The 137,479-nt window shown below is 40.1% G+C and overlaps 4 protein-coding genes across 6 annotated transcripts; 3 read left to right on the top strand and 1 right to left on the bottom strand.

Annotated features, from left to right (window-relative positions):
• Nucleotides 1-45,981: 45,981 nt before the first annotated feature.
• On the top strand, nucleotides 45,982-55,923 carry ACTL6A (actin like 6A). Of its 2 annotated transcripts, XM_050902430.1 has the most exons (14): nucleotides 45,982-46,078; nucleotides 47,020-47,096; nucleotides 47,286-47,460; nucleotides 47,834-47,934; nucleotides 49,247-49,344; nucleotides 50,052-50,146; nucleotides 50,376-50,482; nucleotides 50,568-50,657; nucleotides 50,843-50,904; nucleotides 51,233-51,347; nucleotides 51,701-51,781; nucleotides 52,745-52,840; nucleotides 53,949-54,035; nucleotides 54,640-55,923. In XM_050902430.1, exons 1-14 carry the CDS (start codon nucleotides 46,054-46,056, stop codon nucleotides 54,718-54,720), a joined length of 1,290 nt encoding a protein of 429 aa, XP_050758387.1. In that variant the 5' UTR covers nucleotides 45,982-46,053; the 3' UTR covers nucleotides 54,721-55,923. The 2 variants fall into 2 exon arrangements, with proteins under 2 accessions (XP_050758387.1, XP_050758388.1); XM_050902431.1 differs by lacking the exon at nucleotides 47,020-47,096 and having other exon boundaries at nucleotides 45,994-46,078.
• A 1,126-nt stretch (nucleotides 55,924-57,049) lies between these two features.
• Nucleotides 57,050-63,651, bottom strand: MRPL47 (mitochondrial ribosomal protein L47). The gene is made up of 7 exons (XM_050902433.1): nucleotides 63,551-63,651; nucleotides 62,766-62,911; nucleotides 62,116-62,176; nucleotides 61,214-61,310; nucleotides 59,374-59,504; nucleotides 57,811-57,906; nucleotides 57,050-57,362 (listed from the first exon to the last, which is right to left on the bottom strand). The coding sequence occupies exons 1-7, from the start codon at nucleotides 63,649-63,651 to the stop codon at nucleotides 57,245-57,247; spliced, it is 750 nt and encodes a 249-aa protein (XP_050758390.1). The 3' UTR covers nucleotides 57,050-57,244.
• Nucleotides 63,652-63,775: 124 nt separating this feature from the next.
• Nucleotides 63,776-70,370, top strand: NDUFB5 (NADH:ubiquinone oxidoreductase subunit B5). 2 transcript variants are annotated; one of them, XM_050902396.1, is made up of 6 exons: nucleotides 63,776-63,942; nucleotides 64,637-64,761; nucleotides 65,690-65,756; nucleotides 66,519-66,580; nucleotides 67,627-67,733; nucleotides 68,609-70,370. In XM_050902396.1, the coding sequence occupies exons 1-6, from the start codon at nucleotides 63,816-63,818 to the stop codon at nucleotides 68,727-68,729; spliced, it is 609 nt and encodes a 202-aa protein (XP_050758353.1). In that variant the 5' UTR covers nucleotides 63,776-63,815; the 3' UTR covers nucleotides 68,730-70,370. The 2 variants fall into 2 exon arrangements, with proteins under 2 accessions (XP_050758353.1, XP_050758354.1); XM_050902397.1 differs by having other exon boundaries at nucleotides 63,779-63,942; nucleotides 64,673-64,761.
• Nucleotides 70,371-73,170: 2,800 nt separating this feature from the next.
• USP13 (ubiquitin specific peptidase 13) lies at nucleotides 73,171-126,863 on the top strand. The gene is made up of 21 exons (XM_050902278.1): nucleotides 73,171-73,323; nucleotides 84,652-84,777; nucleotides 88,986-89,046; nucleotides 98,232-98,353; nucleotides 98,781-98,923; nucleotides 99,117-99,301; nucleotides 103,725-103,819; nucleotides 105,145-105,332; nucleotides 106,980-107,051; nucleotides 107,331-107,424; nucleotides 112,008-112,133; nucleotides 113,479-113,632; nucleotides 115,388-115,562; nucleotides 117,644-117,732; nucleotides 118,121-118,243; nucleotides 120,402-120,428; nucleotides 121,174-121,317; nucleotides 122,308-122,474; nucleotides 122,995-123,157; nucleotides 124,794-124,878; nucleotides 125,531-126,863. The coding sequence occupies exons 1-21, from the start codon at nucleotides 73,171-73,173 to the stop codon at nucleotides 125,622-125,624; spliced, it is 2,586 nt and encodes an 861-aa protein (XP_050758235.1). The 3' UTR covers nucleotides 125,625-126,863.
• Nucleotides 126,864-137,479: the final 10,616 nt, after the last annotated feature.

Here is a 137,479-nt window from a genome sequence, read left to right as displayed (position 1 = left end):
GCAAAGTCTACATTGTGCTTTCCTGCACTTCAATACATCTGTCCTCCGTTTATCCAAAGGACAGATGTGATTCAGCAATATGTTTACTTTGCATTTAATGAGCGATCACATAGCAAAAATCAACAAGGAATGGGTTGGACCATACTTGAAGAGGAAAAAAACTTTCTCAGAATCGCTATATCACTGTGTAAGTTAACTTTTTATAAAAGGGAGAAATTGGCACAAGGATAGTTCTCCCTTAAACTATGCTTGTTCCCTTACATTTTTCTTCATTCAATCTTCAGAAGTCTGAGTAGTGATTACTGACAAGATATGGTCCCAGAATGAACACATCATTTCTCATCTTCTGTTTTGAAACAGCTCTGGAAAATAACAGGCAGTAAGCAAAGCCCCGGAAAAGTTCAGATGGTATTTAGGTAGTTACATATTATGAAATTATCAGTCTTTGTCCTTCCAGTGGAGCAAATTAAAACATTTTATAAAAATTACAGAATTTATCCTCATGACTCATTAGGGAGACAGGGAAGTTTCTTCAGTTGCAGACTGGGCAAATGAAGCACACAGGACACGGTTCTCAGCAGGGGAACTCATCTTGCAGGAGTGGCATTGCTGGAGCTGTGGCGGTCCAAGGCTAACAGCAAAGCAAAGTTTGCAAGGAGGAATATCTTTTCTTAGACCAACCAACACAAATAAAAAAGAAGTTGCCTCTCGTTATAAAACTCATCTCACCCATTGTGTAGTCTGTTTAGTCATTTATTATATGAAGAAGTTATGACTTCCTAATGAAACAGAAATCCCCAGTCCTGCTACTGCCAATATTTTACAACAAGTTTTTATCCAGTTCTGCTTCTGATCACTGGTTTCATATGCCAAACCCTACTCTGCAAAATCAGAGCTACCCCTAATGGAGCTATTCTTATGCCAGTTCAGCAGTATGCTTTGAATTATTTTAGAATATATATAAGGAATCAATTTGTTCTGCAGTGAAAGAGAAATGTTGAGATACAGTGCCAGATCAGTTTTTAAAATCAGTATCTAGATCAGTTTCTCTAACATGTTCTCTTTGAATTATGAGTTACTACAGCCAACACAGCTACTTCGGTTTCTGATAGATTAAACGCTACTGGAGGTCCCCAGTGCTTGGATTCCTGCCCGGTGAGTCTGAAACATCTCCAAAGGGAAGGTAGAGGAAGCGAACCTGTTTGGAGATTGTGCTGATTCAACTGTAACTGAAAACCTCAGCCAAGAGAGCTCCAACAGCACCCTAAACACCCTTTTGATGGAAATCTTGTGAAACACTGCGTGTTAGAACAGTGAACGGGTACTAGGAAGCAATGAGACATTTTCTAAAAAACTCCCCAGTCTTGGCAGGGCCTGAGACCAAAAGGCATAAAGATGGACAGGCACACGTATAATCTAAATGGCTAAAAATACCACTAAAGTCTATGCATGTCTTCTCTTCGTTCCAGAGAAATGCAGAGTTCATTATCAGCCTGGTACTTTCCGTGTTCCAGAAAGCCCCCACATTTCATCAGCCCATTATATAATTCCTTCCCAAAACACTTCAGGATATACACGAAGTAATCATGTTTGTTCATGAGACAAGTTAAAGCAAAAAAAAAAAGAACAGATAACTAAGAGACAAAGATCCAGAGGGAATCCCCTCCACTGGTGTGACTGAATCACACCACCCCTTTGACTGACTTTAGGAAAACAAAAGAAAAAATAAATCGCTCATTCAGACTTCAGAATTAATTTATCGATGTAGCAATCCACTTTCTTCACACCTCTATAATGGCAACACTGGTTTCCTTTCATCATTGTTTTTTTCATTGGTTAAATCAGGCCGCTCCGGCAGTATGTACACTTTCCTTTTGCTTTGTCCTCATTCTTTGTTTATGTCTGACAGCACTTCTGCTACTGCAATCCACACAGCTATTCAGGTGAGATACGCTAATCTACATCTTTTTGCCCTTACATTTCCATCTTTATCTTCAGATCTAGGAATTAAAATGGTGATTAACCCTTTCCTAATAAGTGAGCAATCTCACATCATTCTTTATTCAAGCCTTATGAAGAGCCAGAGACTTAAAAGTTCACTTAATTTACTGATATATTTTAATTACTCTGTTAAGCAGGATTACACTTACTATCTTTATATTCTGTATACATGACGGGAAAACACGTCCACGTTCAGATATCCCTTCCTCAATTCACTCCTAAATATGAAAGCAAACGTTTTACTGCTTTACCTTCAATCTCCTGTTTTTATTCTTACTGAAGTCTAACATTCATTCATTTCAAGAACCCTCCACTTGCTCAGCTGCACAACTGAAGCATGACAGATCATCTTTTGTCATTCTGTCAGTGGCTCTGCTTACATATGGGTGACCTTTCACAGCACCAAGGAGCAGTGATCTCTCTGCACACCAGCTGATGCTCTACATGAAATGCATCTAAGGTGGCAGTTTAGTTCACATTGTGTACGTGTCTCTTTAGAAGTCTAAGAAAGAATGCATACGGCGAATGCGCTAGCTGCTCACCAGCGGCTCTGGTCTTTGGATCACTGTTTAATGGGGCAGGTGGAGAGGCGTATCCTTGCTGTGTTTTACTGGTTTCCTTGTGCTACCAAGAAACAGTGAACTTCAGTTTCTAGGGCTGCCAATCCAGCATAATTCCGTTCCTTTTATATCCACATGCTTATTCTCTAATATTTAATACAAATAAAAAATCAAGGAAAAAGAATGTAAGGAGAAACAGTAATAACATTTTTCTTGTTATTTCGGAGACTGAAGAAACAGTGGATGTCAGAGAGTGCATTTACTTTTTGAGGTCTGGTAAAATAACTGATCAAGCTACACAGTTGGATCGTTGTGCAGCTACAGTTTTGAGTCTAGATTCCTGACTCCAGAGTGAGCCAGGTGACTCATCCTTTAAAGAGAACTGAACAATCACTGAACGCTATTTAAATAGAAGAGAGTGGATATATATGCATAGATGCTTTACATATGGCCTGTATGTATGCATGTATTTATGAATAATATATATTAATATTTCTTTCAGACAAAATGATGAAGGATACTTGTGGAACCGCTGAAAGTACTCATCATAAAAGAACAGCAACAAAAATCAAGCGGGCTGAAAAAGCCATTTGATCTATACGGTTCCCTTCTAAGACTAGTTGCAACACTGAGAGATCAGTAGCAGGTTTCACGTGCTTACTGTAATTTGCAAGGTATTTCACCAATGTTTAAGATCACTAAGTGAGGCAAAAGGCAATGTTCATATTAATCACCGTGCTTCTGCACGTTCTCTGATGCCACAGTCCAACCCACTTGTAATAATGGTATGCGAGGGCTGAGAAAACTCTACAGCATGTTTTGGAAATTCTTTTGTTTTCTTCTGGAGGGGGAGAGGAGTAAGCAAGCAGAGGAAGGGGAATCTGCATTTAAAACCTACATAGAAAAATTTAGGAGTCTGCCTACAAATCCCAGACTCAGGGGATGAAGCCTCACATCAGCTGTAACTCTCTGGCAGCAACTTTGCTTGAAATGGCCAGGGAGAAGGCTCCTTTCTACCAAGGGTGTGGGTGTGGAATTGTAATAGACGCTTCCATAAATTGCTGTCTGCTCAAATGTCATGATGTTGGCTTTCTGCCCCATTTTCAGCTGCAGAGAACAGCAGATGGGAGGGGCAGAAACAATGAAGATCCCTTTTTAACTCTCAGTTTGAAAAATCTCCCAACCCTTTTCAGCCAAATAGCTCTTCTCCTAACTATTGTGAATGGTATTTTCTAGATCTTGCTTTGGAAATTACAATTACTTTACCGTATACTTAACCTAATCCTAAACCCCAAGAATTTTACAGTGTGTGCAATAGGGAGCAAACAAGGACTAGTTAGCTGCACATAGAACAGCAAGCGATCACTTTTTGTGAGTTTTGAGTTACTTCCTCAACAAATGAAGAGCATAATGTACATTAAAGTTGTGTTCCAGGTATAAAGTGGAATGAGTGGAGACAAAAGAGAAAATGTGAATAGTCATTAAAGGAGCTTAACAAAGTATTCAATAACTGACATGGGTAGTAAAAGAGTGTGGAATTACAAAGAAAGAAGTATTAAAGAAGTAATATTTTGTTCAGTCTGTTCAGAGATTGTTTGGCCCTTTTATGGAACAAGACAGCAAGCCAACTGGAGAAGCACGATCATGTCCATTAATTAGCTTTAGAAATTCTTACAAATCAAAGCTAGTTTCCATTCACAACAAAATCAAACTACTTTTCACATTTTTAATGAAAGATTCTTGCATTCCACTGCTACCCAATATCTTAGAAAATAATAGGTGTAATATTTTTTAGCATATGTATTCACATAGTGCCACCAACAAATGAACGCATTTACACAGCCAAACCCCACTGTACATAACCACAATACAGTCCCTTTGAATACAGTTCAGCGTTGCTAATTGCAGACTGCAGAATACCAAGCTATCAGGTGTCACACTGGCAAACGCTTTGGTGAAGATCAGTAAATGAACTAAGGATTTAACTTAGTGAGTTGCCGCTGCATTACGGTAAAGACAGCAAAGGCTATTTATCCTTCAGTTTTGGAATCTAAGCTAACCTCCAGGTGTAGTGCAGCGAGAAATTTTCACTACAGTCAAGTGTTGCATGTTAGACTAATTACAGATATATTTCACCTTCCCCTGAACCTTGAGTCTGAGCTTACGCTGAGTTGTCGGGAGTATTACTCAAGCTTGCAATTTTTAAGTTTTGCCATTTAACTTACAGAATTTTTGGTACCTGAAGAGTTTTATGGTCATGAATGAGGAAATCTGATACAAGAGGCTGGGTTTCCAGGTCTATGGAGAGACAGAGACCATTTTTAGTAAGCTTTTCAGCATACTGCTGCTGCTGGCTCTTAACCTGCATCTGCATCAACGCTGTTGCTATGACCCCAGCCATTCCTGAGGAAAAAGGGTTTCAGTTATAGTGAATTAACAATACTGGAAATGGCACCGTGGCCTAGGCAGAGAAATGACACTATTTCTATTGTTATCTGCAACAGTTTTATAAGACTGTAAGTAATATAAAATTATACAGCAACTGTGCCCTTAACAAACTGCTGTGCCCTGTTGGTGGACACTTTATCCAAATTAAATCGGGAGGGAGGGAATAGAGAGAACATTGAAGTTTAAGGACAGAACAGTACGTACTCTCCACAGTGCCAGGTCAGATCTTTACTATAACTGTGTTTCACTAGTTACTAGGATTTGCTACTTGCATATCACATCTGTTAAATCGGCTGAAGAATCTAGAACATTTTGGATTTTTTACAGTTTGAAGGCTAAGACGTCTATAGTGGTTTGGATGTGTACATCAATGATGACTCAACATTTAGACCTCATTCAGGAAAGGAAAATGAAGAACAGAGGCTTACTGGGCTTAATCAACTCATATACTCATATATATGGAATAAAATACTTGGTTTCATTTGTGTTTTCCTTCAGTAAATAGCAGTAGTAGATGCACAGTTCTTTTTCATCAAAGATTTTAAACTGTTCTTCAACTATGAGTCTGTTTCTGTGGGAAAGTAAGGCACAGAGTGGTGTAAACAGCTTGCCAAGCAACCAGTGGCAGAGCCAAAATCAGAATTCAGATTGCCTACCCACCTGCCTTCCTTCTACCCTTATTGCCAAGCAAGTTACCCAACATGAGAGCTTTTCAGATGGAAGAACAAACAAGCAAACAAAGGAGTGAAATTAAATATAAGCGAAGTGAAAATGACCAGTACGAGAGTCCAAATAAGCAAAATGCAAAAAAGAAACAGTAAAAACATTATAAAATAAAATTAGAGATGACAATAAAGAAGTAATTTCCATTTTAACGCATGACTGCTAATGGTGTGTTAATGATTTTCCTCATATACACAGGGCTTTGGTCCAAAACTCTGAATGAAACCATTCATGCTCTTCCGTGTATCTTTTACCAGAAGATATCAGTGCTCCTTAGGCAAGGTGCTTCTTATTTTTGTTCATTTTGCTTGCCTGTTTTCACTGCGTGTCATTTCAGTGCTGGGGAAAGAATCAGCTTGACAGCTTCGCAGGCTAACGTTCTCTCTTTGCAGAGAAGGGAAGGATGTGCGGCAGCGGAGGAAGCTTGCTACAACAGCGCTCAGCTGCATGCCTCAGCTCAGCTCTGCCCCGAATGAACCCGCTGGCGCAGCTCCGTCCCCCTTTGCTTGCAAGAGAGTCAGTTAGGGACAACGGCAGTACCGGTTTCTGTGATGCTTTTTGTGCTAGAAACTGGACTCAGGCACAGTTCACATCATCCATCAGACTGTGTTAACATGGTAACAGTTTCTAGTCACTAATGACCTGGGCTGGATTTGACAAGGCAACAGGCCATAAACAAGAAAGCCTCCATAAACCATTACCAGCTCCTCCGAACCATTCAAACCTCTGTAATGCTAGCAAAAAAAGAGGCACTTTTTAAAATAAAGCTTCTCACAACTGACAGAGAAGCAGTCGCCCCCGCACACACCTTATTCACTCACTGTACTGAACTGGCATTCCTTCAAGAGCTGGGAAGGGCCCAGAGCTGCTGATTCAAAGACATTTGGAATAAGAACTCAAAAATTGAAGGTTTTTGTTCCTTTCTGGCTTCTTGCTTCTTTCCTTGGCCTGCTCTGCCTGCCCATGCTGAATGTCAATCAGCAGAGCAGTAGCACCTTTGCAAAGAAGTCCCGAGTATCTTGGCAAATACATTAACACGCATGTGAAAAAACCCAAGGTTTCCACTACTCCAAAGAATAAAAGGCTGGTTTAGAGTGGTGAGGCTGAGCAACAGACAGGGACAAAGGGTCAGGAATCGATAAAGTTACACAATCTTGTCTAAACTATAGCAGACACAGAGGTGTCTTTTTCAGAAAAGACTTCTAAATGATGCACGTAATGCGTCCACAGATTATTTTCAGAGACATTTGCTTACATCCATACCCCTGGAAAAATTCGCATAAGGAAATTGCCAGAATCAGTTGCTATCTGCACTTGCAGAGAATTGCATCTTATGTCACAGTGGTTGTGACCAACTCAAAGCATTTATCAAAAAAGGCAGTTGCATTTTTATTCAAGTCTGCCACCTTATAATTGACAGCTATTTGATGTTCAGTGCCATCTTGGAATGAGTAACAGCTCAAGAGTTTATTATTAATTTCTTATGAACCTGTGGTTAGGACCAGCCTAAGTGAGCAAACAGAAAAAACTGACTTGAATTTGTTGAATTCAAGTCTCCCTCTTTGATGGTCTGATGAAACTGGATCATCTTGATCTTTTGTAACTACTGAATAGCTGGGAATCTGTTTCTTTTGCAACCTGTCAGTTTGACAGCTACATTTAAAAAAGGAGCTGTTTTCCTGATGATTACCATATGAAGCTCTAAGTGACTGAGCATTTCATCTTTCCATGTTAGCAAGCAAATGTTGTATTTACTGTTTAATAACATTTTCAAGGTCAATATAACAGGATATTCCCTACAATTGTTTAAATTATTAATGTAACATTTTGAATCTTAAAAATAAATACAATGGTTTTAAGATCGCTGGTCAAATTCTGCAGCTACATTGATTAAAATCCTAAACAATTCTGTTCATTTCATGAAATTCATTGCAGTTTCAAGCACCTGTAACAGGGAAGAGAATTTACCTATTTTTTTTGCATTGCTAAAACAGAAAGAGAAAACAAGAACACTCAGTAGTGATAATATGAACCCTAACATTGTCTCCACTGGGATGAGGCGTACTGTAATAAAAAGACATTTAATCTTTTAAGACTAAATCACGTTCAGCTATCCCTGTTACACAGGCAGGGTGGGCCTCTCAGAGCAAGAATGAGAAGAGGTTTGGCTGTTCTTTGGATTTCTTCAAGTTTCCTGCTAGATCCCACCACAACAGGAAACTGGGGAGTTGAGCAATAGACCTGGCACAATAACCTCATTGATCTCTCGATTATTTCTGCTAAAAGAAAGAAAAATAAAGATAGCAAAAGGAATTGGAGAAGTCAGGATATGCTGGCTTGTGTGTGCATTGTAGAAATGATTAGCTAAGGTAGAGGGAAAGAACATCAAATGGGATAATGTCCCTGCGTGATTATCATCAGACTACTCTGATTAGTGACAAATAGTGGAGAGCTGGAGATCTATACAAATGTCGTTAGACCAAGGGTTGTAATGTGATTTAGTGACGTGGCTACAGTGATAGCTAGTTCCCTTGACACAGCAAAACATATGGTGTTTTAGCATTGTTGGTTCACTACTGTGCTAAAAAGCAAGCATCCAACATAAATGTATGTCTGTACGAGTAGGCAAGCAAGGGGTTGATGCTTATTTGCATCACTGTGTATTAAACTGATGACTTAAATTGGCATAAGGAGAGTCAGGTCCTAAGACAAAATGTACTTCAAAACACTGCAACAGTGCAATGAGGTTTGATCTTTCCGGTACACAAAATAAAGATTAATTCCTTTTCCCACTGTTCCCCTTCCTGTTTTTCTTTCATTCCCATTCACCTTGCTTTGTCTTTGACTCTTGCAGGCCAGGCTATCACTGGCTTCTCTAGGTGGCACCTGCTGGGGGATGCTTTCTGCAGCAGCAGCAGGCAGCAGCTTCTGCTGTACAGTTTTGTTTCGGGGGATCACCAGTCACAGTCATACTGGCTGGGCTCCAGCTGGCCATGCTAGTTCTCAGATTGCTTTTTCTGGCTATCTATTGGGCAGTCCTCATCCCATAATAGGGCAATTTTTAACTCTTCTCTCAAGGGAAGTAGCGAGAAATAAGCTTTCTTTGGGATAATGAGAAAGCTGCTTGCAACCCCATACAACTTTTGGGGTTGTTTTTGTAATCTTAATTATATCCTGGTTAATTTAACCCAGTGGTCTCTGTGATATAGCAGCATCTCATCTACTTCAGGGCATCATACTGGGAGAGCCAGAAAAAAGTCTGTAGGAAATTGCCCCACTCCTTTTCTACTCTTCAGCCAATTAAGAATGACAGAGACCCTCTTCAATGACTCTCCTTCAATGACGGGAATCTGGGTATGTTCAGTGCAGCAATCTAAATGCATTCATAAGCAAATGGATTTTTGTTATTAAATGATACAGTTTTATGAATAATTGAATCTTAATATAATTATTTCCAACTAACTTCCATCCATCAACAAAATCAACACAAAAAGACATTCTTAGTGAGTATGTAGGACAGAATGAAGTTAACTATTTGAAATCTTGGTTGTATTGGTGATTAGGTTCTGTATAGACTAATTGCAGCTGGTCTCTTTTTTAGCATTTTACAGTATGTCTGTCATCATCAATCTACAAAGCATATGAATACAATTTTCTGTTTTACAACCCTGATTTCATTTCATTTGTAAACGCTAGGAAACAAATTTAGCAGTGTTGTGCAACTGATGAGCAAGGCCCTGCAACACAGTGCACAAAACCATATTGCCTCTAACTTCTACCCATCTTCTGGAGGACATAATGCAGTAACTGTTCGCCTTCTTTCATGGTCATATTGTTCATACCAGTGAGAGGACGCTCCCTCATGACATATGACTGGCAAAACATCAGCGTGCATTGAAAACAGATACTCTGCAACAGTCTTCAGACGCTCTTGCATCTAAGCAGAGATGAATGGGATGAAAATATTCTCAGCCTAAGATAGGAAGGGGGGGAGATGGTTCATAGGCTTCAGCACTTCCTTGAAGGCCTTCACGACATAAATAGTAAATTACGTACCTGATACACTTGAACTCATAGACAAAGCAAGGAACCAAGTCCTCAGCACTAGTTTTGAGTGATCGTTTAACAAAACACTATTTCTGTGATCATTTTGTTTTTCTACAATATCTGTAAATTCACAAGGGAAGGACAGAGCTTATGCACAGAAGACAGTACTGTGCTTTCTGTTTATTCTGGACACAAAATAATACCCAGAGCTTCCTCTAAAAGCCTGCTGAGAACATAGACTAAAAGAAAGCCTCCAAGAGGAAGTACTGAAAAGTAAATAGGCAGTGCAGGCAACGCTGCTGAGACTCACTACAGAAAGTCAGTGAGTGTGTCAGAGTTTTGGTTAGTACCTGAACATAAGCCTGGGAGTCAGAAATTGCCATATAATTCTTTCTGCAACATATAATTACACTCTTAACCTCTTTGTCTTTTTTTCCTTTTTGATAAAGAGGAAATAATTCATTTCCAGGAATATAAGTGGCTTTAATTCACTTGGATCAAGCCTCTTCCCCCCGCCCCCCCCCGATTCAGTGCCTGACTCAGAACCATCATTCTTACTGCTTCTGTCAGACTATTCCACATTTCCCAGTGGTTTTCACTACTGCAGTTTGGAAGCACTCTTTGTTCTTATAGTCCCAGTGCCTACTAAGGCTTTTCTTTTCATGTTCTTTGACTTTTATTCCCTAGGAGCCAGATCCTTGTGTCCTTACATGTGAGCCAAATCTCCCAATGAATTTGCAAACATGCAGGATCAGCAACTTAAACAGTTTATTTGTTCTTCAGGGTTCTCTATGTTCACAGGAAAAAGGACGCCTATAGGCAAACACTGCATCACTAGGTTTCATCTTCACAAAAAGGAAGCTTAGAGAGGAAGGAAGGCACAAGAGTGCGAAGTTAACGATTAAAAAACAAAAAACAGCCTTCTCAAGTTTTTTCCTGAGAGGCTGGTGGTTACGGATGCAGTTACAGGACACTGAACTCACATGTTTCTTGAAATATATCAAAAGGCTTCTTCGCTGGGTTGGCACAGTGTCAGCAATAATCGCTGATTCCAGCGTCCTGTCAGAATAATATATATCTTTGGATATATTTTTGAGACATCTTTCAACTTGGATATCTATACTACATTTACATTTAGGAACCTGAAATTTCTAATGGCCTGACACCTCAGGCTGGAAAACACTGCCTGCTCCCATTTACTTCAGCTTTGGTATCTGCGTCAGAGAATGCTGGCCTGGTGTGTTAGAAAATGTAATGTATTCAGTTTATGTCCTACATAAAAGTTGAGATCAGCATCAACGACTAGATCCAATCTGCAGCTTTAATTCAAACAAACAGCACTGCTGACAACACTGTCTCTGTGGATAAGGACTCTGTCTCACAAACTTACATATTAGACAATCTTCAAATTTCACTTTAATGCGGATGTCCCTCTTCGGATGTCAGAAATTTTATGGCAAGTAGTCTTGGTGGTGAGCCAAGATTTGACTCGATCTAACTATCTAATCATGTGAAAATTCGTGGTGAGACAGTGCCATTAATATCTTCCTATGCAGTAGAACGAAAACCTTTTCTTGTTCTCTGTCTGCTGTGCACATATAGGACAGAGCTATTGCTATAGACTCATGTATTTTCCAGCCAGAGAGATTATTCTCATCTTTTAGTCTGACATTTTACAGCAACAGTCAACCATATTCCCTAAGTAGTTCCTACATCAGATCCTTTAACTTGTCGATGTTAATTCAGATTACATGTATGTAGTCTTATGTAGACAAACGCTCAATTTACTGTGCATGTGAAATATCACATTTCTTGTCTAGATATCCTAATGTTTAATGACCCACGCTAAGACACATATGCCTCATTTCCAGTCTGAATGTATCTGGACTCAGCTTCCTGCTATTGGATCTAAATACATTCCAGGCATATATTTTGTTGAATTGTCCATCATTTCAGTGTGATCTAGCTTGGGATATGTAAAACTGATAAATACATACTTCCACAGGTGTTTTACAAAGACTTCTACCCTAATTTTATTGATTATTTAGGTCCACCATCCTTAGATTTTCTACAAAAATCAGGTAGATCCATTCACAGTCATTTACACAGTTCAGTTTTCTACATTGCTTCTATTTAAACTGAGATAATTTACATACACAGCAGGTCCATTTGCACACAAAAAGCATAGCACAAGGGTTTGAATGCTCAGCTAAAGTCAGACCTAAGGCTCAGGTAGTTCTACCTCTTGCTGAGACTATTTTGTACACTTCTTTGTTTAACCTTGAAAACAGAATATGCAAGATAGTGCCATCACCTATAGATGACGCAATAAGTGTATGCCACATCAGCACTACTTTGCCAGCATTCCAACAGGAAATTTATTTTGTAGAGGGTATTTTACTCTATTGGCATTATAATCAGTGTCAAGGCCATCACTGAAAGCGTTAAGCAGACAAAACGTCTGCCAGAAGATCTCAGTTGTTTATGCTAGTGCATGTGCCTTTATCCCTGATGGTATCCCCCAAACCAAGAGAGAATAATCTTTTTATGAATAAATTACTTTAAATTCAGATAAATGCATGCTAGAGCAGTGAGATGCTCTGGAATACTGAAACAGCTTGTGAATGGAAAAATCATTTGCTAGTACAAAATAAGGGCGTTGCTGCATTGTCTGCAGGAGATAGAAATGTTCAGCCTTCTGGGGGATACAGCAAGGAAAAATTAATGCAGCAGGAAATCTTTCTAAACAAGAAGTTTGCCACCTGCTAAAAAATGTATGCATTTTGTGTTGTAAAAACTTCCCTGTATTTCTATTTCTTATTATCATTCTCTTTCAGATGCTACTCCTTCAGGTAGTTTTAAGGAGTCACCTAAAAACAGTCCTCTTCCTAAAAAAAAATAAATCTCACAAATCCATGCAAAGAGGAAAAATTCTTCAGTAAGGTTTTTTTATTATATTTTGCCCCTCTGGCCACCACCACTGAATATAGAATTTCTTCCATCTTTTTTTTTTTTTTTGGTGCCTGTTTTGCAGACTGAAGAAAATGACTGTAAATCAGTTTGCATTCAAAACACCATACTTGCAACTAAAAGGCCAGGATATTATACCATTAAAAATAAGATTCAGTATAATGGTAAAAATTTTGTGACTGACAGAGGAGCACCTTTTGAGTCACAAATTCTCATTTTTAAAGGACAAACAGGACTATCGCAATCACTGTCTGAACTCCTACATAACAGAGACAATGTAATTTCACACAATAATTCCTACATCAGTCCCCTGCCTTCTGATCTGCAAGAAAAACTTCTACTTTACATGTCACACCCCGCGAGCAAAAGACCCAGGGATTCTTTGGCTTTATCCATGACAATTATCAAACAGATTTACAAAAAACATTATCAGCAACAAGGCAGAATCAAATCCTGGCTCTAAACAATCTTGAACATAGATGAATCAGCACAAGGAAATAATGATAGGATGGGAATATCTTTTAGAGACATCATTTTTTACAGGATGAACACAGGGTAAAATCAAACTATTTTATACTTCACAAAGTTCCTGTAATTGGATCTTGCAAAATGGATAAATACTGTAATGGATCTGTTGCTTCATTAGCACGCACTATGATAACCTGCAGTACAACATCCATCAAGCTCTTCATTCCCTCTGGGGAAGGCTGCTGCAAGTGGTTGACAGAGACGTGAGTCAGGCTCTGTAGGATCAGCAGACTTGTGTTTTTAGCTTGTGTACTGGCTGCAAACAGGAGACCAGGCAGTTTGGGGCCAGGGTGCAAAAATTGGAGGGAGAACAGGTTGTTCTCCCTGATAAGGGGACCAGTGCTAGTTACAAGTGATTTCTGATGTTTTTGAATCACCGTTAAGCTGTTGTAGGTGACTCCGAATGGGTGAGAAAGATTACACTTTGGCCAAGGGAGTTTCAGACCCATGGGTTAGCATTTGTAACTTGGAATGAGACTCTCTGGTGTTTGGAAGAGTCACAGCTTCATATTTCTACCCCTGCCTGCCCTTAGGCAGTAAGTTAAGAAGTGTAGAAAAGACTGTTACGAGTAGCTCAGGTCAGAAAATCTTCTAACAGCACTGATAAGCCTAGTTGAACATTTCTGTCCATGGCCTAATTAGTATAAAAAACCCAGGATGAGATTTTCAAAGGTTGTGAGACACCCAGTCCTATGTTAATCTTAACTTTCATGTTCTATTGCGTCTGTATTTATATGTGTTTTCTTTATTAGATCAGCTTTAATTTGGAGCAGCTTAATATCTGAAACACCTTGCTAGTACCACAGAAACATTAAACAGAAGTCTACATTACAAAACTGGAATTAAGTTAAAGCCTGAAAATGTGACCTCTGTCTTCAAGCTTGTCTTAGTTCATAGATCTATAATCAAGGCCTAAAGGTCGTACGTGGTGTCAAAAGAACTGGCACCAAATAGGCCCAGAACACATGCTGAGCAGGATACTTTCCTGAACTTGGAGACTGGAGGCACCATTTACGCCTGCATATAGTTTTTACTATTCATTATTTCTTAACCTTTGAACGCTTCATTTTACAATATGAATATTGCTTTGTGTTTTATTTTTTAATAGAACAGTGATTATACTGGCAGTAATACTGACATCATTCTCATGCTGTGAATCCCATAGTTACATTAAGAACTGCAAAACACAGATTACTCAGATCAGATAACCTAACCAGTGGGAAATAAACACAAAAAGCTCACTTACCATGACAGTTTTGGAATTGCACCAGGGATGAACTTGTCTCTGTGGGCTCTCCCAGCTCACGAGTCCTAAAGCATCATCTGCAACGTTTGCTAGGATTGCAGTCCAACGTTGTTGCCCTTGCATTTAAATAAAAAGCTCCTCAGCTGAGCTCTATCTCTTTACCTTCCCATTCACTAGTGGTTTAAACAGACATTTGATTTTTCTATTCTGTGTCTGCCTGTAACTATTTTTAGCAGCTAATAACCGACACCCTAGGGAGCATGATGTCATCATACTTCGCACTTATGGAGCTCTTGAAAGTCAAAACCAGACAGCAGCAGCTGTCATCATGGTGAGCTGGCTCATTAGGCAAGGGTAAGGGAGTGACACCACCAGCGCCGAGTTCAAAAGACCAAACAGGAGGAAGTTCAGTAAGATCTCAAATAAAGAACAGTTCTTTCTTTTGTAAGTAATCTGCAGCCAAGATCTGAAAAATGGCATGCATTTCTTAAGGCTGCTGAATACTTTTTACAGTACTAATAAAAATGCAGTCTTACTGGCAATCCTCTTGTCAGTGTCACATGCAAAAGTTTTGTGGACTTTTGGAATTAACACCAGTCAACTATCCACATCACAAAAGAAAACTACTGAACAGGCAGCAATTGGCAGCTTTGTTAGCGATCTCAGCAGAGAGGCTAAGGACTAAATGATCATGGACACTGAACCTATCCATTTACCAGTATTTGCTCCCAGTATATTTAATGATTCATCGCCCTGGAAACCTCCATTTGTTTGGGTGTATGAGGCATTTCTAACTTCCCTTCAAAAGATGGAGCTTCATTCCCTTGCTCATCCTGTAGCTCTTCTTTGCACCTCTCATAGTTTAAGTTCATTTGTCTGAAAATAGCTAAACACAATTGTAGAAATCCTCAGAAGGACTTAACACTCCTTATAAGATGGTACCAATATTTCCTTCTCTCTGTTAAAAAAGTCTCACCTTTCAGGATTGCATTATCTTTTCTACCATAATTATATTCCATTGTCTAATCATATTCATCCTTCCACTGACATGTACACTCAGATTTGTTTCCACCTGCGTTGCTTCCAGTTCATAAACCCCCAGGTTATAGATGAAGTTATTATTGAACCCAAAGTGTATGGCTCTGTACAGTATGCTACTTACTTATATGGCATTACCAGCAAGCTAGTAAAAAAGTTAGTCTAATTTTTTTTGAACAGCAACCCAGTCTTCCTCAGCATTGGCAGTACCTCCCAACTTTGTCTTATCTAGGAATTTCACCTCAACACACTGGTAAATATATTAAATACAACAGGTCCCAAGACTAACCCCAGAGAAACACTACTAGTAATGTTTCTCCAGCCTTGTCACTTTCTTCTGAATATTACTTTTAGTCAGCACTTTAGCCAGCTCACAATTCTTGTGTTCACCCACCACCATTTCCAAATTCAGGAACAATTTCCTGTGGGATATCAGTTACTGGAATCTAAGTGGATGAAGCTCACTTTTATTACTCCTAAAAAAATCAGTTATCATACTGAAATATATTGAGCATTATGATCTACCTTTGATAAAACAATGTTGTAATTTATTCCAAAATAGGTCCACACTTGCTATTTTCCAGTCACAGGAAAAAAAAACAACAAACAAACAAAAAAACCCAACTTCCCAAAGAACCGCAACAAAACAAAACAAAAAACCAGATTCACTACAAACCCACATTATTGCAGTTTCTTCAGCATTCTGGAAATTATCTGCATCACCTAAATTTGTCTTACCAGTAAGCTTTGCTTCCATGCCAGCAGCTGTAATTTCTAGTGCATCATCATAATTCACGTGATAGAATTATCACTGCTCTCATCAACTATATTGATAACTGAGGCTAAACATTCATTTAATATGTGGGTCACAGCTACCAAACTGTTAATCTGTACCCTAGCCTCTGTATAAGGCATCCCACTTCCTTCTTATTTTACATTGAATATAAATTTTATACGCAGTACAATACATTCTGTTTTGTATGTGCACACAAGTTGTAACAGTTGCTTATGTAAGTGACAAGCATCAATACAGTGACCTAACCAGGAATACCAATTACTGAAGAAATGGTATGTGATATTTTCATTCAGGAATATCCCCTTATTAAGTTTTCCTTTTTCTCCCTAAATGCACTTGACACCTTGAGCACCTGGAATCTCATGCACATGGCTGAAATTCACGTGAAATATTTTTTTCTCCATGAACAATTAAACACTTAGAATTTACCTTGGATTTTGTTCATTCTTAACTATCAGACAGTAATCTCCTGAGGCAAAAATCTAAACAAGGATGTTCTAAATCTCCTTAGCATGTTGGGCGCACAGTCTCTCAAAGCCCAAGATGAAAAGGTCCCTTTCAAGTATCAAAGATGATGTCCCCTAGAGAATCATGCTGTGCTTCTTTTGCCCATTCCTTTGAAAGGCTATATCAGGAAACCTCCTGTTATCAGTCACATGAAAAAAACCAACTAGTCCCCAAAGCTGAGCTGACGTCAAAGAGGGACATTTAAAGGGTCTGTCTAAACGCAGCTGAAAGGCTCGCTCTAAGCCACAGTGTAGGAGCACCCACATCAGACAAGTACAGAGGAATTGCTGGCACCAGAAGTAACGGGATGACACAGTAGTAGGCCTAGGGATGTGGAAGCATGCTGCTCACCAAGAGTTTTGCCTAAAGAAGAACATGTTTGTAACTGTGATTGCTTATTCTCTCCTCACAGTCAAAAAGTACATCAAAAAAAGACTGAATAGTGAAGATTAATGGTGCAATAAGTAGATTTATATGCGTGTGTATTTTCTTTGGCATTGGAAGAGTTTAGCACCAACACAGATATAGGTTGCATGCATTTTAAGGGCTTGGATTAATGCATTGTTTATGAATACGCATCAGGGAAACAGAAATTTTCTCTCCACAAAACACGCATCCATGAACAGTGTTAGTGTATTTTTCCACTGAGTTCATGACATTTCTCAGCCACAGGGTTGAGGATATTTTGTGCCTCTATGTATAACTTTCCAAAGTCATTTATTACAGTAGTTATATTTAGAAGTTAAAGTCTACTTGCTAGAATTTTAAAATGCATTTCCCTTTACCTGTCTTTGCTACCACTTTGCTCATTTTTTACAAACGTTTGAGTAGTTCACTGAACAAGTCTTGCTTTATACATTTAAACCATTTCTTTGTTTGTCCTTGTGTTATTTCCCTTGAGAGTTTCTTTCAGTCCAATTTTTTTACACATATTTACCCTTATTTACATATGCAAGAAAATAATACTCAGATTCCTAAATAAAAAATTGGCTTCATTCTTTTGTAATCTCCAAGACTGAATTACCATACTGCATAAACATCTGTTTCCTTGCTCAATTCCTAATTCTTCAGTTTTGGGGGAATATACCCACTATGACTTTGCTATGCCATGCTAAGTATGAGGGATTTCATTTCCTCATTTTCTGGCTGAGGGCATCTCTGGTCAGTGTTTCTTATTTTTATTTTAACTGAAATTATTTCTCCTGTATTATGCAGTACTGTAGGACCACAGATGGTCTGGTTAATCAACCGCCCTTACAACCAAAACTGACAATGAAAAAGGACCTGTTCACACAAGAACTAAACATCAAATCAAACAGATCAAACAAAATTACAGAAAAGAATTAACATATTCCTATTTCATCCCTCAGCCAATGTGAAATTGTTCCTTAACATATATTATGTAATATTTTCTGTCCAGGCATGTAAGTCCAGTAACTGGCCTTTCACTAAGCCATTTTAGAGAGTCAGTCTAGCAACAGGGTTTCAGAATGGTTTTGTGGCATGCAGCACACAAAATTCCTTTTCAGATTCCCTCCCGTAACTAATACTGATCATATAGTGGTAAAAACTCTAATCAATGAGTCTGTCCTTAATTCTGTCATAGGACCAACCTGAAATTCATAACATCATTTCCGAGGCAAACTGCCGTTTTTTTCTTCTGCAGCAGTATCATAGAATCATAGAATACCAGGTTGGAAGGGACCTCAAGGATCATCTGGTCCAACCTTTCTTGGCAAAAGCACGGTCTAGACAAGATGGCCCAGCACCCCAGCCCACTGAATCTTAAGTGTGTCCAATGTCGGGGAATCCACCACTTCCCTAGGGAGATTATTCCAATGGCTGATTGTTCTCATTGTGAAAAATTTTCCTCTTGTGACCAATCGGAATCTCCCCAGGAGTAACTTGTACCCATTACCCCTCCTCTTTTCCATGTGACTCCTTGTAAAAAGGGAGTCTCCATCTTCTTTGTAGCCACCCTTTAAATACTGGAACATGGTGATAAGGTCTCCCCTAAGCCTTCTTTTCTCAAGGCTGAACAAACCCAGTTCTCTCAGCCTTTCCTCATAAGGCAGGCTTCCCAGTCCTTTGATCATCTTTGTGGCCCTTCTCTGGACCCTCTCCAGCCTATCCACATCTTTTTTGCATAGCAGGGACAAAAACTGAACACAGTATTCCAGGTGTGGCCTGACAAGTGCTGAGTAGAGTGGGATAACAACTTCTTTATTTCTGCTGATGATGCCCTTGTTGATGCAACCCAGCATCCTGTTGGCTTTCTTTGCCGCAGCAGCATACTGTTCACTCATGTTGAGCTTGTTATGCACCATGACCCCCAGGTCCCTTTCCACAGAGCTGCTCCCCAGCCAGGTAGATCCCAGCCTGTGCTGCACTCCTGGATTATGTTTTCGCAGGTGCAAGACCTTACACTGGTCCTTGTTGAACTTCATAAGGTTCTTGTTAGCCCACTCTTCCAGCCTATCCAGGTCTTCCTGCAGGGTAGCTCTCCCTTCCGAAGTGTCCACTTCCCCACTCAGTTTGGTATCATCAGCAAACTTCATCAGGGTACACTTGATCCCATCATCCAGATCACTTATGAAGATATTAAACAGCGCTGGGCCCAATATTGATCCCTGGGGGACCCCACTTGTGACAGGTTGCCAGTTTGAAAAGGAGCTATTTACCACCACCCTCTGGGTGCGGCCTGTCAGCCAGTTCCCCACTCACCGCACAGACCACTTGTCTAGACTGTAACGCATCAGGAGGAGGCTGTGGAAAACCGTATCGAAAGCCTTGGAGAAATCCAGGTACATGATGTCCACTGCTCACCCCACATCAACCAAGCAGGTTACTTTGTCGTAGAAGGCGTTCAGGTTGGTCAAGTATGATTTGCCCTTGGTGAATCTGTGCTGGCTTTTCCCAGTCACGTGCTTCATTTGACCTGTGATAGCCCCCAGGAGGATTCGTTCCGTAATTTTCCCAGGGACTGAAGTAAGACTGATGGGCCTATAATTTCCTGGATCCTCCTTTAAGCCCTTCTTGTAGATGGGGGTGACATTAGCCTTCTTCCAGTCTTCTGGGACATCCCCCACTCTCCACGACTTCTCAAAGATTATGGACAGCGGCCTCGCAATGACACCAGCCAGCTCTCTTAACACCCTCGGGTGGATAACATCAGGGCCCATCGATTTGTAGGGGTCAAGCTCCTGTAATAGTTCACATACCAACTCCTCCCTCACTGACAGTGGGTCTGTGTTTGCATCAACCTGGATTTTTGTTCCCAAGGCCTGGGGCCCAACAGTGCTGGTAGAGACAGAGATGAAGAAAGTGTTGAGAACCTCTGCCTTTTCAGTGTTGTTGGCAACTAATTCACCTCTCCTGTTTAACAGCAGGCCAATATTTTCCTTCTGTTTCTGCTTGCTGTTTACATACCTGAAGAACCCTTTCTTGTAGTTTTTGACATCTCTGGCCAATTTCAATTTGAGCTGAGCTTTTTTTTTTCTAACTGTATCTCTGCACACCCTGGCAATGCCCTTGTAGTTCTCAACAGGTATTCGTCCACTTTTCCATCTCTGGTACGCTTCTCTTTTGGTTCTGAGAAGACTCAGAAGCTCACAGTTAAGCCAAGGGGATCTCTTGCTCCGCCTACTTCCCTTACTTTTAAAGGGGATGAACTGTTTTTGTGCTTCCAGGAGAGCGTTCTTGAAAAACTCTCAGCACTCACTAGCTCCTTTATCCTCCATGAAAGCTTCCTACAGAATCCTTCCCAACTGAGCTCTGAGCGAGCTGAAGTCTGCTCTTTTAAAATCTAAAACCTTTGTCTTAGTACTAACCTTCAGCATGCTCAGCAGGATCCCAAACTCCACAATATTGTGATCACTGCAGCCAAGGCTATCACTAACCGAGATATTACAAAGTAGGTTTTCTTGGTCTGTGAGTAGCAAGTCCAGCAGTGTCTCGTTCCTGGTTGGCACATGTAACATTTGTGTGAGGAGGCAGTCCTCTACGCATTCCATGAACTTCATGGATGACATGTGAGCTGCTGTATTGTTCTTCCAACAAATGTCTGGGTAGTTTAAGTCTCCCATAAGAACCAGGTTCTGTTGACCCAAAGCTTGCTTAAATGACCCAAATATTGCTTCATTGGCCTTATCGTCTTGGTTTGGAGGTCGGTAGCAGATGCCTACTGTAAGATCCCCCTTGGAGACGACCCCTCTGATCTTGACCCAGAGGCATTCAATACGGCTTCCACAATCGCCGTAGTTGACTTCTATACATTCAAGGTTCTCCTTAACATAGAGTGTGACTCCTCCTCCTCTTCTTCCCTGCCTGTCTTTATGAAACAGCCTATAGCCATCCATCACGATCCTCCAGTCATGTGAGTTGTCCCACCATGTTTCAGTTATTCCTATGATACCATAACTTTCTGACTGGGCACAGAGCTCCAGTTCCTCCTGTTTGTTCCCTAGGCTGTGTGCATTGGTATACATACACTTGAGGTGGTTGGCCTTCTGGTTCACATCTTGGGAGGCAGCTAAGGAACATTTGGCACTGCTCTGGTTGGCCTGGCTTATTCCCCAGGTGATTGCAATGGCATAAGCGTTGCCATTTTGGACCCCACCCCCCCGAGTCCTTCAGTTTAAAGCCTGCCTCACCAAGCTGGCCAAACTGCTGCCAAAGATTCTCTTGCCTCTTCTAGACAGGTGGATCCCATCCCTCCCTAACAGGCTATAGTCATAGAAGAATGTCCCATTGTCATAAAAGCCAAAACCCTCATGACAGCACCAGCCACAAAGCGAGAAGTTGATTTGCATTATACGTCTATTTCTGGCTGCACCCTTTCCTCTAACTGGTAAAATGGAAGAAAAGATAACTTAGGCACCAATACTTTTCACTTGCACTGCCAGGGCTTTGTAGTCTTCCTTGATTCTGCCCAGGTTCCAGCTTGCGGTGTCATTCGTGCCCACATGAAAGAGTAGCAATGGATAGTAGTCTGTACTCTTGACAAGTTGTGGCACCCTCTTGGCAACATCTCGGCCCTTAGCTCCTGGAAGGCAGCACACCTCTGATGCCTCCCTGTCAGGCCAGCAGATGGGTGCCTCAGTGCCCCTTAACAGAGAGTCACCCACTACGAGCACTTGTCGTTTCTTTTTGCGGTATCCACTGTGTGCTGCTGGCAGTTTCTCCTTGCAGACCTTGCTTGTGGGTATCTATCTACAGCTGTTAAAGCTTCATATCTGGTTTTGGTTGTAATGCGGGAAGGTGGGGACCGACTAAGAGTCCTGCTTTTGTGGGTCACCAGGGTCCAAGGTGCCTCATTCTCTGTGGTGTCTGCCACAGGAGCACAGTTCTGAAACCACTTATCGATCTCCGTCTTGGCCCCTCTAATACTGCACAGTCTTTTAACTGTTTCCTGCAAGTTGGCCACCTGATGCAACAGACCATCAACCTGTGCACATCTGTTGCAGGTACTTACCTCTTCTCCAGGAGAAGGGTCTGGGCACTCTTTGCAACCTACCATCTGTACTGAAGTCTCCTTCCTTACCAGTTCCATCTGGGTGGAAGCATCAGACATCTCAGAGGCTTTCTCTGTAGAAACACTGGTTTTAACTCTGAGGCGAGTGCCCACCATTATGGCAGAGACCCTGAGCACTTCCTTGGGCTGTGGGCCTACAAGCAGGGTGCACGGCCCTTCTCACGCACCCTGTGGCGCAAACTGCGGTGCCCCCTCCATCCCTGGGGGCAGCGCTCCCTACGGCCGTTCAAATCTCCCACGGTTGCTCCTGGCAATGCCCAAGCTGCATCAGCCCCTCTCACAAGAGCTGCCGGCTGCTGGCAGGGCTCTCTGCTCTTCCCCAGGTTTCCCTGGCCCCGGGAGCCCCTCTGTACGTCCCGGTCTGGCGCCCCACCACAGGACTGACCATTGCCGCAGCTGCGTGCCTCGCTGACTGAGTATTTACACTGTCAACCTGATTTTAAATATTGCACATACTTCCTGGTGACATTATCAGCTGAATTTGATCTTCTCTGTATCAAGGGCCACTTAACAGGAGGAGGAAGTTTCTTCTTACTACTTTACTTAGGTATGGCGAATGCTTATGCAAGAACTGGTGATGAATGTCAGCCCAAAGGAAGAAATCCTTTCTTGCACCATGAAACATATTAATGTCATTGTCCCCCCGCTTCATTTAGGTTAAAAATAGTTTCCTATTAATATTACGTTAGAACAGGCTTTTTTATGGAGATATATACAGGAAAAAAAGCTGGTGCTTATATTTTTAAGTCCCGGTTGCAGCAGTAAGTAAAACATACAGTGAGTATCAGGATCAAATCGTAGCATCTGTCTGTAAAGATTTGTTGTTATAGAGCTGTCACCAACCTGGCTTCTTGTCTTGTATTAAACAAGTGCAACAGAGAAACATGAAAAGTGTTAATAGTGCTGCAAGTCAGATGCAAAGGACAGAGAATTCAACAGATCTTCTGAAGTCAGGCCTTGGATGCAAAATTTTCAGTAACAACATTTGAAAAAAAGTATTCTCAACCATAAATAAAAAATTTTAATCCTTTCTGAGTTAAAAAATTTTCATCCATTTTAATGAAAAGCCAGATTTTACTTCTATTCCTTTTCAAGTAAATACTGCTTTCTTATTAAGTCAGATATGGCACAAAAACTATTGCTCTTGTTTTGATTATGAACGTATCTCTGTTTTTTAGAGATCTTACTGAACTAAACAGCACAATTTATGATTTTGCCAGGGATTTTTACGAAAGCCAATCCTGATTAGAGAAATAACCTCCCATCTCTAGGAAGGAACATAGAAGAGGAGTCCTTGAGTCCGTCTGACTTTAGATTCGGTTACAAATGCAACGCACAGATCTAAGGTACTCTCTTCCATTGACCTTCTTCGTCTTTCAGACAAACTATTCAGCCTCAGCACATGAGATCTGAATGTCATGTAAAGAACAGAAAGAGAAGTCTGAGGGGAAAACGGACGTTTCCCAAGGCGATGGCATACAAGGAAGGAACGTTATCAATATTAGGTTTGTAGTCCTAGGTACAAAGCTGCCTTTGCAGTGACCCTACATGGACTGGGTTTTTACCACTGCTTAAGTTTAATACCTAACTCAGAGGCTTAAGGTAGGCAGTAAGTTTACCTAAGTCTCCTACATAATCAGTGAAGAGTGTCAGGCTCCTCTAGAGGTGCTTCAGAGCAGAAGCCATTACTTGTGGATTCTGAATTACTTTCTGAAAGAACATCCTCTGCTTTTAATCTCTCAATAGCCCAGGAAAATTTGTCTTCCTCATTTAGGCACCTATGTTAGGCAGGTACGGTTAGGCAATAGGAACTGCCTTACACATCTCTTTCCCTGTGTTTCTGTACTCCATTTGTATTACTTTCACAAATTTTGCTGAAGCTAGAAGTAGCAGATTTTATCAGTGCACCAACTGGTTCAACCACACTCTTTCCTGCTCTGGTACTTCTGATTGGTTGCATGTCTAAACAGCACCTCAGTCTTTGATCCCCTCTAGGGAGCACGCGCTCTTAAATTTGACTATTTTTAGTACCTCATCTATGACCATCTTCTCCAAGATGAAAGATGTCGCTATCTATGTAACATGAGATGATGATGCCTACGTATGTTTGTGAACTGCTTACATAATCATGTGTGAAAATCCCTACACAGGTGTAGCATATTGTATTTTTATAATTAGATACACAGTATGACTGTTAAAGTCTCCTGTATTTCACCTGAATATCAGTTTATTTACTTCTTGTAATTTGTCACACTTCAATAAAATCAATTTCCCATTTCTGAGAAGACAGCATACTGATTAATAAAAACTCCAGTCTACTGCATGTCCCCCCTCCTGTGATTTGTGGGCATGGAAAACACTGATACATTTTCCTTGCTGAGTGAAAAAATTCTGTAACAACAAGTGACACAGAGGAGAAGGCTTAAACTTTTTGAAGCTAAAAATTATAATAAAATTCTTATGGAAGAGCCAGCACATTGAGCATGTGATTCCCTGCCAATGGAAACAGTCTACACAGACTATGTAGATAGAGAGCAAAGGGTATAATCACTGTTTTGGGATCAGAGAGAGATACAAGTCAGGAGGCTCCAGCAGCTTGGTTCCGTCTCTGTCAGAGACCCTGCTGGACACATCAGGTCTGGATCCAGCTTGCAGGTTATAGTATGGACCACCACCAAGTCTTTTAAAAGTGACCCAGTCACAATAGCTGGTAGCTACCCAGAGGAGGAAAGGCAGAGGGAAACCAGGCTTGCTTTGTTACAGAGCAGATGTCAGTATCTCTCAGGGAGGTCACAGAGATGTAAATGGCTGCAGAAAACATTCCCAGTTCCACAGCACTCACTTTACAATGGGAAACGTGGAACCTGTCATGCTAAGGATTTATAAAAGGCTGAAGACACACAATATACAGCAGAGTACCATATATTCAGGAATCCATATCTCAGTCCCTCTGGAGACCAAATGAAGAATTTGTATGGTACTGAGCAGGTCTTAGGGGGCTGCTCATGAAACCCTGGGGGTATTCTATCTGGCCATCCTCCTATGTAGGAATTTCTGTTATTCTTAGCAGGGTAGTATCTGAATGCCTGCTTGGATTACTCATGTTTCCGGGATGCAAATCTGGACGTTTAGGCAGGAATTTTGTAGGAAACCACAAGGTAGGAAAATCTGAGCCTGGGTATTGTTTGTTTTGGTTTTTTTGAATTTCCTTTCTGAATTATATCATCACCATCTGAAAGACTACTAGAAATTCACGTCCAAGCTATGATGAAGTTGGTTTCAGATGCACAGATGAAAATATAAATACTGCTTTGGTTTGATAGATGGGGAGAACATGAGACCCAGACCTGGGTTACAAGATCTGGGTCTGTTCCTAGGTCTGTTACCAAGCTGCTCATTGATCTTAGGTACTCGCTTCCTTTTTCTGTGCTTCCATTTCTGAAAAATAAGGCCATGATATTGACCTTCATTATAAAACACTTTGAGATCTGTGGATGAAAACTACTAAATAAGAACTAATTATTGTCATTAGGTTGGATCCAGAACCAAAAGTCGTCAGTTTTCTAGTTCAGCCTTACTTGTGACTATAATTATAATCTCATCAGAAGAGTTTGGCCTAAAATGGCAGAAATCTCCTAAGGATAATTCAGAGTATTTTAGTGCTGTTCTGTTAGAAACCCTAGCTTTACTTGAAACTCAAGTCTCAAAGTCTAGCCTTACCTAAGCCTCATCATCTGTGTGTCACCATAATTCTTCATAGCTGCATTTTGCTATTTAAGAGTTAAAATGTCTGAAAATAGAATTACTATTTGCTCTCAAAACAGTTGTTTTCCTCTTTACTACAAACTGAATGAAAACAAAGCAGATACAAATGGACAGTTATAATTTCAAGCCGATCAGTTTTTATAAAGCCATTCAGAAAATTATTTAAAGTATAACCTGTGTTTCTGTAAGACCAAAAATATTACCCTCGATTCCATAAGATTTCGGCTTTTTCTTGACAACCCCATTGCTCCTTTTGGATGGTTTTTAGTCTTTTTTTAAACCTCTTTAATAGGCAAACTGAATCCTGCCTCCTGACAGCATACCAACATACCTAAAACAAGAAAGTATATGTGCTGAATGTTCCTTTTGCTACAAGCTTCAGATCAAGCGTTTGATGAGAAAAACACATTCTCTTTCTAAAGTTGAAACACTTCAGCAAATATTGGTGCAATATATCTGCTTTAATATAAAGAAAATCCTCCTTAAGAAAGGGCTCCGAATTCACATTCCCAATCCAAACTGTGCGTCACAGTCTGAATTTCCTAGTCTGATAGCACTACAAAAATGCCTCCCAGAGACTAAATTCAGCCTTAATTCAGGTTTGTCTGGCCAGCAGAGAATTAAGGAAACCCCACAGCAGAGCCTAATGGCTCTAACAGCTTCTATGCTAACTCCCATATTCCCTCCACGTAGAAAGTAGTCAGGGAAAGGAGCATTCCTCAAAAACTATTGTTTAAGAGGAAGATGAAAGAATCCCCATCTAAAGTGGGCAGTTCAGGAGTAGTCCAGCTCTAGACAATATTTCTTTTTAACCTCCATTGAATATTAATGATTATAACTCTAAATTTCTAACTTGTTTTATGATGTTCTTACTACATTACATCATGCTACCCTGTGTATAAAAACAATGGAATGAAAGCCTCTAATTTTAGCTGTCATAAGTTAAAGAATAAATGGCAGCAGAAGCTTTCACTTATAATTGCAGGATTTCAGGTAGCTACAGAAAAAGTTATCTTTTCTGTATGTGAACAAATGCTCAACCATTTAAGCAAAATTTCAGAAACTGTAAGAAGCTGTGTGTGCTTAAGAGTTAATGGTGAAGGTGTCACTATGCTCAGAAATAGAGACGACTTTTCCATGTCACATTCAGCTTATTAATAACCCAATTATTTCTGTCACAATGGCACATGTCTCTCTCTGCTTTTTGTTATTGTTATGCAACTAGAATAGCTTTCAGAATCACTTTTGGCTGAGCTTGAACAGGTAAACTATAAAATTCAGCTAGAATCGAGTTTTATGCTGAAATGCTATTGCAATTCAATAGATGAATGTTGAGTGACATAGAGTATGCAATTATGCAAGAAGACTGTTTGCAAAAAGCCATCTTGGAAGTACTTCCATTTGTGAGAAGATTTTTTCATATTCTGAATCTGAATACATTAAAAAGCCTGTAATCAGTTAATAGAGTCAAATGTGCAATTCTTAATTCTGAATATCTTCTGTAACGAGATGAGCTTCTCAATTCTTGTGATTAACTTACAAACAAAGCCAAATACAAGAAGCTGGTTCAGAAAAATCAATGCAGGGAATCATTGCCAGTTTTCTCATAAATATTTCTCCCTTAGAAACCACTGAAATTTACACTCTCTTTATCATGTGTTGTATAGGGCTATACGCAATTACAGCACTTCATACATAAAATAATACAGATCTGGGTAAGATCTTGCATAAATGGATATTAAAAGTATATGCAACCTCCTGGCAAATTGCCAAAGTGGTCCTTATGCTTACAAAATAGTGCATCAATCTAATGTAATCTCTTGTGTTTACACATGTATGACAATATCATTGCAAAGCTGCTTTGTTTAGCTGTGTATTTTCATGACCTTGAAGCTCAGGATAATGTATTTTTTATTCTATTCAGTATCTTCACACAAAGATATCTACAATCATTATAAAAAATCTCCAGTCGGAGGAGTGGGAAAAAAAAAAGGGACTTCAACTGCTCAGTTTCTAAATTAAGCTACATCTGAAGTTAAAAATAGCCCTTCCGCCTGAAGATGCTATGCTGCCTGAATTTAAATAGCCTGTTTCTTTCCCTGACAGATAACATTTATTGTGCTCTCTGCTGCTGCAAAAAAATGCCTTCTATAAGGAGGCTACCTTTTTTTTAAGTCCAATTTCATTTCACCTAAGACGACAGAATTAAATAAAGGGAGTCAGCATTCTAGCCAGGATGTGTATCAATTTTCCCATAGATACATTTCTCAAATTTTACTAAATAGACCTAAGAATATGTATATGTATATGTGTGACTTTTTCTATCTCTTTCTGCAGATTTTTCTGGGAAGATCTATAGTAATATATTGCCTGAAATGCAATCAGATTGCTACAATACATGTCCTAAAAGTGCTTGTGCCCATCCCTACCAACCTCTTTTGTTTTCATTTACTTTCATATATATATATATATGTATTTCTAGATGTTTCATTGCTGATTTTAGATAAAAAGAAGTATTAAATGCAATTACATGCACTATATGTGAAATGGTTTACTCACTGTATTCCATTTCTCTCTGGGCCTGACACAGAGCCAGCATAAGGATATCTATCCTATCCATATTCCTACTGTGATCAGAGGCTGAGTGGTCAGAATTAAGTTACACAAGGTCTGCTTGTGCTACTCATGTAGAGTAACTCAGGCACTGGCTTTATATTGCATGCAGATTAGAAAGGTAAAAATTCTTTTAAGCCATCCAGCCCCTTCTCACCAAAGCAAGTTAGTTCTTTTTGTTAAAATTTCTAGTGCTCCAACCAGCATAGTTTCAAAGTTTCAAGCACCGTATCCATGCTCGCCCCTGGGAAACTGTTAATTTTCCTCAATATTCATTCTAAATTTACTGTGCCTTAATTTCATCATTTTATGAGAATTAAAATTAATCAGATTCACTTCTACATTTTAGGCAAGAAAATAAGAAAGGCATACTTCTAACATGCAAAAATGAAATTTGAATCTTGCTATATTGAGACAACCCTACTTTCCCCCTCTTTGTTAAATTGTGTATTTCATATGAGCACTCCCAAAGGAATAGCACAGAAAGACTCAGGAATAAGTAAATGAAAGATGAGATGGATATAAGTACTCCTCTTACCCCCGAGCAAGAATTTCACGTTGCAGTCAATTTGTGGACTAAAAGCCTGAAAGATCCCTGAAAGCTTTATAAGCATCAATAATATTTGCAATGATGTAAGCCAAAGGCAATGATCTGAATTCTGCAGTCCCTAATTGAATAAAACACCCATTGAAGTCAATAGGAATTGCACTCAATTAAGCTGTACAGTATTTCAAGTCTATAGCATTTTACATAATGTTACTACATAGCACCTACGAGTAGTTTTATTTGTATAGGGCAATGTTTGCAAGATGCAAGCCTCTCTGAAAGCAGACAGGATTGGAACACCCATATGTAGTTCAGTTGTGTAGTTTCCGTTGAACCAAACTGCAGTCATCAATCAACACCACGTTAAGGTAGGATGCCTACTCACCTATCTAGGTGAAGCTATAAGGCTACTTTGATTGCCAGGCCTGAAACAGCAAGGTCAGTCATGTTATAGGGGGACTGAATTTGACTCAAATTTTAGATAAAATGGGAAATAAAATTAAATCCTTGTGAAATTTGATGTGCATGTCCATAGCCCATAATACTCATCAGAGTAATACAATTTCTCTAAACAAGTTAACCCAAGCTATACTCTCAGCTGTTAACCACTTACCAATAAACAAGTACATGTGTGGCAGAGTCCTATCATGTTACAGGATAGTTTATACAAGGTAATCTGTATCAGGACTTACAAGGCTCTGGGACTTCAGCAATTGTTAGAGTCCTTAGCTGTTACACCCCTTACTCGGCTTTATTACCAAGCATGTGAAATGAGAGCCACATGCATTGCCACTGAGGAATCGGAGAGGAATGAGTCGGTCTGCAGCACTGGCACTGCAGATGGTTTGGTATCACTTCTGCTTCTGGGGAAGACGGGATCATGGCTGCCAGAAACCATTCGCATTGCGCTGTGTCAGAGAGCTTCACAAAAGCATGTAATAATGCATGTAATGAGTCTTCAGAATCACGTTTGTGAGGCCTGGAGAATGTTTCTCTTTCCAAATGTGAACTACTGAGTCATCCTGTTCATGTGAGACAGACTGTATTCTCTTCCCAGAGAGCTCCTTTGAATCACTATTACCACCAGATAACAGATGTTGCTCTCCAGGAAAGTTTTTCATACAAGCTCTTATAATCATACGGATTATTTCAACTTGACCTCGTAACTACAATAGAAAAACAGGATGAACTGGGGGATCTCAGAGGGCTGTGTGTTGTAGTACTTTGCATATCTAAGTAACTAGGCCCTGAACAATATGACTACTCAAAACACTACACAAAGAATAACAGATAATGTCCATAGTCTTACAAGGTAAATACTACTTATTCCCAGCTTACATATGGGAAGAAGCAAGCCCTGAAGTATTTAATGGACTTGTCCAACATCATACAGTAAATATGTAACAATTCAGCAATAAGTGATCCAATGTTCAAAAGCATCTATGTCTCTTTGAAACTTAGAGCCTACAGATGTGCAATGAAACTCAAGTTAAATCATTTGAAAATAGGACTAAAAGTATAAATTGGAAGCTTTTAGTAAAGTGCTTTAAAATGCCCATCTTCTGACAACCACTTTTAAACCACAAGACACTTTCCCTCTAATTACTTGTTCAAAGTGAACCTTAACATGCACTTTAAAAGAGACGTTGAAAAGTACTAAATTTCAGTCTTTCCTAACTATGCATACTTCTGGTCAAGTAACAGTAACTTTCCTTCTGCATGCCTTTATTGTGTTCCTGGATTGCAGCTTTGGATGATAAAGCACATTTTCACTGCTCTTTTTCAAAAATGCCAGTAACTGGCAATTTAAAATCAGACATTTATATTGTAACTATTCCTGTGCCTTCTGGTGCCACTTTAACTAAGTTCATGCAATTAAATTATTTCTCTAATGCCCTGAATACACACATTTCATGATTTCACATCAGAGTTTGAGTTGTATCACCAGATCCCAGAAGTAATAGAGCTATGCTTATTCATAGCTGTGGACAGTCAGACCCAGGTAATGCAGTAACAGCTTGGATTCCAAACAGCAGCAACAAAATACAGAACCATAGGACTTTGGTTAGATAAAAATGAATTAGTAAATTTTTCATCAGATGGTCTCATTAATCACTACAATCATGAATTAAAACTCACAGTATTCCTTTAAGAGAGATACTGTTCATTTAAAAAAAAAAAATACCCAACAAAAAAGGTAATGCCAGATCATGGATAGATGATGCCTATCAGATAAAATAATTTATTAGGTCTCGGGAGAATTAACCTCTAACAGCAAAGGCCACAGTTTAGGTCCAGAGCTGTCCAGTGCAGTGATAGTACTAATACTGTTATCAATAATGATTTGCTTTGTCATACACTACATTTAGAAACTATTGTTCACTCGATGATTATTCACCTTCATTTACTTTTTGCCTTCTGTCTGTCAAGGGATGAGGAGTTTGGGCTACTGAATGTTTTTATATATTCTTGCACTTATCTAGCACGTCTCAATCTTTCTAGGATAAGCACTGCTTCTCTTTTGTCATCCTAACTTGTCTTCCCATTCATGAGTAACTCCTCATTTTCCAGCCTGTGCCATACTTTTCCATCCTGGTCTGAAGCCTGACTTTTCGTCAGTGGATCAGCTTGTGCTGTTAATTCTTCCTCTTCTTTTCTATGTATTCAAAAGTAGAAGATAAAGAAACAACTGGAATTCACCACTCCGAAGTTTCCAGCAATAGACATGGCATTAAAAGGGTCAAATTGCTCAACAGCACTTACAATGTGTCATGGGTAAATACTGTATCTCAAACTTCAGTGTCTGTCTCTATCCAACCTATCCTCCCTGGCTTACCACCCCAAACCCTGCATACCAGCTTCATGGAGATGCTCAAGGAACCCTGTCTCTGCCTAGCCTGCTCCCTGGAGCTCTCTACTACTTGGTTAGTTTACTGCACTCCCAGTACGAGCGCCGCTAAAACCACTTAGTTCCGCCCAACCTTACAGCTTTCCTTCATTACTCCCAGTCTGTTTGCCTCCTGATTTCTCAGACTTGTTGCTGCAGAATTGCCTATCTCCTGCATCACTCCTTGCCACAAATACCTTGCCCCGATTGTTGACAGACATTATACTGTGAACAACTCACAATGCAGACTTCATTCCCTTCTCCTTCTTTCAGCTTCTATCTCTCTGTCCCACTGTCTGAAAGTAAATGCTATTCTCTGCATAATACAGTCACAGAGCATTTTCAAGTTGGAAAGACAGAGATAGAGAAGCAGATAGACAGGAAAAAGGTGAACAGAAAGATAAAGACTGAGGCTTGCTACCCACCATCTTCTCCAGAAAGGTTTACCTTTGAATCTCTCATTTGAAAACCTACTTTACTAATTAACATGCCTTATCTAGTTGTCATCATGTTATTTTTCTGTCATAAGACACCACCTAGAGTAATACAAAACGATCTTTTTGTGGTTTTGCTTCCCAGATTACTAAAAATGGTGGAATCATACGAAATGCTGATAAACTACGAACATTAGACAATGATAAATTTTCTTTGAGCTTCCTGATTTTTTTTCCTCCAGTGTAAGCATTTAACTATTATTCATATCTTAAACTGCTTAAAAGTGATATCCAGAACAGAGATGTCAAAAAAAGGGTAACAATTTTTAGAAAGAGGAAACAGGTCTACTTTCTGAACAAACATATTTTCTCAAGAGCCTGATGAAAAGATCATTTTCACCTCAGACTAAAATTGTCACTCTCAATTCTCTTCTCTCTCATATATACACATCCAGGCTCACTGCTGTGCTCCAGTTGTTTTGATAATGCAAAGCCATCATAAACACATCTGCATACACAGTAACATCTAAAATTTAGCAACTGGAATTTACCATGTCAAATTAAATGCCCCAAATGTGTATTTCCACTGAGGAAACGTGTGAGTCAAACTCACACTCTGTATGCATTTGCAATAAGCAGGAAATAGAGTGAAATAAATATATGTGCTTTATTCTGGTTAATATATGTCATGCCCATCACGACATGTAAGATTGCCAGGATGTGAAGCACACGCGTAGGTGCCAATATATTAAGCAGCAAATAGTAATTTCGATGAGCCAGTTACTATTTTGAACTTTGATACCGTAGCAATTCTACAGAAAAAAAATACAACCACCTCATCAATTGTCCCTTTCTCCCAGGAAGCCAGCACACAAACAGGGGACTGTACCAACAAACATGCTCTTGACTCAAAAAAATTCCAATGTAGTTCATTTAAAACAACAGAAAAAAACCACCCCAAACCAACCACTTCAGTCACATGTGTCATAACTCAGATTACACATAAATACTTCATAGAAACTTCTGAGGTCATTGGGAACTTCTGAATGGATTTTTTTTGCCTCCTTTCCTATGTATTATTTATGTGCCCTCACATGCAAAAGAACAAAATTTGGGCCCATTCTGTGAGGCACTTATCACCACCAGCTTCCACTGATAGGATCAGTTCCAGGAGAAAATTCTGCGGTCTGGAGGCTCTATTTTCTTATTGCCCACAGGTGAGCAAAGAGTTAGCCTGTAAGCCTGCAAGTGTCTATTTAATAGACAAAATTTAAAAATAACAGGAGTTCAACATCTTATAGGATAGGGCTCAACTCTGGATTTTGGCTTCCAGTTGATGTGGCCTATTATATACACACAGTACAACGAAGACTGTTCAGAACTTCCCATTTGCCTTAGAGGTAACCACAGTTAATGCTCTGTAATCTGCATTACAACACACTGTGGGTTTTTTTGTTTCTAATTAATTCTTCTGAAAATATTTTTGGGATGAGTGGATGTATATGGTGAATATAGTGGTGAGAAAGGCTGTGGGATTCATAATTACAAAGAGAAAAAAATCCTGACCTGCTGTATATACAGCACTACTAAGATTTCATTGTTCAAATTAGGCAAAACCTCTCTGCTATTCCTAATTTCAAGGTCAGCTACACGTATAGCAAAAAAAATTGGTAATGATGCTCAATGTTTTGAATTAATCCAGACAGAGCTGTTAATAAAATAGAAAAGAAAAATCCTCACTTACCTCAACAGTTGTAAGCTGTTATTTCATACTCTGTAAACTTTCACTCCCTACTAACTAAACAAAAGTTCTGCAATCTTGATGCTAGAATAGCTCTCAAATACATACTGCAGAATACCAAAAAAGAGAAAGCCTATGTTGTCCTTACTAGCAGGCATCTCTCCAGGGATGATTGGTCATTACCCTGGCAACCCTCACAAATGGCAAATGACGTAAAGAGAGTGGGAAAAAAGCCACTGAGAGCAGAAAGCACTATATGCATTATAGATAGTTCTGAGAATCCATGCTCATATGTGCATTAAATGGCTTCACAGGAGCACAAGGGACCTTCCATTTTGCAGAGATGCCTGCCGAGGTGAATAAGAAACTTTCTAATTTTTTTCTTAATCAAAGCATTGGGAGCATCTTTAAGGCTTTAATTGAAGCAAATTGGTTTCTGATGATTTTAATAATTCAGACACTGGTTTTACTCTCTTTTTTTCAATTCTGTTAAAATTTCCCATTAAAATAGCTCACAGTGGTATTCAGACAAGAGTGGATGTAGTTTTCGTTATTCCTTTTCACTTTATTTATTGTTACATAAAGTTACTTATTATTATATTTATTCACATTAGCTCTCATACCCTCATTTTTCCTTAACAATGCATTTGTACAAATTGTACAAGAGTTCTTGTGTTTATGTCATTACAAATAAACACATTAGCAGTTGTATTCAGTGTTACTGATAACTATACTCTGCCTAAAGAAGACATGATTCTAGCCAAACATCAGAGAACAAATTAAAAAGCATTTTGTTATTTTTGCACAGCATGATTACAGTGAATTTGACCACACTATGATGTGTACATCACAAAGCTAGAGGAATTTGGGTGTGGTTAATTCTTCCACAATTAGATGGAAAAAATCACAAGTCAGATAAAAAGGAAATCTGCTTTGAGATTCTTTAGCATCTGCACCACTCTTTACACCATTAACTAGAACTGAAGGAATTCTGGGTACAAAACCCAAGAAAAACATCTTCCACCCCTGCTTGCATATGTTACCAATTACAATTCGGGATCAGGCATCCTTTACTTGCTCTTCTTTGGACCTCAGGATTTCTGGATTCCTAAATGCACATAAGCCAACTTTCAAAAAGCATACTGGAAAGCATTAGCACTCAGATCATTTTATAACCTAAAGGAAAGGGCACAATTCTCAGAGATGAAATAAGAAGAACTGAGGAAGTAAGTGAACCGAGGTAGCTGCTCTAACCACTTAGCTATTATGTAAAAGTTGGATGGGAATGGCTCTACCATGACAACTGAGTTTTGTGCTGAACTCCTGATGAAAACGTTAGATGTATTTGAACTCTGCCCCACTTCAAACTTGAAATGAAACAGAAGTAACCAGCAGCTCTAACTAGGATATTTCTGTACCTAGCTGCCTAAATTCAATTAGTTAAAACTTTTTGGAGTAAAATTTAGCATTCATTGAAATTTAGATGCATTCAAATTTAGGTGTCCTTGAAGAAGAGGACAGACAGTCTTTAGAAGCCCAGCTTGTTTGTACAATAATAAAGGCAAGAAACTTTGCCAACACGTAAGTTAAAAAATTACATCCAGGTCCTTCAAGAGCAAACAAACTATAAAGGTAGGAAGAATCAGCGTGTTAAGCACCGTGTACACATTTCTACCAAAGAAATCCTGTCAAAAATATGATTGTCTAAGTGTAACAGAAGGAAGACTCTGAACTGATAATTGTACAGAGAAGTACATGCACTACTTCACCAAATAACGGAGTTGATGTAAAAGAAAAATCTTTATTAGAACAGTTGCTCTGGAATAGTGAGATTTCCTTACAACCGTTTCAGGGTGTGGCAAAGGCATGACATTGTTGCACTGTTGCCCTGCACCTGAAACAGCCTACTGACACTAAGCACGAATTAGCCTTACCCTCTGGTTGCTGTTGGTCAGACTGGAGACTTGACTGAACCTTGTCCAGCTCTGCAATTTGGAAGCAGAGTAACAAGGGGGAAAGCAAGTATCTTCACTCATTCTTTTTTTCACTTGTTTCCAGTCAGAGTGTTAGATCTATACGGAATCACCATCTACCCGAGAGAAACCGTAACCAGATCAGCAGCAGGGCCCCTGATTGTCCTCATGACTAGGGAAGTGAGCTGAGATTTAAGGAGACCCAAGTTATTTAACTCAGCTATACTACTAGGTTGTTGGATGAGTTCTCACAAAATGTTTCCTCAGCTGTACAATGTGAATAAAGATTCTAACTCCTTAAAAAGAGCTTTCAGTGCTATCACTGAAAAGGCTTATGTAAGAAAGGGCTTAATTTTTATTATTTTCAAAATCCGCTATCCTCCTGCAATCAGGAAGAAGGCAGTACACTTGTATCATGACAATTTTCCAAAAAGGCTGAACGAGCCATTGCAAGTGACTGAATTTTATGACAAAACAAGTAATGAACAGAAAAGATATTCAAAAGATAATGCTCCGTTAGGTGTACTTTATTTATTTGCTGCAGACAACTCATTTTTAATTATTTAAACTCTGGCAACATCATACTAGCAAATGTTCTGCTGGGTTATAATTGACAGAAATATCTTGATCTGAGTGAAGTGAAACCTCAGTATAACATTACCTATGATAGTACATTTTTCCTGACAGGAGGACAGCAAGCACTATTTTGTGTTTAGAAACCACAGAAGGCAAAGTTCACTAACAGGTAGATGGCCAATGCATGCTCTATGCTTCCCATAAATCTTCTCTTTGATGGTCCAAATCTCAGCTTCTCATTTCTTCACAATTACCCTTTGCAGAAATTTAGATCCAACTAAAAACTTTACACCTACCTTGCACTCATTACCACAACTGAACAAAAATCTTACCATCAGTGTTCCCAAACTTGCTTTTTTAAGAAAAAATGGGGTCTGTCATGGACATACTTTGTATGAAATGTTATTAGATATAAGACCAAAAGGTATTTTTAAATATACAAAAACTTTCTGTGTTTTTGCAAACAGATGGTCTTAACAAAACCTTCATCTTTTTTTATCATATCCAACCCTACCAACTTGCTTTTGTCTCAGCATGTGAGATTGACTCATGTGAATGTTCTGGGCAGCACAACGGGAACAAATCCAGTCAATGAATGGGGAGAAGGGGAAGACACTGGTGCAGAGCTGCAGTCAGGGAACAAGGCTTCTAATGGAGTCTTAGGAAGAGGCACAATGACGGAATCTCACAACCATTTCGTGACATTGTGTCAGCCATGCTGCTGAATCTACCATATGTAGTGCCTGATGGAAAATTAGGTTGCGAATCCTTAAGGAATCCTTTCCATACACTGATAAAATTTGCCAATACATTAGAAAATTAAATTAAAAATTGGTCAGCATATTAAAAAAAAGATTGCAGACAGGAATCATCCGATAAGTAAGTTATTACTGATTTTATTCTAATTGATTCATCCCAGGAAAGGATCAGCTCACTCAAGTCAGTGGGAGTTAAAAGTCTTCAGCATTTTTCTGGACCAACCATTTAAATGCTTGTGAAATGCGTCATGTTGCAGAATCCAGACACTTAAACATGCCTGTAGTCACCTGGCGTAAAAGGCAATCACACAAGGCCTTCTCCATACTTTCCAAGTTCCGTCCTTCCTCTTAGGTGTGTCTACTGCAGCCTGGTTTTTAGCTGGAGAAAATGAGCTCAGGTTTTAGCAGGCCCAATGCACTATATGCCAGAGAGTTACAGAAAATAAAAAAAAACTATCAGAACATATTATTTCTATAAAGGCCCTTACACTGTCATGTCATGTAAACATCAGAAAGGGGTGGATGATGATTTTTGTTTCCTAAGCTATGAATATGATTCTGAACAATAGACTGTTGAGTAAGCAAAATTTTTTTTTCTTTCTCTGTCCTTCTAGAGGACAGATGTGTGCCTTGTCAGATGATGCCAAACCCATTATTAGTGTCCTCGTGCTTCTCCATTAGCGATATTGCAGCTAGACTAGCTGATGTCAAGGATGTCCATGTTGAAAGATAACAACATTGCTTAGTAGCAGGAACTATAGGCTTTCAGCATTCTCTGGCTTTCCCATGATTTGGCTTTAACTGGGAACATTATTACAGTGAAATTCAGTGAGATAAACTAAGGAATAGAAAGTACTAACATTCAGAAAATGCAAACATCTGAATATGAACACACTGCTGTTAGTATCCTTTAGTACTCAATTTTAATCAAATTCATAGACACAGTCTGCCCTTTAACACAGATGCATCCAAAACCAGCAATTCATTACTCTCACTCCATCTTTTTTCCAGTTCCAGCATTTGTCATCTAGCACCTTTGTGACTCAGATCAGTCTCTCCTGACCCCATAAACTATGTGCCAAAATATTCCAATAGGTGACAACCACCTTAGCTGGGGAACCCTAGGGCAGGAAAACTGGAGTAGTTCTGACAAGACAGGACAGTGGCAAGTCCAACCATTCCAACACAAGACAGGGCAAGGTCATACAGGCCACCAATGATGGTGACACCTGCAGTCTCTGCTGACTTTCAGAGCTGGTAGTTCAGATTAACCACCAGCTACCAAGTCAACCGAACCACACTTCTGGCAGGTGACACAGCCTCAGGATCCATACAGCACTAGAACTTCTAGTAAGCAACACAGATCTTCAGTGCCTAGGACTGGCTATCCCTGTGCTAGCACTAGCGAGCATGAAAGCGCTAGTATACACTTAGAGAAACTGTGTTTACAACTTTGTTTAAGGCAGATCTAAACAAGCCATTGAAAATAAGCAGCTTTGAGAAATATAGCTTAAAAGGCCTGGTTTCCTCCAGTTGTGTTTCATGTTTGGATTCCTTTGTGTATCTCAAAAAGCAAACATTTCTGATCAAAGCTCTTACTAGGATAAAGATATTCATGCAGTCTGTGTTCTAGATGGATTATCTGTTGTCAACTAATATAATATAGCTTATGCTGCAACCTTATCATCTGTGGAAGCAATTAAAAAGGTAGCATAAGCCCAGTTTCCTAAAAGCACTAGTTTAAAATACCTGAGACCTGCTCACATTAGTTCTCCCCTACCACAAGCATCCCACAGTGCTAGACAGCTTTCTATCTCTATTTTTCTTGATCGTTCAAAGAAAACAAGTATCATGACTGATAATAAAACTCTCCCCCTAAAAGCCTTCTATAGTTAAAAGGTTCAAGAAATTAATAAATACAAAATACCAAGACTGTCATGGAGTGCTGCTCTTATATGCTCTTTATGTCCTGCAAGAAAGAACATCCTTGACAACGCTCCTAGCCAGTATTCCCTATGCCATAGCTAATTTTCACACAAAGGACTAAATAATGAAGACTACCCACACACATAAGCTGACATATCAGGACTCAAGGAAAGCTCATCATCTGCAGATCTTGTCAAGTTCTGCACTGTACCACATCTTTTCCTGACAAACTTGGAAACACTGATTCCTCTCAATTTCACTTGCAAGGAAGATGTCTTGGGCCTGATGCACCTCTTAGCTACAATTCTGCTGCACTGAAATAAAAGACACTGTGCCAGTGTAAAAATGGTGAGAGAGAAGAATCAGACTCCAAGATAACCACATAAGTGGAAGAAAAAGGGATTACAAATTTGCATGTGATATAAAAATCAGAATTCTTATAATAGTTGTTAAAAATGCCATTAACTCATGTTACAGCAATTTCAATGATCATCAAATAATGCAAAGATCTTATCTACCACCCCAACAACTTTTTAAAATGGAGCATATTAATACAGATGTGTGCTGATGCTGTAATTTAGCAGCTGATACTTTTGAACAGTAGTAGCATGACTGCCCTAGAATACAGATTTTCTGTGAATAAATATTCAGATAAAGCACTGCAATCCTAAACTTCCCCGTATAAATCAGTGTCTCCTGAATAAACGGACACCCTTTTCTGCATCAGACTTCTTGCTGCAGTGCAATTGCATTGGTCTACATACTCATTTTGGATGATAAAGTACATACTTGTCATAGTAATGACCTGAATGAATTCACAAAAAAAGTGACAATCCCTTTGCAAACATGCCCATCCAGCAAATACACTATTATTTTTTCTCACTACCATTTAATAATTAAGTTTATAACAATCTCTTTTTTTGTGATACAATAATACATAAATCTAGAAAATCAAGACAATACCTTCTTTTTTGAAACCTAGTAGAAATAATGTTACTCTAGTTTGTATTCCAAAACCTGCTACATTGATGTTGATTGCCAGTGTCTCTGCCCCCTGCTTTGCCTATGCCCTCTCCTGGTGGTAAAACAAACGTTGCACAGAATAGAAATGGTTACACCAAAACCTCCCCTTCACAACATTTCCAGATGTCAAGTGAAAACAGCTTTCTGTAGTAAAACAGGCCAAGATTCCAAGCCTAACAGGGTTCCAAAAAGTAACAAAAAGTGTCACAACTCCTGTAAGATCATTGATTAGCACAGCCTTACAGGTCTACTCCCAAGACTGCCTTATTTCACCCAATAAAGAATGCATATGCAGAAATAGGAACTCGGGGCTTTTGGCTCTCAGAGGAGTAGGTTAATCAGCAGGCTCTGCTTTTGGATTCCTTACCTCTGGCTGCACAGAGCCATGATTCTTAGCTGCATGGGATCACAGTTTGAAACTGCTAGTGAGGCAATACAGCATCCTCCTGGAAAGTTGAGAACAGGAATTTGAACCTTGCGAGGCCGAACACAGAGCATCTGACCAAGATACAGGAGATCTGTACTCCATGCTACCTGCTCAGCTACTATAGCCAAATTTCCATTCTAGCAGCGGGAAGCGCAGGAGGTCAAAATGCCTCATATAATGGTAAGGCTCAGCTGACACAAAGATCTTCTGTTTATCAGGCTAAGCTGGCTTCCCAACTGTAAGTAGCTTTGTTTCTGCAGATGAGAGGTACTGAGCCAGGTCAGATTTGGCCCAGCTGCCAAGCAAATAAGCCCTGCAAGAATCCAAAGTGACTACAGACCAAGCACTAAGCCTGAAACAGTAAGTTCTGCCAGATCTGAGCCAAATGAGACATATGTACACAAGAGACTCATTTGAGAAGGGCAATACAGGCACACTTAAGTTCTGGCCAGGGCTGGCTTAGCCCAGCAGACCTATTACCTCAGAACCAGTTCCGGGCAAATGTTGCTGTACCACCTTCACACCTAATCTGGCCCTGTGAATTCATACTATGCCTGAGCTAAACAAGGAAAGTGGTCCAGAGTCCTCCAAATTGGTTTCATGGGAACCACTTATGGTTCAGAACAATAAACCAGCACTAATATTACGTGTTTTTTTCCCCCTATTCTCCAGTGTATCCTAGCCACTATTATTCCAGCCAGTCAGCTGGAATCTCAGCACGCATTATCTTCCCCGCTCCCCCACTCTGAAAACTAGTCAGGCCATCTATTGGTGATGGAAAGCTGACTGTATATTAATGGCAAGCACCATCACCTCTTCCTTCAATCATGTTCTAAAATAAGAGTGAGTCATGGGTCTTTTACAAAAGGACAAGTTAAACACACCAGCTCCAAAAGAAGATTCTGGAACATATATCCCCACAACTGCCTTGCTGGAGTCACAGACAGATTTCAGACATACCTCCTCTCCTCAGCATTTTCAACTGCTAAGCCCAAACATCCTGTACTGTGGTTATGCTGCTGCAAATCCAGGTTTAAGGTGTCTGTCTAGTACATTTTATAGGAAACACAATTCAGCGCTTGGATTCTAGTCTGAGGTAAGAACCTAAAGGTCAGGTGTGGCAATGTTGAGGCCCCTTAGTGAGGTTTAGCATTTAGTTTGTGTTCTAGCTCCTTCTCTGCAGAAGGAGGATGATAGCGTAATTAAACTCACAGCATCCCTGTAAGGAAGGGAAGTATTAAAATTGACAAAGTACCCAAGTACTTTAGCAAAGAAAGTGGAAAGTTGAGAGGTCATACAAAGTTCTTGAGTGAATGAGCATTAATGATTATTTTGCTTTTTCATCTACAGTCACTTTTTTAGTTCACATAAACGTTTAAGACCTCTTCTGAAAATAAGAAAAATAAAACCTTTAACATGCATTTTGCAATCAAGAAACAAAGAGGAACACAGACATTATGAATAACCCATTGTCACAGCCAGTCTGCTGCCACATCTAAAAGCTGGCACTGCAGTCTGGGAGATTGACTGGCAGTTGCACGGCACTGTTCAAAAGCAACAGGCCATCAGCCACCCAATGGGGAAGTGCAGCTTGTTGAGAAACAAAAAATCATGCTGTTCAGTTTTGGCTTGACATACACATCACTTTCTACATTGCTTTATATTACCAAAAAGGTGAATGCACTTGCTTGAAACAATTACATCTTAATGAAGTTTTAAAAACCGCAAAGCAATAATCAGGAAGCTTCAGATTCTCCAGACTATCACTGATGAAATTAACTTTTGCGTACTAGTAAGCATCATTATTTGGTGTCTTAATTCATGCCTCACTTTTAAAATGATTCTTCTGTTTATTCCCGTGGACAATTTATGTTAGTGTCTGGCTCTAGTTATTATATACAATGTCACATACAGTAAATCAGTATGTGATATTCCCATGAAAAGCACATAGTCTGCATTATACCTACACCTGCAACTCCTGCCGAGATACTATGGCCATTTGTACCAATATAGGAACCTAGATAAAATACATTCATTGTTTCTATCTACTTTGATTCTAGCAAGAAGAATCCTTGCTTCTGAGGAAACTAAGCAAAAATACTTAAAAAAACCCCAAAAGTATTTGGGTACGTTATGGACAGTGGTGGCAAAACTCTAGATTTCACCTGCTATTATGCAAACATATGATGATGTGCAGGAATTCACTGAAATAATCCTAGATTTACATCTCTTTAAGCAAGGTTGGACTCTGCTGAAAAAAGATGCCTGGAGTCTATTTCTCTTGTGCATTGAACTTTGTAGGGTTATCCACACTGCTGTAAAGCAAAGTCACTGTAAAATGTTATCACACCACAGTGATGATGTTCTACACACTTTCCACTGATGTAAATGCCTATAGAAGTGCAAGGCAGAGAAAAGTAAGACCTAGACAGTTGTCAGTCCAAATTTCCTTCCCCATATCCTACAGGTTTCTTGATGATTACACAGATTTGGCTTTAATTCCTTATGCTTGTCAAATCCTGAGGTTTCTAGATATCAGCATGATTTCCAGTGCACATTACCTTGCAGTTCTTACTATGGGTCCTGATCAGCCACTGGAGCAGTAAAGATGAGTCAAGCACAGGCACACCCTCTGTCCATGCCTCACACAGCCACAAGCCTCTTTACCCTGGCACACATTTTCTGATGGCATCACCAGGAATTCTTCTGTGTTGAAGAAATACTGAAGAAAAATAAAGCAGCAGAATGCTATGTTTGTTTCTGGCTTGCAGATCAATCATAAGCAGCTCTTGTGCAGAGAGCAGGATCTGGCTTAAAGTGTCAATTATCATATGAATACAATGAACCATTACTACAAAATAAAGTACAAGCAGGAGCTAAATGAAGATCCTCTGGCATTGTAATTCCAGATTTTGTGAACTGCTTTTCCCATCTGCAATTAATTCCTCCTCCTCAAACAACTCTACCTTGAGTATTAGTGCCACATACTGGAAATCATGATAACACATTAAGTTTAAAAGATTTCATAATACAAAATAGAGGTGCACTGACTTTATGAGGTATAGTGAAACAGCAGTATTTATATTTATCTTCCTAACGCTACCATCTATATTTTGTAGTTGTATTGTATTATAACTTATGTAGAAACTTCAAATTTCTTAATTGCACGATAAAATTACGAAGTTTGCTCATTAAAGAAACAGAGAATCAAACTGTGTGTCAAATCAAATTCCTTGCCCTTGGGAGTTAGTAAGTCCAATCAGTTCCTGATATTCTGATAATTGTGCTTAAGAAAACCCACCCAACCGGTTGTCCCTTACTGTTGGATTTTACTATTTTTCCTATATCTTAGGAGCTTTAGTCCAAACACACATATCTAGGCTGCTTTTCTCCTTCACTAGCATAAAGTTTGCTGAAATTTGTAATAATCTGTTCTATTCACAACAGCTTTACAAACTTCCTGAACAAAACTACTGGGTATACCAAATGTAAACTTTATCACTCTTCTTACCTCAGTGATTACATTCAGTGTAAATATGGAGATATAACTGAAACTTAAGTCACAGCTTAGAAAAAACCCAAAGCTTTGTAGGAAGTTCTGAACTCCCTATCAAAATAAGACAAAGCGATACTCATAGCACTAATTTTTGTCTTATGGTGAAAACATAAGAAACACTTTTTTATTATTTACAGTCCAATAATTAATTGCTATTAAGATCACTCATTATGCTATGTAACACTTTATAAGTAAATGTAAAGGTAATAAAGAAAATGTCATTCCATTATGCTGACTAAATCTAATCACTTGGAGATCCTTACTACAGTATTACAGAAATAAGCTATACATCTTATGTGAACTTGGAAAGAACATTCATGATTATAGTAGGCCACACACAAACACACACCCCCCAAACCAGCTCCCCATCCCCTCCAACAAAAACCCTCATATAGGAATTCAAAAAGGTGCACACTAGGAATGCTTGCACTTTAAGCTAATTCCTCTATTCTCCAGTTAGAATTTTAGTCTTCTCTAATGCTAACTGCTGGTTATGCCTGAGGTCTCTTTCATTTCCTTTAATTCCTACAACTTCACAGTTTCCCCTCTCTGTTTGTTCTGGCTGAATGCCAAGTTTGGCTGAGAACTCTGATGCCAAACAAGGCAATCTGAAATCCTAATTACAAGTTCAACTGCTAAACTGGCAGCTGAGCTGGCAAATCAGAACTGCCCAACTATCCAGACAAGCTAACCTCAGGCATCAAGGTCTGCGGTGCAAAGGAGTGCCACAAGCAAGAAAGGAACAACACAAGGTTGGGATACCCAAATATACTTTAAACACGTTTTATTCTCAGTGGAAGAGCCCAAAGGAGCAGTGACAGTAGCAGGGGAAGGACTCGGGGAGGGCCCAGCTGCAGTAACTGTCGCTCCTTTCCACAGCCGGCCCCTCTCCCCCAGAGGCTCTCCACTCACCCCACTCCTCCGTAATCCCCTCATGCGGCAACAAGCTCACCCCACGAACCCTCAGGACTCCCAAGCTACCTTTCCCGACTCTACCGAACCCAGCAGCCTTCCCCTCAACCCTCCCTACCTCATCTGCCCTCCCAAGCTTCACCAGCCCGCTCCTCACACCTCCCCGCCTCGCCACTCTCCTCACACCGCCGCTCCCGCACACTGCACCTACGCTTGCTTGCTTGCCTGCTGGCTTGCCCGCCCTCCGCTGCCTGCCTCACGATTGGCTGTTCGCGGCATGGCCCCGCCTCCCGCCGGTCGCGATTGGCCCTTGTGCCCGAGCGGCTGTTCGACGGGGCGCCGGCGCGGTGGGCGGGCGAGCGGCACCGGCGCTGCTATTGGCGGGAAGGCGGCGGCCTGCAGGTTAGGCTGAGTCGCCGGCGGAGAGAGGGGCGAAGGCGCTATTGTTGCCGGATTGCCGAGGAGGGGAGCCGGCGGACTCCGGGGCCGGGCAGCGCGGTGCGGGCCCAGTGGCAGCCATGAGTGGCGGCGTGTATGGGGGAGGTGAGTCCGGCGCCGCCTCGCTTGCCCGTCCTCCCCTCCCCCGCCCCGCGACCGTTGAGCTCGGCGCCGTCCCGTGAGGCGGCGCGTGCGAGCCTCCCCCGGGCGCTTCCCGCCTCCCCGCCGGTCCCTCAGGCCCCGAGCAGGGGGGGCCGCGGCCCGGCTCTCCCACAACTCCGCAGCGGAGCCGGAGCCCTCCTGGTCCCTCCGTTTCTTAGACGCGGGGTGGCAGCATGCGTGAGGAAGAGGAGGCGGCTGCAGGCCTTGTTTATGTCCCTCCCGGCGTTGTTTCGCTGAGATGCTTCCCCCGGAGACCGGCCAAGCCGTGGCCTTGAGCTGAATTAGCGCTGCTCGGGTGTAGGGTGGCCCGAGAAGACCCCGCGCTTTGGAAACTGGGGTGTAGTTTCCTCCCAGAGCACTTCTGCACACCCTTCCGTGAGGACTAAAGCCCAGATGGTTTGTTTCAGACTTTGGTTTTCTTGAGGGTGTGCAGAGCACCTCAGCGAGCATCGGGGCCCACAAGGATGAGGGCGCTTCGTGGTGTGGCAGCCTTCATTGACGGAGTTGATGTTTTCAGGCACACCTTTCTAATTGTGGTCACCCCCGGGAGGTCTGGGCTCACCTGGCTTCGTGTGACTGTTAAGTTAGCACTTTTTGAAAGCTTTGTTTTCTAATCTATTTAGATGCAACTATGTTCTCCCTCTTCTGTTAAAATTCCCCTTTTACTTATGCCAAAGGAAAGCATTGCAATGTCCCGATTAAAGCCTATCTGCAGTCTTCTAATAGCTTTCCGGTACCTGGATTTCTGAATGGAGAAGTTTCTTGTTGCCTTGAAAAAGATGACTTGACTTGGTTTTCTTCTGCAAGCAAGCGGGCAGGGAAAGGTCAGGATTGTAATAGAGTGTAATAACCATTCACTACCTCTTTATTAACAATCTTTTCAGATGAAGTTGGGGCTCTTGTTTTTGACATTGGCTCGTATACAGTGAGAGCAGGCTATGCGGGCGAGGACTGTCCAAAGGTGAGAATCTGTGTAACTCAATGGAAATGCAACATGAATTTATGCCTTAGGTCTTGGTTGTTAGTTACGAGTTTTCAGGATACACTGGGTTTTGTTCTGACTGTATAGTATAAGGAAAGCTCTGAATTTATGAGCAAAAAAACACCCAAAACAATAATTCTCATATATTGCTTACTTTTTGCCTTACAGGTTGATTTTCCAACAGCCATTGGTGTGGTGCTAGAAAGGGACAATGGCAGCACTCTGATGGAGATAGATGGTGACAAAGGCAAACAAGGGGGCCCGACTTACTACATAGACACCAATGCCCTGAGAGTTCCAAGGGAAAATATGGAGGCCATTTCACCTTTAAAAAATGGAATGAGTATGGTGCTCTGTCTTTTTCTACCTGTTTTTAAAATAGCATTGCTAGGCTGCAAAAAGTCATAGCTTTCATGTAAACAGGTGATATGTATGGCAACAGAAGCCATAAGAACGGATACCTGATTTACAAATTGCATGCAGTATAGTTGGTTTACAGTGTTAGTGGACTTTCAGCATAATTCTTGAAATGTTATGATCAAGATGATTACAGAGGAAGAGAATTCTGCAAAGCTATTAAAGGAGGTGTATGTCTGCTGAAGATAGCTTTTGACTAAAGAGCTCTATGCAAAAAAAGCATTGGAAAACCTTTATGTATTTCTGAAATGGAACAAAACTTAGAAGTAACTAATCTGCTTGCTTCAATGTTGTTACAGTTGAAGACTGGGATAGTTTCCAGGCAATTCTGGATCACACTTACAAGATGCATATTAAATCTGAAGCAAGTTTGCATCCTGTCCTTATGTCCGAAGCACCAGTGAGTAAAAGCAGCTTTGCATTTTGATATGTCTTAATTATTTGTAGAGTCAGCAAGAAGATACATTAGTGTCGGACAAGTCTGACATTGGCTTGTGGGTTACAAGTGTTAAAACTTAGCTACAGAAGTAACAATTTTAAAATACTTTGCCAGGTTCTGGAAAGTAATCTAAGAAAAATGTCTGAAAAAGAAAACAAATTGAAATAGATTGCATGAGTTGTATTAGAAAGTATTTATAATGTGCTACTGTTTGTCACTTATTGAAAAGAAGTCAAAATTAAAAACAAATCTTACTTTACTGCCTAGAATAAAAGCAAAAGATGTTTGGATGTCTTATTATGTATGAAGTTACACTTAATAAAATGCAGTTGAAAATCTGTCGCTTCATTCAGCCTTACAGCTAATATTACGTGACAGAGAATAATATTTATAATGGAGAATTTTTAATTTTTCTGTCTTCATTTCTGTAAATGGCCCTGTAAGGTAAGTGAAGTGGATGAATATAAATTTCTGGGAAAATATGTGGACAAGGTTTCTGTCATTTAATAATGCTCAGCATTTGAAGGCAGATCTTAGTCAGAATACAAGAGGTAGACATGCCGTACAAAAATTATGCCTGTCTAATCTTACGAAAAGGATTATCTTTTTCGTTATTCCCTTGTGTTGAATTGTAGCTTGTGGAGTATGGATTAATTTGCAATGGTTATTTCATGTTTGATAGCTCAGTGGGTGTCTGAATAGAGGTTCCCATTAACCTTCTTCTTACAGAACTCATCTTACTTTAACGTATTGGCTTGGAAAAAACTTCACGTTTTCAGTAATGTGTAGAATATTTGATATATATCCTGGCTTAATTGCAAGTACAGTAGAACTGTAGGAAGATACCTTGGAAACAGGAAAATCTGGATTTATTTTTCTTTCAACTGGGCAAGTTATTTCATGTGTCTTTCCCCTTGTAAAATGGGCATGCTACTTGTTTTAGAGAGTTTTTTGAGAGACTGATACTGGAAGAGCTGTAGAAGTGTAAAGAAATCTCTATTGTAACAGTAAAAGTGTATATCACTTTTAATTTTGTGTGATAGATAAGCATTAATGTATTGTAGTAGAATTGGAATAAAAAAGGTTCTAAAGAAGTGAATTACTAGAAATCTGTGTCTCTAGTATTTTGATATGATTTGAAACTGTGGCCATAATAATTCTAATTAATTCTTTATTATGTTAGCATTCTTTTAGTGTGCTCTAATGATCCTCAAGATAAACGTATCTTCCTTTTGGTCATTTATTTGTGGTTTGGTTTATTTTTTTCTTCTAGTGGAATACTAGAGCAAAGCGTGAAAAACTGACTGAATTGATGTTTGAACACTACAACATCCCTGCTTTTTTCTTGTGTAAAACCGCTGTTCTAACGGCGTATCCTTTGGAATGTTTCACTGCTTCCCTGTGCCCCCCCCACCCCGCGGAAATTACCGTAAACTTATTCTAGGCAATTCCTAGTATAACAGCATGTCTAACTTTTCTTCTTTCAAATTAATTTTTCTGTAAACATCTAAGGAGGAAGTAAACAAATTCCATTTCTGAACTTTAAAGCTTTAGAGCTCAGTTTTGAAGTTCTCCCAATCTGACTGTTTTCTTTGGAGGCAATGTCGTCTTTTTTTTTTTTTTTTTCTCTTTCTAATTTTTTTCCCATTGTGTACCATGGGTAAGAATATTACAGACCTGAAATGATGTTGTCCAGACTACTAAATACAGTAATTAGAGCTTGAAGGTCCCATAGCCTTAAGATTAATATTTGTAATTATTTTAAACTAATAACATGTTTTCAGCTTCAGAGTCTAAATGAGTTGGATGTACTTACAGCTTTCTGCATAATGTTGATGTGAAGCCTCACCTTTGTACATCCAAATCTCAAGTTAGTTCACAGATAGAAGTTAAATGCGGTGCTCTCTATGAGGTTGTGCACTTCATAGGAAGACGATGCGCACTGGAAAATGGCAAATCCTTTTGTGTAGCCAAGGAATAACACATCGGGGTCCTCATTCCTAGTTATGCTCTAATTGTATGGCAACATTTTTTTCTAAAGTGAAAATTATAATATTTTCCTTAATCATTTTGGCTAGTTTTGCTAATGGGAGATCTACAGGTCTCATTTTGGATAGTGGAGCAACACACACCACTGCTATTCCAGTGCATGATGGATATGTACTTCAGCAAGGTAAAAAATTTTCATGGGTAACAGCATCATAGTATCAAGGTCGAGTTAGCTTTCTTTCTGCTTTTACAGTTTTGTTACCATTTTTAAATCTGTGTATTCCCTTAAATATGGAAAAAACCCCACCCTAGCGGTGTTCACTGACAAATAGTTTGTTGGGAGAGTTTATTCATGATTTTGGTGCTTTCCAGGTTGGTGGGGGGTTTTTTTTGGTTCTCTTTTTGTCTTCTAGGTATTGTAAAATCACCACTTGCAGGAGACTTTATTACTATGCAGTGCCGGGAATTGTTTCAGGAAATGAACATAGAGATAATTCCTCCATATATGATTGCTTCAAAGGTGGGAAAGTAACTTTATTTAGTAAGTGTTTGCTTGGGGAGAGGCTTAAATGGTTAACTGATAATCATGTTTACTACAATCTCAGGAGGCAGTTCGTGAGGGGTCGCCAGCAAATTGGAAGAGAAAAGAGAAGTTACCCCAGGTCACTAGGTCTTGGCACAACTACATGTGTAATGTAAGTAGGTCATTTCTCCTACTCTCAAACGCCCCTAGGCGTCCTATAAAGAAGTTTTGTTTGCAAGTGTATCAGGTTTTCCTCTTGAAGAACTAGAAAATCTTTAAAAAGTCAGTATCAATTCTATAAATTCTATAAAATTGAAGACTGAAATTCTTATAACCGTATTATTCTTAACTCCATAGTGTGTCATTCAGGACTTCCAAGCTTCTGTCCTCCAAGTATCAGATTCAACCTATGATGAACAGTACGTCACTGTTTTCCTTCTTGTAAAATTAATTATCAGTTGTGCATGGGGTGCTTAGCCTGTTCATTGCTGTTGGCTGGTTTTATTACAGAAGAAGTTTTTAGATAAAAACGGTTTATTTCTGAAAGTAGCAATACAGTGTACATCCAGGTGATAGTTTTTTATTTAATATTCCAAGATGCACGAGATCATAATAAATATTATCAAAAGTGTAAGTCATATCAATCACAATATTCCCATTGAAACCTTAGTTTATAATGCTACTTAGATAACTTAACATCCTGTTTACATAGCACTTCAGTATGTTACTTTCTGACTGATGCTCCAGGGTAGCAGCACAGATGCCAACAGTTCATTACGAGTTCCCCAACGGCTATAACTGTGACTTTGGTGCTGAGCGTCTAAAAATTCCTGAGGGATTGTTTGACCCTTCTAATGTAAAGGTAAAACAGCTGTGATATGTAGTAATTGAAAGGCTTTAAATCACTGGATTATCACATGGCTTCCTCTTGTATGATGTTCTTAATTTCATGATTTGTATGTGTGTGTTTATACTGCCTAGTTCTCTTGGGGGTAGAATTTGTCTGTGTTGTATTAGGGTTGGGCAAGCGAAGGACGAAATGTAGTTCAAAATGGGTGCTGATGAGCTGAATGGGGAAATAGGAAATTTTTTTCCTTCCCTAAAAAAATGCTTAGCTCCCTCTCTAGAAATACTTGTAAATTCAACTCGTTTGGTGCTTTTATATGCCTTGCTCTTTTGAAGCGATGATGAGTAGATTACTAATTTTAATTCTAGGGTTTATCTGGTAACACGATGTTGGGTGTGAGCCACGTTGTCACAACAAGCGTTGGAATGTGTGATATAGACATCAGGCCGGTAAGTGTTAGTCAGACATATTATTTTAAGGCATAGATATTTTTGTGCTGATATAATTTTTTGGGACTAGAACACTGTTGATGGAGAAATGTGGATTTCCTAGGATAATGATAAACACATTAGAATAATTCTCTAAGTATTACGTATTTGTATATAGGAATACGTACAATTACTAGTTTGTCTTACAAAATGCTAAACCAGGATTTTTTTTTACTTTCACTCAGTGTTTCTACCTATATTTAAATAGCTAATGTCCAGATTTTGTGGCTGGCACTGCATAATGCTTCAAATGAGCATTTTGTGTTCATCGCTTTGAGTGTTATCTTCAGATTTTTGGGCATGGCAGATATACTTTCTAAACATAACCAATCATAGGGAACTTGTGTGGAGAGTAGAAGAGGTTTTAAAGGAAAACTTTCTTTTTAAAACTATGTTCTAACTTTCTCAGGTGTCAATTTGAAAATATTCAAGTTTGACATGGACTGCAGTGGGAGTTGTTTCAAAGATTTTTCCTCTTAACCGGCCCGTCAGGCAGGCTTAGTAGGCCAGGCCATGGTTTGTGTTCACCAACTGCAGCATTAGTGAGACTGAAAACTGTTGCAGTGCTGTGGGGTTTTCCTTTGTGGTTGGAACATCCAGCTGTAAGAAAACTAACAGTTCAGATACAGGAGATATCTGTAGGTGTGGGGTTCTCTATAGTAGAAAATATTCTGTGAAATCATTTAGAATCGTTAATCATGTAGCTTCTGCCTTCCTTGTATAGTTTAATATTAAGCTGTCTTGAAATATTTTTCAAGTGATTACAAAATGATTGGATTGGGAGAGGTAATATTGTTGGCATCAAGTGATGTATTACTGCTGTTGATTATATGTGCTTGTGTGCCATTCCTTTCTATTCTGTGAAACGGTTGTTTTCAGAATGATTCCAGAGTTAATATTGTAGGTTGCTTATTCTCTTCTTAGGGCCTCTATGGCAGCGTGATTGTAGCAGGAGGAAACACTCTAATACAGAGTTTCACAGACAGATTGAACAGAGAGCTGTCTCAGAAAACTCCACCGGTAAAACAACTCTTTAAATTACTGCATTGCATTACTTATTATTTTGCTTTTCTGCCACACAAATACACAAGTGTGTATCGTAGCTTTGACTTTGTTAGGAACCCAACAGCTGAAGAGATTTCTGTGGGGTAAGAAATCTCCTCCTTCTCTAAAGAAAAGAAAGAAGTCTTGAAAAGTTCTTATATGAAATGAATTCCAGCAGATATTATAACTGCTTTCTGAATATTTTACTTCTCCATTCCTGCTTTCAGACTGTGATTCTAAGTTCTCTAATTGTCCCTAAGCAACAGTCACTATTTCCTTTGATGGCCTCTCTTCTGAAGTGTTGCTGGCTAACTTGAGGCACATTCAGTCATTCTGCCTGAGGTCTTGTCACTTTGTCATGGGAATTGCTCTTCCTGGATTCTACAGGCAACTCAACCTACTCATAGATAAAACCTGGTGATTTAACATACTTGTATTTTTTTTTTTTTAATTACTTGATGTCAAAGAAAGTATTAGTAACTTACATTTGTGTTCTTGAGAGCACATATGGCTTATGATATGTCTTGAACATCCATATTCAAGAAAAAATGTTCTACTTGTAGCAACTCTGAAATCGTTAATGTTATGAGAGACTGAGAAAGGTAGTTACTCGCTGCCTCTTAGAATAGCTGAGGAGGAACCCACTGAAATTCACAGATTTTATTGCTACAGGGCGTTCTGAAAGCAAAAGGAATGAATGGGTCCAAAAAGGACTAGACTAATTAAGTTCAGCAACATTAGACCTTTTAGTCCCAGTGCACATTTTAAGTAGCCCAGTGTTAGAGATGACAATATATACTGTATTATTGCTCTCTACCTGCCCTATTTCTAGCCTTAAGCATTTGCTACTGCTCCCTGTTGGGAGACAAGATAAAAGCCGCACGTGTTCTGTTCCACTGCGGCTATTCTTGAATTCTAAGTACAGGGCAGATGAGCATTATTGCAAGTTTAATAAAATTGACCTTTTTCACCTGCATGTTGGTATATACACGAAGTTCCTTGTGCTGTCCTTCTCTTGTCCCTAAAGGTCACCAGCCTACAATTTGTCTGATTGTTCTTTCATTTTACCTCCTTTTCTATTCAGAGCATGCGCCTGAAGTTGATAGCAAACAACACAACAGTGGAGCGGAGGTTCAGCTCATGGATTGGTGGTTCGATTTTGGCTTCTTTGGTTAGTAAACCTGTGTTACTATGTTGCTGTGCTAAGCAGCACTGTCACCCAAAAATCTAATTCTGCCTAAGTGTGCATTGCAGTTTGTGCTACCATAGCAATCATAATCTTGTCTATCCTTGTGGTAAGGTGAATCAAATCTATTTAAAAAACAAGACAACATGAGCATTTCCAATCAAAAAATAACTTGCCACCTTCTCCCATTTTTAATGGTGAGGTGCAGGCTTGAAATACGATATCTAGAAATGACATGTACATAGTACACCATGAAAGTAGCAAATGTGTTTCTGCATCACATTCCTGAGCTTAATTCTACAAGTTACGGAGTACGGAAATGGTTTGTGGGGATTAATTTAGCAGTATGGAAAGGGAGACTGAAATCAGCTTTCAGTACTGCAACTTCCTGTCTTTAGTTTAATTGCTAGCAATATAAAACTCAAAGGAAAAGATAGTTAAGCAGGTCAAGTCCTCTTATCTCATTTAATGTAAAGACTTGCTTATTTTTCCTTGTAGGAAAAGCTAATCATGTTTCACTTAACCTTCATTTGTTTTCTGACTTTTTTTTGTGTGTTTTTTGTGTTTTGTGGGTTTTTTTTTTTTGTAGGGTACTTTTCAACAGATGTGGATTTCTAAACAAGAATATGAAGAAGGAGGGAAACAGTGTGTAGAACGAAAATGTCCTTAAACCTCTTACTGTGAAAACTGCAGCCTGCTCAGTGCTCCTTCTGTTTTATAGCTTTAGCATACTCAGGAATGGGATGGACTCTTTTTTGTAGAAAGTTTATATTGGATTTTTTGCGTAATTCAAGTTCCATTTTAACAAACCTTAGAAATTTTGAGAGACCTAATTGGTACTATCATAGAAAAAGGATGTTTACATCCCTTGTAAAGCAATAATTCATGTAACAAGCATTTTATAATTTTGTATAAATGTCTATTTTCTCTAGTATCTTTTCCTGGGAACAGCTTTACAGGTTAGCTAATAGATAGAGGCATAACTTTGCAAATGCCCATGCAAATTTATTAAAAGTCTCTTGTCTACTTTCACATACTAGTCTTCCTTGCTGGTACTTTGGCCTTAAATTGCTCTTATTTCTCCCTTAAAAAATAAAATTTGGTCTTTTATATTTGAGCAGCTTTGAGTACTTGCAGAGAAAGTTACTCTTCTGTTTTAAAAATGGAAAGTGTGTATTTAGTAATCGACTATAGGTGACTCAGTTCAGTGTAAACTTTTACTGTCTCATTGAAAGTATTACATTCCATGTAGTGAATGTTATATTAAGCACTGGTTTGCTAATTTTCTATTATGGAGCAATTTCATTTCAGTAAACAATCAGTGATTTCTAAGAATGTATATAATGCCTTTGTGATGTAGGTGAGAAGCAAAACTTGGTCGAGCCAGGGAAGTTAAGGCAAAGAACTGTCTTTTCAAGACTAGAATAGTCACAGAAGACCTCAGGATGTGGCTTGACATTTTTGCAGGGAGCTGTGACTCAAAGGGGCAGTCACTACTTGTTTACTCCTGGTATAGCTCCCTCAGCTGACTCATAGCAGGGTCAGTAAGTGCCTGCATTTTGCATGGGGAGTATGCACTCAGGGTCAGAGGAAGTAGGATGATTTCTTTCACGATGCAGCTCTATGTTGCTGTTAAGCTTACTTTAATTTACAACTGTGTGATGTTCTGTATTGGGACACGATGAAGTTTTGCTCCTTATCTTAAAAGGTGTGGAAAACCAAATAGCATTTAACTGATTTTGAAAAAGAAAAAAAAAAAGTAAACAGTACTGCTACGTTTTTCGTATCCTAAAAGACCTTGTGGGTAAATAATGATGAGGCCTCTAGTTGAAAACAGTTTCACATTACCTCCAAACAATAAAGTAATTTATCAAAACAGTCTGCTTTTGTCTTATCATGATAACCATTAGTTGCTCTTGAGACAAGTTGCTTGCTCCAAATTTTCAAAGCTATTGACAAACCATATTTCTCTCACAAAATGAGGCAAACTTAAGTCGGCTACACTAGGTGATATAAGTCGCCAGCTATTGTTGTCAGACTGGAAGAAAAGGTCTAGTTTGCATTCAAGTAGAATGTGGAATGTCAACTGAACTTGTATGGTAGCATGCTGCAATGAGTAATACTTTATAAAGTTGCTGTGGCATCAGTGAAGTACTAAGATTGACTGGACAGCTTGTAGCTAGAGGTGAAGATACAAAGTAGGCTTTTGTGGTTTCTCTTCATGAATTGACACTGCACTTTAAGCTTTCGTTCTGTGTCATGTGCTTAGGTTTCATTATGTCTAATCAACTTTTATCTTCTGATATCTTCTTAAAAGAATTACAGTATGATGGTAGTATCTGTGAATGTTCTAACACCTATGGAGAACAAAACAGTTCCTGGGGTTTTCTCACCACTGTAAAGAGTTTCTGTTTAAGAAGTGGGTATTTTGTGTGATGCAGAGGAGTAACTGAAGGTCAAGATGATGGAAATTTATCTGTCTCCCACAATTTTGGTTTCCTTGGAGTTTCCAGTGTTTTATTGATTATATTCCATAGCACACTTTCTTCCTGAAAGACTAGTATTTGTGACTATTCTAAATTTCTACACAACCTCATCTGACCGTTAAAAGCTTTCACGAAGTAGGTGTTTACCATCAACTGATAGCGGTAGCAGTACCTTTCTACTTCAATTTCATAGAAGACTATTACCAGTCTTCCTTCAACATTTTGCACGCTGCAAAAAAAATTGCACAAATGTTTGAATTTGTCATAGGTATCTAAAAGTCTATGATTGGGGAACAAAGGCTAGTACATGAGCTTCAGAGGCTCTCATGTTTCTGTCTGGTTTTAATGCACATTTGTTTAACTAAACCAGGTAAACTAATATCCCTACACTTCATAGTTCCATCCGGCAGTGAGTTGCTGCTTTTCACTGTTAACGATGTATGTCTCACTTTTATAATAGCTGGTTAATATGTCATTTTTCAAATGTTTCTAGAAACAACTGTTAGGATTAATTTGAGTTATGCACCAAAGCTGCTTTTTAATTCCAGATCACAAGTTTAATTTAGGTCAAATGTGGGATTAAAAAAAAAAAAAAAAGATAGAGACTCTCAGGAATGCTCAGTTGAGTTGTTCGCTGGTTTCAGAACTTGCTCAATGTTCCAGTCACAAAGATACTCGACCAATTGCTTGCAGTGCTCTTCCAGCATGTTACTGGCTCTGAGATTTTACGGCAAGGTGAGGGAACTTCCTTTCCAAGACCTTCTGCCTCGTCCTCTCTAGGTTTTGCCTTCTTGCCCTTCTACGTAAAGATTTTTCAAGTCTGAGCCTGAAATAAAGAAGTCAGCGTGGTTAATTACTAGATGATAGCTTGTAACAACCTTAATGAGCTCACCCCCTTAATCAAATAGAGGCTCCCAGTCATTAACAACTTCAGTATTAATTTGCTTCCGATAAGCAAAAATGCCTGCAAAGCAAATGATTTTTTTTTTTCTTCTGCTTTTGAATTCTACAGAAATTCAACCTCTGGGAGGATCTTAGGTAGTCTGCATGTAAAGTTACTTTTGCAGTGCAACTTCATAGATAACCAAGTCTCTTAATAACTAAGATGGGAACAGCAAAAAGGGACAGAGCAAGCTGTGATTTTAAAAAGCCTTACTTTCAGTCTACTAGCTGTAAAAACAACAAGATTACTATTTTTTCCTTGCAAAGTGGAATAAGGAGGACTGAGGAACAGATCAGAAAACAACTTTCCATGTCAAAAAAAATCTTTTTACCTGATGAAGTGATTCACATGAGGTAAGTAATAGAATTTCCTCTTTTTGTATTTTTTGTTCAAGTACCATGGTATTGGCCATTCCTTATAAGTGTACCTGTTAAAAACAGATAAAAGTGATTATAGAACAGATACTTTTTGTCTTCATTCTTGGATTCTACCAGTTACACTTGGTTGCAGTACAGTGATAAAGTGGTCTGACCAGTAGATCGCAGAATTTGTATGTGGATATTTACTTTCAGCTCTATTGCTGGCTTGGTTTGTAACTACATCTCATACGCAGCTCAGCGTCTTTCTGTAGAAAGTGGTCTTGCATTAAACTGTACATGTTTGAAGAGAGGGCCTGGTAGAGATAGTGATTCTTTGCATTGATATTTTAAAGTTACTCCTTCGTAAGAAACCTTTCAAAAGCTGATGTGAACAAACTGTGTGTGAAGGGAGTTTTGTTTCTACTACAATCTTCTTTTAAATGCCAGTGTTGGAGTGTCATGTCAAGTGCAAATGTGCCTGAACATAAGTCTTTCCCTCTAAATATAGACACTATTATTTCTGTTTGGGGTTTCTCTTGCATATGGGCTGCACAGATGGCTTGTGCAGACTTACCTACAAACTCCAGTGCATCCAGATTGTGTCAGACCTACTATGTGTACTGCAGAATTTCTGCATGTGCTTAAAGACCATTTCATGTTGTCTGTCCCTTGCCTGTGCTTTAACTGGGGACTGGGCTTCCAAATATATGGGCAAACACTTCCTTGTGGACAGTGTTCCCAAGCAGAGAGATATACAGAAGCCTTGTCCCTAGAGATGTAAATCTACTGGTTAGTGCATTTAGTACTCTGCTGATTTATATTTAATGGGTAAACAAATGGATAACAACTGAAAATTCACCATTATTATAATGTGTGACCTTCTGTTATCTACACTGTTACTGCAGAGCTGAATACTGTAATTAGTGCTTCAAACGCCAATATGATGAGGGTAAAATACTGGTTAATGAAATAGCAGGTCCTGCCAGAGCCTTCAGCATCATCACCTGAAATTACAGATTATTGAAAGTATCTGGACAATAAATAATTCTAAATGTAGAAGCTTGTAAGTTAAATATCTGCCAAGACTAGTAGGGAATTCCAATAGATGTTTATGTGGTCTCATGCAATACTTTGGGTGGTTGTCCCCCAATATGCAGATTTTGCATTATAACTAGGGCAGTCCAGATAATTCAATTTGAACATGTTACATGTTCATGAACATTCAACTTGTGTTACAGAATAGCTATAACAACAGACATCCTCTGAGTACAGAAATCATATTAGTTACATGGAACTAATTTTGTTATAATTAATGGTAGAGTTTGCCATTGAATTTTTTTCAACAACTATAACCACATTTAAAAAAAAAAAAAACACAAAAACCCAAAACTCAAGCACCACCTGAATGCTGACCAGAAAACATGTTTCTTTATACAGTATATGCATCCTTTCTTGATTAGATAAGGATTTTCTGGTAAAAAGACATACCACAAGAAAAATTCACACATATGAAAAAAAAGTTCTCTTTTCCATACCAGTAGGTGCGTCCTAAGAAGTCATGTCTCCACTCGCCAGGTACTGGTTTTTCATGGCCAGTTTGTAAAAGCCTCAAAGCGATTTCTCTTTCTCTGACAACCAAGTCTATATTTTTCATAGACTTTTCTACCTGGAAATAGGAAAGAGTTGCAGGATGGGCCAACAAAACACAATGCTGACAATTTAAAAGATCTCAAATGAAGATCTAAGACAAAATTTAAAGGAAAAGCAAAGGTAAAACACACTAGGAGTTCCATCATGAGTAATCTCACAGTTGTGGACTGAGTGAAACAGCTGAATTGGCCCTGTGTACTAGAACAGTAAAGAATGGGTGCTTTAAAAACCTAACTTACAAGCAGAACAGATATGAAATAACTGATGGTCTGATATTTCATTAAAGGCTAGCTAGCTAATACATAAAGCCAGATCTAATGCTGATGCTAGAAGTACAGAAAGCTCTGAGGCAGGGGTGGGAAGGAAGTAGGAGAAGCAAATAGAAGATACGCTGTATGTATTTGTCAGATGGTTTGTACTGGCTGTTTGTTGTTCTAGTTTTCACTTTGGAGTCTAGTCACAGCCTCAGTAGTGCCTGCTGGCTGCTTAGAAAGCCGCCTTGACCAAACTACAACACTTGAGTTGAAGGTTTTTAGTCAGGTCTGTCTCATAATATTACTGTAACACACATTATGTATGGCAACATGTTAAATGCTCTGGGAAGCTGCTAGAGCTAATTTTAATAGGCAGATTGCTGTATTTTGTCTCAGCGCCATCACAGTATTTAACTGGTGCTTGACTTCTACTGTTCTTGGGCTTCAGCCAAAACGAAACAGGCAATTAGTAAGATTTGACTTTTGAAGTGTTGGGGCCACTTACTTAAGTTCCCTCTCAAAACAAATTCTGCTGTGATTCATAATTGCTGAATATGGATGCGTAGGTGGGACTAAGCAGAAAATATTGTTCAGAATGGGAATCACAAAATACAGTTAAGAAACCATATTACGATAAATTAGAACAAGATACACTAGGAGATCCAGAGGAGAGTTTTATATTGGATCTTCTCTAATTTGTAAGTAAGCTCAGTGATGAAATGACAAGAGTAGGAGACCAAATAAATCCATGTCTCACACAAAAAAAGAGAGATCATAATGCAGCTGCAGATGCGTGTGATGGCAAATAACAGTTAAATTATTAACCATACAAAGAAATTCAGATTAACAATGTAAAGGTCAGACTTTTCCCAAATTAATTTGGATAAATAGGGGAGTATCTGAAAATATCTTTCATGTCAAACAGCTGGATTATTTAACTGGCTAGTGAAGATGTACATTTCCATCTGTGAGACATAAGCATAGAGATGGCAGTTGATTTATAAGTAAATGAAGTTTTCAATGGTGAAGACACTGAGGAAAGAATGTAATAGATTAGTGGCAAAATTGCAAGAATGCAAAAGGAGGAGGGAATGACAAAAGCGAGGACAACAAAGAACTAAAGGGCACAAGTTTGGAGAAGACTATGTCAGAGGTAATTAAGCTAGCAACAGTTAAGTAGCTAGAAGAAGTTTGTGGAGGGTAAGGATACACGTATTGTGGAATTTTTACCAGGAAGTTTCTAGAAATCCTCTAGTGCAGTTTCAGGGCAAGAAGATGGCAAAATATTTCTTAATATTATATAACAGGTGGAGAGGCCTTTCCCACCATGTTGCTTGAGCACAGTGTGTGTGCATATACTAAAATCAGGGAAATAATTTAAAAAATGGTCTTTAACAAGTTTATAAACACTTCACCTTTCACTCAGCAATTTTACTTAGAGTTATATTTTTAGCTAGTATGAAAAAGTTACCTTTTCTAATCGTTCTGGACTTGGCATAGGCCTGAGTTGTCGTTTTGATTCTTGCTCTAAAGTTAAAAGCATGTTTTTTTCCTTCAGCAGGACATACCTAGATCAGAAAGCACAGTACTTCAAAAATAATTTCTGGATGCATTAGCAATTATTCATGCACTACACTGCTGGATAGAGCACAGTTGTCCAATCTATAATCCCATATCCTATACCTGCTAGCTTCATATAAAGACACAAACTGGAGAAAGCCCAGTAGAGGTGCGTATGGGAGGGCTGATGTACAAGACATACAAGGAGAGGCTGAGGGAGACAGATTTACTTAACCAGGAATAAAGAAGGCTAAGGAGGGAAGAGGTTAACACTAGGTAGTCTTCCACTACCTGGACAGAGCCAGAGCCAAACGGTTCTTACAGGTGCACAGAAAAAGGACAAATATAGCAAGGAAAAAACTATTCACAGTAATAATTAAGTATTAGTTTAGCCCTGGCACAGGTTGCCTAGAGTGGTGATGCAATCTCCAGCCTCACAGACTTTCAAAATCTGAATGGATGCAGACCTGAGCAACCTGATCTAATTTAGTGGTTAGCCCCACCAGAGGTCACTTGGAACCAAGTCTGTCCTGCAGTTCGAACAACCCCCAAAGGGTTCAAACTCAGCCTTTTCGTACCAGACCTGAACCCTTTGTACTGGACACAACTATCACTGTACAACCACGCGCAGTACAGCTTTCATATTCTGAGGAGTACCAGAACTTGGACTGCTCCAAGCCCAAAGCAGGCTTAAGCATGCAGAGCTGTATGGCAGACTAAATTTATTGGCTAATAAGTTCACTAGCCACATTTTAATAAAACGTGCAGAGCTGCTTTGAAAGAAAAGAAGTTACTTCACTAAAACTTACTTACCAAAGTTTGTGCAAGTCTTCACTACTCTTGCCCCTTAGTTTCTTTATATTCCATGCATCCCCTGTAAAAAAAAAAAAAATTTAAAAAAATCAATTTAATAGAACGAAGTTCTCTTATTCTGAAAAAAAAGTACTTTCATTAGCAGGCTCAGCTGACTCAACAGAACAAGGATCACTTTTTTAAAAAATACTACCTCTTGAAAAGCTATCTTTGTGGATATTCAGCTTTGCTTTGAATATACAAATGCATTAAAAAGGCAATGACATGTACTGGTTTTTTGTGTTTGTAAAAGGTTGGGAACAGGGAAACTATAAGATGAATCTTTACATTGAAATATTTTTCTTCCATGGTACTGGATATTTCATCAAAGAACATCTCTTCTGTGATATACTCTCACTTAAGAGCAAGGAAGAGGATTTACAGCAAAATATTTGGCTGCATAATAGCTAGTTGCTTTGATAAATAGGGAATACACAGAAAAAATAAAATTAACAGGCATAAAATGCACAAGTATATTTATGTACATATACATATAAAAAATAAATTTTATGTACCTATGAATACTTCCTATAATGCAAAAGAATAGGTCAGATTTCAGCTGAGCACAAGTGGCTCAACGATCACTATCAGAAATAATAAATATAACTCACCAGACTTTACTGTTTTTTCTCCCCAGTTTCTGGGATCATCAAAAAACTCCTCCAGACCTTTCCGAGACAAAGTAGCGTGCAGAAACTTCACCTGATGGAGGGGCTCGACTTTTGCTAGGTTCTTGTGGAACAGATTCAGCGTCAATCTGCACGAAAATTAAAGGGGAAACTATATATGATAGCAAAAATAATATTCAGCTAAATGAGGGTGTTTCTTTCATTCATAAAGGCACAGGTCCTACAGATAGTTGAATACCACAGTCTAGGGGGAAAAGGCACGGGTGCAGTTCTTCACAAAAATGTCATCTCAGCATTGTTTTCTCCTCTACCGCTTGTCTCATCTAATTATCATTTATCTATACTCAGAGATAAATAATTTGAAAATTAAAAGAAAGAATAAGCTTGAGCTACACTGTACAAAAATACGTCCTCCTACGTTGACTTTAACTAAATGGCAAAAGCAGTAAACACCCGGTATAAGCACAGCAAAAAAACCCACGCTGGAAGCATAAGCATAACGACTGCAAAACAGTAACGTGCACAGGGAAACGCTTCTTACTACGCTGACACAATGCCTTACGATATAAGCCACTCTGCAACTCTCAGCCGAGGTTTCAGAAGCCAGGACACCCGGACAGCCTGCCGCCTGCCTCCCGCCGACGCGGAACGCGAAGGCCGCCAAGGGCGGCTCTCCCTCCTCCGGGGAACCGCGCTACGGCGCTCAACGCGCCCATCCCCACCCCAACCGGTTCCCAAGCCTCAGCCTCCCCCGCCCCGGTGCCTACCCGGGGAGGCCGGCAGCTGTCGAGCCCGGCCGCGCTCCTGACAGCCGCAGCGCGCCCGTGAAGCGCCGGCACAGGGCGGCCATGGCCACCGTGGCCGCCATGTCCCCCGCCGCCCCTCCCATAATGCCTGGCGCCGTGGACGGCGTCCCGCGAGGGCGCCGGAAGGAGCGTGAAGGATCCGCCTTTTTCCAAGATGGCGGCCGCCTAGCTTCACCCCGCAGCAGGGAGTAGCGCCGCCGGTCCCGCCCCCGTGCCAGTTCCAGCTATGGCGGCCATGAGCCTGCTGCTCCGGGCAGCGGCTGCCTGGGGAGCTCGGCGGGCGGCGAGCGGCGCGGCGGGCTGCGCTCGCCTCCCCTGGCCCGCCGGGGCCGCCCGCCTCCCCGGCACCGTCGGTAGGGCCTCGGCGGCGGGAATGAGGGGGGCGGGTGTGCTAGGGGCGAGGTGACCTTGGGGAGCGGAGGAGAGGTGCCCTCCTGAGGAGAGGGGCGCGGGAGGCCGCGGGACCGCCGCCTCAGGGAGGTTCGCCCGCCGCGGCCGGTGCGAGGCGGGGGCCTCCGTCTCGGCTGCCCGGCTGAGGGCGGTCGCTGGGCTCGGGCTTTTCCCCGCTACCTTGGCTCTGGGGCTGGGGCAGGAACGCGGAGCTGGGCGGCGGTAATTACGGGCTGCTGCGGCTCTTCCTTGGCTGAGCAGGTGTAGGAAAGCCGTTCAACGTGCAGGAAAATCCCTCGAGGGGGGGCGACGTGTATCTCCATTCCTCTGAGAAATTACATTTCTTGGGTAGAACATGGATCGAAATTGGCGGGAGGCCAAACTTCCTAGCTGACGAATCTGTGAATTTGCTTGGCCCAGTATAGTGACATTCCGTGGTTTATGTGTCAGGACTTACAGGTAGAAATAGATCTGTGTCTAAAGTTAGAAGAAAAATAGGTTCATTCTAGCAAAATAGGAAATTAGTTCAGGCAGGCTTTTAGGAACATTGATATCCTCCAGAAAATCAGCTCATAACTACTCGGCCGCTGCTGTAGACTCCTTTTTTTTTTTTTTTCCACATGCCTTGTTGACCCTATCCTGGCACAATCACCAAAGGGAGAAAAAAACATAAGACTTTGGTTCAATTTTCAGCTCCTGTACGACATAGCAGCAGCCATGGGAAGAGAATGTTTATTATCAAGGCAACAAGTTTTTACGATACTCGATTTCTGAACTTGTTGGTGAGTTAAACCCAAATTTATTACATTCAGTATAACACATCCCTTGCAAATGGTGTAAGAGTGTCTAAAATAGAATTTTCTCTAGTGTTTATGTGACAGCATATAAAATGTGGTTGGCACTATTCACATAAACAAGAATTACCAGTCCTCCTCCTAAAGAATTTTTTGTCATGTGTTGTAAAGTCAGGGCCAGATGAAGTAAAAAGATTGGCTAACTGGCAAAGATTGTGATAGGTACTTAAATTAATGCTGTATTAGCATTCTTAAATTATGTGTCTGTGTTCATATATGTGTAACCTACAAATGCTTTCCACTCCATCCTCCTTTTTAAAATGTATTAGGTTACTCTTCTGCAGGGTTTGCCTTCAGTTACTTAAACCACTAAGACCAGAGATTAGATTTAGGAAGCCTGACCTGAGTTTGACCCTAAAAAGCTAGGTTTCAAATAAAGCCTATTATGATGGGTAACAGCCAACTTGATACAACTCCCTTCGCGTGATCAGGCTTCCTTTATCTGTCTTCCACAGTTACCAAAGCCAGCAGTGGTTGTATTTGTGTTGGATTATATTGCATTGGTGTTAGTGCCTCATTACAGTTAAATGCTGAAGCCAGTCATCACAAGGTGCTGAGACAGCATTCAGGAAAAGCATTACTGTCTGCTTCTGCAGAGACTGACCTCTCCAGGAGACTGAAAGCTGAACTAAATAGGCTCATGGACTGACAGGGCGTCGCTGTTTCTGTATTCTAGTTTGTTAATTAACTCATTTTAAGCAGCAATATGTCTTTACATACAACATCCCTATCTAACCAATGAATGCAAATCTAAGAATTATTGGCTGTTCCATCATCTTCAGACTAACCTCATCGAAGCTTTGTCAGGCTTCTGAGTTTCCCATACTGTTTCTCTTTCTTTTTATCCCCTATACAGAGATTCTATGTATTTCTGACAGGAATACCAGTGGCACTATTCATAACATATGTCAACATCTTCATTGGTGAGTGCTCTGTCGTGACTAAGCTAAGTACACAGTCGAAATTATTAAATGGAAACTAAGCATGCTGGATAGAAAAAAGAGATCTTTTAAGGCTTACTCTTTGGAAGACCATGAAATAGGCCTAACAGTTACAGTAATATTGTATAAGTACATAGAAGATGTTCCCAGTATTTTCATTTTTCCATAGTTGTTGCTTTTTTTTAAAAGCTTTCCACATTTTTAAAAATGGAAAAATTCCATCTTTTGACAGTCTTTCCAACATCGGTGAGGTTTAGTGAACAGTTCTTCTGTATTCAAATGAGTCTGTATTACCTTGTTTTACGTACTTCTTTAAGAAGGCTGTATACACTGCAACTGTCACTTTTTATCTAGCAAAAAAGCCAAAATTCTGCTTGGCAATATGTATTTTAAATCTACTACTGTAATAATATGGAATTAATTTAATAGAGGAATTAGGAACAATCCATGCTTTCAGCTCATATACTTTAAAGGGCATTTCTGTGGACTTGATCTTAGTTATTTCTTCTGTATAGCTGCTTATTTCACCCTTTTGTTGTGTGGCTTAAAGTCTATGAGCTAGACAGATGTAGTGTGAAGTGTCTGGAAAAATTACAAGTCCAATTTTTCTGAACAGAGCTCAGATTGAGGGATTAAGTGCTCTCCATGTGAAATAATGATCTTTTCCTAATGTGAAAGGCACAACATAAGGTACTTAAAAAAAAATACTTGAGTTAAATATTCCTCCCCTCCTTTCCTTGTCAGGTGAAGCTGAACTTGCAGAGATTCCCGAAGGTTATATTCCAGACTACTGGGAATACTACAAAGTGAGTGTAACATGTAAAAGGGTGGCATGTTATGGACAGCCTTCCTCTTGATGATACTTTTGGGAGTAAAATGTGTGGAGTATGATAGTGAGGATGGTCATATCCCTGCCATTGGGTATCGGTGTAGTAGAACTGGAATTGTGCAATTATGATTTTGCTAAACTTGCTTTTTTTCTGCTTTATGGAACATGTGTGTTGCTGTAGGAAATCTGTTTATTGACACAAGTAGATGCAAATGATCTGTAACTTTATGCAAGTAAACTGCTGAAGCTATATGCCAAGAATTCTTTTATAATATTCCTAAATAGCAAGAACAGCCTTCTGTTCTCTTTATTCTTAGCATGCAGTTTCTGTCTGTTTCTTGCTCTGGAACTACATCGTCTTAAGATACTGGAGTTTAAAATGACATTACTTTCTTTTGTATTGTTTGCTAGTGTTGTTTCAAAGTCCAACATCACACATGCTTTTTATATCTAGAATTGGAAGATTTTTATAGTCAGAAACCCAAAGTTACACTTTTTTCATTTCATTGTATTTTCTTAGAATTAGTTCCTGGCTTCTTGCTGCAAGCACTTTTTTGTTTTTGATAGGAAGTAATTGAATTCAGCAATACTATTATGACTGTTTCAACTCATTGAGACTTTTGTTGCTAGTGAAATGACCTCTATGTGGAAGCAAAACTTTAAAATGTTACTGATTACGGTAAGAGGTTTGGAGTCCATTTCTGTGATTACAGTGGCAATTTAAGGAACTTTACTTCAACAGAAAGAAAATAAATCACGTCTTCCATTAACTTTTAATTTTGCTACAGAATAGTCATCTTCAGGTTATCTTGGCATTAAAAATGACAAAAGAAATATAGCTTTTTAGGGTTTTGATCTTACAAATAGTTGGGCATGTTTTTAACTTTACTATTATGGTTTGAATGGCAGCACCCATAGTGTTGATAACATGTTTTCAGGACTGGGAACATGCAAAATTATTTAGTTATGATGACATTTCTACTTGGAAATTGCATGAATAATCTCTGCTTTTATATTTTCCAGCACCCTATAAGTCGCTGGATAGCTCGTTACTTCCTTGACCCCCCTGAAAAGAACTATGAGAAAGAGATGGCTTTGCTTGCTGTTGAAGCGAAGAAAACTGAACTGAGGTATGTTATATAGTTGAGGGTTTTAAAGTACTGATACATACTGTAGTTGACTGTCTTAACTTTGCTTAACGTACTGAGTTGGATGCTGACATAACGGGCTTATTCATGTACCGCTTGACCCTGAGTGCTTGCTGCACTGGCTGGTGCCGAAGTGGAGTTACGGTATCTGTAGTCCCTGCCTTCTCAGTATTAAGATTACCAGAACTGGAACAATCCAAGGGCAGTCTTGTAAAACAACAGTGTCTCTTCAAAACAATTCGTATTTATAAAGGTATAGCTCTGTCTTCCTGAGCCACGAAAGGGACAGCTCTTTTTGCCTCTGCTAATGCTCATAGCTTAATTGAGTAGCTAAATGACAGTTTACAGGACTGATCATGTTCCTTGTTGCTGCTGAAAATTTTGTGGGCAGCAACGACATTGTTGTACTGAGTTTATTCTGTACTTACTCAGAGTAAACTATGGTGGTAGAAGAAAGTCCGAGTTCCACGAACTGTTGCTATTGGGACCAAGACAGAATAGCTCCTTCTACCATCACATTTACTTCTGATTTTCTTGCTCCTGTTTATTTTTAGTTGAAAGCTGTATCAAAACTGTCTAGCCCCTTACTAGGCAAGAACCTGTGACAGAACTGCAAGTATTTTTATTACTCTCTTGCGAGATGACTTGCTGAAAAAAATTGAAATAGAAGGATGTAATAGCTCATGTTTTAGTTGAACCCTTCATATTTTGGTATTACCTATGTTTCAGTAGTATTTATAAACCATAGATGCGAAACTCATTGCTGTTGTCAGTAACGCCCTGATGTTGAACATCGATATATGTATGATCAAAATCAATAAACTTCATGTTGAGTGTGTCTGTTACTTTTTTTTTAGGCTGATGGAGTTGGAGGCACGCAGACTGATGAGACACAGGGGAGATGGACCTTGGTATCATTATGAAACACCTGATAAAAATCTTATTGACAATTCTATGAAATCCACACCTGACAATTAAACAATTTTAAGATAGTATGCATGGTCTTAAATGCATACCGACAAATTGTGACTGAGCTATGTAATATACGTCCTGCTGTTTAGTGACGGAAATTAGTAACAATAAACAATGTTTGTGTTGATTCCGATAATTTGAAAGAAACTGTGTGGCAGTTAAGCTCATACAGCTGTTAAGGTTGTTAATCAGAGAGAAAGCCTTATGTCAGTTGCCAACAATTACTCCTTTTCTCCAGACCATCAATGTAGAATGGGCTTTGTGACCTAAGATATGTAAAACAAGTTGGTAGTATTAGTCTTCGTCATGTGATTTCTAGTATTTAAAGTTTTAAAATGAAAGGTACAGGAAACTAAGGCTTTTTTCTTTCACAATGCCGTGTGTCAGATAATTTGTGGAAGATGAACTAAGTAAGAAAAATACCTTCAGATCTTTGGAATATTAGGATTATATCTACCACTGTAGACAAATACTTTCTTTCTCATTACTTGTAGTCAAACTCATCTTTCACTATTTTTTCTCAGCTTGCATATTGTTCAACATCTGCTGTCATTTTCTCTGCATTATCTCAAAAGTTTCTCTCTTTAGATATGTTAATACCCTTCATCCCTGATAGTGTCAGCTGTGCTGCTCTTCCTTAATTAGTTTTGTCCCCAGTTTTAAACTTTTTTCCTCTTGTGTATGCATAATTTATGCTCTTTCATTTTCTCCAGTCTCACCTGGAGACACAGACACAGTCTGTGTCTGCAAAAGACTTCTTAAACGGACTCTTATAAAAAAACAAACAAACAAAAAAACCCAAAACCCCAAAGATGACTGACTTTTGTGCATCTTTCTGAACTGGACAATTCTCTGTGTAGATCATCCAAAAAGTGGTCTCTCTGGAACATCTTTCTACATTGTTCTCGGGGTTTTTGGTTGGGTTTTTTTTAACGGTTTGTTTTTAAATGAGGTTTAAAAGCATAACAGGTACTTTTGCTATGATATATGCTTCCTGTTCTAAATGGTAATAGATCTAAAACAGAGCCACATACTCCCTTTGTGGCAGAAAGGATCTTTGTTGATGAAAACAGAGTCAGTGCTCAGTAATATGTTAATATTTCAGAAAACTCTTAGTGAGGGGTACCCACCATTGTCACATAACTTTCATGTTTTAAATATGTATCTAGTGACATGGAGAATCGCATGCCAAGTAGTTGTGGGGAGGACAGTCTTTGAAATTAATTTTAACAAGGCTTTGGTTTTATTACCTCAGGTATCTCCTGTGTTTTCAGAAGGCAGAATTAAGACAGAAGTGCTTGCCTAGACCTATGAGTGTCTACACTGTCAGATGGAGGAGTAGAAAGCAAAGGAATGGTTCTTAAACAGTGTGTGATGCATATAAATGCATGTTTTAGTGATTTTTAGGTGATTTTATAAGCCTAAGTCTTTCATGTACTCTTGAGAATACCCCCACAGTTCCTAGGCTAAAGTCTATGCTCTGTCATGTAAAACTTCTCATGAGAAGGAAGAATCTCAGTGGACAAATATTAGACTTTCCTAGTAACTGCTGTATAGCTAACATTTTTAGCAATATATTTAAGTTATTGATACTGTTGTTGTGTGTTGTGTATTGTTGTGTTGTTGTATATTGATTCTGAGAGCTTTCTGCTTCCTGTAACAGGCTTAGTAAGATGAACAAGGGAAAAATAAGAAACTGCTTATTGAAGGTTGTTATGAAAGGATTGCTAGATGTCTGAAGAGGAAGGATCAACCCAGGGAGAATGGTATAGGTTGACATTAGTTAATGGGTTTTACGGGTCATCTTATCACTGCTAGGTGAACAGATACCGTCTTCTGCTGTGTGATTACACAACTTTTAGTACATAAAAATGTAAATCTTGACAGCAAAATCTCAAGACGAAAACTTCAAACTTTACACTCCCAATGCATTTAGCGTAGAGAGGCCACATAAGCAATTTTGGATATAAAAAGGGTAAACCTTTCTGGTAACATTTAGGATAACTCAAAGGCTTCTTTTCCAGGGTGAATTGGAATTAAAAAAGCAAGCCAAAAGAGTTTATATAAAAACTCAAGTGGAAATGTGCCATGCAACCATTATTAACCAAGAACAAATTAAGAAACACGTAAGGCGAATAAGGCAAGCTGCACCTGAGGACATCCCCATACATACCTGCCATGCATTTTCAGAACTGCACAGCTATTTTTCTACACCACTTTTGACAACTGCGTAGGGAGTATAGAGGGTACTCTTTATCCGGCCGACTTTTGCCACTAGAGGGATGTGTTTCCTCAGGTTCTACCGGCCGTGGTACTCCTCTGGTTTTAAATGCCTCAAGAGAGTGATGGAAAGTGCCTCTTACAGTTTGTGAGCCTAAACTATCTGTCCATATTCAAAATTCCCACTTTTTTAAGGAAATAAGCCCGAGTCCTTTAGTAACCCCTGATTATCTTGTGGTTTCAGACTGTTAGAACACATAAATTTCTTTCTTTACATTAAGCAACGTTGCACAGACTATTTTAAGCAAAGACTGCCTTGTTTGCCATTTCCTAGCACTGCCAAACATTAGAAAGACTCTGATTGATTTTTGTATCAGTGTTTTGACTTGGCCTTTTCGTTTGAGTCAATCTTTCAGGTTAGACAGCTTGTATGGCTTATTATGGCTCTCATTGTTTATAAATGCTGAGTTAATCATAAGAGAAGCCATTAAAAAAGCATGAAGCCTTCTCAGGTAAAATAAATCTGTCTGGTGACCCTATATTTGTGGGTTTTATCCAGCATCCAACGATGCTCACAAGTCTTTGATGTAATATCTGTTCTTGAGTAAGTTTACGGCCATGCCATTGACATCATATTCCTCCCTTGGTATTTCACATTTTTCCCAACACTTGATTTTTTGCTAGAAAAATTGCTGAGAACAGACTGCACTGGTCTGCTCACTCTCACAGCCTGTTTCTTTGTAGCTAGATACAAACTTATTTTTCAATTCTGTTGTTAATTGAGATTTTACTAGAATCACCTTTTGAAATTTTAATTTTTGAGGTAAAAAGTGGTTCTAGCAAAGGTCACACCACCTGCTTGGAAGTGATCGATGAATCCTTGGATATAATGTGGACTACGGGTGGAAGGCTATTCATCTTCATTATATATCTTCCTTTTAAATGGATCAGTCGTTTCTTTAATCCTGCTGCTGTCAGGCATATGCAACAGTTATTAGATATTGCTTGAAAAAAATTTTATTGCAATATTTTTTTCGTACAAAGTTACTTCACTCTATTCCTCCTTCCCCTAACAGTATTCTTTCGAAGCAAAAAGCAAAGAGAAACACAGCAAACGCCAAAAAAAGGTCATCTTAAGCTAAAGGTACTGTCCCTCAAGACATGAAATCTGGGTTTGGCTACTGGCACTGCCGCAGGCTTCCTAGGGCACCTCAGGCTGGGCGTTCCCGCTCTGCATCCCAACAGCTCGTCCCTCCGCACCAACCTGTTCCGCTTGCCCGGGCAGGTTACAAACCGCTAAGGCAGGCGCCGACCCGGCCGCACCGACATACGCCATCAGCACCGCCTGTAGCGGGGCCGTGACAGACTCGCTCGTACGCGCTGAGAGACATCTGTACCCAACGGCCGCTGTACCGCCGTTAATTATAGGTTAGGGGCTTCGCAGTCAGAAGGCTTATTTCAGGCACGTGAAGTTACTAAATCCTTGCAGCTGAGAATTAATATCTAGGGAGAGAATTTAATTGCTTAAAAAATAAATAAAAGAGCCTGCAGGAGAGTGTTACTGGTCAAAGCGAAACCTGCTCCGAGCTACACAAGCAGACCAGCAGACGGAGCCTCCATCCTCCTCTCACGGAAATAAAGGTTTTCTGGCAAAACGCGTGAGGAAGCGTGCGCGGCGCTTTCCCCGCCCCGCCTGCGAGCACACCCCCGCGGAGGGAGCGCGGCTCCCGGGCCGCGCAGGGCTGCGTGACCCCTCCGCCTCACCCGGGTGCCGGCCGCGGGGCCTCGGCGGGGAAGCGGGGCGGCCGCGCGACGCCGGCTGCCACCTAACGGTCGCCCGTGGCACGCGCGCAGGGCGGGAGCCGCCTCAGGAGAGCGGCCCCACAGCCCGCGGCCGCCCCCGCAGGCACCTCTCGGCGCCCGCCGCCGAGGGACGGGCGGAGGCGGCGGGGGGCCGCCGGGCGGACCCGCCCCCGCCGCCCTGCCCCTCCCTCCCGCCCCCGCCGGGACCCCCGTGTGCTGCTGCCGCCGCCGCCGCAGCTGGTGCCGCTCCCGCTGCCATTGGATTAAAAATAGCATCTTCCCTCCCCCTCCCCTTCCTCGGGCCCGGCTCCCGCCGCCGCCGCCGCTGCTGCCGCCGCGCCCTGCCCCGGGCCCGGCTGCCCTCCGTCTCCATTGCCCTCGCATTGCCCGCTCGCCGTCGGCCGGCCGGCCGGAGGGAGGGAGCATGCAGCGGGCCGCGCTCTTCAGCGGCGGCGATGCGCAGATGGCCGCCGGGGACCTGGGCGAGCTGCTCGTCCCCTACATGCCCACGATCCGGGTGCCCAAGTCAGGGGACCGGGTCTACAAGACGGAGTGTGCCTTCTCCTACGACTCGCCCGTGAGTGCAGCGAAGCCACCCCCGGCTGCCTCCGCTCCCCCTCCCCGCCGCGGGCTGCCGACCTGCCCTCAGCCGGCGCCCTGCGGAACACCCGCCCCTCCTGCAGCCCCTTCCCCGCTCCGCGCTGCATCCCCCGCTCCGAGGGCAGCCCCTGGCCCTCTCCCCGGGCCGCTACTACCTCCCCCTCAGGCTTCAAAATCTCCGCCATCCCTTCCTTTGCTAGCCCGCCTGCCTCCACCTGCCGTGGCTTCCTCCGCAGCCAGGTTTCCCCTCACCCTCCCCGGGCTGCAGTGCCTGCCCCGCCACGCGTGGGGGTCGCGGCGGGGTGGGGGCCCTGCCCGGCCCCGTGCCCCCGCAGTGCGCGGCCGGTGCGCCGTCTGCTGCAGTCGGGGCTCTTCACGGCATATCGCTGCCGGCTCGTACGCAGTAGCGGTGTTCGTTCGTTCGTTTGTTTGTTTGTTCATTTTTCTCCTTAAGGCGGTCTGAAGTGGTTGCTTAGACACGGGGATTTTGCGGGTTTTGGGAAACTTTCCTGCTTGCTGGGAAACGGGTTCTGTCTGTCCGAGGTCTGCCCGCTCCCCCCGGGAGCCCTTGTTTTTACTTTCACACTGAGGTAGTAAAAAGGGGCAGTAGCAGGTCTTCTCGTTTGCATATTTTGGCTAGAGGAAGCCGATCGTTTTGCTTTCCTGCTGTCTCGGTGCTCATTCTTCTTTTTAAAATCTTCAGAGAAAGCTTCCAAAGTAAAGGCTTAACCTGAAAATCAGTGTGAAAGTCCTCCTGAAACACTTTCCCTCCCGGAGTTTCAGTTACATCACTGGACTTCAAAGAACTTGGAGTATTTCCCCACTAGCTTGTTTAGTTTGCTGTTAAATGAATGTTTGATGTACAGTAAACTTTCTGTGGTGTTATAGCGGTCTTGGAGAACATCCACAAGCTCCACAGATTGCATGTCTTCAGTGGCAGATTGGGGGCCTAACTAATTTTTAACTTTGCTGATAATACTGGAAGCCTCCATAAATAGTAATGGTTGATGCTTTGTAAGAAACATCTGCTTAGAAATTACACTTTTTTTAATGGAGTTGAAATTTTATTAAAAGTTGCTTCTCTACATGAAGCTGAGGTTTCCCAGAGGTGATTGAGCACTATATATTGATGTTAAAGTCAATGGCAGCAATCAAAAGGAAGCTCAGGGTTTACATTACAGAATAGTCAATGAAAGATAGTTTCAGACAAATTTTTGAACCCTCTGTCTCCCTCTCTTTGATAATTCCTTCTAATACAGAAAATCAAAATTGGTTTTAAAGGTGACTCAGCTGTCTGGTGTTCATCATGTCTTGTTGAACAGAGGTTATTTTTACCCACACTCTTTAGATCTCAAGTGTCACCCAGCAGCCCTGACTGTACTGGGAGGCGGTCTGATTAAAACTGCCAAATCAGACTCTACTGCAGAGGCACTAATTGCATTATATACTTAATAAGGCTTTTGGGGGGAAAATCAATGTACCACAATCTTTCCTTCAAATTTCTGCTCTGGTGAACACATGGTTGATGTTTTTAGTAACACTTGTGGGCTTCTTCAACATTATGATTTATAAAAAGTTTCTGTTAACAAGTAGGAAGGGACATTAAATACTGCTACAGATTAAAAAACAACCAATCACCACCACCCCCAACAAGCCTCAAGTAAATGCAGCAAAAGCTGTGTTTAGCAAAACAATATGGTGGAACAAAACATAAAACATTTGAGCAAAACTTAAATTAACTTAGCAGAAACTATGTATAAAAGTAGCAAAAGGAGTTGAAATCGCCATGTGTGGTTTGGGGGGTTTTTTAATTTTTTTTCAAAAACATTTCATCCTTTTGACTTTATTGGGAAGAGATTTCAGATTTTGGAAAATGTTGCCTTCTGTTGTTAAAGCTTCTTGTTTAAATTGTGTTACAGACATTCACTGGGCAAAAGGCTTGGCTGAACCTATGCAATACCAGTAAAAATAAAACTAGTCTCAGTTTCTCTTGTTTTCCATGGCTTTTCAGCCCATACGACTCCTCAGCTTAGCTGAGCAAAAGACTTCTCAGATTTTATTTTTTATTCCCATATAATCTAACAGGTACTTGGATATTGTTTCTGGGATGACGATTCTAAAGGGCAAATGTGTGCTTTCTTCAGTAAAACTGTCATTTACAAATTGAAAATAGCAAAGCTGTGTTTTTACAGTCTTTCATTCAGAAGGAAAGTGAAAGGATACAGACCGGTTGTTGCCTTGGCTAAAGGGAGATATTTATCTCTGTATGCTTTGTGTTAGGTTGGTTTAGTGACTTATTTTCTTAGGTTAGCTATGTATAACCTAAGCAAGCGAGAGATACTCTTGAGGTATCTGCCTCTTTTTGAAAGAAGATACACTGTTTGTTCAGTTATAAAATTAAAGCGAATGATCAATGTTAAGAAACATGCTCTTGGTTTTATTATCCATGGTAAAATTCCAGATTACATTTTTGATGGAGGAGGTGTTTTCTAAGCTTATTTCTCAGTATTTCCTCACATCTTCTCATTTTGCCATTTTAAATATGCTCCTTGTTACAGTTTAACTTCAGCATGTCTCTGTTTGGAGTCAACTCAATGCAAGATGTTTTGTTCTGTCACTTTTCTTCAATACCAGATCTTATTTCAGTAGTTTCTTTCATTAAGACCATAAGATTGTCTCTCAAGCTTTACCTTTCTTTTTTCTTCTCCAAAGAAGTGAATTTCCTCACAGAGAACTGAATTTCCTGAGTGTTTGTCTGTATCTTTTAAAGTGACATACCTGGTCATACAGCAGCTCTATACTCAAGTTTCTTTAGCTGTACTAATTGTGCATTATTACTTTCCCTGTAAGGAAGTGTTATGATCTTAGTATATTTTACACTAAAAACCATCAGACCTGTGAGTATTAAAGTACAAAGTATTATTATAGAGCAAGATTCTGCAGCAATTTTGAAAAGGACCAAGAAGGGTGGGATGGTCAAAACCAGAGCTGTTTATGTCAGGGGGTGCCAAAGAAAATGAGGTACAGGGTATGAGTGGCTCCATCTTTTACTTCCAGTTGTGCAAAGCTGAACGTGGCTGCGAGACCTGACTCTTGCAGACCTGTTTGTCACTGTCAGTTGTGTCCTCTTGTCTGAATTTGAGCGATGTAGTGTCACTGAAGATCCATGTTCCAGTGGATACAGGCAACTTCACTGGTTGTTCTCAAAATTGGTTGTTATTCCCTTTCCATGAGTTTTAAATCTTACTTCCTTGCATGAAGATCTGAGAACAATGGTACCTTTGTGCTACAAAGTCATTAGTTGAGAGATTTCAGAAGTGTGAGCGTAGGAGAAGTACAAGTGGATATTCAGTGTATTTTTTGTATGTGGATTAACCGTAGCATGATGATCCTGTCAGAAAGGTAGTATTGTTAGAAAGACTACTAAACAGATGAGAAATTCATGTCCTTAGATTTGGCCTATTTCCAACAGAACATACTAGGGTTGGTTTCCAGGAAAGTTGGCAGAAACAGGAGGCAAATTTCTGTGCACTTAAGAGCCCTAGTGACACTTTTTAGTTTGCTTGTCTCATAAGATTAGAAAATATGCCTTTTTATGACTTAATTTTTAATGACTTTTCTGGGTTTTTTGGTGGCTTCTAGAAAAGCTGTTTTTCTCTGATGAGGGCTCCTACTCCAGTTAGCCATTGATTCTTTATACAGGAATTGAGGAGGGAAGGAAGGCTGCCTACAAAACACAAGTGTGGCCTAGTGTTGAGTATCGCTCCCTCTAGTGAATGGCCCAGCAGCTGTAGTAGCCTACCGCTTCCCTACAATTTCACTGATGAAGTCCTGTACCTCTCATTTTTCAGATCTGATGCACAGTCGTCCCTCCTGGTGACTGTTTTTCTGTATCTGTGCCACTATGATGTAGGTTTTTTCTCTCCTACTTTGTCCACTGTGACCTCTCTTCCTCTTTTGGTGGATGAGCCTGACTTTATGTTCCGTAGAACGCAGGAGGCAAAAAGTTTGCATTATATAATCTTTTGTCTTCTTATTATTTCTGTAGAAGTGTAGTACTCAGCTGGAAATTCCACCTTTTAATGGGATCTTTGTCTCAAAGACTTCTGATCATTTTAGACCAGACGCATCCGAGGGAGAGGCAACTGCTAGAAAAGGGATGCAAACTGGAGTATAAGAAAGACTTACGTGCAGGCTATGTGTGTTGTAGACGGATGTGCTCTGAAACCTTCCCCGTGAAGGGCATTGGTTACAACCACAGCACAGGTCATGAGTCCGACACAGCGACAGGACCAAGCAGTCTGGTTCTGTAGATTGCAGGACTATGTTTGTTTGAGCAGCTTAAAGCTTGGTTTCACTCTGCTGGAAAACCTTGCTGCTGACAACAGCTTCCTTTGTGAATCTTGCTGACTTCATTTTTGTGGCTCGGGCACTCTGTAATGGTTATGTTAGGACAATTCCCAAAGGCTAAACTGTGCTGATGCTCTGCTGTTTATTAGACAGTACAGTTGAGACTGAAATCCTTGAGAGTTTGGAGTGCATAATGGATATCAGTGACTACGCTGCATAAAACTTTCTAGAAAGAAGCACCTCCTATCTGACTGTTCCTTTGGTCAATATTCCATGAAGAAAATTAGAAGGTCACTGGGGCCACTGTCTGGGAGGGCTAGGCTGGTATCTTGCTTTTATTGATGGGACGGGAGCAGCTGTGAGGAGACAAAAAAGAGGACTGAATACACCAAGACAAATCGAATGCTCCAGACAAACGATTTTGGCCTAGCTACAAAATCACCTCCAAGTTACTGAGGCAGTGAATCGCTTGCTGGTGGGTGATCACCTGAAAAATCAGAGCAGTGTTGTACTGCTGCATCACAGGGAGATACCAAAGCTGTCGCATGGGTGAGTGTTTGCTGGCCGGGAGTGCACCAGGATGCTAAGGTTAATTAAGTGGTCTTCCAAAGTTGGAGAATGGTGAAATCAGTAAGGGTTGTGCCTGCAGTGGCTCACAAATGAGAAATAACTATGCAGCTTTGGAGAACAACCAGTGTGTATGTGCATTGTGCATTTCTGTGGGTTTGACTTAAATTTGGATCTTACTAGCCTTTCCCTCTATATCTGTGACTGACCAAACTTTAGTTATCCTGTTATCCAGAGTGATGGTGGGCTGGAATATTTTGGGTAGCAGAGATACTTTGACTGTAAGGTACCTGGAGTGCTAGAGGATAAATACACAGATGCAGACGAACGGACAACCCTGGAGCTCTGCTGAATCACTGTGGAACCATTAGGTTTCCTCTCAACTCTTTTCCCCAGATTTTCTGTTCTGGAAGCATAGCACTGTCTTTGACCAACAGAATTGTATGGCTAGGGCTCTGCACAAAGCAAAAATCATCAGGCTGTCTCTAAGCTGCCATGGAAGCAGTACAGGTGGCACTGCTTGAGCTGCAGTACTGGGCTTGACCTAGGAAGTAAGCCATGATGGATCTGAGACATCTCTATCAGTGGCCCACGCAATCTGCACCTGGATAATCTGACCCCAAACAGTGTTGATTGATGGATGGAAATTCTGTATTCCTGGTTGCAGGTTAGAAGTACTCATGACCTAATGTTAGTTTTGCCGTTGTATCTGCTCAATTGTCGTGAAGCCTTGATCCTGCCTGTGAATGTGACTTGTACAAGATACTGCTTCGGAATTATGTATGCCCTGCTCTGGACGCACGTGAGTGAGCAGTCGATCCACCTCTTGGAATGGTGGTTTGGTTTCATTTTAGTGACTGACTGGCCCACACAGCTTTTTTCTTCCTGGGAACTGTTGTGAGTGCTGTACTGGATTGGCTTTGTCCATGTGCCCTTCTAGAAGCTACAATGGAGATACCGGACATCTTTCTTAAGCAATTGTGAAATAATCTGCTCGTAGGGAAATAGCCAGTGCCATCCCTAGTAGTTGGCGTTTAGCCCAGAACATGGAGGATTTTAAACCTTTCCAAACCATAATATATTTGCTGTTATAACTTCATCTGGTTGTCCACATAAACCTATCAGGACTCTGGGGTTCTGATGTTTTGATTTCAGTGATGTGTACTTTCTTCAAGCTGTTCAGTATTTTGCATGTTGCTGTCACAAAGTGTGATAAAATCATAAATAGTAACTTTGATATTTGTTTCTCTCTCTCTTTTTTTTTTTTTTTTTTTAAAGGGAGGGCAGCAGAAGGATTTCTTTTGCACTTGAAGCTAACAGTCCAATTATTAGAAGCCCTGTACTTTATTTCCTGCTGCCAGATCATTTGTCCTTTCTTTCTCTGCCCAACCCAGCTCTTCTTTTCCCATCTCTTGTCTTTCACCAGTTCCAGCAGTACATGGCTCCTCTTCGCTGCTTGTATATATTTTCACACCAATGCTTGTGTATGTCTGTCATTCTGTTCCTTTTTCTGATTCTGTTGCTTCTTCCTCTCCTCCTCTTTACCAGATGCCCAATTTTACCCTCTTATTATTCCTTTTCTGCTTTCCTTTTGTCACCATTGCTTTCCTGTCACCTTTGGGTGACAGAGGACAGTTGTCTAAAAGGCAGACTTATGCCAGTGTTCATACCTCACGTTCCTTTTGAATGTGACTGGATATATTCCTGGCCTTTGGCACACGTTTTTTGGGTTGATTCCCACCCCTTCTTCTCCCCCCCCCAGGAAGTTACCGTATTTATTGCATTGGAAACTTGAAAGTGAACTTTTTGTTTTGCTCGAGCCATCTCTATGTGCTGTTGTGTTCAGTTGATTGGCTGTGGTTTGCTTTGGGTTTGTTTTTTTTTCCTTGTTTCAGTGGTAGTACTGGTGCATGACAGAGAGACAGGCTTTCTTTTTATTCCTCATTGTAAATTATTATGTATTGTTGAGATGAATATTAAGTGCTGAAACATCTGTTATTCTTTTTAAGCCTGTCCTGAAATAAAATATTTGTCATTTAGTTACACTATTGTGGGATTCAATGCAATATGTGTACGTTAGGGACGGTCCTGTAACTTTTCCAAATATATTGAAGATTGGATTGTAGTTATACAACAAGAGTCTTGTGACCACAGCCAGATTAATTATGGTGATTCCTGATGAACAGACACTCTGAATGGAGCCTGTAACAGTTCTATATGGTCCTGGTTTTTGTAGGGAAACACTGTCATGGAAACCATGGCAGAATGCACAGAGGAGCCAGTGACCCTCTGTCATAACTGGCACTTCTTACTTTGTGTGATAGGATGAACAAACTTTTCATTCTTTATATTTGGGTATGGAGACTTGTGAAGACTCAAGATGCCATTTTACTCTCTGCTCTGATACCTGCATTAGCAAGTTTTACCATTGTTCTAGTGGATCTAAAGCAAACACCTGTATAGTAGACATTGTGCCCAAGTCTGTAACTGTTTGCTGTGTTAGTAGGTCACCACAGCGATTGTGTTTTTTATAAATTCATTATTGTCTGAGCCACCTTGGGAGTTGAAATTGCTAAACCCTAGATTTCCCTGAGGTGTCTAAATGGTTCGGGGGTCTGGTAATGGGATACAAGTCATTAGTTCAAATCCTGATCAGGTTAGTAGTGTTTGAAAGCTATTGGTGTCTGGGGCCATGAGCGTGTGTGAAGTGAGGTGGTGATCTCTCTGTTTCCTTGTGGACTGGTGTTTGTGTTTGCCAGACTTCTCATCCACCAGGTTCCTTGCTCTGTTTTTCAGGCCTGAGAGGGAGTAACTCTCTTGCATTTCAGCTCTCTTTCACTGTGGATTTCCTGTCCCTTCCTCATCTTACCTCTGCAAAACATGAATTATTATCTAAATAAGTACAAGCAGCTTTTTATTTTTTAAAATACTTTTCTCCCTGGGGTGGACTGTGTCTTACTTTATCAATCAAGCACCTGGCATACTGTGACTGTCTTAGCAGCAAAGAACAGGAAGAAATACACTGAAGAGCAATCACTTTTCCTTCTGGTTAGAGGGTAAGAAGACTAGTCTGCTCTTGAGTGGCCTTCTGGGTAGTGATGAAGGCCTGAGCAAGTACAAGCTGCTGCCCCAACAATGTCTTTAGATTGGAGTAATAAGGGAAGGCAATGTTTATACATTACTTCATCCTAAACTTCACACTACATGCCCACTACATGCTGAGGCAAGAGTGAGGCGGGGGGGGGAACCAGCTAAAATTCCTAGTTTTGTCTCTCAGGACAAGGTATATTTTTCTGGTGTAAAATAGTGTCTTAAGTACTTTAGATATGTTGCATTCCTCCAGCATAAACTTTCACACAAAATGAATGTTGATTACAAAGATTTACATGCCACAGCCTATGTAAAATATCGTTCCTTCCAGAACTGGTTGTGTGCTCAGTAGGGTTGAATTTACCAGCACAAAGCCTGTCTTAGATAACAGTCAAGTGTTCTTCAAGCACCAAATGGGCCTAATCCTTTATACAGCCTTCTGCAAAGGTGGCTTTTTCACATGTGCATCTGTTTTGCTGTGACCTTTTAGGCTTTTGAACAGTCTGTCCACTTCTTTCCAAGTTGTGTGAGAGAATAGTCTGCCTGCATTCTCCAGGAGAAATAACTGTTTTGTTAGTAACCATGACCAACTTACTCAGATTCTACATTTAGCTCATATACTGAAAGTGTCAGGTTGTTGTCATAGGCTGCTTATCAGAAACAGTTCAGTGGTCTTTTGGATTCCCTCCAGAAAAAGAGAAAATGGTCTCCAAGAAAATAAAATTGTAAACAAAGTTCCTGAGACCCTAGAGGGACAATGCTATATATTTTTATTTAGGCTGGGTGCCTGTAGGATTCTCTTGTAGAAGACACATCCATGACTTTCTCACAGAAGGAGGTAATGCGAAAGGATTTGGAATACAGGATATAAGAGCAGACAGCAAAGGTATAATGGGCCTTAAAGTAGATAAATCTGTGAAAGAGTAGTGGAAATTAAAATAAAGGTAATACATTTTAAATACAATTGTATTTAATGAATATTTTGAATACCAGATTTGGAGTTTTCTTTTAACCACTTTATTACTTTTGAGCGCAATTGTAGATATCAGCCCTGTTCTCAAGGTTGTGAATACTTCAAATTCAAAGGAGCTGTGTTTTTTTTAAAATAGAATCTTGGATAGGGGTTACATGGATCAGAAATGAGATGGCTAAATAGTTTACTATTTACTCTGCAGAGATAATCATTGTGATATCTAGATGCTGAAAGAATGACTTCATGGTATATGTTAAGTGTGAATGGCAGATAGTCTAAACCCTTGCTTCAGATTGCATATTTGAATCCTGGAATGCTCAATGCGATTTTTTGTCCTTTAGATGTAGGTAAAGCAACAGCTGTATAGTTTATTACACGTTCATCTTTCAGCTAAATCTGAAAAGCCGAAGTTTTTATGGGTTGGTTCACATTAAGAAAAAGTGGAAGAGACGGATATTTTCTAAAGTCTTGGGGTAAAACGTCATTCTCTGGTCTCTCTTCATGTTCTGTTCCTCAGCTCCATGGCTCTGCTGGCCACGGTGGAAGTACCTGTATTTATTGGTGTCTGAGGCAGTTCTTCAGTTCTGGCTTTAGTTGTATTGATACAAATGAGCATGTTTGAAAGAGTAGCATACAGGTATGGATGAGGGTTGTAGGTAAGCTGGAAGTTTAGATTCCTTCAAGTCCTACAGAAATACTCAGTGCCAGTCTTTGAAACAGGTTGGGGAGAATTAACTGGGTTTAGAGTGGCACATACAAGCCTGGTTTTGGGGCAGTGGTGGGAGGAAAGAGACTTGTCAGGCCCTAGCTGGTCTGTGCTAGGTATCAAATGAACAACTGCTCAACACTATTAGCCCTTCAGCTTCCTTTTCTGGAAGAGAATAAGGTGTATTAACCTGGTGCTGCTTAGGAAAGTATTGGAGATCAGCTATGATCTCTGTCAGACTTGCCCTCTGCTACTTGTTCCAGTCCACAGGACTGGAGACAGCCTAACTCGTGCCATGGCTGGTGCGGCAGGATGGGCAGCTTTGTGCTCGCTCTGAGAGGGGGGCCCGGCTGGGCTCAGAGGTAGAGTGGAGGTTCCTGCCTGGCAGAGCCTTGAAGAGAGGCAGGCCAGACAGGAGAGAACTTCTTGGTTTACTGTATTGAATATGTTTCAGGTGTGGCACTATCAGGTGGTATCCTGTCAAAGCAATTGTTGCTGTAACAATTCTCAATACATGAATATGGGCCTGTATGTGCCTAACACGACTTGTTTCTGGAGATAATGATTTTTTTTTTTCATTTTCTTCTAAGGTGCCTGTGGATGAGTTTAGTTCATCTTGTTCTTTAGGGAATTTAACATGAGATGTTCTGTACTACCCAATAGCACAAACACGTTCACAATAGAAGGAAGGTCACAGTGCTTCTGAAAGGCTCAATCTTTGTTATGCACCACCTATTCAAAACAATACATGCTAGAGAGGGCTTAAAAAATTGATCCAACACCAATGAACCAGATGACTAAAAGTCCTCCTGGCAGTCTGAATGATGTAGGAGAGATCTGGGAGCGGTGTTAAAATGGAACAAGACCCTGATAACAGCCAGCATCAACACCCAGCTTTTGGGAGAGCAAAAAGTGGTGGGACTCCTGCCAGGTTATGTTACTGAAATGTCAGCATTTGTGATCAGTACCAGGAATATATATCTTTATATTTTCTTTATAGTGCCTTTGTCTCCAAGCACTCTAATTGCATGAATAGAGAGAATCCCTGATAGATAGTGAAGAATGTTCACAAAACACTTGCCAATTTTCTTGTTAGCCAGTTCTAAGAGCTGTAAAGATCACTTGAGATCTGTTTTTCTCGGACAAGATTGTGATCAATAGTAGAAGTTATGGCTGAATCCTGGACCATCAACTCTGCCGCGCTTCTGATTTGAAATGTTGTTCTTGCAATCAAATGGCCAAAAAAAGTTCTAGTATTTCAAACAAATGTCTGTGATTCATTATTTCTATGCTTTACAAATTTCTGCACCTACAAATCTCTGTGGATTGGGCACTCAAGTGGAATTTTTCAAGACTAACTTCTAGACCTCCAATTTGGACACTCACTAATCTATAGTTGTAAAGTAACCCATTTCAATGGGTTTCTATAGGCTGTGATATGATGTGGAAGTTTTAGAGGACTGATAATGTAAACACCATAATGTGCTATGAAAGCCATGTTTTAAGTGCTTGCCTGATAAAAGAAAGGGTCTGCAATTCTTGTTTTTTTCTGCTTGCTGAGTCCTTTCTGTCCTGTTCAGTTCCTTCTGTGCTGTAACTATTTGTGTCATTCCTTTTAGGATTCAGAAGGAGGTCTCTATGTGTGCATGAACACGTTTCTGGGATTTGGAAGGGAACACATTGAAAGGCATTACCGGAAAACAGGACAGTGTGTATATTTGCATCTGAAACGACATGTGATAGAGGTGAGACTTGTGGCTTCCCAACTAACTACCCTGGCAGTTCTTGGGTCTCTTGTGCTCGTTTAGGTAACACATTTCAGACATAGACCAAATCTTGAATGACAGAAATTAACATGTTCACATTTGGGGCTGGATATCCAGTTCAGGTGCTTGGATCCCAACCAACCCTATAGCTTCAGTTCTGAGATGAATCAAAAGCCCTAAGGAGTCAGATCTTAAAGGCAGCTTGTTGCCTGACTTCCACTGATCTTTTTCATTACACGCTTCTGCATATCACATACATATTGTCTGCACATTACGTGCATACTGTAGGTAACTAAATACTTTTCTGAAACCTGCCTTTGAAGTGTAGAATTACTGTTTTTTTCTCAGATTTGGCTGGAAGCTTCTGAGATTTTTTTTTTATATGAGGTTTCATCTCAAGATGACAAGACTTCTTTCATCATAAGATTTCTGTACAATTAAATCATGAGCCTTAATCCTGACCCGGCCTCAGATCTAAAGCTTAGCTTAAATTAATGCTGGATTCTAGAGCCACACACTGCCCTCATTCAGTCTTACACCCCACCCCCGTCCCCCCCATGGATGTATACATACAAACTTCATGTTCACTGTTCTTCCGTAATATCACTGCATATCACCAGTAACTTATAGCCTGTGCTTCATAACATCTGTTTGTGTGTGGTTTGTCTGGCATCTTTAAAGGGCTGTTAATGACTTCTGAACCTGAGCTATATGGAAGGCACTGGGTTTGCTTATCCCATATATATACGGGAGAGCTTGCACTCTCCCGTAAACTCTGTCTCTTTTGGCAAGTTAGAGGGCCTAAAATAGCTGCTTGGAGCGGGATAGAATACTTCATGTTTCTCATTCTACAGCAATGTTTCCCCTGGGTGATGAAGCCCTGAGTTATGTAAAGTGCCCTGACCACTTATTTTTTTTTCCAGTAGATGACTATTCATATTTTATCAGAATTATGGTGAGATGGATTGCATGTCTCCCAGGTTGAGATTGTTAATGATGTTTGTTGTACTTTAGAATTGCCTTTCCTTGTAAAGGTGATAGCAACATTTTCCTTCACACTGTTAACTGAGTTTTTGGAGAGCCTAGTCTAGTTTTAGCAACAGTTCATCTGAGTGAATTTAACACTCCTGAAAGATGATATCTAGGACTAGAGACAGGTGGGCAGAAATCCTGTCAGCTTTCCTTGTATATAACTTTCTTCCAGCATGTGACCTGGGAATTTTCAATATTAAGGTAAACTGGGGTTAAAATGAGGCCTCAGAAATTCCTTTCCTGAATACAGATTAAGCTGAAGAACTCCAAAGGGAGAAACAAATATATCGACTGTTGTTTGGTGTTGCGTACCCCTTCAATTGAACTAGTGCAGTGGTTTCTATTTTTCTCCTTGTGAATCATGATGTAGCAGAGGGGCCTGGCATGTATGTTTGAAGGTGGTGATGCACTGGTACACTGGGTCATGTGGTAGGAAACAGTGTTCGACTATACAGTACAGGTGAAGATCATGTCATCTAACATGGCTCATAGATAGGATTCCTCATACATTAGCTGTGGATTTTGTTTACCATGATTGTTTGCTTCTTACGTGCTATCTGTGTTTTCCTTTGAGCAATGTGAAACATCAGGCCTTCACTGGAACAGTTTTATGAAGTGTCTGGCACATGCTGCATTGTGGTTTTGGTTTTTTTAAGCCAAGCTTTTGATGGTGTGGGATACAGTAAAGCCAAAGGCATTGGATATGCTCACTTAAGATTCTTTTAGTGAGGCTGCTATTCTTGCCTGTAGTTCACTTGGCATCATCCTTGCAGAATGCACTGCATTGCTGCAGAAATCCCTGTTTGCTTCCAAAGGTGTTTGGAATAAGTATCAGTCATGTATCTTGTCACAATTCATTTAGAAAATAAGGGTCAGATCTTCAGCCTATTGGCTTCAGTAGAGCTAGAGTATCTGCCAGTGGCAGATCAGCACCAGATGCATCTGCTGAAATACCAGAAATGTGTGCAAGTGCAAGTTGTGGAGCACCCTCTGGTAAAATTCTTAGCTAAATCAAGAAAATTGATTTTTTTTCTTTTTCCCAGAATTTCACTCTTCAGAATTTTTAAATCAGCCACTTTCCTGTAGTGTGTGACTTGTATACAACTGCCTGAGTAGTATTCAGCCCTGGGCAGAGCTTTAGCTTGGTGCTATAGTGACACCTCAGCCCTGTTGAAAACACTGGGCAGAGAAGCATGAAATTTCCTACAGTAATGGGTCCATGGCTATCATTCAGTGATGGTGCCGTTATAAAAAATGTGGCAATGGTGCAGTTAAAGAGAACGCAGAATAGGCTACACCGACACGTTGTATGAGAAGCATCACAAACGAAATTTAATGCCCCTACTGATGCATTGTGTTGACTCCCATTTGCTGGGTGGGTCACATCTGTTAGAAGCCAAAATTGTTTTGTGAGTGGGCAATGTTTTCAGTGATTTCTGACAGGTGGAGAAACAAGGTAAAAAACCTGTCAGGTTCTGGGTTTTTCAGGAGTATTGAACACCTGCAATTCCAGTTCAGATGTATTCAGCAGTTTGGAAAATCAAGCTGAAATATTTAATGTCAGGCTGGCAGTGATAAACACTCCATGTGAATTCTTCCTCTTTGAAATCTCCAGTCTTAATGACTTTCACAGTATCTCACTTAGTAACATCAGTATTCAATTGGAGGTTCCTAGTATGGAAAACAACTTTTTTTTTTTTTTTTTTTTTTTTTTTAGTTCTGAAGCTATAATCCTTGGAGTATGTGTAATTTATTCAGAATGCATTTGTAATTGGGTTATGTTGTATCTTGCTGCTGCTTTTTTAAAAAAAGATTTGGATTCTTGGCTACTTCCTTTCCACTTGTTAAATTCCAGTAGTATTAAGGAAAAAAATGTTCTGCTTGTTATTTTCACTCCAGCATTTAAAATAAAAATAAAAATTCCTCAATGGAGTTGCAACCCTGACTCCCTTTCCCTAGGGCTCATATATATGGATAATAGCTTCTGTTCTTAAGTGCAGCCAAGGAGTGTTAGTTGGCATCTGCTCTTTCTAAGAATGGAAAACTTTCCTATGATGTATAAGACCTCACTGATGATTCAAGCAGTCTGCTTTGGCCAAAGCTTTATTTACATGGTGAAGGGAACCACCCAAAATATGTGACCCTTTCACCTACCAAGGAGCGGAGGCAAACATGAACTTTCCCTAGGCTGACAGGTTCTTGGCTGGTTTCTCTCCACCTGTTGTATCCCAATATTATTATTTAAAAAAAAAAGTTGCCTAACAACCTTGCCAGTTACACTAACATTATGCACTACATAATGCATCATGTTGGCATTATAGCCGCAGAGGCTTATTTGATTTAATTTGATTAGATTTAATGGTGCCTGTTAATAAACAGCTTAAGAAGCAAGTGCATTGACTTGTACATTTCCTCAGCTACTAGTATTTTCCCTAGTAGTTTGAGGTATTTTGAACTGGGAAAGTCATGCTTGAAACTGAATGTCACTTGGAAGTTACTATTTCTGCTGTGGAGCTTAAATTAAAAAATAAAATAAAGTGCCCACTAAAAAATTGCTTGGGTGTTGTCAGGTTTCCTCCATACTTTCTTATATTAAGATAGCATGGTGGTAACTTGGATTGATCTTAATGGAAGCAGGCATGGATCCTGACAGAAAGGGCATTTTTTTTCTGGATAGAAGAAAATTAGCTGAACTAACAGATCTCAGCAAAGTGGTCATACTGGAATTAGTTACGAAGGATTGAATCTTTTATGCAGATAATAGCCTTTTTCTCCCCCTCTCTAATTCAGCTTTAGTCATTAAGAAATACTGTAGGGGACCTAGCGGTGAGAGGTCTGAGTGATGCTAGATGTCCCTGTCTTGTTGATAGAACAGTGGTCACCCACGGTGACTGCTTAATTGCTAACAGAGCAAAGTATGAAGGATTCAGATGGTGGCTTTCTCACTCCATGAGGGTATTAAGCAATGCTGAGTTGAGTCCCGTTGTCAGAGGTGAATGAAGAGGATTTGCATTCTTGCTCGGCAAGGACTGTGATTTAATAGAAGGACCATGAACAGATAGATGTGTGTCAGAAATGGTGATGGTATGGAGTTATTGCTGATTTACTGTTGTCTCGCTTGATGGATTTTTAATTGTTTCTTTCTCTCTTTCCAGAAGGTACCAGGGGCATCTGGTGGAGCTTTACCAAAAAGGAGGAATGCTAAGCTATATTTAGGTATTGTGAACAGCTGCTTTCACACAGTCCTTTTCTGACCCTGTCTGCGTGTGTACTTGGGTTCTGTCCACCATTGTGTCTGGCTTTGGGGCTCCTTGTGGGTTTTCTTTTTCTGTTGTGTTATTTTTTTTAACTTTTGGTTCTGGTTTTTAAAGTTGGTCCAGAAAAATAAGCAATTCTTAGTAATTTTGATGCGTATTGAGAGATAACATGTATGTATACATGAAACATTTTAATCTAGGCCCTCAACTATTCTCCAACAGCCTAGGGTTTGATAGGCATTTTTTGACTCATTCTGTCCCTTCTCTCTCTTTGTGATTTCCACAAAGCACCCTTTTATTAAAATGTTTATTTATACTTAATGTTTAGATGTAACAGGACCTCAGTGTGGCACTGTTCTGCCCAGCAGCTGGTCATAGGAAGGGTTGTTATCATTTCAAAGTTGTTAACACAGGTAAATGTTCTTAAGTGATGTTGTGGTCTGTCCTGTAATGAATGCAACAGTACATATATCGTGAGCATCTCTTACCAATTCTTATTCTGTTATGTCCACAGTTATATCCCCTTGCTTCATGGGAAGCAGTTTTCTTACCATGTCCATTTCATCCAATATCCATTGATTCAGATTACCCAGAAAACCTGAGGGCGTCATAAATATGGATGAAGGGAATGTGATGCAGAGACTATATTCTCCTTCCTCCCACCACTTGTGGTATTTCTCCGATTCATCTATTATTTATTCTCTCTGTATTAATAGTGAATAGTGAATTTTTCTTCTGGTAATGAAGAGGTTAAACGTTTTCTTTACAATTGCCAGCTCTTATGGCTAAAGGGAAACAATAGCATGGCCTCCCTTTGGAATTGCTTTGATCTGTGGAATGTGTCCTAAGAGGCCTTTGCAGATTGTGATCGATTTAAATTGTTGTTAATGTCTGGAGTAAGTTTTGCAAGGAGGGCTTAGAGAGAAAAAAAAATCTTAAGATGAGTCATGAAGAAATGAAACTTCTTTTGTGGGCAGAGACTGTTAAGTCACAGATGCTGGTCTAAATGCCATTTACTGTCAGTTTACATTGAAAGTAATGTTTGTCACTGGATGCTTATAAAATAATTGGTTCAGAAACAAAGCTGGCTGCAATGCAGCAATGGTTGTACAGTGTTAGCAATGCGAGTGTAAACAAGAAGTGCAAAAGCACAGTCAAATTTTATTCTTGCTGATCTACTGAATACATTTTGAGGCTCCTGTTATTGTGGTATGTCGGCACACAGTGTACGTGGCATAGTGTCTCTGATGTGCCATGTTGGAGTCAAATTCTGTCCTTGCACACGAGCATTTTGTTTCCACTGAGTAGATCTGGTGCAGCAGTTCCAAGTGTCCTGGTCCCAGGGAACTTGTGAAGGCGGTGCAGTTTCACTGGGGTGGATTTAGCACACGGAACTATCACCATTTAATCCAGCACTTCTGGAATCTAATGCACTTTTGAAAATGTATCTCATCCGGTCTGTTGTTCTACTGCAGTGATCTTTGCAGCCCCTGCTGGCTGGGAGTAAAATGGTATCAACTCTCTGCTCTGATCCTTGAGATAGTATTTCCATGCATCCAAATGCTTTGTATCTGCTTCTTTGGCTCAGCAGATTTTATTGTTTTCTGGCCATGCTTAAAGTAAAGAACAAAGAATTATTCCTGCCCTTGTTCATAGCTGAGGAAACAAAAGCACAGAGAGGTCAGCTGACTCGCTAATTTTTGCATGTGACAGCAGCAGAGATGGCTAGCAAAATTTGGCATCTTCTCTTAATCTAACACCTTCCTCATTGCTTCAGAGCTGCTGGACATCTCATCTTAACAGGTCGTTTTAGTTCTGTCTTTCTCATTGTGACCTTGGGCACCTATGGTAGAGGCTTGCACCAAACTGGCTATTATCAGCCCATATATGTAGCCTGCCATTTAGGGCTTACCCTGTCAGACAAGAATAGACAATGATCAATGGGTAACTCTAACATCACTGTGTTTCTAGGTGTCTTTGAATAATTCCCTGAAAGCCCAGAGATTTAAGCTTTTGTACAAATTCAATCCAGTTTGGGCATTTGTTACATTGCTTCTTATAATCCTCTTTGATGTAAAGCTATTAAAGATACTAAACCCTTTTCAATCTCCTTAGTATTAGGAAAACATCTTTTGGAAGCTCACTGATTACTTTGTAGCACTGCTGCTATCCAGCAAATGGAATAGCAACACAGACTGGTTGGGTCAGTCAACTGGAAGCTTTATCTTTCCCTAAACATTAAAAGATCCATAGCAAAGTGTGTATGCATGTGCGCGCGTGCATTAGGTTTTGGGGTCGTTTTGTTTTGTTTTTCTTTTGGAGAAGGCTGGAGGGTGTTGGCTGTGAGTGTTCTATGTAATCAGGAAGCATAATAACATCGTGCATTGAAATGTATGAACTGCCTTTAGTTTGTTTAGATGCTGCTAGGCAGTGTGGATGTGGTAACTTCAGCTCAGACTGTGCAAGCTTTCAGGGGATTTGGGGTGATATTTAAAGCAGACTGTCTGCATCACAATGCATGGAGTAGTATCCTCGCTGCATTGTTATCTAGGCTAGAAAATTTGAAGATACTTTGTGCTTGTCAATGTGTGACTATCACGCACAGAAGTTTTAGATCCAGTCTGTAAAATGGAAAGAAATTAATTGATGGGACAAGATGGTAGCTCCCCATGACTTCACAAGGCTCTCAGATAAGAAACAGCTGCACTGTTGTCTTTGGTATGCAACCTCTTGTTTAAATCAGCCACAGTATGGTAAATGTGATACCAGTTTTGGAAAAAAAAGACATGATGGGACCAAGAAAAGTATCATCACTAAATTTAATTTTCATATTAGCCCATCTGGAAGAAAAAGAATGGATAAGAATTGATAGAACGTTGTATAAATATGACATAACAGAAAAGAACCACTGTGGATTTTCCAAAGTGAAGGTTCTGGGTCTGCCAGAATACTCTAGGACTATATGTAGTAGTCCCCCTACGTATTCAGTGACTATGTGAATAAGAGCAATTCGATTAACAGGAGGTACTGTCATCTTCCTTACAAGATCCTGCTCAAAAGGGGTAGTAGAATAAGAAGGAAGATCCTTGTATTGAAGGGATTGGAGGCCCAGTTCTTACAGTAGAGTTGCCAGCAGAGTCCCCCCGGGCCTGTTACTCCCAGGAGTTATCAGCAGAGTCCTTCATAATGTTCTAATTATGAAGAATTAATGCAATCGTAAATGGTCTGGAAAGGGATTGAAAAATGAGGAAATGGTTGATTTAAAATTATCTAAGAGATTAAATCTAAAAGTGGTTTTAATGTGTTACTGAGTAACTAAACAATAGATTAAGCAAATCTTGAAAAACAAGAGAGGTGCTTTAACTGTGTGTGCATAGTGATGTGATCTAAATTAGCTATTACTGTTCAGAAAGGTAGTCCTGAGAGAGAGATGATGTGAGTGGTTCTCTGGAAATGTCAGCTCAGTTGTCAGCAGCAGTGAAAGAGTCAAGTGGAACATCACGAGTAGAGCAACATTTAATATTTTGTTCTCTATTATTTTGCTTTATAAATAAGAAGTGAACCTCTCTTTTGAATAGAGAAACCACAGCTGCAGGCAGTATCTTCCTCTGTCTCTCTTTCTCCAAAACCAACCAGACAAACAAACAAACTCCCACCCACCTCACCCCCAGCAAACAAAAAAACCCCAGATAGATATCTGGAAGCTAGGAGGTATACACTGAGGGAGGAACCACCGCGTTTTTGCCTTGTTCTGGTACCCTCTTCCTGGGCATCTGTTGGTCCATGCCAGAGCCTGGACTCTAGGCTAAACAGAGCTGGCAGAGTGGCTGTCATAAAACTTGACTGTAGACAGACGTCCTCTGCCAGATCAGTTACCACAGCAGTATCTGCCAGTGCAGCAAGTTGTCTGAGCTCTGTTTTGAGCAAAGTCAGGGCTAACTTAGACCATCAATTAAAAGTGTTTTGAAGTACTCAAATGAACAGCTCTGTCAGCAGATCTGTGAGGATGGTAATTACTGGTGAGAAGAGTGTCAGTGAGGAGCAGTATGCATGACACACAGCTGGTCTCAGAGAAGGCCTTGGAAAGGAAGAGAAAACTTCCACTTAAAGAGCCTGGGAGAACATGTAAACTTGCTGAGCTTTTCCTGGATGGCACCTACCTGCCTGCAGCAGTGAATACACTTATGGCTGCCGTTTCCACGTGTAAACACCATTCATAAGAGTGGCCGTACTGGATTTGACCACAGCTCCACTTCGCTCTCCTAGATCTCATAGCAGCCAGTAGCAGAACCCTGTTCTCAGTAAGGACATTTTTGTTTGGTAAGCTTCTGAAGAGGACTTTTACCACGAGTAGTTTAAGTTTATATTTATGTAAGTAAGCACATATAGAGTATGCATCTATGAATGGAAAGCTGTGATTTAGGAGGATTTGAGTGTTCCTGACAATATTTTTAAATTTTAGCCCAGTAAAGTTGTGCATACTCCCCAGCAGTAGCAGTGGAACTGATTAGGCCATGAGTGAACCTGTTGCTTTCTGGCTTTGCCATCTAAGCTTAGTTGAGTACAGAATGGTGAGCAGATATCTTACACTAATAGAGTCTTAATAATTTGCTGGTTTAGGTAGAACTGTGGAAATTAGGCTAGATTAACAAAGGCTGATGCTGCTAGCAAAATAGTTAAGAATTTGAATTTTGGTCATTTAGCTTTGCTTGTTTAACACATGACTGTGCCAGAAATCCAAGGGGTGAGGTCTATATCTAGCAATAAGAACAGCATACTAATGCTTTGGAGATGTAGCAAGCAATTTGAATGTTATTTTACAAGTAGTGAATGATCCAAATGGTCCTAGTAGAACGTTTTACTTTTCCTTTTGCCACAAAGGAGAATGTTATGACTGTAAAGTGAAACTTTTTTTTTTAATTTCTTCTTTTTTATAGTTCCATTTGATGAGGTCAGTGTTTCAGATGTGCCTGAAGACAAATGAACTGAATAGCTTATAGTTTGCAAAGAGCTGCTGCTGCCATTTACTATTATTTAGAGGCTTCAGGAAGAAATTATTTGATTTGAAGACTCAGTCCTCTGCTTCCAAGTCAATACAAATTTGTCCATTGCTTTCAATGAAAGCAAGATCAAGCCCAGATTACTAAGATGTCTTTCTAGGGTTTCAAAATTAGTTGTAGGCTCACTAGTCAACATCCTCATTCAATTTTCATGTTTATATTCCCTTTCATATGCACACAGACATCCATATGCACAGGAAATCCTGTTGGGGGTCCTGCCTGGAGTCTCTTTATGCCACTATTATTAGTGCAGTCAGGTGGTAACTTGTATAAATCTGATCTGGGCACGTCCACTCCTTTTCTTCCCCTCTGGTGGGCTGGTTCACAGTACTCTGTCTTCCACTTCCAGCTGCTGTTTTCAGTCAGTTCAGCAGCAATGCATTTCTCACCATCACTAAAGTGATGCCTGTGAGCTGGAGTAAATTTACTCTACTGACCGCTTGCCCAAAATAACAACATCAGTCGAGCCTCTGTTTTAACGTGTCTGTTATTTTGCTTCGCCTGTTGTCCTGGCCTCCCAACACAACACTTATGACCTATGGGCACTTTGTTTTGGTGACCACAGTGTTTAATTGGGGCTCTGAGGAGCCACCATAAAGCTGTTAGTCCACTAGAAGGGGAACAATGTCATGTGGACATTCACCATCAAGCTGTCAGCTCTTTAAAAAGATTACACACTGGTTGGTTGTCTTGTGGCTCAGTCTTAGAACTGAGTAAACCCTTTTTTGCCCAGAGATTCTTGTACTCACAGTGCATCTTGGAAGAACATCCTTGTCCAAGAACCAGCTTTGTACGAAGTGTAGTGCTTGAAAGTTCATATTTTTCAGTGCCTTTAGTGTTACAGTGATTTTTAATCAAATATGCTCCATTTGCAAGTAGATTTTCCCCCGCTCCTCTTTCCTATAGTTACTCTTAGCCCTCTCTCAAATTCTGCACTAGTTTTAAAATCCAAGTTTGAAACTTGCAGCCTGCAGACTGCACATGATGTCCAGTGGCTATGGGGTCAACCTCTGCCCTCATTTAGAGTGGGCTCCATTGCCTTCTAAAGTAATAGTCATCTTTTTATTATATCTATGCTCATGCTTTCTTAGCTGTGTTGGCCCTTGCACAGGCACAGAAAATATAATGCAGGTAGAACTTCTTACTGAACTTAGCAGCTATGGCTCTCAGCACATACAAGCCAAGATTTAAAAATATGAGTAGTGATTTGGGGGTTTTCAACTGGACATTGTTAAGGGACCTGACAGTCAACAGAAGGGATTAGTTTATATGGTCATCTGCTGTATCAAGGGATTTCAGTCAGTGACCTTAGAAGTCCTTTCCACTCTTGTGTACTGGATCTGAACCCTGAGAAACTGTTTTCAGAGTGATGATTGCCAAAAAGCACTGGCGGTCCTTTTAATTCCTATTCAGAGGGAGTAGGTGTGTGGAGTTGGAAGTGTACCGGCTTTACATGGTCACTTTCAAAAGTGGAATTGCCAGTTAAATCCTCATGTTTTTTTCCTGGAACTGTTATGAAGCTGTGTGTATCCTTCTTTAAAATAAGAAGTGTGATGCTGCCATATTGGCATGTCAGACATCCAGAATGCCATGCTGACAGGACATCGTTTTCTGCTTTTCTGGTAACGTGAATGGTGTGAAGCATGAGAAGGTAAAAAGGAACTTTCCTTCCCTACCCATTGCACACAAAAGGCTGATGCTCCTAAGTGTGTGAAGTCCTTAGATGGCAGCGGATGGTTGCTAATAGGATACTCAGTCTTTCATCCCTGGATCACTAGTTCAAATGCAGGTCAGGTCAGTAGCAGTAAAGTCACTCCTACCTGGCTGCTGTTGTCTGGCTTGTGAGATGAGCTGAAGTGTGTGTCTGAATTTTGAACCCAGGCAACCGTATCTTTGCTGTTTCTATATAGCGGATTGTAAATACTATAAATTTAATGTCGGTATCGTAAGGAAATGAAAATACCGGCAGGTCTTACACATGTTTACAGATAACAGCAGCTGATGTGAGCTGTTCTCAGGTTCCCTCTGGTGGCTGAGCAAAGTGTGTGACTGCAGGCCCTGGAAGAGGCGTTTGCTGCCTTTAAACCTCTCTGAACGTACACTGAGTTTTTATCCTCTCTGAGGAGCCTCTGTCATATTTAGGAGATGGTCAGTACTTTCGGTTTTGCTATACTGGCCACCATCAAATTTCTGGGCATTAAGTGAAAATTCTCTGTGATGCGTTGCCATATGTATCATCAGCTTGGAGATACTCAGTTTCTTTACTTCATAGACCAAAAGAGCTTACTGTTGCAGACTGCATCTGTTGAGATTCATTCCTTTATCAAAACACAGGATTGTAATATAAGCTGGGAAAGAAGCCCAGAGTAAAGTGAAGTCGCTGGTTATCTCTATTATGCTGCAGTAAGGGAAGGGATCATTATGAAAATAGTGTGATTCGAGAAATTAGTAATGAATTAATATTTTCTTTATAGATGTCATACTTTCAGTATAAGAAAAAGTTCTTGATTTTATGTCTATATTCAGCTGATGAGACGGGGCTTTTGTTGGTTGCTGCTGCGAAAGGGGTCATGCTGCTGGAAGTCACTGACAGTGGGTGTTGTCACCCCTCAGGACTGGCTGGTGCAGCAGGTGAGCCAAGAATTGAATGGAAACTGGATTATGTCCCTGTCAAGAGGTTGTCTTTCCAGGTCAAGTTAAAATACCTTTTGATACTTGTTTTATCACTTAGGATGTTCAGGCTGTTACTGCCCACTGGGTAAACAGAGAGCTTAGTTTTCTGAATCTGGCCTCTGTCATCCTCACCTCTCTCCCAAATATACATTTGAGATTTCAGGCGTTCCCAGGGTGCAGTGATAGCTGCCAACGCTTGTTTAGTATTGAGTGACTCATTAAGCATATGCATGTACTTGGAGTGAAAATAAGAACCAGCTTTAGCTACTGCTAATGCATCTTCTTTTTTGGTTGAACCTTACTCTCTCAGTGACTGTCTGGTACATCGGAATACAGTAGATCAGCATCTCCAGATGGGAGAAGGATCCAGAAGATCCCATCCTTGCCCAGGCTATTCTTGCAATTGAATCTTGTGAAATGTCTGACACAAGATGCACATGTTTGGTCTTAATTTTTTCAGTTGTCCTGGAAAGAACTGAGCAAGATTTTAACTCAGTCTTGTCACTATGGGATAATTATGTTTTTGATGAAGCTAGAGATAAAAACACTAGCCATTTAGTTACTTATATATCCTCCTGGCTTCCCTCTGGGTCCACTTATTTCTGGACAAGCATCTTAGCTGATGTTGCTTGATCAAGGCTCATATTTAAGCAAAAAATTCATCCTTGCACTGGAATAAGAGTGTACACAAACATTATGGAAGCCTTGACCTTCAAAGGAGAGCTTTATTAGTTAGTAAGTGCTTTTTGAACAGATAGTTACACTGGTTACAGAGTGGAGTTAGCAAGAGAGGGATAATGCGGGTATAACTGTACCTGCTGTAGCTATTTCAGACTATGGATGAGATGCAGGAATACTTCCAGCCATGGACATCTTCATGGGAGGAAAGGCCACAGGTTCAAGATGGATGGGAGCCATAGCATGTTTCAGCCAGGTCTGTGATCTGGAAGATATGGGTGGCTGAAACAGAGGTGCATTATTCCTGCTCTGCAATTTGGGCATGGGTAATGTGACCTGGTCTCCATATTGTATAGCATTTCAAGATCCTGGGTAAAAGGCACAGCAGTATTACATCCTGATTTTGTCCAAAATGAGCGGAATTTTTTTAGCTGCTTCCCAGAATGTGATGTCTGCAACAGTGCACTGGTTGGAGAGGGGCCAAATCGACTGTGACTCTGACTGGGGATGAGATTAAGATGGAAATTTCGGTCCTCAGAACATCCTCTTGCAGGATGGTCAGATTTCAGTTTAGATCAGGATTTCACAAACATTTCTAGCCAGAAGAAACTACTGACAGTGTCAACTTGCAGGCTGATGCCAGATAAGCAATGCTTCGTGGTGGTACCCCTGCCACAATTTAGGAACCTTGATCTCAGGACAATCTCCTAACATTCCCCATCTTGTTTTCCAGATCTAGAGACAAACAGTGATCTCAACAGTGATGACTTTGAATATGAAGATGAAGCAAAACTCGTTATATTTCCTGATCACTATGAAATCTCATTACCCAATATAGAAGAGTTACCAGCACTGGTCAGTGAGTGTGTGCAAGTGGTGATAGGAATTGTCTCCTGCTTCAGTTTTTATCAAGATGGTGCTTTGTTTTCTTACGTGTGGTGCTTGTTTTTACATAAAGATCTTTCTTAACCAGGTATAATAGAGAGTCAGTAATTTTTAAAAGTCTGCTTTGTCTTTGTTTCTTGGATTTCGTTTTACCTCCTGTATTCCTTCCCTTATTACAATGCCAGCTTGTCCCAGGGAAGCTCACATAGTACATGTTGGGCTTACTCTCCTGCTGAAATAATAATAACGGCAATCTAGAAGATTACGTGCATATTTAAGTATATAAATAGTCTTACTGATATCCAGTTCTGTATGTGTTTAGCAATGGGCTGAATGCCAAGTTCTGTCCAGTCACTGAATCGTGTTAGGTTTTGATTGACGTACATTTGTCTTCCAGGTGACGATAGCTTGTGATGCACTCCTCAGTGCAAAATCGCCCTACAGGAAGCAGGACCCTGACTCCTGGGAAGAAGAGCTACAGGCATCTAAACATGCCAAAACACTTGTACAGTTAGACAATGGTGTTAGAATTCCCCCCAGGTGAGGGTAATAAGGTTTGTTCGTTGTAGGCTCTCTAATACAGTCCAGAGTAACAGAACTAAAGCCAACAACTCAGCCAACAATTCTTTTGCATGACTCCAAGCTGGGTGTGTATGTTTGGTTTGACCTACCTTGGAAATACAGGACTGGTTCCTGCCTTATTTCTGTTGTTTCTTCCTGTTTTCTCTTGCAGCGGTTGGAAATGCTCAAAATGTGACCTGCGGGAGAATCTGTGGCTAAACCTGACAGATGGTTCTGTGCTGTGTGGAAAGTGGTTCTTTGATGGCAGTGGGGGGAACGGGCATGCAATGGAGCACTACAAGGAGACAGGTTATCCCCTGGCAGTGAAGTTGGGAACCATCACTCCTGATGGAGCAGGTCAGCCACCTGGCAGGTTCTGAGATGGGGTATCTTTTGTGCATGAGACTAACAGTGTGTATCTATTACCAAGTGGGTTTGTGCTTCTAGTGCAAATGTTTGAGAGCATGACATGGAAAGAAAACCCTGTGAGTCTGTGAATCTTGATCGGGGGTGGGGGGAATGACACATAGTCCATTCGGAGAAAGCCTTTACCTTTTTTGTCTGCACTTCTCCTCCTGTTTTATATTTGGTATAAATAGTTTTTGGGGTTTGTATAATAGCAGATTTATAATAGAAGAATGGTATTATTTTGAAACAGCAGAATCTAAAGAAACAGTATTTTTCAGTTATGCTATGTTTGCTAGGACAAATGGTTCAGTCTTATGCAACAAAGAAACAGTAACAGGGTAATGATTTTTAAAGTCAGAAAAGTCCATTCTTAACAGCGTGTATGGGGTTTTTATCATACTGGAAACTGTGCTATTTTTCCTTATTGTTTTGGTAACATTTTGTTCAGTCTAATGAACGCTCATCTTCATGGGGCTGCTGTGATGCTCATTTGTAAAACGCCTGATGATCTTGAAAGGGGGAAAAAAAGCTGTAGATGTATCGTTGTTTGCATATTCTCTGAGTATGACGTTCTGCAGTGTTGCTGCGGAGAGGATTATGGTGTGTGGGGATTAGATGGAACAAGAATATGAGAAGCTGAAAAAGTTGTAAGCAAAGAGATCCTTTACTGCAGCTGTACAGAGAAATAAAAAATGTAAGAGCACATAGCATGATTATATTTTGGTTTTAGTGCTTATGACTGTATGGATGAAAAATAGGTGTTTAGAGCAGCCCCTTTTTTAACACACATCAGTTGAGAGTTTTTCATCTTTAAGTCCTATTCAGTGTCAGGGAAAGGAGACCTGTAGTCAGATTCAACCAGCTATGCCACAGAAACACTGAGCAAAATGCATTCTTTTCTTTCCCAGATGGAATATTGTTTCTTTGCATGAGCCTGGTCTTGGATGATTTCTATCCGAATCTCTCAATTATTGAAGGGGTTCAGGATTTGCCCAACTGTAGGTTTCAACCGCATCTACAAAATAAACAGAATATTCTTTAGTGGTTTTTTCAAAAATTTTTTTTCTCTTTTCTTTCTCATCTTTAGCAGCAGTATGTTTCCTTATGGCTGCTGTCCTTCTGCCTCCCACCGATCAGCTGCTTCCTCTCTTAGGTGGCCTTTGGGATAACAAAGGACAGGCTGTCATCCTTCCCTCTGAATGAGGGGCACCAGCTGTTCTCCACAGACCTTTGTTCTTCTGGATGACGTTTACTTGGTTTCCCTATAGAAAAGACTTCCCTCCCCCAACCCTCCTTGTTTCCTTTTCAGTAATTATTCTCTCTCTGATCTATATTGCAGTGGTAATCATAACCTCTTGACAGGGCTGGATGACAGATGAGCTTCAGGAAAGAGGCCCCGTGGCTGATTGTGACACAAAATCTGTCTGGGTTCTGCTTCCCTGGGCTGGAGGTGAAGAGGTGATGGTAGAGGAGTAATAAGTGTTAGTCCTTCTGCTGACATAACTTATTCCTTTTTCACACCAGTAAGAAGGAGAAAGAAGCGGTGTCAGTATTCCATTTATACTTAACCTACATGTACGCAGAGGGAGCAGAGGAGAGTTCCTTGTCTTTCCTTGAGAAATCTATGTTGTATATATTATGAAAGATTTCTGGGGCATTAGCCCCGTTTTGTAGCGTTCTGTCAACAAACAGATCTGGGATCAGGGCAGAAATTGAACCAAACTTCTGTCTTCCACGCTTGGACCTTGGACAGGATGCACAAGAGAGTCAGAAAAGTTTCTTGCTTCAATAGATTGAGTACTACTCGGCAGACTGTGCTACCTGCTGCCTCTCTCAACAATGCCATTAGATTTCATTTCAAGTCATTGTGAGGTTGCGTGTTTGAAACTGGTGTGAGGAATGGAATGGGGGTTTGGCAGTGGGAAGCCCTATCTGACAGGTACTTGAATGTGTTGCTTTGTGGATGCCAATCTCAGCAATTGTCAGGTACTTCTTTGGGGGATCCTGTGCAACTTGTTTCTTCAGGGACGGTGTTGCCATTGCCTGTTATCCTCTAAGTAGGAAGGAGTGATGTCTGCACAGCCAGAACGGGTGTAAATCTTGAGCTGTGGAAAAAAAGGAAGTACAGGTAGCATTGTCATTTTTCTTTTCTTACCATAATATGAATAATAATGATTATTCTCTGGTTAATAATATGGTGTTGTCTGTCTCAGATTTTTCTTGGGTTTTTTGGGGTTTTTCCCCCCTTATATTCCTCCCTTTTCCCCCTTTCTCACTCTAATGATATCAGCTTTTGTGTGTCACATTTGCTGACTTGTCTACATTCCTTATCTCCTGGAGTCCATATGACAGCACTGCAGACCTGTGTTTGGGGGCTCTCATCTTCTTCCTTTGATTTGCTGCTCTTTGATTTTTTTTTTTTTTTTTGTAATAAGTTAATTCTGTCCCTCTCACATGAATTTAAGTTGGCTACACAGCAGAAAGTACTAAAGTATATGACATGAGCTGGGCTTGAGCAAAAGATTAATGTGTCTTGTGTTCCATTTCTGCTGCTCTGGGTCAGTGTCCCAGATGGCTGCTCTCTCTTCAGTTGCCAGAGCTGAGGAAAAACAAAATCAAAGCTTCCGTATTGAAAGTAGTCACCCAGGATCCGTTGATGTGTAATCTCACTCCATTAGGTGTTTGAACTTTTTAGGATCTTTTGGCTGCACTGTGACCTCACCAGAAGACTATGGGAATGTTGTGATCTCTTATGTGTGGATGAACAATCATGTCTTCTGGGCACGCTTGCTACCACACAGTGGAATTCCAGCAGATGGGCAGCTACAGCCACACGCATGCCAGAGAGGTCATCAGGACCAAAGTTAATAGAGAGTCGGGTGCCTAATCAGCAGCTGGCAGCACGACTCAAAAGCACAATTCCCTGGTTTGAGAGAGTTAATGTTTTTCATAGGGCTGGTAAATTTTAAAAGTTGCATTAGGTCTTTGAGTTCTTGGCTAACCTTCAACCTATCATTTCAGTGTGGGTTTGGTACGAGCAGACTTCAAGGAGACTGCCTTTTTGTTAAAGTCTTATGTAGGGGATGGGCTGAGTCAGAGCCAGGGTCTGTAGCTGCCAGGAGAGGGCAGGGTAAGGACCTTTCAGAAGTGGTATTTGTGCTGTGAGCAGCCTTTATCTGGGTTCCTGGTCTCTTCTCCTGAGTTTGTTTCATCTTTCTCCTGGCTAAGTTTTCTCTGTCAGCCTAGATCTGGTCATACGGGGCACGGTCACTGTGAGAAACTCTGCTGGGCATGACGGAAACTTGGCTGGGAGAAGTGCAGGCAGACTGGCAGAGGGATTCTGGATTTTGGTATGAGACCAAAGCAAGGAAGTAGTCATTCACTACAGAGGAAGAGGCTAGAGAAGAGAAAAAGATGGAAGGCCTGTTCAAGTCTTACTAGTGCATGTCTTATCACTTGTATCGTTTTATGATGCCTGCAGCTTTATTGTTATTTGCTCAAGTAGGTGAAACCTGCTCTGGACTCAGCTTTGTTGCAGAACTTGCTTGGTAAACAGTAAAAATGAGTTTTTTCTCTCTCAACCATTTTGTCCTTCTGTTGAATGTATTAAACTTGGTTTCATAATGAAAATATCACTAGACATATGGCTTCCCTCCACAGTTTGAACTTTGCCCTGCCAAAATGTTTATGGGTTTTTACTTAAGGCCATAAGGACCTGTCATAGAGCTAGAACTGAAATCCAGATCTCCCATACAATAAAGCAAGACACCTCAGTCATGAAATCAGCCTTTCTCCCTAACCACAAGATTAATCTTTGAAGTCCAATCCAATAAACACCTCTTTATTTCTAAGTTCTCCCTGCATCTCTGTGGGAAAAGGGCATAAGTGGATTCCTTAAACTGTACTAGAAGTTAAAATACCATTGGCAGTAGTCAGTTGGCCCCATATACTCACAGTTTTAATGTGTCTGCCTGTATCTAGTAGCTCCACAAAAATTCAGAATCTTTTGTTGCTGTGTTCAAAATGTGGACCAGCCACATATCTAAGGATTTTGCATGCCCTGTTCCTTGTTTTCCCTACAAATTTCTTATTTTGGGGAGGAAAATACTATGATCACTATAAATATTCTTAGGTTTTAATACTGTGAGGGCATGTAATTTCTTTTGAGGAGAGTAGTTGAGGTGATGTTGAGAACACTTAAGATATTTACTGAGCTATATGGATGTCTATGCATTTTTCTGCTGGTCCAAACTTGGAGAATACGAATAAGGCATCTCGTATAGGCAATCCTGTACTGAGAATGCAATGTTGGTAAACAAAGAGAAGGGATAACATTTGATACTACAGCTCATCGTTTTCTCTGCTTTTGTAGATGTCTATTCCTTTGATGAAGAGGAGCCAGTTTTAGATCCGCATATAGCAAAACATTTGGCACACTTTGGAATTGATATGCTGCAGATGCAAGTGGTAGGAAATCCATCTTTTATTTAGTTTGACGTTTACTTGTTTTTGTTTAGTTGGGGGTGGGAGAGAAGCAGGAGAAGAATGATACTTGTAGCTTATATTTGTGTCATTCCTTCAGACTGTTATGATAGTATTTAGTTTTGTAAAGTTCAGCCAGCCAGTTCGTATTTTATTTTCTGAGGTCTGAGATGAGTGAATCATTACTCTCAAATCCGAAAGTTGCCTTCCGAAAGAGTTCCTTTGTGGTCTTTAGTTTACATGTTTCACTTCTCATGTGTTATGATGTACGATCTTCCTTCAAGATGAAAAACCTCATTCAATTAGAGAAGAATATCTAGAATATTTAATTACAGTGAGTGAAGGAAAGCCTATTGCATGTGTAAACAGATACAAATCTTAAGCAAAAATAAGCTAAGCAATGGATAAGTAAAAAAGTGGTTGAAAGGTTCTTCATATAAAGTTACAAATTTCAGTTTAGGTCTTGTTAATAAATACATTACAATATGAAAAAATACATTCAAGTCTAGAAAACAGCGTGGTCTATGGTGTGGTACACTAGAAAGGGACTGGGGCAAAAAGGGTCCTGTTGTATTTTTGGTATACTAATTTCCTTGTCAATATCATGAATAAAAAGTTTCTTTTATCCAGCGGGCTTTCTGGAGAACTTGTTTTACTCAGCCACCTTGAAAACTTAGTCTCAGCTGTTGCAAAGGTTTTGCCTCCGGTCTTCAGACCAGTCTGAAAAATTCTTAGTGAAGTAATGGAGTAGCGCTAGCAGTAAATGACACTGTAGTGACCTGTACCTACAAGCTGTGAACAATCAATGTTACCTACAAGCTGAAAGCTGGACTGGAAAGGGGAGAAACTTCTGTCACAAATTTTGGATTTTCCCATTTGAAAGTAGGGAAGAGTTCTTGGATCTGCAGCTTTTCATGTGGTTTGTTTGCTAGGACCAGCTTCTACAGCAGCAGCTATTCCTGGCTATTACAAATGGAATACGAAACCTGAAAAAAATGCAGTGTTTTGATGCTGAGGCTTAAGATCATGGCCCTGAGAGAAGTGAAGCTCCCAGCTGGGATTGAGGTTACAACTAGGAACACTCAAAGAGCCAGTGGTCTGTGATAAAGAGCTAAGAGGTACATTGGAAGAACAAGCTGCTAGCCTTCTGATCCCGATCATCTCCCCTACATGCAGGATTTACCTCCCTTTGCCCATTGGTTTGGCTCTTCTTTTCTAGAGTATAGATCACAAAGTTGTGATGATGATAGCAGCAGCATAATTGTTGCAGAAAAATTGAACAGATTAAAAAAAAAATTTATTGCTTTCAGACAGAGAATGGGCTAAGAGATAATGATATAAAACCAAGAGTCTCTGAATGGGAAGTGATTCAGGAAGCTGGTGTGAAACTCAAGCCTGTGTATGGCCCAGGATACACCGGCATGAAGAACCTGGGAAACAGCTGCTACCTCAATGCTGTCATGCAAGCCATTTTCAGCATCCCAGAGTTCCAGCGAGCGTAAGTAGCTTCAAACTAGTTCTTGTCACTAGCTGCTACATTCCTCAATCTCTTGTTTTTCTAAGAAAAATGGTATTTTATTTTTTGTCTCGCCTGCAAACAGGTCTTTTTCAGTCAGTTCAGTGGGTGCTTAAAGGATTTAGTGATTGTATTGTTCTGTTCTGGAAAAGGTTGGAACACAAACCCCAATCTGCTTTTGAATCCAGAACGTGCTCACTTAGCTTCAGTGGTGGGAAATCACATGCCACCTTGTAAACTTGATTGCTCTGTCTCTGCTTTTTCTGTATGTATGTGGATATCTCTATCTCGGCATCATCAGTATCACATCAGGGTTTTTTGTACTGGCCCATGCCTTCGTAGAGCTGCAGGAATCATTCTATTGCTCCAGTGTCATTTGTGCAAAAAACTGTACTGGCACAAACATGTTAGTATTGATCCATGCCAGTGAAAAGCAATGCACCTTTTGCATGCAGGTCTGGCTAGGAAGATGGAAACTATCAGAGGCATTTTTTAATTAAAATTCGTATTAAAAAAAACCACAACAATTTATTTCATGAAAAGGTAGTGTGAGCATATTCTTCCACTGAATAATTAAGAGAGGAAAAGGACAAAAGCACAACAGAAGAATACGAAATATTCCTGACTGATCAAAACTGAACACATCACTCCAAGGACAGGAGCCTTTTTATAAAGGACAGTCTATGGTTTGCAATAAAATTCAGAGTGCTCTTTCATTCCACAGCAGTAGTAATGTGTGTGCCGGAAGTAAGGCTTTTAGATTTTGGAAAGCAGTCCAGGTTTTCATGTAGCAATTGCCTTCTGGAGAAGAGGAGGGAGAAAACTTGTTTGTTTACTTTGTTAGCCATATGGAGTACAGTCTGTAGATTCATTAAGTGCCAGCTTTTCTACCTCCATTTTTGAAAAATATCAAAATGGACTTTACTAAGGGAGGTTGTTTTCCACAGCGTGGTCCTTGCAGTTACCTGGAGCATTTAGTATCAAGAAAGTAGTGGAGAACTTAATGAAAGAGGGACCAGGCAGAAATTAGATGTGTTCTTTCAACATGGCCATACTTACCTAGCTTGTTTTTTCTTGTGCTCAGGGGAAGCAATGCTCAGATAGTGTGCTACTAAATGCTTCACTTTCCAACAAACTAGCTAGAACGACATATACCTCAGTGTTTGTTGTCAGGAGTTAACCTTTGTTTCTCTGAAGACACTCAGTAGAAACATTCTTTTTACATGTTTTGGTCCTGATACAAATTTGGAATTTATTTGGCCATGTTGGTTAGGAGTAGAAAGTACATTGGTTCTCAACCCAGCTCTATGGTTTTGAGCAACACCATCCTGCACCTATTTCAAGATCAAGGAATAGAATTTAAATTCCAGATGAACAACACCGCCATATCCTTTATAGCTAGAAGCTTCTAAGCAAAACTTAAATGTCCATTTCCTACTTTCTTTACTATTATTTTTCCATGATAGAAGCACTCACCAGGAATAGATTAAGTCGTTGCTATGATGCAAAATTTGACTCGTTAGCACAGAGGAAGCCTGCTGATGTATCATGGCTGAGTATCTGTTAGGATATCCTTTAGTAAATCTAGCTGCAATATTCGAATGTTTCTGCTTTGTTCTTGCTGCCCAGGTATGTGGGAAACCTTCCACGAATATTTGACTACTCTCCTCTTGATCCAACACAAGATTTCAACACTCAGATGTAAGTGACACTTCTCAATGATTTACTTGGTCAAGTTAAATAGAATCTAAATAATTTAATGGCAGGGCAAAAGAACATGGGCTTGAAAGTGAGATATGGCAGAAGGTAGAATGGGAAGATTTGACTGCTTAGTCGCAGGTAATGATGTTTCATCAGGAGGTCAAAAACAATAAACTTCTTTTTTGCTTGGAATAAAAATCTTCTCTTCTTTTCTGTTTTTTCTCACATGTTTGTGAGAAACATGTTTTGTTTCTCACCCCGCCACTTTCTTCCCTACAGGGCTAAACTGGGACACGGTCTCCTTTCAGGCCAGTACTCTAAGCCACCCATGAAATCTGAGCTTATTGAGCAGGTGATGAAAGAAGAACACAAGGTATTTGACTGAGTTTGTACAGCCTGGTAACTAGGTAAAAGTGATATCCTGAGAAAAGGGAACAGGTGCCGGGCATTGAAGAACACGTGTGGATCCAGCATGGGATGCTTAGCAAGGTGGAATGTGCAGGATTCTAGTCAGGAATATATTAGTCAGGGGCTATTTGTGCAAAGCATTAAAGCAATCATTGGTTCTGCTCATAAAGTATTCTGCTGCTCCAGTGATGAGTGCAAAAGTTCATAGAACTTGCAACTTTTTTTTTTCTCAGAGAAGATCTAGAGAGTCCTGAGTATTTGGAAGCAAACTTCTAAACCCTCTTTAAATTTCAGAAAGAAGTATAAAGAGCTAAAGAGTTGTTTCCAGGAAGTGTCTGACAATATTCTACCTAATTTCAGGAGAAGCTGTCTAGGTACTGCCAGATTAAGTGGTACTGGAGGCTTTCATGTAGATGAAGAAGGGGCCATGCAGAGCCATGTCCACTGGGGCTTTATTCAAGTATTTCATGGTACAGAAATCATGTAAAAGCATGTCTGTGCCAGTGGGATCTATCCTGGAAACACAGCAGTATATGTGGGTTTGGATAGAAATTTAAACTAATTGCTGGACAGCATGGGGAGAAAGATGTATATATCCTGATTTATAATAATTCACAATAGAAAAAACCTTGGAATCAGCTTTCTCAGAATAGGCAATCTCAGAACAAAGGTATACTGAGGGGCAAGTACTGTATAGCTAACATGCTAGACAAAGGAGAGAGGAATTGGAGGATGAAATAACCTTTTTTCCCCATGTTTATATAATATAGAATTTTATTTCTCTGTCATGGTGGGTGTTACCAGTGGGAGACGTCCTTTTATTTTTACTGTAATTTGCAGTAATTTTGCAGCAAAACAGATATTTAGCTCACAATATCTAGCTAGTATCTAGCTTCGAGAACTCCAGTATTGTTGGTTCTGTAATCTTCATGTTGCCTTTGTGGTGTTCTTCTGCAACATGAAAGTTGCTTGTTTCTCTTACGCTGCAAAAATCGTTAAGGCATGTGTTGGCATTGTAACATCCATAGACCCATGTCTTCCTCTGTCTGTGCTTTTTCCTCATCCAGCAATGAATACATTCACTCTCACAGTCATCAGAAAGCCTCTTTGTATTTTGTCCAACAGTCTTTTGGTTTTAGCAGTAAGGATGACTTTTTGATGAAGGCCTGACTGATCTATTTGTATTAACAAGGTTAATGGGCACTACCTGATTCAGTGGTTTATCTTTTTACCTGTTTTTGCTTGATTTTGTGAAGAAGAAAAGCTGTCAGTAGCTTAGTGGTGAGATGGAAAAGTTTATTCTCCTTTTGTAAGTTGGTTTAAATTTCCATCAGCCTTTGGAGAGTGAGAAGATTAGTTCAGATTTTGCCTTTCTGCTCAAACTCCGCTGCTTTTGGAATTGCCTTTTGTTTTCCCTGGTGTCATCCAATTAACAGTTGTCTTAAGCAAAATGTTAGTTATTGGGACAATGTTATCTACCCAAGTGAATCTGTTATTTTAGGTTTGTTTTACTATTCAAACTATCTACCTTGAAACATCTTGTTTAGAGTGATGCTGGGAAAACTGGACCTAGAATATATTTGTGTCCCTGCCAGCCTCTGTTATTGTGACCCCAAGCAGCATGTGGAGTCAAACCGCAGACTCCACAGATAAGATATTTAGAAATGAAAGGTCAACTAATAACCAATACTGAAAATTCTACCTGTAGAAAAGAGCTGTCTTTATGGAGAAAGATTCTCTGATACCAAGTTGTAGTTTTATACACAGTGGAAGTCATGCATGCTTCTGTGACAGAAGCATGGTGATAGTTTCCATGGAAATAGGTATTTTTCCTCTACCTTCATCTATCAGTTGTTGATATAGGAATTTCTCCTCCTGAAATCAGAATGCCAAGTAGATTTTGGACAAAGGTAGAGCATCTGGTACAGAGTAGTTTGCATGATCTGAAAGTCCTATGTCTCCTGAGTGATTGCTTTGTACAGTAGCTATTCATTGTTTTGGAACAATGAATGAATCCTGCTAGTTTCCTTTAAGTAAAGTTTAAAACTTATCAACGCATCACTGTGACTAAGGAGTAGTGGAATAGATTTCAACAGACTCCTCACATTAAATTATGTATACTGACTGACCTGCTTTCTTAAATGCATACAGGATGTGAATGAAGAATAACATGCTGGAAGTTCAGAGACTTGAACCCTTCGAATAAAGCTACACTTCCATGTTTAGCCCAGCAGCCACTACTAGCAATGAGATATTGAGAATTTTTTAATGACAGATGGTATAAAACTCTGTCAGGTAGTAATAGCCATCTACTGGCATTTAACATTACTTGTGTTGTTCATGAGTTCAGTTTAATAAAGTTGTAGTTACATCCATCAGATGACTTCCTTATCAAGCAATTCATAGCATATGTTAGGATTTGAAACAGCTTTTACTGCTTTTGTTCTTTGTTGTATTGAAGATCTATTTAGAAAAAAGAAATCAGGTATAGATATTTTCTCCATTCCCTCACTCTGGACATACAAATCTATGTTTTGTCAGTTTGGGGGTGCCTTCCCCCCCAGCAATAATACTGGTATACATACAGATAGTATTTTGTCATCCAGAGAGTTGTACTGACATTTATAATAAATATAATTGCACAGGATTTTAGGCCTTCAGTGTTTTCAAGTACTTCTGCTTCATGTCTATAAAATCAATTATTCATTTTATTTTTATTCTTTTACTTTTTTTTCCCCCTCCTACTTGCAAAGAAGTTCTCTAGCTTTCTGGGTCTTTGGAATTCATCCAAAGTTTTTGGGAGTTGTTGCCCGTAAAAGCATTCATATGAGATCTGCAGTGGTCCAGCACAGTCTATATTTAGCTAAACTGTTTCACAGCTGCTGATGGGGAATGTATGCTAGGTATTCTATAAATATTCGTGGTACTGTGGAGCTAAAATTTTTCACCACAGGAGTTTAGTCTGGAAATGGCAGCAGTTTTCTTGGACCCACTTTAATATTAAAAACAGGCTGAAAGCCTAAAGGGTCATCAGCTAGGACTTGATCTTCTGTTTAGAGCTTTGCCATTTCTTCTGTTATTTTTTTTGTCCTTGAGGATGGAAAGGGTTTAGAGGGCAAGATCCGATCCGCTTCTATAGACTGTCACGCATGGCATGTTTCTCTTTTCCCTGCTCAAATGGCTGAGTAAAAAGTGTATAGGTGGAAACAAGGCGTGATTACAAACTCATTGCATTATACATCAGGGTAAACGTGCCACCTTGCTGTATTCTTGCTTCTGACATAGAAAGAAGCCTGGTATATAGTAATTTGAGCTGTTTTATGCATTTCTTTCCCCAGTCCTAGCTTTGATGAAAGGCGGCTGAGGACACTGAAGTGATATATAACCCAAGATTCAGAAATCCTTAGAACATCTCTTTGTTCAAGCAATACGAAGACTCTGTCTCTTTACAAGAGCCTTTAAAGAGCATCTTAGCCTAATGTGGTTGCTGGTGTACTGCCAGAAATTGAAAAAGCATTAAAATTGAGAATCTGCTTCTGATTTCAGTGGGTCTAGGAATACCTTACCCTGGTGAAACCAAGAATAAGATTTTGCTCTTTTAGTGTGTGTTTTATGTGCCTTCCATTTCATGCTGCTTTTTCTATTTTTATGTTGGTATGATAGTGCAACTGTAGTAAAGAATGAGATTGGCTGAGTTTTTAACAGCCTCTGACATATCCTCAACTCCACACTTTTACTTGGATTGTCTTGAAAATTATTTGGTCTCATGGAGGACGAGGGCAAATCTGAGTAAAAGATTCTGACCCTTTCAAAAGTGTTATTTAAAAGGCATAATAGCTAGTGTTGTCTTGAGGATGCAATTTGAGGTGGTTGGGGAGGCTTCTTAAAGTGGTATAGAGGGTGAGAAAGTCAAAACTAGGACTCTCTTGGAAGCTAGAGGTTTTCTAATTTAAGGTAGTTTCCTACTGAAGTAACTGAATGGCTAAAGGCAGTATGCTATGGTTCTTCAGCATGACCAACACCTGCAAATTGCAAATTCACGTCTGTTCTTAACAACCCATCTGGGAATGCACGCTGCGCACATTAGTTGTTCTCTGCTTGATTCTGTAGAGATCTCTGGAAAGGTTTTGTCCTGAGTAAAGCTGCTAGCTGATATACCAGAGTGCTTCAATGCCCACATACTTTTAGGTGGAACAGGGTTCTGAAAGGAATGTCAAATGTTAGAAAACAGAGTAGGCTTTTAGCCTTTCTGAAAACTACTAACCTTTAGCAAACCTTCCGTAATCTCTTTTAACTTGCAAATACCATAGAAAAATCAGATAGAGTGAATGCTGTAGGAACTATGTCATAAAACATTCTAAAACCCCCAAATCATGTTTCAGGACCCTTTCCACTTTTATTAAAATGGAAAACCAGATGAAACTGAAACTATCATTTCTCCAGTGGCAGAAATGGGCCATAGATAGATCTAGTGGAGTGACTTTGGGATATTTGGTCCAGGAATGAATAAAAATCCTTCTTTAAAAGTTTTCTCTTTCTTTTATTTAGCTTCAACACAATGGAATATCTCCCCGAATGTTTAAGGCTTTTATCAGTAAAGGCCACCCAGAATTTTCCTCTAATAGACAACAAGACGCACAGGAATTTTTCCTACATCTTATAAATCTAGTAGAGGTGAGAAAATCTAAATTACTGCTTCTTTTCCCTGGTTATGTTAGACAATGAGGGCAGAGCTGTTATACGAGTGGCTCATTTTTTTTTTATTATACTCTTTTTAGCCTTGGATATGTAGCAAATGGCACTAATTAAAATGTATTTTGATTTAGAAACACTTGTTTCTTTAATTCTTCCTTCTCTTTACTTCAGACTCTTGCATGACCACACACAGGGCCCATGCTGCTGATAACAACTGCAAGAGATAGAGAGAGGTCAAGCATCACTGTACAGGCTTAAGATTTATAAACATATGTGACTGTCCTTTTAAATTGCTGTTTGTTTTATGATTACATGCTATCCATTTGTTTACCATATTGAAGTCTGTCTTGGAATACTAATGAATTGGGTATTATTATTATTATTATTATTATTCCAAATTTATATCATCATTGGGAGCAAACTAATTACCATGTCCAGTTCTTTTACAAATCCCAGCTGTACGTCATTGAATCGTTATGGGAGGAAGGACTCCCCTGCTGAAAGCAGTGACTATTTGTCAGTTGAATATTTCTGTATAAAATGTTAGTTCCACTGAGCTCCAGCTCAGTGTTGTGTGTAAAAAAAAAAAAAAAAAAAAAAATCAGTACTGTGAATTTTAATGCTGTCTTTCTGAAAAAGAAATTTACAAATACATGCATTTTTGATTTAAAGCATTTCTTGTCTATCCTTCCTCCCTCTTTTTCCCATTTTCCCCAAGAATCGAGGGTGTTTATTCATGTGTTACAGTCTAGATGAAGTTATTCACATTTGCATGCATAATGTTCCACATCCCAAAACGCATGGACTGATTATAGGGTAGTTAGAAGACATTTTTCTGTTTTTTGCCTGATAACAGACATTAACATGAACAATAAAGAGGAGGTATATTATTTGTGTGACATTTCCCATCTGGATAATGAACTACACGTTGCTTGTTCTGTTTCAGTGCAGATTCGGAGTGGTAGGAGCAATTCTATTTGCTGAAAGGATGCTCCATGTTATTTGCCTGAGCTTTCTATCTTTATTGTAACCTGCCACCTTCCTACCTTCTTCTGTTCACCTTGACTCAGTCAGATTCATTAGGTACATACTCTGCAAGTTACTATGTGTAGAAGGATACTGCTGTGTATGCAGACATTGTGAACTTCAGTGGGATTCTCTGTGGGTGCAAGAGTTCTGCATGCAATAAAATGCAAGCTGAGCTGCCAGATCTGGGTGCAAGATTGGTGTCTTTGTGCTTGCCATAAAACAACCTGCAGCCTTTGGGTTCTCTGGTCGTTTTAATGATTGTCACTTAAATGATTGGATCTAATATTCCTTTCAGAGGAACCCTGTCGGTTCAGAAAACCCTAGTGATGTTTTCCGGTTCCTGGTGGAAGAACGCACACAATGCTGCCAGTCCAGAAAGGTCCGCTACACAGAGAGGGTGGACTATATCATGCAGTTACCTGTTGCCATGGAGGCAGCAACAAACAAAGGTAAAGAAAGAAACTGGTCTATTGACTGACCTTCTAGTGACTCTCTCAATCATGAGGGAATGAAGTTCTTACCCCCATGTGGTCTCTTTATGTGGATAGAATGGTTCAAGGCCATGTGGCAAATCAAACCAGTGAACTGATCAGGGGAAAGTTACTTGATTTGGTTTTCTTTAAAGGAGATTTTAAACACATGTCAGTTTGTGGCTTTACCGTCCCTGCTCATATTTTTAGGGAAGAAGGATACTTCTGGATACTCTTGACAAGTTTTCAGACAGGTTTCTTCTCAGACTGTGCGACCAACATTAGGTGTCACCACTCAGCAATATATCACTAAGAATGGTAGCAGTTTGTATGATAAAGATGTCAGAGATTTGTGATTTAAAACCTTAACCTGGATTTGACCGAGGGATGTGCCACACCACTTGTAGTACAATTTATTTACCTTTTGGGTTTTGTGTGTATGTGTGTGCCCAAAGATCCCCATTAGGATTGGATTTCCTTTGTCCTGGACAGTGAACCAGTATATAAAAACTTCTGAATTCTCAAAAAGGAACTGAACATACTAGCTAATGAATATCTTGTAAAAACAAACACACACTCACAAAAAATAAATAATAAAAAACCCCAACCAAAAAACCAAATCAGCTTTGTGTTCATTAGCAGCAGATTATAAGATCTAACATGATAATAGAGAATAGGGGTATAAGATAGTTTGTCATCTATAAAGCCAAAATACACAGTTTGGATATCCTGGGCTTTAGGAGAAGAGGGAAGGAGGATGAAGTGGTGGACATTGATTTAATAATACAGGAGTGGTTTTTTCATGCCAGTGAGCTGCCTGAGAAAGCATACTTGTTTTTAAAGGAGTAAATGGCTGAGAAGGCTAGAAGACTTGGAAGCAGGAGGGAGGTACTGACCAATCTTGGTTGCCCCTGCAATTAGTGGTGAAGAGGCTTGCAAGCTAATATAATAAATGTATGCTTGAGGTGGAAGTGAAAGGGACGTCACAGGAACATTAGAAGGGGGATGTGCCTCTGGTTTCCTACATAATCTCAAAATTTAAAATATTTTAAAGCCAGAAGGAGCTATTCTGATTATTTGATCAGATCGTTTGAAATAGCACAAGACAGAGAATTCCACCTACTGCTTTTCACCTAGCCCACAACATCTTGAACAGGACAATATATTTTAAAAAGACCATTTTGAGTTGAAAATTTAAGTTTTGGAGAACTTTGCATTCTTTGTTCATCAGTTTGTGATGATTCTATTGCTTATAAAAGAGCATGTTATTTCCAGGTCATGGCGCAGGAGGTATATTAGTTTATGAATTTACCATATGGCACTGCTCAACTTGCCAGCGTCAGGACTCTTTCTAGATCATACATAATCCTGTCCTGTCTAGAAAGTCAGATGACACAGACAGACAGCAATAATTTTCCAAGTCAGATTGAGCTGATAGAGCGGGTAGTTGGTGTTACCATAACACAGGATTCTGGCTGTCATGGCAAGGCTTTAGTTGCCTGTTGCCCAGTATTTCCAGCTCTGTGTTTTCACCATGAGCAGAAACCTTCAAAAAAGAATGTAGCTCCTGACCCCAATGCAGACAAAAAGATTTGATGTCTGGTTAAAGCCATGTAAAAGTTTTATCGATAAGTAGGTTTTTGCATTTCTAAAACTTGCAAAAATAAGACTGGTGAGGGACATCATAACCACACCAATGTTCATTTAGCTTTTGGTGTCATGTATATTTCTCAGATGAATTAATTGCCTATGAATTGAAGAGGCGAGAAGCAGAAGCTGCAAGGAGACCTCCACCAGAGCTTGTCCGTGCCAAGATCCCATTCAGTGCGTGTCTGCAGGCCTTTTCTGAACCAAACAATGTAGAAGATTTCTGGAGCAGTGCCCTTCAAGCAAAATCTGCAGGAGTTAAGTAAGTGTGTGCCTGGCTGCCTATTAAAAACCTCTGTGGTAGTGCTCTGTGCATATCTTGCTACCTGGACATGATGCAGAGAGCAATAGACAAAGGCATAGTGGCCTCTGGCGTTGTATTAGTTTTGGGGCTCATAAATGTAATGTGCAGATCAAGCCTGATGAAAGTTGTAATGACCAGTTGAGCAGGAAATAGATTGTTCTCAACTGTCAAACTCCAACAGGTGATGCAGTCTGGTTGTTAAGAGCTTGAACTTTAAATGCTTGTAGCTTAATTGTCTGCCCACATTTTAAAATTGGATCCTTTGTATCAACTAGTGATAGAGCTCTGTATTGTGTGGTAGGAGATACAGTCTGGATCTCTGTGCTTAGTCTCTTGATGTCTTCATTTGACTAAAAATGCTGAAGGGCATTGTGTGGCAACAACACAGGGTGAAGCAAACGAAGGTTGTGTTTCTTGTGAGAAGGTTCTTTAGATGGATGGAAATTTTGCATTTGTGAAGTGCTATGCTGAAAACTTTGTTTTTATTATGTTATGTTTTATGTTATTTATTGTTTGTGTTTGGATTTCAACTTATCACCTTTGTATGCTACAGTTTTTGGTTGCATCTGTTGTTTGCTGTCACTTACATGGGGCCATGGTACAAGATGGACATAAAAAAGGAACCCGTCTTGTGTGTTTATAATCAGGTAGATAAAAGAACCAAGAACATCTTGGGCTTAAAAAAGCATTAAGAAGAAATAGGACAGCAGGTAGAGATCAGTACAATTTTCAGGGGCAGTGTTTCTTGCTGAGAACAGGAGTTAGTCTCTTATCTGGTTCCATTTTTATGTCAGCAGCAAGGAGTGGTTGAAAATTGGGCTCTGCAACTGGTTTGCTGTGGCTGGGTACCTTCTATTTTTAGATCGCTTAACATACCAATGACTCATTGCTGTCTTAGCATACAGTTTTGCTTACATTGTATTGAAAATTGGGAGACAAGTGCACATGGTGGAGAAAAATGCAGCAGAAATCTAAAGGTTTTTTTGTATTAACTGTGAATAAGTTGGAAGAACATTCTAGTCTTTAAATAGATCCAGGGTTAATTTGTAATTTAGCTGTTCTTCATCCCCTAGGTCTTTAAAAGTATTGAAAGATGAAGAATAATTTGCTATTTAAAATTCAAAAGTTTCATGCCGTAGATGATAAAGTTAGTAAAATTGCAAGGTGGTGCTAACAAGAATTTAGAAAGTAGTTATTTATAGTATGGTAGGAAGGCCTTATATTTATGATGCACTTACTGTATTTTACCCAGAGTTAGGTGAATTAGAAGAAAGGATGGTATGTGTGAATGGAACATAAAGGGAAGGATGGAGGAGAATAAATGTGGGAAAATGGAGCACAGAGGAGGAGAATGGTGGTACATATAATGTTATATTGTGTTCAAGATTAAACTTTTTCTTTTCACTAAGTGGGCAAATATCAGGGATCCTCTTAAACTCAAGAGTCATCCTCTATTTCGATAAATATTATAGTAGCTCAATAAGAATATCAAGTAGGTTTTTTTATATAGCACTTTCATGTGAAAAACTACATATGACAGCTGTTTTTTATCCTTTCTTAATGAAATGCTTTATAGGTGGACTGATACCTCATGGAAAATGCTACTGTTACTAGAAAGGGAGTGAATAAAATGCAGATTTAATTGTTACTCCATTCTGTCCAAGAGGTGTTTTAAGGCCATGCCCTGAAGTTCTAGCCAATATGTCATTCAAAATTTATTTCCCGACATTCCACTTCAGAACAACTTGAGTAAGCAAGTTTCATATTACTTGTAGTTGTTTTCTATAATCTTCCTACAAGCTGAATTGTCTGCAAGGGTTTGGGCTGACATTCAGGATATGAATGTATAGGCAGCTACTACCATACTTCTCCGCTGTACTTGAAAACTTTTTTGTGAAATTTATGTTTATAAAATCCATCACTATTGATCTCACTCAGTGCTAAAGTTACTCATCTCAGTGTGTATGAGGTACTGAAATCTGTGCTGCTTGTGATTTTGTTGCCTTGTTTCAATGAATTGTATTTCGTGTGCTTCCCAGGACTTCTCGTTTTGCTTCGTTTCCTGAGTACTTAGTGGTGCAGATAAAGAAATTCACCTTTGGCCTTGACTGGATACCCAAAAAGCTTGGTATGTGCCTTCTGTATTTACCTTTTTCTCGTTCTATCCAAGATAATCTATAAGGTGTACATGCTTTGGTCTATAATGAGGACCTGGCTTGGAGTCTCAGGTTTATACTGTGAAGATCCTAATTGAATCTTCTTTCCTTTTATGACAAATTAAACCAATCTGTCAGGTCTGTGAAGTTAAAATACAGTTTAATGTAGTCTGACCTCCTAGTTAAATTGTGCTTTAGTGTTCCGAGTTTCTCGGAGGAGAAAAAAAAACTGTTTTCGGGAGGAGAATCCTGGCTGTGTTTGTACCTTGGGTACCAGAGTCCCCTCTCTGAAGGGGTAGGCTGCACCATGAGGTCATTTTGCTGGATTCATAAGCTTAGCCTGTTTCTCTACTTTTGTAGATGTTTCTATAGACATGCCAGATTTCCTGGATATCAGCCACCTTCGGGCCAGGGGTCTCCAGCCAGGAGAAGAAGAACTTCCAGACATTGCTCCTCCCATTATCATTCCAGATGACCCAAAAGGTATTTACTGACTTCTCTCCTGATTCTGTCCTGTATTCCACTTTCCCTTTAGCACGTACTGATTCTCTTTAACCTTTACCTTTTGGAGCTATGAACAAAAAAGCAGCTTTGTGCTTCTGTAATTGAAGACTTTTACAACACCCCACAGCCGTTTTTTCCTCCCTACTAGACAACCCTAGTTCTTCCAGCTTTTCTGCTTTGATGTTTTCAGGATTTATGATTGATGCTGTTGCTCTGGACTCTTTCAAATAATTCATATTTTTATGAAATTGCTGCGCCCAAAGATAGACATCATATTTTGTGAAATATTGTTTTACTTGCTTTACTGGCTATAGTCTCGTACTTACTCTGCTGTGTGGTGGTTTCCTCTGTTGCAATAGTATAGTGCTGCTCAGTGGAGCAGCTCGTGCTGCATTATGATCTCTTAATCTTTACCAGCAGAATTGTTCCATGTCTTCCATGTGCATGGATGATTATCCTTACTTAAGAATGAAGTCCTTGTACTCATCCTTATTGAACGTTGATTGGTATCTAGGACTTAAGTGGATGGGGAAGTGTGTGAAGATCTCTACATTTATGAAAATCAGCTACATGCAGAGAGCATCTTCTGTCCATTCATTGACCTTCAGTGCATGCTCATGACTCCCTTTCAGCAAAGTCACTGTGCACTTCCCAGGGCCTGGTGCAAAGGACTTGGTCTCAGACCCCTACACTGAGTCTCGTGACAGGTGTCAGAAGTGGGGTGGAGCATTAATCCACTCATTTCTCACATTTGCCTTAAGAGGTGTTACTAAACCGCTGTTATCTTTTGAGCACTTTTGTACTAAATTTTGTCTAAAACCTGGTGATAAAGTCTGGGTGATACTGTAGCTAAATCCAGTCTCTCAGTTCTTGTGTATTCCCTTGTGTACAGTATATGGTCCATCCTGGTCAGAAGGAATTTTAAAGTCTGTCAGTTACTATGATTATTTGCTGTAAGATTTTAGTGTTACAGTTCTGAGCAGATGGTCTTCTGTTCAGTCGCAGAGTTTACTTGGATAACTTGAAACACTTTGGTTCAAGGTGGAACAACAAACACACCATGTCTGCAGAATTGATTCATTCACAGTACAACAACACTTAATACACAAAGGACTACAATTTAAGAAAACAGCTTTCCATGCATAGGTTAAGATTCAAAATCTTATTCATTTTTAAATTACAAGAATTATTAGATTGCAGTAGGCCCTAGCAGCTGTGCATGCATGTGTAGTCCACTTCTCTGGATGTACATGGGCTGTACAGCCATTAAAAAAGGCTCTGTCTCAAGGAGCTGATGTCAAACTGCTGACTAAAATATTTGTAGAGCAGAAAGAAAGAGGAGTGATTAACATGCTATGCTGCTTTTTTTCTTAAATACTGTTTCTTTTATGCTAAAGTTCAGAAACAAGAATATTAGAATATCCTCCTTCCTCATTCCCTGGGTTTCTCTGGAGAATGAAATGTTTATAGCACGTAAAAATCATGGTTTTATAGTGTGACCTTAGACCCAGGTTGTTGCAATTTCTTCCAGGTGACTTAAGTTTAGGTGCCTCAGTATTTAATAGGAAACCAGTAATGCAACTACTCTCATGACATGATTGCTCCATTTGCTTGGATATTTATAATAGTGGTGGTATAATGTCAAGCTGTATGTGAAAAGAAGCTAGTACTTGAAATTGTGTGTCAGAGCAAAAGCTATGGCAAAATGCAGTTCTCTGAAGGTTTTAATTTTGTCCCTTATCTTGTAGGTTCCTTACAAAGGCCTATTCTTTTTTTATTCTCTTGCTCAATGGACTGACCTAGTTTTAGTGTAAATGCATGGGTGATGGTACCGTATTTATGACAAAACAGATTCTTGCTTAAGTTGGTTTAGGTCAGCCGTCAGCTATATTTCCTACTGGTTTATAGTACCAGTGACACTTTGCTCTGAGTTGAGTTAGGGAAATTACTGGGCAGAAACATCCCTGGTCTAATTCATGGCAAAAACATCAGGGATGTAAGGATGAACATGTCCTGCCTGTATGAGGTCAAATGTTTCTATGACTTTAAAAATACGGAAATGTTTTTCCCATATGAATCTACTTAGCCTTCATATAAGTCCTTTTCAATGTTTTTTTTTTTCTTTCTTAATTTTCAGATCGTACGACGAACCATTTTGTGGAGTGTACGTATCTCATTTTTCTGAGACTGGTATTTCAGCTGCTTAAAAAATTGTTGTGCTTTTGCTTAGCTAATGGCTTCTCTGTCCTCATAGATGCATGAAGTATTGCCCTGCATGCTTCTAAATAACAGCTGATTTTTGTACTTGTTCGGCGTTTACTTCCATGTGTGCAGGACTCTTTACGAGTCTGTAGTAGCATCAGCATAGCCAGAATAGGAGCTGCTCCTCTGTCTGCTGCTCATCAGCAGGATCTTGCAGTTCTGGGTGTCACAGCTGCTTGATCCTGACTCCCTCTGGACTCTGATCTCAGCTGAAGCTGTCAAGCCCTGTCATTCAGAGATGAAGTTCAACTGGAGACTGCTAGATCCAGCAGCTGTTGCTTTTCTCGCCTGCAAGATCCTGCCTTTGAGGGGTGATTGCTTTTGGCTGCCATCTGTAGCTATGCGCAGCACCTGACTTCACCCCTTGAAATCCAGTCGTGAGTTTTTTAAATAAATAAAGTCCTGTAGGAATTCATCAAGGTTTAAGGATCTACGTAGATTACTGAGACAAAAGATTACCAGTAAGTCCATAACAAATACTATAATGCTTTGTACAAGGCTGTTTTCTAATGGGTGTGGGTTTATTGCGGTACTAAAACAAATCCAAGCAATATGTATTGTAATACGTGGCACCATGAATAACAGTAAGAAATACTATACAATGGATGAAATTAGACTTTTATATTTCAGAAGGTCCTTTCTTGTAGCTCTAGATACTGATGAGTCTTCAGTTATGCAACTGGCAGAGATGGGTTTTCCTTTGGAAGCGTGTCGGAAAGCTGTGTACTATACAGGCAACCTGGGTGCTGAAGTCGCTTTCAACTGGATCATTGCACACATGGAAGAACCAGGTCAGTGGTTCGAAGGTGTAAGTTAAACTCAACTCCTGGTTGTGTATTTTGGCAGTCCGTAGAAATTTTATGTGTGACAGAAACAACGGCCCCCTTCCCCACCCCAGGAAACCTAGAGGTGTGAGTGAATTTTCCTAAGCCGCTCCTGGGATATGCAGATCTTGACCATTATGTGGCATCCTCTGCCTAGAAGAAGACAACAAACCTAAGCTACACCAGAAGTACTCTCCTATCCTCACTGATGGTGTGGGCCAGCTCTCTGTTTTCCACCCTTTGGCTAGGTCCGTGCTGCTAAGGGGGAAGCTGACTTGTGATCAAGTGTAAGTACAAAGAATCCTGTGGTCCGGATGCTTTTCTTCCATATCAGCCTTCTCTAGCTCAGGCTAGAGCATTCATGCCGTACTTAGAACTTGGGCTATCTACTGATGGACAGGGCTACTAGACGTTCTCCACTTCCTGTGTTTCATCCATGCAAAGTCTGGACTCATAATTCAGCACTCAGTATATCTGAGCGCTCCCTTGCCAGGAAACTCCAGATTTGGTTGAGTTCACACTTCACCATGGGCTTTTGTGTTGCTTGTGTAAATGGGGAATGAGTTTCAGTTGAGCTTAACTGACATATTTCAGCTATGGAATCAGTTCATTTTACATCTATACATGTTTAAGCCAGGTTGTCTACTATTCTGGTGTCATCATTGCTTCCATACCAATCTTTGCTGCTTTCCTGCAGTTGTTTCACTTCTGTGATGTGCCAGGTTGTTCCAGCCTGCTCAGTATGAGTTTGTCCACTTAGATACTTCGTAACGTGCATGTTCATTTTTGTTGTTTTTAAGGCTTTCCACGCATCTAAGTCCCAACTGGGCCAGTGAAATGACTACATTGATTTTAGGACTGCTTTTGAGGTCCTGTTTGTTGTTTGCTTGTGTTTGTTGTTGACTTTCCAGTTCAGTGGGGCAAAAGAACAAACTGATGAACGTTTGTTTGTTCCAGACTTCGCTGAGCCATTGGTCATACCTGCATTTGGAGAAGTTGCTTCCAGTGGAGCAGCTGCGTTTGGAGCTGTTGGGCTAGATAACCAACCTCCTGAAGAGATGGTTGCAATTATCATTTCCATGGGCTTCCAAAGGAATCTAGCAATTCGAGCGCTGAAGGCAACAGTGAGTTCCATGAGTTATTGGTAGCACTTGGGTTTCGTTTCGTATTATGTGCTTTGTACATGTGCATGCTCAGATGCCTTTGCAACATGCGTATAGAAATCCAGTTAGTGGATGATGCACATAGAACTATTCTGGCAAAGTGTGGGATGCCTGACTTGTCTGGGTTAGAGTGGGGAAGGTAGTTTGTGTGTTTCACATGAATGTTAAAGTGTGGAGGAAAGTGAGGAAAACTTAGCTTCTTTTACCATCTGTCGAGAAACAACCTGGATGCCTAAAGACGATGCATCTTCAAGATGAGAACCCGGGGGCCATGGGGATTAGTTGTGGGAGGATTTCTTTTCCATCTGTCGAGCTTCTGCAGAGTGCTTGTTGAATACTATTTTCCATGGAGGTAGAGTATGTATCTTACAAGTTTTAAGTGCTGTCGAACATGATCCTTACTCTGTTCAAAGACCGGTGAGTGGTAGCATGATGCTAGAGAATGTATTAAAGGCTGCCCTTTTGCTTGTTTGACTTGCAGAACAATAATTTGGAGCGTGCGCTGGAATGGATCTTCAGCCGCCCTGAACTCGAGGAAGAAAGTGAGCCTGCTTTGGACATGATGGATGTGGAGAACAACGCTAATGCCAATATCCTTGCAGAGACAGGGTCGGAGGGACCCAGGATCAAAGACGGGTCTGGAAGTAAGTTCTCCTTCAGCTTAGAACTGGCTATCATGTTGTTGCGTCACACCTGCACCATTCGTAGAACTCTTTTCTGTTTTGAAAGTAGTTACTGTGGTTTTTTGGACGTGATCCAGACAATTTACTTCCAGTCTTGCTTCTGGGGCTGAGTCCAGGTCTGTGGGACTGCCAGGTTCTGTGGGCTGTGTTTGCTCAGAAAACTCTTTCCCTGGACTTACTGAATAACCTGAGTCCAAGTTTCTTGTTGCCACGGCATATAAGTCTCTCCTGGCCTAGCTTTACTTTTTGTTTACTTTTTGTAAGATAAAAAGACAAAGAAAAGCTAGAATGTTTAAATCTTCAGAGGCTGAGCATCCTAAAGATAACACTGCTGTTACAGACCACCTGAGTTTCTGTCCTCCTGTGGTCTGATGGGAGATCTGATAATCCCTTCAGCCAAGTTCCTTATTCTAAATATGGCACGTATAGTTGGTATCCTGCAGCTGCTTTGCTATTTTCTTTTGTTTTTTTCTTTGAGATCCTCAGTCATAGTACTGCTAAATAAGCCACAAGATGGGGCTAATGTACAGCAGTCAAAATTGTGAAGTAGGCAAAGAACCTATTGTAAGTGTAAAAGCACTAGAGTACAAAAGCTCAGCGGTGGTTCTAACATAAGGATATCACATAATGTTTTTTGAAGGGTCTTTAGTGACCGATTCTAATAACTGTAGTATGTTCTAAACTTGTACCTCTGATCTTGACTGTGGTCTTAAAAAAAAAAAAAATTAACAGCCAATTTGATTTTTGTTTCTGTGGTTGCTGTTGTTATATAAGAACATTCATTTCTTTGTTTCTAACATTATAAAGACCAATCTTAAGTCTCTTGAAGACATGGGAAACATTGATTATCATTAGGTTAAAAAAAAAAAAGATTTGGAATAATTATTTTTTGTGGTACTTAGCCTTTATAGACTGAGACCATTTACTGAGTGCCTGAAATCCTGATAACCAACATGATACTGTAAAATGGCTCCAGAAAGCCCTCTCCACCAAAATCCAGGCCCCTGTCCTTATGCAATATCCTGAAAGAAGGTACCCTTTTACTTTTGGTGGTAATTTGGGTGAATGGCATGAACGGGTGGGGAGCAAGAACTAAGTTCTCCAGAGACGTTAAGCACAAAAAATTGTCCTCGTATTAAAGGAAGAAGTTTCTTTCCTCTCCTTTCTTTTATGGGCTGCTGAAATATAAACTTCTGGTTTTTGTTTGATTTATAGGGGATCTGTGATCACACTTCTAGACATAGCTAGTTTGTGTGCAGAATGAACTCCATATCTGGCACTTACTGTGGTGCTCTCTGTGAACGGGGAATGAATCTGCTGTTTTCTCTTTCCTAGCAGGGGCTGTGATCACAGCCATGCTGTATGTGCACAAATCTATGTGAGTTTGGTTTGGATTGGTTTGATGTTTGACAGTGAATCTGACTGCTAGTTAAAGCAAGAATATGGTGCAGTCTTAACAGAAAGTGTGTTTAGGGATGCAGAGTCCGAGTTAGAGTGCTTAGCTGCTTCTCCAGTATTAGAAAGAAAGTTTCCCCTGGAGTCATATTGCAATGTTAGCAATAAAAGACTTACGGTCCCATTTGTATTTCTTAAACAGGATATGAGCTGTTTGGGTTCATCAGCCACATGGGAACATCCACAATGAGTGGCCACTATGTTTGTCATCTCAAAAAAGAAGGAAGGTGAGTGGAATTGGGAGACACGCACAAGGATGAGCAAAGGTTTTCTTTGAAGTGTGCATCTGTACAGAGCAGGGTGTGTATTCATGGCAGACAAAACATGCATGTTGTTACCATGTATACATTTCCCACCAAAGAAATGAAGATTATTACAGATTGTAGATGTGATGAGTCAGTTCTGATTCTGCTGAGGTCTATGCTGATACGTACCATCAGCTCTCCTGGGCTTGCTGTTCCAAATCTCAGCTCATTTTGGGGCATCAGTTCTGTATCTGGCTTTGTTTATCTGAGCTTCCCCCAACTTCCTTTCATTCCCCATCAATAGAAACCCATCCAACTATGGGCTGATACTAGTATTGCTAGTACTGTGATGCTAATCTTGGCTGTGATTTTGATATGCTCCTATTTGGCATTGGGAATCGCTGCTTTTCCTTCATTTGAATTGTAACTACACATTCCTCTGCACTTCCCTTTTCCTTTTCAGTTCCTGACTCTGCCAGTAAACCTGCTTCAGCTCTTTCTCTGATCTTTTGTTCTTGTTGCAATACCTAATTTTAGATTTTAAGCTCTTTGAAGTTAGGGACTGAGATGTCCCTGATAAACTTGTGATGATTTTTATACACATGGAATGTAATCAATCTTGTTTTCATTTCAGATGGGTGATCTACAATGACCTTAGAGTCTGTGCCTCAGAACGACCTCCCAAAGACCTGGGCTACATTTATTTTTACCACAGGATACCAAGTTAGGCCTCAAACCTATTACCTGGCCTTAAGAAGCCATAAGCCTTTTTAACCTGCCCAAAAAAGCGTACAATAAAAAAGAAAATCTAAAACCAACAAAAGACCCCTAACCCTTGGACTGCCAAAAAGCAAAGGAAAACATGGGTTATTTATAGTTTATTTAAAAACAGTCATTTGATGCCGCCTTAAGTGTTAGAGGGAAAATTTCTATTAGGTGATGTATAGTACGTTGTTTTAAATTTATACATCTTAAAGGATACCTTAAGACCATGCAGATTACTGGTGGAGTTTGCAGCTAGTATATGGAGAAAACAGAAGTTTCAGAGTTGAACAAAAATAGCCCAGTTCAGCCCATCTCCTGCCTGTTCTGTCCATGCATCCATTGAAGACCACAAAGAAATATTTGCGTCTTTGGTAACTGGGAGCCAGTGGTTTTAACCAGAGTCCAGACCACTTAGAGAAATCATATCACATATAAAGTTGGAGGGAGTGGGTATGTGAGTGTTCTTCAAAGCAGAATGTCTTATTTGAGAGATTATTTTCGGTACAGTGAGAAAAGTCAACTAAAGTTATATCTGTTGGAATTCAGTTTTATAGTATTTTGATTTGCCTTTTTGATGCATAAACCTAAGACACTAATGGAGATGGAAGCAATCTCCTGTCAGTGCCCTGTACATTTTCTGCCAAAGAGAAATAGTAGATTTTATTTTTGCAGACATAGGTTTCTTCATCTTCTCTTGAATGTTTGTTTTGCAAGTTCTTCCAACAGATTCAGGATTACAGATGGCTAAAAGAAGCAGACTTTCTGACTATAAAATTAAACGCATACCCTTAGGAAAGGCAAGGCTATTTATTTAAATTTTGTTTTCTTACGAAGGCAGTAAAGAAGGGGTTAATGTCCTATTATATTTATTTCAGGGAAACTTGCATCTGGACCACTCACATTCCAGCTGAAATCAGCTCCCTGACAAAGTACTCACAGTGCAATTCTGCTTTCTGCCAAAGATCGCTTCAATATTTAGTTCCATCCATGAGCAGGGGAAATTGCTTAGTAAAATTGCTGATTTATTGATTTGCCCCTCTCTCCTCCCTCCCTTTAAAAAACAAAAAACCCAACAACAACAAAAACCAAACAACAAAAAAAATCCCCACCTTGAAATGATATTTCAGCTTTGTTAAAACTTGCAAACACGCCAATAATCTGATCTCTTCAACAGACACCTTCTAAAAGGGATTTTGTATCTCTGGCAGGGAGGAAGGGGTGGGTAGGTAGGGGCTGGCCTTTCCTGTCTTTTTTTTTTTTTTTGAGTGTTACTTCAGTTTGTGTCACAGACAAGAATATATATGTGGGTTTTTAAATTGTATTTGAAAACACTAATTCTAGAAAAAATACAATGATGAGTGTGAAACCTTTCATGATTCCAAAAAACCCCCAAAGGTTCACAGTGTTGGCCACTGCTTAGAGACTGTTGCTGGACTTGCCTCATATAATCTTACGGAGCCCTCAAAATAAATTGGAACAGTCCAAAAAAAAAAAAAAAAAGAAAATCCTCCTTACAGAGTGCAAGAGAGGCAGTGAGGTGTAATTACATTTTCTCTGCAGTCAGTGCCTGCAAGTTTAATAGCAAAATTCAGGCAGCTACAAACTATAGAAGAGAACCCAAATTAAAAATCTCATTATGAGTAGGGCATTTTATTTTTTCCAGCATTTGGGGAAAAATAGTTCTCCCTCTGGTCGTATAGCCTCATGCAGAGCCAAAAAACACTGTTGATTTTTTTAAAATCAGTTTTTGATCTTAAAAGATTATGAGAGAAATTCTAGTGCAATAATTCTGTAGAGTGTAAATGGTGCCTAATTGCTGGGGAAGCTTCCTGCACTTAGTGCTCTTATTGACACAGAAGAACGGCATCCTAGCACATTAGTAAGTGGCTCCTGTGAGATTCAGCTGCCTTGTAATTACTGAGCCACCAGTTCTGGACAAAATAAAAGCTGCCAGTAATTTTTTTCCTTCTTCCAGGTTTTGAGTATTTGTGTATTTCACCAGAAAATGCCAGATTTGAAAATGGGATCAGCAAATTATGCAGTGATACATCTTCTATTTAAAGTGAAAGAACAAAACTTCTGTATATCTATGTGCTTTTTCATTCTGGCAGTAGAAGAAGGACAAAAGGCGCCTCTCTTTTTTTTTTTTTCTTTTTTTTCCCTTTTTTCCCTTTTTTCTTTGCATTTTTTAATTTTTTTGAATGCCCAGTTATATTCCAAGGAAGTTCAACACAACAGCTTCCCTCTTGCCTCATCAACTTAAAGGGCTATTTATAAACTAACAAGATCTGGTGGCCACTGCCTTTTTGTTTAGAAACCTTGGGTAAATAAAGGCCAACGGAGTAGTTCCTGTGTTCATTATTAAACTGGAAACATGGCTTGTCTTGTAGGATTAAGGATGGAGCTTGGCCTTTTGCAAACCGTTTGTCTGGTACATCCTAAAACTGGAATGGCTGTGGGACTGATTGATCTCAGTTAATAGGAGGCACACTTAGAAAGCTGGCAGGTGATAAACTGGAAATCGTAAATGAAAGGGGAGAGCCATTTGCTGGCTGTGACAGGTGAACTGTAGCAGCTCGGCTTCTGAAATTCTTTTCAGTTCATCACTCTTATGTACTGCCTGCCTAAACTTCCAAGTGGGTCAGAAGTGCGGGGAGCAGTTTAGGGGAAAGGCTTTTGGATCTTCTAAAATTTAGCACTTGAAAATATGTTAAAAGTTCTTCAGCTGTTTGAGGAATTATTTTATTATCTCCCAAAGTAGTGGCTTCCCTCCTTTTTCAAATGGCCAGTTAAGTCATCTCACTGCTGCGATGGGATACGTATGAAGAACGTCATGAATCTGGAGGAGCAGGATGTAAACTCCTGACTCAGCCTAATGTGGGGGAGAGGAGTTTGTTTTGTTTGGTTTTTTTAAATTTCAGCATGCAGAAGCCACATTCAAACAGACTGTACTGAATAGATGACTAATTTATCAGGCTTTGCCTGCTAAAATTTGTATGCACTTAATTGTGCTGGGCCAGGCCTCAGTGCACAACCTGGGCAGTGGCTGATGGGGAAACTCCATGTGTCTGGGTACTGTAATAGCTGTTGGGGGGTTAGGTGTGCTGAGAGCTTCTTGACAAAGGATGGAGGAAGAAAAATCACTGTGAGCTGTTTGAGACAATCTAACCTGAGAATTATGGCAAGCCAGGACTCGGCAGCAAATAATGCCCTTATTTCTCGGACTGATTTTTACTTTTTTGTATGATACATTTAGGTTAGGAGAGAGGAAGGAAGAAAAACTGATCAACTTTTCCTTGTTCTCCTCTCATTCCTAGCAACGTGCTGGATCCAGTAGACCCCTCATTCTAAGTCACAATCTCCAGTCTCCAAAACATATGTAGACACAAACTCCTATTTAATCTTCCTAGCTAAAATATAATTAGGATAAAAATGTAATTTATTCAAAGCTGTGGTTTAAAAACAAGTCTAGATGTTTCTGGAATACTATCCCTTGTAATTCTACTGGGTTCAGTGGCATTACTTCTGACTTACTTTGGTGTAACTGAAACCAGCATCAGTCCAGTTTCTTTGATTCAGGCAGCCTCCACTGGGTCTTAGCGCTCATTCTGAATACAGATGCAACCAGAGCTTGTTAGATTGTTTTAGAAGCATCTCCAATTCATTCCTTTTGTTCTCCATCCTGGCAGCAGCCACTTTTATCTTCTTTGCTGGTTTCATGCATTGAAAGACTATGCAAAATGTGTAACTGGACATAACTTTTTATTCTTTTCCCATCGCCTTTCCTACCTTAATGGCTGAGATCAGTTTCTGATTTCTATTCACTCTTCAGTGGTTTTACTGTTGTATCCTGGAAGTGTCTGTACTGGTTTACTGTGCACCATTCAGAGTTGTTTGCTTGAAGCACTGTTAACATTTTGGAGAGTATTTGTCTGAGATGAGAAAGGTTGTGAAAGACATTGTTGCAACTGTTTTAAATTAAAAAGAAATATTCTCACATCTTGTGACTGTGTGGGTTGTTGCTTCTTTCTTTCCTGTCTGAACTGAAGAGGAATAGACTGAGTATGTTTTGATGCTGCCTCTTTTCTTACTCTTTGTGGTCATGTTTGGTGTTTTACTTAAAAAACCTGCATAGGAAACAAAGCGGTTTGTGAGAGTCTTGATTTCTTGTGACACTTCTATAGATTGGAAAAAACAATAAAAATCCCCAAGCCCTGAGTGGATATAAAACATGGCAAAAATAGAAAATAGGATTTAAATTAAGATCGATTTTTTGTTGTTGTTGTTTTAACTTTTAAGCCAGTTGATGTTCTTTGAACACAAGAGTTGGCAGTGTTCATGTGGAAGAGTGTTGTCATTTCACCCCCAAATTCCTGCTTTATCTTGGTCTGTAATTCCTCATATTCCTTTAGAAATTTCAACTGCTGTTCAGTAAAGAAGTCTTTTCCTCATGTGTAAGGGCTTTACATAGCAGTGTGACCATTGGGACTCTTTGGTAGATGCAAGAATAGGCCAACAAAGAAGACTGAGGCGTGGCAACCCTTTCATCTTTTTATAGGATCATGGGACCAGGAACTGGAGGAGAGGTAAGAGGTCAACCTACCGGGCTGTAAGTGACATTTCCTGACATGGAAGTAGAGGACTTGTGAAGTGTTGAATGATAAGAAAGGTAAAGATGGTTCAGCTCCTGAAGTCCAAATTTAATGATCTGTTTTGGTTTCTTTTCTATCACAGATGTCCTTTGTGACCATGGCAAATCACGCCGCAGTGTGTTCACACCACTTGTAGCAACTGGAAGACGTGGGAGAATGTGGCTCCGTGTGCAAGCTAAAGGGCTCTGTTCAGACGTCATGCAAGAATTTCCTGTATAGGATTTGTACCCGCTAACTTTTGCGAACTGCTTGTGGAAGGCAGTATTAGATAACTGACAAGTTACCACCACCCGTGGTCTCTGCTCCCCCTCGCTAAAATGGGAAGTAACACCTCTGTCCCTCAGGTGTGCTACAAGCATAACATGCATAAGGCACTGACAGCTGTGGTGTAAGACGAATGCCATAAAAAGATTGAAGACAGACCGTGCATGACTGACAGCTGGTGTGGAGTAGGTGATTATATTTTCAGACTTCTTTACCAGTGTCCTCCCAGTGATTTTTTTTTTTTTTTTGAGCTGTTTTGTATGTAGGATTTGGCACTAATGCTTTTCTCCCAACCACTGTCTTTGGCTTCAGGACTGCAGTGCTGTGTTCCTGGTGTGTGTTCACTACAGAGCACATAACTAATGGGCATTCTCGCTGCTTCTTTATTGGTACATTTGAGCAGCAAGAAGTAAACTAACCTTAACGTCTCCTGGCAAAACACGCCAGTGTCAAAAGCACACATTACTTGCATCCTAAGGGTTAGTATGTTTTTAGTGTCGGCTCCCTTTTCTTCTTTAATGGAAGGTTCTGGTTAAAGCCATAGGCAGACAGTTGGCTTTTCTGACAGAGCTTTCCTTCTACAGGCAAACTGTGGCTGTATCTTCTGGGTTTTTTTCTGGAGCAACCCACATGCCCATTGAGAGTGTCAGCCTTCAGATCCATGCCAATGTTGTCCTGCTTTGTCAATAGTTCTCTGCTCTAAGTGTCACAGCCCCCTTGCTGGTTGTCATCTCTTCTGTCCACAGTGGCGTACAGGAATTTTATGTCCCTTTCATGCCTGTGCTTATGTTAGTGTCCCATAGCAAAAGCATAAAGATGATGCCATTTCTACTGTCAGCTCTTTCACCTCATCACATGAAAGCCAAACTGAAAAACACTGGTAGCCAGCTCCCGCTATGGTTTATGGACAGTTGCTTGAGTAATGATTTCAATCACTGAAAGCTGGCTTTGTTTTTTCAGAAAGATTGTGTTGTAATATTATTATTCTGTTTTAATTTTGAGGTGTGCAGTTGCATGATCTTCAGGAAAAGTTCTGATCTACTTTTTTCCTTTTTTCCTCATATGGAGTGTATGCTCAAAATCCTTTGGGTCAGAGCTCAGCTAGTATGAATTCCAGTTGTAAGTATAATTGATCAACATGTTGAAATAAAAATAAATTATAAAAATAACTCTACCTCAGAGTAATGATGAATTTATGAAAAATGGTAATGAAAAAAGCATCTTCTGGGCTTAATTTTTAAGCAGAGAAGCATGTTCACATCATAAACAATAGGATAGAAGACCTTATTAAAAAAAGTCCTTTATTTCAATTGGAGAAGTAGGTCCCTCCTTTCAGTTCAAGTAATTATAGTCAAGACCATTTTCAAATTGAAACAAGTTTTTGAAATATTTGAAGCCACAGACAAAGTTTATTTTTAAAACATATTTAAAAATAGCACAGTTATAAATACAGGTAAATAAATACAATTTAATATGTGGAAAAGAACCCAAGGAAGGCATGCTTCCATTACAGTACAAAAATACTACATTAAATGTGGTGCTCTGCAAAGTCATCTATGACCTTAATAAATTTAACACATCCAATATGCACATCGTTCATTTTTGAAGAAATATAGATTATTTTAAACAGCAGTGCAAGGAAACATCAAATTAAAGCATCAGTAAACTGCAGGTCTGTGTTTAATATTATACACAGCTGATAATGCACTAAGTATACAGAGGCAAAGTTACCTGTAGTAAGAAACTAATCTTTTACTCCATATGTACTTAAACTCAGATTCTCAATCTGAGTCAATATGAACCTTTGTAACGGAATGTAAACATTCAGGTGTAGGGCTGAACTCCCACCTCTGCATCCACCGCCCACCTCGCTGCTAAGCCTTGCACCTACACTTAACACAAAAAGTTAAGTGAGCAACGTAAGTCTTTGCAGCAGGAGGGCTCTTCAGATGGCCCAGGCGAAAGTATCTGCCAACCCTATAATCTCTTCTTTCCTGTATGTTGGCTTAAAAATAAAGCCAAAAAAACTGATGCAAGATTGCAAAGGTTTTCAAACAGTTTACAGCATATAGAAGCCGCCGCGCAGAATGCCTCTCAGAACTATATAGTTTTATTGTACTCTAGATACTTTATACTCTGATATATAAAATATATTTATAAATGTTTTGATTTTTCTGAATTTACAATAGATTACTGATATTAAAAAGGCTATTTAAATTAAAGTTTTAACCAATGTCAATGGCATTCTGTAAATGTGGAAGGGGAAAAAAGATCAAAGCACATTAAGTCTTGACCATGCAAGTTTGCTCAATGGGCTGTCACATGTGCAAGCATTTGTAAAGTTACAGCTTATTTATGGAAAATTTAGATTCCTTCTGTCTCTTTCCCATGCCCAATACCTATTACTTTGTGGGCTGAGGCTCTGACACTTTCTGTGGATTCTGTGACATGCTCATTTTTCATTTTCCGTAGATTTGTTCAAAGTGTCAGTGATCTCTTCGTGCATGGCACTCCTTTTCTCTGATTATTTCACCAGTCCAAAACCAGTAGAACTATAATGAAGGAATCTGATTTCTAGCCTAGATGAGGTTTGAATAGTAGATAATACTGTATTGCATGCCTGCCGTTTTTTTCACAATGTGCAGTGCATTTTGTCTGTCACTTTTATCTGTGAATAGTTGGTATTTTATAAACATTTATTACATAAATTCACTATACATACTGCTAAGCTGACAACACTGGTGACCAGAAATCTCAGTTTTTCAACTGTGCAGGTTATTCATGCAAAGTAACTAATACGTCGCATTTTGCAGATGCACGTTTGGGCAAAAGAGATCTACAACCAATTTATTTTTCACTCCAGTTCTCACTGGCTCCAACAGGCAATGATTTAGGCCTCAAGCTTTGCCTCTGTGGCTGCCAGTAACTGTGTCTGTTATTATTTCTGTCATGGTGACTTTTGTGTAATGGAGGCCCGTGCTCTATGGATGTTCCTAGGATCACCTGGCTGATCCGTTGGTGTTGTCAGGGTCCTCCGTTTCATCTGACAGACAGGCCCAAGTTTTCTAAATTGGCTCATTAGCTCTTCATGCTTAACTTGATGTTCTGAGCTTTCAGCTGAGTTAAGTGTCTGCAACTGAAATCAGGGGATGCAGCAGATACTCAGATCCTGTGAAGTTTTACATCTACATATTTCAAACAGGACAGACAGTGAGCTGCCTTCAGAGCTAGTGGGCAAGTTTGAAAAGCCTGGCCATGGTAAGTAAGCATAGACTGAGAAAATAGTTGTTTCACTGGTTCTGGGAATCTTCTTCTCTGGTTTGGTGCTATCTGGTTTAGACTAGAGAAGAAAATGTGAAAATCCAAACACCCAGCTTCACTGTGAAAGCTGTGCACGTTTAGCTTTTTAATTCTTAAGAGGATACTAAAACATGTCTGCAAAAGCTGTTACTACAGATGTCTGTCATTAACTAAACACTTGAAGCAAACAGGAAATCCACAACACAAAGTGATTTCTAAGGATGGGATTTAAAAAGGGCTCTGCGTTTGGTCTAACCTGTTCCAAATAACGTGAACAACTCAGTTTTGAGTTTGGCAGATGCAAAGTACTTTTACAATATCCCATAGAAGATACCGATCAATAGTTTAAAAATACCCTATGTGTGGGCCTTCTGCATGCGTTCTGTAAACATATACTCAAGTGGCATTACTGCATGCTTTGTGTTAATGTTTCAGTGTGGTTATTTGTTAATGTAGTTGCATGCAATATTGTCGTGTGAGATTTTGTGTCATTTGAACCTCCCCCTCAATATTTTTACAAGTGCTGTGATTTATCGGATCATAAGAAAATACCATTAGATACAGGTATGTATATGTGTTTACCTAAAGATCAAATCGATTCTTCAAACTGACATAAACCAGTCTATTGCAACAAGGTTTCTAGAGTCATTACAGTTTGAAGAGATCAGCAAGAAGTGAGCCTATTGCTTTCATTGCAAAGTCTCACTCCATAAATAATCACTTTGATTTCGGTGCCTGTTCAGCATGTGCAGTGGTATCAGAGGTCAGCCCTTGTCCGGTAACTGAATACATGCACACAAGCTGATCATGCAAAGTGCTCAGCACTCCTGTGAAGACTACAGACTTCCAGTGTTCAGCAGGTTGATGGATCAGACTTACAGGTCATAAATATGCATAAAGCTTTGCAGAGGAGAGGGACAGTCACAAGCTGGGGTTAGGAAGAAGTTTTCTAATTGCATGAAATATAAAATAGAAGAAAGACTCAAAATCTTGGAATCAATTGCGTGGCAGTGATAAATCACCTCTGGAGAAGGAGGGGAGTAACAAGAAGGGGAAAGAGTGGGGGGAGATGATGATAAACCATTGCAGCACTCTAATTTGGCATCAAATTAACAACTGTACAGTTGTTATCCTGAAATGTCTCAGAGTCTCTTCTCTGCTGAAATTGCTAGTCTGTATGTGAAACTGCTTCCTTACTTAGACCTGAGCAGCCTTGTGTTTGTGTGTTACCTTTCAATTTACACGAGTGGTGACTTCGCCCATGCAGTCTGTGAGACAGCAGCACTCCTGCTCTCGGGCACTGCCATCACATGCAATGGCTGTTACTTGCCCATCTTCCTTCCTTGCACACCTGGGCAAGTCAGGGATGGCAGGAGGTTTTGACGTGGTCGAGCTCACAGGGAGCACTGAGAACAGGACCCAGATTTCCTGTCTCTCACTCTCAGGCTCAATCTGCTACTGTTCAGGAGCCGCCTTATTTATCCTACCTCATGCTTGGTTACAAGTATGAGTAGATGAATCTCCTCTTCAGGGTGTTAATATGCTGCAGCCTCCTCACATGTTTCCTCTTGCTGTTTCAGGCAAATATACATGCTTGCCACTGAATATTTAAGAAACACCATGAGGAGGTCAGATCAAAGCTGTATCTAATCCTGTATTCTGCACTGACAGTGCTTGGCAGTGGGGGCTAAAGGAGGATGATAAAGCCCAGGATATTGAAGAAGTCCCCAGAAGTACCAAGAGCTGCCGAGCCTGACCTGTTAGAGTGAGGTGAGCTCAGTCACCAGCCGTTCCCCCACACAGACCAGGCCAGAACTGGTGTCTAGCATGAGGAGATGTGCCACCATCCCCTATAAGTCTGTCTGCTTTAGTCTTTCCCTCACAGTGTCTCAGTGAGTGGTACGTGGTTAACTGGCCACAGGCTATCTAAAACAGGAGAGAACAGCTGGGATAATCTCCAAAAGTGTGCACAATCTCTTTGGATAGGCTTTGCAGCCTGAGTCCTGTACAGCAGAACTGCAGTGCTTGTGATGAACTGGGGGCCTGAATATCCCCTGGGGAGGCAAAGTCAGCCCCGGTGATTTGCTTCTGGGTTTACACAGCTTTCCTCATACCAATCACATGGGTGTGGACAGGTATCAGCAGATGAATGCAGTTTTGAGCAGTGCATCCCAGGATAAATCAAAAGCTACCTACTTTGGTCTGTTTGGGGAGGCTAGGAGTTGCATTAGGTTTTCCTAACAGAATTGCTCTGTTACTGGTCGACATGCTAGAGAAGAAGAGGCTTAGTGAACTGCCATCAGTATCACATGCCCCTTGTCATTCTGACTCTGAGAAGTCAAGCAGTTAAGTTTTTTTTTATTTGAAAGGTATAAAAATAAAGCTCCTGAACAGCTAATTCCTCAGGATAAGCACTGATTAGCCTACACCACAGCACAGAGGATATTCTAGAAGAACTTGTGTGATGGCAGGGCATCAAGCAAAATCTAAGCACATATGCCTTTGCCTTGCAGCCTCTTCTCAAAGCTGCCTCCCTTCTCTCTTATCACTTTCCAGATTCAATTGCACTGCACCTTCTGCTCTGCCTTATCAATAAAGAGCTGTCATCGCACATCGCTGTCAAAGCAAAAGAGCAAACTGTTGTCAGCAGATACGCATACAGCAGCCCACTTACCTACAATGACATTCCCAGTCAGTCCTGGATAACCAATCCTTAGAGAAAGTTGCAGGAATCAGTTATGAAATGCTTGCTAGATAAATAGGAATACATAGGTAAACAATGAATTAATAAAGCACTATAAAAAAAAAAATTCCTGTAGCTGTTTCAGCATGTCTATTCTGTGGGAGAGAGTGAGGGGTAAGCCTTTTATTTTTTTAATGAGAATTTATTATTTTTATTTAACAAACTATAGTTGGTGATTAGATGCAGTGATTACACTGTCTTACATGGAATTTTCCTTTAAGTGCTTGCTCAAAATAACAGACAGCTGCAAGAAACTTTAGGTTTGTACTGGTGAAACTGTCCAATTCCCACAGAGCTTCTTTCTCTGTGATCTGTGCAGTTGGATTTTTTTTTGATCCAGCTGATTGAGCTGGATTTTTCTTCTAATGCTGTTCATAGGAAATGTGCTATTTGTCCCACTTTAACACATTCTAATAGCTACCCTGCACATTGAATTCCTGACCACAGATGAACACAGTAGCCATCTAATTATACTTTTTATCTTTCACTATTTAGGAAAAATATTAAAAATGTCAGCAACTGAAAATTACCTCCTTAAAAATTTCTATTCCTGTCTTTGACACATTGACACATTCACCTTGAGCTAAATGTGTTTGACTGTAGCCAAATCAATCCATTCATCATGTGGCAGGGTACTGCCCCGAATACTGTTCCCCGTTCATCCAATCAAGGAAAATTAAGGTGGTGTGTATATATACATTTTTAAGCAGCTACAAATATTGATGTTATCTGAGGATATAGTCTGCTATCATGGAGGTCACTGAGACTTTTGCTACTGCTTGCCGTAATAGCAGGATCAAATCTTAGTCTCAATCCTACAAGCATTATATAGACCAATTTTTTCAGGGAAAATTTTCCC

Source organism: Gymnogyps californianus, chromosome 10, assembly GCF_018139145.2.
Source record: "Gymnogyps californianus isolate 813 chromosome 10, ASM1813914v2, whole genome shotgun sequence".
In the NCBI taxonomy this organism is placed as follows: Eukaryota; Metazoa; Chordata; class Aves; order Accipitriformes; family Cathartidae; genus Gymnogyps; species Gymnogyps californianus.
The sequence above is the reverse complement of the archived record's forward strand: the minus strand, read 5'-3'. Positions and strand labels throughout refer to the sequence as shown.

Coding starts and splice junctions, on each gene's coding strand:
- USP13 (XM_050902278.1), top strand. CDS start 73,171: ATGCAGCGGGCCGCGCTCTTCAGCGGCGGCGATGCGCAGATGGCCGCC. Junction 98,924..99,116: donor GGTGTTAGAATTCCCCCCAG/GTGAGGGTAATA, acceptor TTTCTCTTGCAG/CGGTTGGAAATGCTCAAAAT. Junction 107,052..107,330: donor CAAGATTTCAACACTCAGAT/GTAAGTGACACT, acceptor TCTTCCCTACAG/GGCTAAACTGGGACACGGTC.
- ACTL6A (XM_050902430.1), top strand. CDS start 46,054: ATGAGTGGCGGCGTGTATGGGGGAG. Junction 49,345..50,051: donor AAAACCGCTGTTCTAACGGC/GTATCCTTTGGA, acceptor CATTTTGGCTAG/TTTTGCTAATGGGAGATCTA. Junction 52,841..53,948: donor TGTCTCAGAAAACTCCACCG/GTAAAACAACTC, acceptor TTTTCTATTCAG/AGCATGCGCCTGAAGTTGAT.
- MRPL47 (XM_050902433.1), bottom strand. CDS start 63,651: ATGGCGGCCACGGTGGCCATGGCCGCCCTGTGCCGGCGCTTCACGGGC. Junction 61,311..62,115: donor GAAGACTTGCACAAACTTTG/GTAAGTAAGTTT, acceptor TTTCTGATCTAG/GTATGTCCTGCTGAAGGAAA. Junction 59,505..61,213: donor GTCCAGAACGATTAGAAAAG/GTAACTTTTTCA, acceptor TCCTATTTCCAG/GTAGAAAAGTCTATGAAAAA.
- NDUFB5 (XM_050902396.1), top strand. CDS start 63,816: ATGGCGGCCATGAGCCTGCTGCTCCGGGCAGCGGCTGCCTGGGGAGCT. Junction 64,762..65,689: donor CTCGATTTCTGAACTTGTTG/GTGAGTTAAACC, acceptor TCCCCTATACAG/AGATTCTATGTATTTCTGAC. Junction 66,581..67,626: donor ACTACTGGGAATACTACAAA/GTGAGTGTAACA, acceptor TATATTTTCCAG/CACCCTATAAGTCGCTGGAT.